The sequence below is a fragment of the Sabethes cyaneus genome, chromosome 1 (genome assembly GCF_943734655.1).
Source record: "Sabethes cyaneus chromosome 1, idSabCyanKW18_F2, whole genome shotgun sequence".
NCBI lineage: Eukaryota > Metazoa > Arthropoda > Insecta > Diptera > Culicidae > Sabethes > Sabethes cyaneus.
This window is the reverse complement of record NC_071353.1, coordinates 131,367,880-131,512,058: the sequence shown is the minus strand read 5'-3', so window position 1 is coordinate 131,512,058 and position 144,179 is coordinate 131,367,880. Positions and strand designations below refer to the sequence as shown.

General features: G+C 41.2%; 4 protein-coding genes across 4 annotated transcripts; 3 read left to right on the top strand and 1 right to left on the bottom strand.

Annotated features, from left to right (window-relative positions):
* The first annotated feature begins 15,213 nt into the window (after positions 1-15,213).
* On the top strand, positions 15,214-35,731 carry LOC128745312 (tektin-3-like). The gene is made up of 6 exons (XM_053842350.1): positions 15,214-15,318; positions 32,774-33,601; positions 33,838-33,947; positions 34,361-34,532; positions 35,287-35,423; positions 35,503-35,731. Exons 1-6 carry the CDS (start codon positions 15,214-15,216, stop codon positions 35,729-35,731), a joined length of 1,581 nt encoding a protein of 526 aa, XP_053698325.1.
* Positions 35,732-42,313: 6,582 nt separating this feature from the next.
* Positions 42,314-46,048, bottom strand: LOC128734773 (regulator of nonsense transcripts 2). The gene is made up of 4 exons (XM_053829119.1): positions 44,216-46,048; positions 43,359-44,148; positions 42,781-43,293; positions 42,314-42,713 (listed from the first exon to the last, which is right to left on the bottom strand). Exons 1-4 carry the CDS (start codon positions 46,012-46,014, stop codon positions 42,387-42,389), a joined length of 3,429 nt encoding a protein of 1,142 aa, XP_053685094.1. The 5' UTR covers positions 46,015-46,048; the 3' UTR covers positions 42,314-42,386.
* A 12,581-nt stretch (positions 46,049-58,629) lies between these two features.
* Positions 58,630-62,179, top strand: LOC128732979 (neutral alpha-glucosidase AB). Its single transcript, XM_053826486.1, has 5 exons — positions 58,630-58,945; positions 59,014-59,494; positions 59,547-60,672; positions 60,732-61,587; positions 61,649-62,179. Exons 1-5 carry the CDS (start codon positions 58,827-58,829, stop codon positions 61,857-61,859), a joined length of 2,793 nt encoding a protein of 930 aa, XP_053682461.1. The 5' UTR covers positions 58,630-58,826; the 3' UTR covers positions 61,860-62,179.
* Positions 62,180-75,344: 13,165 nt separating this feature from the next.
* On the top strand, positions 75,345-137,872 carry LOC128746239 (neutral alpha-glucosidase C-like). The gene is made up of 5 exons (XM_053843288.1): positions 75,345-75,460; positions 75,530-77,860; positions 77,923-77,980; positions 81,105-81,375; positions 137,775-137,872. Exons 1-5 carry the CDS (start codon positions 75,345-75,347, stop codon positions 137,870-137,872), a joined length of 2,874 nt encoding a protein of 957 aa, XP_053699263.1.
* The last annotated feature ends 6,307 nt before the right edge of the window (positions 137,873-144,179 follow it).

The window sequence follows — 144,179 nt, the reverse complement described above, 5'->3', positions numbered from 1 at the left end:
CTGAGTTCTCTAGCGAATATTGTGCTGCTGTGCTTAAAATTATGGTGGCCCAACCATGACTACACAAGTGGCCCGACCTTTACAATAAGCGCTTTTGTAGCATTTCCCCTTACCCTACCCAAACACCTAACTGGACGGGATTATTCTATAGCCTTCGTATAGAGCACAACACACTTAATAAATTTTCAAAATTTATGCCGATAAATGCATTCCATGAATCATTTCTTGAAGAAAAGTTTACTGCACCTGGAATTTTTTTTGATTCAATCAGTGAATTCAGTACGCGTGTTTTGAATACACGATTGAAACTCACAATATTGTGAAAAGTTAGCTATCACAGCAAGAATGTAAAAGCATAGCATAGCATAGCATAGCATAGTTTGACCGCCCGTGAGTTGCCCGCGATTGACCTAGATCAGCTGAGATTGCACAAAGAACCATCAGAATGATGCTTGGGAGTAGCAGATCATTCTCAGTGTGCGTATCACAGCAAGAATGTAAAAGTTACTAAAACTGAAAAAATCGTGGTGGCCCGACTATAACAGTGACCCGACGATAACAACATTACCCTATAATAAAAATTTTAGTTTCCTTGAAAAAGGTGGAATCAAACCACCGAAACGTCGAATATAGGAGCAAAACATTGTTTTAGCTGCTACCTTCGGGCTGCAGAGTCCAAAAATCAAGTCTGAAAATTGTCATAATATCATAATTTGGCTATAAAATGGAAAGACATAGTGGTACATACTGGAACAGCTAAGCTAGGAGTTGCGAACTTGACCGCGTGTTATCCAGGTCCTGCTCAAATAGTGTCTGTCTCGGAGCGAGCGGCTGAATATGTAACGCTGTATCCCACAAATTATACCTAAGATGACAGACCCATCAGTGGGATGTAGGTATCGCGACACCGATAAGAGAGATTTCGAAATTGGCAATAAACACGTGTCGCCTATGTTGCCTATTGTTGACCCTTTTTTGATATGCAAAAATTGAAAGTAAATGTGTTAGAAATTGACTAAATACAGTGATGTTCCGATTTTGTCAGCCGATTTTGGGCTGATGAAATGGAGAAACTGACAAAATCGGGAATTTTTTTTCGAATTTTTTTTTTCAAAAGTCAAGACTTAAAACCTTTCAATATCAAGGACTTCTACTAAAAATTAAAGTTGGGAGGGGTCCCAATTCACCATAGAAAATCCAGCCATACCACCATAACTTTTTTATGAATGGATCAGATCTCAATGATTGCGAAAAAATAGTTGAGTACCTTGTTTCACCTACTTTAACATTTCTAATAATATTTTTTTGAATTTACTCCTGAAAAATGCCATTTTTCATAAAACTCAAATGTGCGACCCCTAAATCGCGTCAACCAATGTTGACGTCATATAAAAGCTTTGTTGTGACACCCTAAGCTATCGTTTGAGGGGTGAGCCCCCGGATTTTCTGACATAGTCCAATTTGGGACACTCATTCGAACAAAAACAAACTCATATATTTATGTAAATAAAGGTTTTATTTCGAATTAGAGTTTTAGTAGTTGTTTACCTATAGATTCAGAACACAACAAACAATCTTTGAAAAAGATGATAACTAACTTAAATTCATCCAAATTATGATATTTATAACCCTTGAGCTTCTGCTGCATGTACCCCAATATCCAAAAATCCAGAGGTTCAAATCAGGAGAACTTGCAGGCCAATCCTTTTTCGATATGAAATCCGTCAGATTGGCTTTGCACTACGTCAGCAGAAGATTGACAGTGTGGGCAAGAGCTCCATCGTGTTAAAAGCAGTAATATTCTTCACCATACATTCCCCGAACGTAAGACATCAAATTTTGTTCTAAGACCATTTCTAGATAGTATTATGCATTAACTTTCACACCCTTTCCAATAAATACAACAGGAAGTTTCGCTTTCTTTGAAATGCCTCCCCATACCATGACCGCTAATGAATTTTGGTACCGTGGTACCACAACCGATCATTTTGAGATCATTTTGATCAAACAAACAACTTTTCATCAGAAAAGATCACTTTGGAATCACCGTGCCGACGGAGCAGCAGTTTGCACCTTTCCTGCCGTTTTTGTTTTGTTGCTTCCGTTAATCCATGAATTTTGCGTTTTTTGAATGCTTACACATCCAGATCCATTTTGAAAATTCAACGAAGAGATTCCCTGTTGATATTCAGCTCAACTACCATTTTCCGTGCGGACCGGTCGTAACTGCGACGAATTCGCTCTCGAATAACCTTTCTGACCTCTGCAGTTCTAACGCTACGTTTTCATTCGGTTTTTTTACGATTTTCAACAGATCCCGTCTCCAATCTTTTTACTGTATGGTCTGCAATTCCTCTTTTTTGCCGAGATGTTTGAGGTCACGAAAAATAGTGCAACATTTCGAAATTAATTTATTATCAACGACCGCAACTCGAACATTGGAACGTGTACACCGAACAAGACACAATACGAAAATGAAAGTACGTCAAGTAAGACTTAAGTCATGATGACACACACACATGGTATTAGTTTGATTGTATTAATTGTTTATGCCGTTGCAAGCAATAAATATATCACTCTGCAAGTCGAAACGTCAAAACAAAATAGAAAACGATGCGTTTGTTTAGTAGTAGGTATATATTATAGATTATAGATGTTATTAAAAAAATTCCCAAAAATCTGTTTAAAAATTCAAGCGAAATAAGAAACATCCAGTATCGCTTGTGGAAGTCGCACCCGTAAAGCTCAATGTGTAGGTGTGATAAGCTGCACAAGCATGATACCATAATCGTATCAGCAAGTCAATAGCACACATTAATCTTTTCCATTTCCCTATCGACCCAAGCGCCGTGCTGCGCTGCGCTGTTCAGCCCGCAACGTCCCATTTCTCATTTCGCTCTGGTGACTGATTCAATTCCGAGATTGTGTGGATTTCTTTTAATTCCTTTACTACTCTGCCATAAGCTCTGGTATTCACAGCGATTAAGGAACCGGGCGGGATGTCATACAGCATTGACACTAGTTTATTTCATGAACCATAAAGCAGCTGGCAGTAGGTAGACAACTAAACAGTAATATCCTAGCGAAGCGGAAAAAAACACAGAAACTCCAACAGAGAGAGAAAACTCTATAAACAACATTGGCACATTCCGGAAATATAGTGAGGGTGGAAGCATGGCAAAATGGTCCCGTCTTGCGGATGCACCGGATGACGGCGGCGGTCCTGTTGTGGCATGGTTCGATGTGTTGCAGCATTTACACCGAAAAGCACATCCGTCGACGCTGCTGCTGCTGTTGGCTTATCCCTGCTGATGCTCTTTTGTTGTGCAAAGCTTTTTTTCTTCGCTCTAACGGTTTCCTTCCTTCCGAGAGCAAAGCTGACTGGCTAGCTGGTGCTGGCTGCTGGAGCGTCGGCTAAGAGCGATGGAATGTGCTACTGTTACTATTTCCGCCAAGCACTTCGGGAAGCTGCCACTAGCGGGGTACTGCCCTGGTACTGACTGTCGTCGTGTCGTTGTTGGTTGCTGCCAGATTTGCACAGCCACGCATATGGTGCAAAAGGATTACGGGGAATTAAACGCCGGAGATTATTGGAGCGAAAAGTAACGGATTTTATTGGCACGTTTAGTCCTAGTTTGAATGGGCCACGAGTACTTGAGTGATGGAAACCCACCGGGAATGGGTTTCCGCAGTATTTTGTCTTCCGCTGACGTTTCGTTTGCTGTGGAGGATTTCGTTCGCTCCAGTGGCTGGGATTATGCCGCTGCTGCTGCTACTACTGATAGTTGCCAATTCGGTAATTTCTGAGTGAGTTTACACAAGCTGCAAGTTTGTTACCTGGTCCAGTATCATCGCGGATTAAGTGACTGTAAATTTTCACACTTAAGTCGTTGGGCTAATTTAGTGTGCAGATAGCGTGATTTAAGAGCTGCTGCTAAGAATTATGGTCCACTTTTGCACTTGTGACGCAAACACGACTCTTGATCAGTGCAATTTGGTTTGTCCCAACCATCAGGTTGGTGATTCGCGGCTGCTGGTGAGAGGCAATCGGATGGCTGCTTGATTATGTTGGTCAAAAGTACACTACTGACAATTAGGCATCGTTTCAATTAGTTTCGAGGTTTTATTTTCCCCCTTTGAAGCGTAAATTAATTTTCGCGTGTTTGTTCGCAAATTGAAACGTAAAATCGACAACAAAAAAACTACCCGGTAGACACAATAGTTGGCTGAAAATTGAATTGAAATTGGAGCAGACTGAAATTAATTCAACGATGCCACATTGCACCATAACGGTGTTGCGGTGAAAATAACACTAGTCGACAAAATGCTCGCTTTTGTTTTGCCATTGAACTAAATTCTGAGAGATTAGAGTTCCTAAATCATGACCAAGCGTGTTGGTTCTATTACAAACTGCCAATATGGAACAGCAGATGTAGGTCAGTTGTCATAAAATCATCTACGATAGTGAATTATAATATTGGACGGAACACAAATTGAAGGATCAAGGGGTTTTGCGAAAAACTTGCGTAATAAAAAGGCAACATCCCAGATTAACCCCACAAAAGCTTATTTGTTCTCACCTATTCCATGGTAGTTGAACCACCAGTCGTTCAGTACCTCTTCCAATTTGCGTTTAAAAAAGCTGTTCTACAATTGAGTTCTTCTTAAAATCAATCAAAAATTAAGTTTCTATGTTGAAAGTGGAATTAAAAACAGCCTTAGTTCCACTACTGGCGTAGTCACCTTCGATTATTGGTGAATAAAGTTGCACGAACTTTTTTTCTGCTGAATCATATCGTTCTTTTTTTATTAGGGTCACTGTCGGAATTCATTCTTGAAAACTGATCCTGAACATGGACTCTGAAGAACCCTATTCAACGGCAACTCGAGCATCTTTAGTGGCACCACGGCTGGCTGACTGGCAGCAGCAGTGCCAGCCTTGCGTTGCGTTGGCGTGTCCTTTGTACTGTGTGGTAAATAGCGCTCGCTTTCGGACTAATAAATTTCGTTATTTTACTGTCAGCCTACCGTTGTCAGTTCCACTATACCGACGTCCATGAACATCCCGCTGGCTGCCTGGCTCGCTGGTTGGCATGACCTTAAATAACAGGAATGCTTTTCAACTATACACAGCAGAGCACCACTTGTGTTTTCAGGTGCTTTCAGGCGAAGTTAAAGAAAAGAAAAATGCCACCTAATTTATGCACTCTGATGTGCCATAATTGAATATAACAAAATAAAAAAAAGAAAAGGAAGCTGCCACCTTCGTAGGCTGTCTATAAGGCTAAAACACACATTCGCACAAATAAAAAGGACGCCTGCCTGCCTTTTGGCAGAGGACGACGACGGTAGCTTATTTTTTTCTCGAGGCAGTGAAATTGATAATTGATTGTTGGCCGTATTTGGCACATGCGATTGTGCGTTATGCGTTGATATTACAAAACTCCCACAACGAAGCGGTAAACTTAGTCGCACCCGGTGATAAAATAGGGCAATATTCACCTTCCTAAACTGCCTACCGCTGCTGCTACTGGCAGCTTTTAAAAGCAATGTAGTCACGCCACGAGACAAGTGCATTTGAATAATTCTTTTTCATTAACGCTCGAGTCCCGGACTGTGAAACTACATGAAATTATTTTAGGCACAATTTGCTACAGCGAGCAAATTGAAATCATAATTAATTGTAAATGGGTCAGAAAGTTTTTCTTGCATGTAGGCGCCCGCTGCTAGGAGTGAGTGTTTCGCGTACAATGATTACAAATAAAAGCACATGCTTCTAATAGTAGTAGGACTAATTCTTCCACTTCTGACAACGATGAGTCGATGATGGAGGCGGGCGACCAGTTTCATAGTTTAGTTATCAGTTTTGTTTCAACGGTACAAGCGTTTAGAAATTACGGTACACCTTTTGTGAATGCGAAACGGGGTCACAGCACGTAAAACAATTCAAATAAATTAACAAAAAATTGGTACTTACAGCCTGGTTCGGAGGAAAATCGAAAGCCAGAAAACCGAAACGATGACAAAAATATTTTCTAATGCTTTCAAGCGGAACCCCAATCTCACCGTCCGGAATGACTCAAACAAGCTAAAAGGCAGACTAAGAGCCGCTTTCTGTGCTGGCAATTATATAGCCAAATCGAAAGGGGAAAGGTGACAGACATTTTCAAACGTATGAAACCATCAATGTTCGCCAATAAACATCTGGTTAGACAGAATATCGGTACCTATGGCTTGGCATTTTAACTGCAACCGAGACCGTTAACCTGTATCTGGAGTATCTGAAAAACTGTCCGCTATCTTTCCTGAAACAACATGATTGTTCCGTGCTGTTTTGACCGGATTTGGAATCCTGCCACTACAGAACAAAGACCACGGAATTTTTTTGCCACCAACAACGTGCTGGCGGTTCTCAAAAACAAAACAATTTGAACTTTAGAAAGAACATTCTTTTGTCAACTTGGGTCAACTTTTGTTCACTAGGGTGCCACATAATCTGCACGACAAATCGTGTAAGCTTTGTATTCTATATATTACAAAGGTTTAGACATTGTTCGAAAAACGAGAAATAGAACCGACGGGAACCGAGGGTTCGACGATTTGAGCAATGGCTGTTTTTTGTGGTAAGGAGAAAGAAAACCATCTAAAAGCTGGTCTGTTGGCGCTGTGTGGGATTCACAATTTGTACTTTGTGCCTAACCATGCTAAAAAACTCCTTACTTTCTTTGTACATTTCCCACTCTCCCAGGACTACCGGCACTTTGGGAGGAAGATGTGCCTTTGTACTTCATCGTTATCTATCGAAACGTGTACCAAACCAACACCACTTCCATCCTTTCACGGCAGCACTTAACATCCATTCTTCCAGATATCCCGGAACCTACATTCTATGCAGCGACTCAGTAATGGCAAGCCCTCCCGGCCCAAACCAGCAAGCACTGTTGAAGGCGTTTCTATGTCGATCATTACAACGGCACAAAAACGATCGGCTCTTCGCTTCTGTTTGGACGACTTCGCGGCTCACTCGACTACTGTTCGGATAACATCTACAGTAGACTTCTCTCTTCGGACTCCGAGCCGCATGTTCAACAACAGACCGTCAGGGATGGTCCGATCACTTTGACTCAATTGATTCATTTGACAGTATCACCTCAGCCGAGCAAAATTTGACAAAGTCATATATGGGACATTTGTAGAACTAGTTATTATCTACAATTTTGCTGAAGATAGTTTTGCTGTACCTTTTGTAGTTACGGAGCTACAATGCTAAATGTAACTAAATGAACGTTCACTTAGTTAATAATGAGATACTAGCATTGTAGCTCCTTAACTACAAAAGATGTAGCAATACTTTGTTCAGCAAAATTGTAGATAATAACTAGTTCTACAAATCTTTTATACATAACTTTGTCAAATTTTACTCCGCTGAGACGGTACTGTCAAATGAATCAAAATAGAGGCAAGGTGATCGGACCATCCCTGCAGATCGTGTTCACTTTCCGTGTACTTCGTCGGCCTGTTTAGGATAATCCTCTCCAGGAGTTTTCCGCAAGTATCCAGCAGGCATATCGACCTATACGACGCGGGATCCCCCGCAGGTTTTCCTGGCTTCGGTACTAGCACTGTCTTGAACATGTCCGGAAATGCTTGTATTGCAGCCTTCAGGGTCACGTTAGGGATTCCATCCGGACCTGGCGCCTTCTTGGCTTTTAGCTGTCTAGCCACTGCTACTAGCTCATCGTTAAAGGCTTGCAGACCGTCGGCATTGTCCCTTTCTTCTACACTGTACGGTGTTGGGGGCCGCATCGTAGGCTCGTATGTCCCTCCACGATAGCCCTCAGCTTATCCGGGCACATCACCCTGGTTGTCTGCAGTCCTTTGGCTTTAGCTAGCACAATACGATACGCGTCACCCCAGGGGTGTCGCATTAGTCTACGGTCCCACTCCACAACTCAAGCGTTGAAGTCTCGTCCAATGATGGTTGGCCTTCGCCCGATGAGTTTGTCGGTCAGCGCTTTCAGCATCAGGTTGAACTAGTCCATGGTCCATCTTAGGGGCGCATTACAGCTGCACAGGAAGATCCCGTTGACAATCGCAAAATCAGCTGCAGCCATTGCTGCTCGATCAGCTACCCAGTTACCATTACCAAATGGAAATCGATTCGGCTCTACAATTATTACAACAACGCACAACAATTCCGCAGTCGACTACGGCAACAGTTGTTGTGCTATGTTGCAATGATTTAGATTGATCTGGGTCACCTCCATCACTGCTGGCCCGCCTTCGCCTATTGGTATGCTGGACATCTTCTTTTTTGCACAGCATGTATTACCTCGGTGGTTTTGTGCAGTCGCTGGCATAGTGACCGTTTTCGCCGCATTATCGGCATGATTTGGATCCATCCGGGCCTTCGCAGTTTTGCGCCTGGTGCGTGAAGCCTCAGCATTTGAATCGTCTCTATTTGCTTGGCCACGCGATTGATGGCTTTTAGCGCACACACTGCCCTTATTAGTAGTTTGGGCGCTGCTAACGCTTAGATACCAATTGCCGCCGTCTGCGTTCCACCTTAAGCCTTCTTCAGCCGGATTGCCATCGGCACGTCGCTCAATTCACATTGTTCTATCAACGCGCTTCTCTGTGATGATCTCCTCCAGATCTCTGAGATTCGATCACGATTTCTTGGGAGGGCGATTTCATGCTTGCATCGTTTCCCAGTGCCTTGGCAACTAGCTCCTTAAATGCTGCGCTCTTGACCGACGAGTCCTTTTGTAGCTCAAGCAGCAACTCTCCTTTTTGAGTCCATCTTGTTTTCACCGAGTTCCTTCAACTCCGAGGCTTCTCGGACTTTTCGAAGGATCGCTGCGTAGGAAACGTTGGCGTTCGGTTCGACAACGCCTTTACTTTTCTTCCGCCGAGGTTTTGGCTTCTTCTGCTCTACGTTCTAGCTGCTTCCGTTTTGTTTCTTCTTGTTCTTCCGGTTGTCAACAATATGCCATCCGCTACCTTCTCCCTGATCCGGAATGTCTCCCTTCTCATTCTTTGCCTTTCTTTTATTTTCTTCTTCTCCAGGCGTTTCCCTCTCCCTTTTATCAGTACGCGGCTTTGGAGGCCTTTTCAGCCTGTCCGATATTGCGGCAGTCATTTTCCTCTTGACTTCACTAAACGCATGGAATTTGGGCATCGAACTTCTTGAATAGCAGTGCTCTTCACTCCGAGTCGTTGTAGCTCTCGAGCAAGCAAGCCAGATTCCAATCTTACTTACTTTACCAGCCGAGAGCCGGGGTGACTCTTGCCGTGTCAAGAATTCCTCTCCATTATACTCGGGCCTGGGCTACTCGCAGCCAATTCGTTGCGCGTCTCGATACACGCAAGTCGGCTTCAACCTAGTCGAATCATCTAGCACGTTGGGCCCCTCTATTCCTGGTACCGGTGGGGTTCTTGAAGGCCACGGATTTCACTGTACAGTCGTCCAGCATTCTTGTGACGTGGTCGGCCCATCGTAGTCTCCCAACTTTCGCCAGATGAACGATGGGAATCTCTGCAAGTAGTGCCTGCAGCTCGCAATTCATACGCCTCCGCCATTCTCCACTTTCCATTTGTACTCCGCCAGAAATAGTGCAACACCTTTAGTTGAAATACGGCAGGTGCACGTATGTCTTCCGTAAGCAAAATAACTGTCTCAAGTCCGTAGAGGACTACCGATCTGATTAGCGTTTTGTACATCATCAGCTTTGTGCGGCAGCGTATGCTTCTAGATCGAAGCGTCTTGCGGAGGGAAAAGAAGGCTCGATTTCTAGCTTGAATGCGTCGTTCGATCTCCTTACTCGTATTATTGCAGGTGGTGACCAGAGATCCCAAATATACGAACTCATCAACCACTTTCAGTTCGTCGCCGTCAATACCCAACAAACATTTTTGTTGTATAGTAGTTTATTCAACCGCTACACGGCTAATAACATTGGAATAATCGCTTGATAAACTATTGTACAACAAAAATGTTTGTTGGGTAGCCACTGTCCGTGGGAGCAAGACGGCGCTGAAAATCGTTCCTCTCGTTTCGATGCCCGCTCGCCGAATCACACCTTCAATAGCGATATTGAATAATATTCAGTACAGTCCATCCCCTTGCCGAAACCCCCTGCGCGATTCGAAAGGACTCTACAGTGTCTCCGAAATACGCACGTAGCACATCACTCGTTCCAGAGTACTCGTGCATTATCTGCCATAGCTGTTCGCGTTCAACTGTATCGCTTTTTTTTGTTAGATTATAATCCCTTTTACAGCTTATGGCATTCGTGACTTCTGCGGGGTTGGGATTTGAACCCGGGTCCTCGGTGTGCGAGGCGTGAATGCTAACTACTACGCCGGGATTGACCCCAACTGTATCGTATGCTGCTCTGAAATCCTCGAAAATATGATGCGTGGGCACGTGGGATTGGGGATAGACGACGCAACAAAATCTGGGAGAACACCAAGTAGGCAGCGTTGACCAACGTGATGCCGCGGTAATTACAGCAATTTAGCCGGTCGCCCTTTTTGTAGATGGGATAGAATACATCTTTCATCCGCTCCGCTCCTCCGGTAGCTGCTCCTCCTCCCAAATCCTAGAAATTATCCAATGAAATGCCGTTGCTAGCAGTTCTGGGCTATTTTTGTAGAGTTTGCCGAAAGTCTGTCCTTTCCGGCGGCTGTATTATTCTTAAGTTTTCGATTTTCTCGCCAAATCTCTTTGAGATCGGGAGCCGGCGCGCAGTTGTTGTTTGTAGGTACTCCGAAGTTAACTTCCGTTGCGTCTCCTTCTCCTATATCGCCGTTGAGCTGCTCATCGAAGTACTGCTTCCACCTGTCGACCACCTGGCGCTCGTTTGAAAGATTATTTGACACAGCTGATTTCGTTAGACGGAACCGGACGCCGTCTGGAAATCCACAAACGCTTAGGATCTAACGCAAAGTAAACATTTGATCTATCCTAGAGTGACTCTCTAGGAAACCAGCACCAGAGTAACTATCCAGCTACCCGCGAAGCTATCAATGGGTTCCATCATGTCGATGATAAGTAAATCAGTGTAGATACCGAAGAACAGACCATTAAGCTAGTGAAGAACGCTTGCTATGCTCATGAGCAGGGAGACTTCAAAATCAGAAATTGGATCAACAAGTAAAACAGCGTTATAAAGAATCAGCACCGAGAAAAAGTGACTAGACCTATCTTCAGACCTGGCCACCAGAGAAGGTGTTGTCATAGCTAGGAGCTGCTATGATTCGGTTTTGTTGGGAGGGCGAAGCCAACCAAAGCGAGAACTGCTGATCTTTGATCCGCTAGACCGGATTTTCCAGTTTTCGCTTATCCTGAAGATTTTTCTACAACAAATCCGGTGATCCAGCATACATTGGCCGATGTTTCTACAAAGTGACTTGGACATATTCGTGCTTTCCGATAAACACAGCTGTACAGCGTACCTGACTAACATCCTGCGGGTGCTGTTTTTTCACAGCTGCTTACGTATATTGGAGCGGCCTTGATCGTTGTGGTCGTTGAATGGAGAATTGAAAAGCGATGGAGGATCTTAATCACCCGCCACCCGCCAAGTAACATCAACCGACAACTATCGTCGTACATTGGCGGTAGCTGGGAGCGACTCATCCCCACCGTCAAAATACTCTGACAAGCCCATGCAAAAAAGTACTCCACAACCTGCTAAGTAAAAGTAGAAAACACTGTGAACTCGCGTCCGGTTCCAGGTTCTGAAAAAGCTGGCGGTCGACATAGGCGGAATAGTCGTAATTATCGATAGCAGCACGCCCCGTAAAAAGCGGACGGCAAAAGGAAAAGGTCAGCAACATCAAGGTCCGCTAGGAAGCATAAGTTCGTTCCATAACACTGAGGACACCAAGTGAAGGTTACGAACCTCCAGTATCGAAGATCGCCGTATTAAACAGCATATGCCACGGAAAATACGCCATATCGACATAGCCGTTGCAATTCGATTAGTATTTAGAAACGAGAAACGACGGTTTTAGTGCTAGTCTATTAAATCTCTATATTATTATCAAACGTAGATTTGTGATCTTAGGGTAAGCCTTCCTGGACAGTCAATTATTTTTTACAGTTTGCAGTTTCCCAGTTTTTTCAACGCTCGTTCTTCAGAAAGAACACATTTACTCCCTCATAAAAAGTACAAAATAACTAGTATAAGCTAGCTATACTATAGCTAGTTATAGTTAGCTATAATAAGCTGATATCAAGATGATAAAATTTGTAAACTCAAAACCTGAAAAAAATGAAATTATCGAATACTAATTAATTCAAACTGACTATATATGTGATGTAGATACGTGAATCTCTTTCGCGCTGATCTTAATTTATTGGTTTACTCAGAGTGGCACTATATGAAAGCCAAGGCTTATTCCAAACGGCTCTCAAGCACAAGGCTCAAACAAACATTGACCCGTACCTACCTAGAAACAAATGAACGGCAGCGAAGTTCCTCTTTTTGAAAAGCTTAGAATTGTTGTTTTCAAAACGTTTCAACAACAGTTTTTCGAACTGCATTCATAAGTTTTTTCCGCTTCTACCTACACATGGGCTCAACAGTTTATTTCAGTGCATCCTGACGCTCAAATTTGCCACGAAATGCATTTTCACAACCTTGCACCAGATTACGGCACATTTTACATTTTCTACAGTCAATTCATGGCAAGCGTGGTTAACTGCTGGTTGCAAAACCCGAATTCTCAAGTTCCAGCAATATTCTAAGCGAATAAACTGCTGCTCTCATGTGCTTGTTGAAGCTGCCCATCTGGTGCCCACCTAGCCAGCCACACAAGTGTAACCCGAACACAAGCAATGTGTGGTCCACCGCAACAATTTTCCACCGAACCGAATTCGACCATCATATCGTCCCGATCGGAGATGTCTATCGTCCGCCCGAATTGAAGAGTTTTGACCACCGCAAACGCGTCCTGTGCAGCAGCTTTACAATGATTATGAGAACGATTTGGCGGGTTATGAGGAGCATTATCGTAAAACCCTCCGCCAAAATGATACCCATGCGCGTCAATCTATGCTCTGCGGGCCAGCGAAAGTGCTCGTAAAAAGTAAGGATGGATCCGGCTCACCTTTACATTCACACGCACGCACCCAAACTGTTGATGCTTCACGATTCATCAATACACACTGTGCATACATTGAATGGTTTTCGAAGGAGACGCACCATAGTTTGTGGCAAATTGCAGTAATCAGTATTGACTGCCCACCACCGCCGCGCCGGAGTAACCGCTTGGCAGATTTACTGAAATTGCGGCTGGCTGCCGCTTAGCTACCAAACACCGATGGCTACCCCTTTCCACTCGACTAACCAAGCCGAGTTGCAAATCATAAGGTAGCCATAGCACTAAGCTTTAACATTGCCGAATCGAACAATAATCGTAAAAGCTCACACCTGGCTAATGTTTGAAACTAGAACCACCCTGACCGACCGACCGAGCCGAGCAGAGCGGTTCATTTCACGCAATGTAGAGCGTTTGCTGCTGACTCTTCATTGAACGGCGTTTTTAAACTATTAGTTATCACGGTTCACTCCGGAATCACCGAGGCGGATGGTGAACTACTTTTTTTTGCTGCTATGCAGCAATTTGTTTTATCGATATTTTTGGAATATTACAAACATAATGGAATAACACTGGGCAAATGGGATAGCTTTGACACGGTGCAAGGTAGAAGAGGAATACAATCCCCACTTCGACATCCTGCCCGAGTGCTACCCCGTAGGCAACGAACCAACCGACCGACCGACCGACGGTTCGGGCCAGATAGAGCTTTACCATACCTCCCCCCGCCGCGTAGTGTAGGTACAAATAGGTTTATGGTTAATGTGAGAAAAGAGTGGCTTTTCCGGTACTCCGATCGAACCCGCGCTCAGCGAACACAACAGCTCTCGCCACCATGAATAATCCTGCACTGGAAGCGGGTGTAGCAGAGTGCTATTATTTCCGGTACATGATCTCCGATGGAACAAGCTTTTCCCTATATAATCTATTGTTGTCTAACGGGGTTTGGATGCCGTCGGTTGGACCTGGAAGGGTTCGGGAGGAGAACGGGGGTGGGGGGGGCTGATGTTCATAACGAAATAGCAAATATTTTCTGTACAATACCGCACTCGCTTCGGAAGCTAACTCTGAGTTACTCTGTGGTTACTGGTGCAGCTCAGTGCAGGATTTTAACATGGTTTGTGCACCCCGCAACGGTAATGTATTTCAGCTGGGCTTTTGGGGAAGACTAAACAAATATCGAATTCGATTCTGACCATGAAAGCAGCATTGCATTGGGGTTCGTTTGTGTGATTTTCCACTAATTCCGATAAGCAGCACCACCTGCCAACATATGCATTGGTGCAGCAAGAATGAAGTGATTTTTAAGTGACTTTGCTATTTGGCTGTTTCTGCAATCGATTTAATTCCAAAATTAGTCACAGCTTACAAATACAAATATTAGCAGGGCGATTGTTGAAATAATTGCCAAAGCTGTGTGTAAATCAAAGTGGCGGGCAAATAGTTTTGCTTTAAATAAACTTTGAAAGCATCTGTCACATTATTTGCTGAATTTTATCACATGCACAGTTGTTGGCCCGTTATCGTTTAACACGTGCAGTGTATTTACCAATAATGTTTCGAACGTTGTTTTAACAATTCTCTATCCCTGGCACCGCACACACACACACACATCCACCAACCCATTCTCGTAGCTGTTAGCATTCGACTCAACTACCAAACAAAGCTCGTAATTCTAGGACACCGCACGGAAGCTTTCCGTCGCAACTCGGATTGTTAGCAAAGTTCCCACGCTCCGACCGTGTTTGCTCGTTGTGGGGGCTGCCTGCTACTGTGCAAATACCAACACGCCAACCAACCAACCGGGCGCATCCTATCAGCTGTCCAAGGTACTCTAGGCGCTGGAGCTCCGTCGTTGGATAAGCCGCGTTCCGTTCAGTTGCCAATTGATGCCAGTACCAGCCAGGGAGCATCCTTTCGATTTCGATTCCAATTTTCAGTTTCAATTCCGAGGCGGTTGTTAACAGTCCACTCCAGTCGAACTAAACCAGTCCGTACCTATACGGAAGTTGGTCGCGTACAGGTTACTGAGGGACGCAAGCTAGTGAACCGTACGAACGTGCAGGCTGTCCTGGTGCCAGTGCCAGTCGGATATAGTTCCACATGCTGTGCTGGGAAGGGGGCAGTGATTATGATGCGTTTCCATCCTCACAGGATCTGCATGCCAACACCTTCATGCACTCGAGTCGGAAGTCGAGTGTTCCGCTGGTAAGATTGGTCCCGCTTCTAGTGCGCCGTGTGTTTGCTCGAGAAAATATCATCTTTGATTGAAACGTTGCGCAGAAATAGAGTCGGGTGAACTCGAACTGGAAAGTGGAAGGAATCTTGCAGATGTTTGGATAATGAACTTGTACAAAGATTTTATTTGTTTAGATATCGTTCTGCAGCAGTTTTAGTGCGAGATAAAAATTGCACTTCTTAATCTGGGACTACGTCTTGGTTTACTATACTAGCAAGCAGTTTGTAAATAATAACACGGAACTAAATATAACGTTGAAATGAAAGATTTAAAACACTAACAACTTATTTACCAGTACATGGATTTTAACTGTGAATATGTTGTTGAACAGAAAAACTGGTGACTATTATAAATTATTCTGCAATTGCTAAGCAGTCAAAGCTGATTGAAAAGTTTTTTTTCTTTATTTTCATATTTAAACTGATCGCACGTAAGTATCTATGCTTTTTACTTCCATTTATTTCGATTTCCAAAAAAAATTGTAAAATTTCCGAATGCCAACACTAACAGGTCTAGGAAAACTAGGCTTGTGGTAACACCTCAGACCTTGAGTAATATACCACTGGTGATGTAAGATGTAAGCTGAATTAATCGATAATTATCTGCTATAATAGTCGATAGATCTTTAATCGATTGCCTGTTGTTTCTTCGTTGTCGTCGTCGTCAGCAGCATAGAGCCGCAGTAACTCGTGTTGTCTCAAGCAGTCGTCTCCATTCAACTCGATCTTGAACCGATTGCTTAGGCTTTCCAGAAGTCAAAAGTGTCGTCCTGCATTCTTACCGACACCTCCGGCCACCGTAGCCTACCGACTTTCGGCAGATGTACGACGAAAATCTCTCCAAGCTGCATTTGTAGCTCATGATTCACACTCAGCTAGGATTCTCATATGTATAAAAAAAGATAAAAATCAGCGTTTCGTACAAATAGACATGCTAATAAATCGTATTTGATGCGCAAACTTGGCATATCCGTACTATTTTGGAGGCGATATACGTGATTACGAATAATTTTAAGCGTTACGATTATATAAGTATCTACATACGATAGCGCGAGTCGCTGCGTACTACTATACGATTTTTTACTGAAAATCGTATGTATGTCAGTTATTATCATTATATACGATAGAAAATCAAGTTGGTTCCACTTTATCCAGCTTTAGCTACGATTTCGAATTTGTTACGAGATATTTACGATAATGTTCGTACATTGATATACGAGCTGGTGCTAGCTGGGTACGCTTCCGCCACTCTCCGCTTTCAGTTTGAACTGTATCAATCCGGAGCGGAAGATACCGCTCGAACACGGAAAGGGCGCGTATGACCTCTATGAGAAGCGTCATATAAAGTCTTCAAGTCCATAAGGATTTTTTACATTGTTAGCTTCGCTCGACGGTGTAAGTATCTTGATCGTAGCGTTTTGCAAAGGGCAAAGTAGGGCCAATCACCCGTTTGAATGTGCCACTGCATCACCTGTTGTTGTTCGGGGTCACCAGCGATCCCAAATACACGAAGTCATTTGCCAATTTTAGTTCGTCACCGTCAAACGTTTCCATCGTTGGGAGGCACTCATTTGTCTCCTTTGATCCCATTACCCTGCTTCGACGCTTTTATTTTTAGCACAATGCTCTTAGTCTCCGTTTTTAGGCAGGCGTGTAATGCTCCGCCGTCGCAAAGTTTCTGGCTATGATATCAAACTCATCTGCGAAGCCTAGCAGTTGACCACTTTTGGCGACAATCGTTTCCCCCGTTTCGAAGCCCGCTCGTCGGGTCAACCCTGTATCTACACTCACCGCGTATCGAAGAGACACGAAAATGAAACACATGAAACACATCACTCCGATGGTCCAATCCAATAATCCAATGTAGCCGTCAGTTTGTCCGAGAAACCGAGTTCGTGCAATATCTGCCATAATTGGTCTCGATCGACTGTAGCGTACGCTGCTTCGAAGTCAATAAAGATGTGATGCGCGGTATTGTTGTACTCCCGGCATTACTGCAAGATCTCTTGGATAGTAAAAATCTGGGACGTAGTGGCATGAGCCGCTGAGTGGATATTGTTAGGGATTGGGTGGCTACTCGTGCTCCTACGACTACTGTTCAAACCTTGCTAAACCTTGAGTAAAACTGTGATTCCACCGCGGAATTCTGGCCTGCTCTATTTTCGGTACCATCTTCAACTAAACACTGCGTTGTCAACGTAGTGCCGATCATTAGTGACATCAGCAGCGAATCATGACAACCCCTGTGAAACGATCAGCATTAATATTCTTCACATACTGTGCACAAACAGGGGAGCAACTTGCGCCGAACGCCATCACATTCATTGCGTAGGTCTGGATTATTCCGTTATCGTCCCTCCACAAAAAGGACTGACATCGTTGGTCCTGCAGGTCGATTAGAATCTGTTGAAACATCACTTTGATGTTCCCAATCAGGCCAATTTGATGGTCGCAGAACTCAAGGAGTATGGCGAATAGCGTGCGAAGTTGATTAGCCTGACTTTTCCTGGCTTGTTAATGTCAATGATAGGAAAAATAGGCAGGTACCAGGTGCATGACTAAGCCGTTTGCAGCTCCGCAACCGTCCATTTTCGAACGTAACCTTTCGATAGGTGCAGGACATCCTCTCCTGCAGGGTCTTGGCCAGTTCAGGGTCTTTTTGAATGTGCTTATCGAGGCAGGGAAACCACCATAGACACATATATTTGTTACTTGGAAGACGAATGTTGTCGTAGCGCCAGAACAACACGGTTTCGTAATGGCTTCTCTTACACGTGGTGCGAGATAGTAAAAGCGAAAGAGCTCATTGGTCTTTAGTGGAAAGTAAAGTCACTGACGAACTGACATGACACATAGAAGAAAATCCTTAAAAAACCATTGTCCTACACACTTTGGTTGCATACTATTCTTTTTTGAAAAATGAGTTGTTTTTGACTGGACGATGGAATTTACGCGAGTGTCTCGTCTGTTTGTCTGTGGTAAAGTATTGTCTGTCTTCCAAAACCAGTCTGGAATTCCAAAACCAGTGCTCGAAAAAATTGACAGCCCTCCATGAAGGTGAATATAAAACGCATTTAGTGCATACAGTTTTACTCCTGGTATTATTATTTTATCTGTCTGCCCACGGGCATGACTACTGACAATAATGGTCTTTCTCGGTTTTCCACCCTCTAAAACAATTCATTCATGAGTTGCAGTACTGAATGATTATCCGACTAACCTGTCTAAAGAATCTGACTAAAGAAAAGACATTGGAGCTCAGTCAATCGCGGCCTCCTGTCATCATTAAACCTGATTTGCTCAACGATGATTGTTGTGCGTGACTCTGTTCAAAGTTGCTAGGAAAAGTTCGAACAATATTTTTTCGTGTTCGACATTTAGGCGATTATATGAACTGTACGATACAAATTTGATTGCCTGGAGTTTTCGTTAGGCAGCACGGATCGATTTCGTGATGATACGATGATATTTGTTGCCGTTTGCTTGCAGTCATTATTTTTAGTCGCGTTCATCGACTCCGCAAGTTTTCGAGCAAAAGATTCAGAAGGTTTCATCGAGATTCATGCGCACTTGGTTTCGACGAATGGAATATGAGTTCCTATGTCAGTTCTTTAGTGAGTTTCTTTAGTCGAAACCAAGTGCGCATGAATCTCGATGAAACCTTTTGAATCTTTTGCTCGAAAACTTGCGGAGTATCAGTCGATGAACGCGGCAGAAATTAATGATTGCAAGCAAACGGCAACAAATACCATTGTATCACCACGAAATCGATCCGTGCTGCCTAACGAAAACACCAGGCAATCAAATTTGTATCGTACAGTTCATATAATCGCCTAAATGTCGAACACGAAAAAATATTGTTAGAACTTTTCCTAGCAACTTTGAACAGAGTCACGCACAACAATCATCGTTGAGCAAATCAGGTTTAATGATGACAGGAAGCCGCGAGTGACTGAGCTCCAATGTCTTTTCTTTAGTCAGATTCTTTAGCTCGAATCTTTGGTTTCAAGTTGGCAATGCTGAGTTTATTTCATGTCTACTAGAAACAGCAAAGAATTGCATCAATTCAGGCGTATTGCATAAATTGAATATGAGATTTCTAAGCACTGCTTAAGACTGTCTAACGCCAAATAGTTTTTGATTGCTTGGATCAGGTTTTCGTCTGCTTGGGTACTGCAATCGTAAACATGGAATGCGTAATGAGTCCACCACAAACGGTCCATCCTAGACGGATTTTTATTCCGATTGACTGGTCTAACATACATTCTTTGCTCTTCAACGCAAGGCTGACTGGTGCGAGTTGCAGCCCGATGAGTACCCAGTAAACCATTTGGTTCGCATATCTCGATTGCAACTGAGAAATACGAACATATACATACGAAGAAATACGAGCATATCTGAACGAAAAAGTTATATTTCACGCCAGATAAGAGCATATATGTACCAAAGTGAAGGCAATATACGTGCGAAAATTTTGACGATTATTTTTAATTCTATCTTGCATTTTATATAGCGGTTCTTATAACACGCAACTTAATACTCCTGAATATATGATTAAGATATAACTTAATATTGCAATCATCTGTACTGCTTTATAATTCACAGTCATGAGCAGGGATCCCACATATAATTCTGTGTTTTTATTGGAAAAATCTGACAATCTGTACGGCGAGGAAAAATATCTGTACAAAAATCTGTCCAAGGCAAAACAAGGAGAGTGAAAGAGGTAGAGCAAGGGGTCGGTCGCTCGGCACAGCCGTTTTTATGTTAGGCGACTTGAAACGAGCCGAACTGTGCCGATGCTGTACCGAAAGTGCCGAACTGCAAGATTTGTTAAATTCGTTATAATCTGATAGTTCTGGCAACCGTGCGAGATGATTTTGACAACTGGCCGTGCTCCCATTTCATATGTAAAATTGAACCGAATGTGTGTAAAACCCTTTAAATGTTATTTTTATAAGGCTTTAGCCGACCCCTTGAGGTAGAGTCATTTTGGTAAATATTTCCGTCTCTTTCACTCACATGTAAAAGTTCAAAAATCTGTTTAATCCGTGTAATTTGGCGAAAATCTGTATTCTATGCATACAGATTCTGTACAGGCGGTTTCTGTCAAATATCTGTTAAACACCAGAATAATCTGTGCATGTGGCAACCTTGGTCATGAGTTGTATATGAGAACACGCACGACTGCAAAACAACTTATTGTTTACTTTGTTTTGACATACTGTAATCATTATACAATTCCAATATTAAATTGACATGAAAACGATTTAATGTGAACTTTCTATTACGATCTTGTGTTATCTGGGTATTTATGGACGAATAATTGTATATACGGTATTATTATTGGCAGTGACCAGAGATCCCAAATATACGAAATATACGGTATTCTTGTTCTAATTGCATTAATTAGATTTACTCTGCTAGAGTATTATCAGCGGAAGTCGTGCTTACTATGGGCTTCACAAGCAACTACGGCGGGGCAGACTAAGTCCCCGTACAAAGTGCACCCTGTACCAAACGCTTATTAGACCGGTTGTTCTCTACGGGCATGGAACATGGGCAATCCTCGAGGAGGATCTCCGAGTGCTCGGAGTTTTCGAACGACGAGTGCTAAGAACGATCTTCGGCGGCGTACAGAAGGCGTACAGGAATATGGAGACGGAGGATGAACCATGAACTCGCACAACTGTATTGCGAACCCAGTATCCAGAAGGTAGCTAAAGCTGGGCGGATACGATGGGCAGGGCGTGTTGCAAGAATGCCGGACAACTACCCTGCAAAGATGGTGTTCGCCTCAAATCCGGTAGGAACAAGACGACCAGGAGCTCAGCGAGCAAGATGGTTAGACCAGGTGGAGCGAGATCTGGCGGAGAGTACTCGGTGTCCAAGGAATTGGAGAGCGGTAGCCTTGAACCGAGTTACGTGGAGAAACTTTGTTCAGCAGGCTTTGTCCTAGGACGGCAAGCCACCTAAGTAATTAGATTTACTCTGCTGAACATTTAAGCCTTCAGAAAACACAACAAAAAGGCAATGAAAAATGACTAAAATACAGATAAAAGCAACGATAAGACGGTGAAGTAAAAAATATGAAAAACCAAACCAAAAGACAACAAAAATTCAACGGAACCAACATGAAAATGTGATGTAAAGACACGATCATCGTGATCAAAAACACGACAAAAAAAGTTTGGAAAACGTCAGAAGGGCGACAAAACATGCTAAAAATGACGATGAACAGATAGTAAAAAGATAACATTTTTGTTACCTTGACAATAAACGGAATAGTGAAAAAATGACAGAAAAAAGTTATCAAAAAACTGGCGAAACAACAAAACATGATGATGACAATAAATTGAAGAAAAGATGACTAAATAATGACGAAAAGACGCCAAATTAACGACAAAAAAGTCAACGAAAATGGCAAAAATACGACAAAGAGATGATAAAAAGATGACGAATACGAAGCAATGACAAAAAGAGGGAGAAAAGGCGTTGAAATGACACCAATAGGATGACGGAAAAGCAGCCACGTACATGGCAAAAAACGCCAAAGAAAACAAAAAACGAGACAAATGGCAAAAACCTACAAATAAAAATAAAATATGCCAAAAGCAGACGACGTCAAAAAACGACGAAAAAACGATGAAAACACGTTGAGTTGGTGGCAAAAATACCACGAAAAGATGATAGAAATATGGCAGAGAGGTGAAAAAAAACGACGAATACGAAGAGAAGACAACAATCAGATGACAAAAAGGCGGCGAAAACGTATCGAAAAGAAAACAATAAGATAATGAAAAGACGATGAAAGAACGATGAGTAATCGATAAAAAGACGACGAAGAGGCGGCGAAAAAACGATAATATCGTACGTCAGACGGAATAATCCTTTTTCGGCCTTCAAAAGCTTCCTCATGCTCTACGCTGCTTCGGATCTAATTCAAAACCTGCCCAGAGATCAGGTTTCATGCTGGACAAATCTAACTCGACGAGGGGCCTTCATTAGAGGTCACTCGTTTAGCAATGTATAAAAACAAAAGGTCAAGTTTCGATAACGGAATGTAGTACCTAAGCTTTGCTTTGCTTTAGGATGACGAAAAAATGACAAAAAAGTGACGAAAAGAAAGCAAAAAAGTCAGTAAAACGACACCAAAAATCGATTAAAGGTTGAGGAATATACGACGTAAAAATCACTGTAAAATGTTAAAAATGGCAATAACAAACGACGAAAATAATAAATAGTTGCAGCAATGGCGATGAAAAGACAATAAAGAGAAGGCCATACAGCGACGAGAGATACCAAAAAAGATAACAAATGACGACCAAAAGCCAAAAAAGACTATGGGCCGTTCCACGTCAAGTGTCCGAGTTCCATGATAGTCGTCCTCCTCGGATTTGAACCAAATTTCATCAGTTTGTTCGTTCCAAGTAAGCAAGAAAAAATCCTAAGTTTGGTGCCGTTTGGACGTCCCCTCGATTTACAGGAGTACTTTTATTTCCAATGAAAAGATTCGTTTTTGTGAATGGTCGAAACACAAATGGCCGAATCACGAATGGCCGAAGTCCAAATATAGTATAACTACGGATACTACTTCAGCAAAATCTGCCTACGCTGGTGCTTAATCCAGTTTGATCGATGGTGGCAGTTTGTTGTCCATGGTGATTGGAAGGCCTCATTTGCCCTATTTTTAAAAAAAATAGGGTGCTCCACGACGGATTAGATGTTAACCCTGCATCAGTTACTAAAATAGTTTCGGGAGTACAACTTGCTGAGTCATCATCTGTATGTGGATTTTAAGGCGGCGTAGGATTCAGTCAAACGAAATGAGCATAATTTTTCGACGAACTAATTACGCTGATTCGTATGACGCCGGATGGGTCAAAATCATATGTCGGAATAGCGGGTGAAATTTCAGCCGCTTAAGCGTGACGTTGAATGGACTGAAGCAATGTGGTTCTGTAACCTGCTACTCAACATTGCCTTGGAATGTGCAATATACGAAGAGTAAACGTGATAATAAATAGAACTATCGTCACGAAATCTCACATGCTTCTCAATATCATCGGGATCGACCGTAGAGCAGTGAAAGAGGCCTACGACAGACTCCGGTGTGCTGGGCACGTGGCCAGAATGCCCGACGAAAAAGTTGCAGCAGAACAGTTTTCAGCAGAAAGTCGGGAAGAGGCCGTTGACTTCCAGGCAGATCCCGTATCCGAAGGAGATGTATGTTTAGCTGATGCTCGAGGAGATTGGAGAATGGCAGTAGATTATAGATAACTCTGCCCAAGCAACAAAGTGAGTTTTATTGCACTCTTATGGCGGATTGCAAGGATTGAGGTCTTTTTTCTCTTCGAATGTAGCATGCAGCCAGTGCCCATTGGAACATCAAGAGCAAAATTTTTGTGAGAATCGCTGAGAAAGAGATTAGTTGAGTAAATTGAATAAGAAATTAGTTTCCCGCATGCCGCAATTATTCATTAAGTTTCTCAACTTATGTTTTAATTTGAAATTGATATCTAACTCTGCGAAGTCGGAAAGAAAAATAATTGTCATCAATTTCTACTAACTACTACTACTACTAGTTTTACAAACTTTCGGGTTCATAACTCTACTTGAACAATTTATATGCCACTAAAACGAGTAGACGATGTCAGATGTTTATTGGCTCCCCCATTACATTGGAGATATCAGTTTCATTCAAATAGTCCATTACTGAACGAGACATTCGATACGATACGATACGTGCGCTGCAGAATCCGCAAGCCTAACAACATTTTAAGTTGTATCAATCACGTTCCCATAACAAGGACGACATTTCAATAAAAAAAACTTCGAGTACGGCAATAAACGTTACCTGCAGTAGCACCATCATGAATATATTACCGAAATGTAACTGACCTTAATCCATTCGAAACTAAATCCCACAGTTCGATATCGAGCAAACATTCCATCAAACCACCGAAACGGATAGGACGGAAGGCTATTTCGCTCCACTCCATTCAGCCCTCCCCCGTATACGACCTGCGCCGGCAACATTGTGTAATCGAACAACCAACCCGTCCGTATCTGTTGTCAGCATAAGCCTAGAACCATAAAACTTCACATAAACAGTGCCAGCATAACTCGGTTGGTTCCGCATTCAACACAGCGAAACTAACCCGGAGCAAATCGAACCTGCGGAAATCAGCAGTCGGGCCAAGTCTAGCAAATTCATTCCGGGCCCGAACGTTGCTGGATTAGGAAGCCTTTTTCCCCCGAACCTGGTACCAATTTTCAGTGCATTCAGTGTGCTATGTGAAAAAGCAAGTGAAGTGAACAGCCGACAGTGATGTAACGATCAGGATTTACTGCCTGGACTCTCCGCGAGACGGGGTGTATTTGTGAAAAATTTTGGAACTTCTACTTCAACGCTCTCAAACGTGTGGCGTGCCGGTGGATCATGGCTTACGAAGTGCAAGTAATTAGTTTGCAATTTAAATACCTAGTCCTAGGCAAAAGAATCGGGAGCTTTTTCCCTTGCAACGAGGTTGCATTCAGGGTGTCAAGTTATCCAAGGTCATAGGCCTATTTTAAGCATTCAACACCTTGACGGGTCGGTGTCGTGTCGTGGCGTGTCGGGCCGTGCCGTGTGCAGGAATGTAGAGCAAAAGTCCAAAAAAGTCATGGCACTATTGGAGGTGCTGCTAGTTGACGCGTGATTGTTTTATCAATTTTTCACTTTCAACTTCTCGCAACGGATGTTTTCATCGGCGACCGAAAACGACGGCTGGTTCCGGGGGGCTTTGCACCGGACTAACAACGCTTCGCGCTGGCAGGTAATGTCGTGACTTCGTGGTCTTCGTTACTTATTTTGGGAAGTTATTTATTGAACTGTTCAAATCTGAACAATTTTATTGTTTCATAAATTTGTTTGTGCTATGCATAACTAAAACCACAGTCTTCAAAGGATTACAGCCACCAGAAACAAGTCGGGTTGAAGCACACCTTGCTACCCCTTATTGAAAGATTAAGAAAAAGTGTTTGCCATCTCCGTAAAAATTAGATAATTCCAAATCACATACTCATCAGGAATTTCATCATCATTTGCACACACCTGCCAGTGCTGTGGATTCCGGCACCGAAACTGATCGAAGGAATTTGTTTTCCGGGTTCTTTAATGCTCCAAAGTGCTCTGATTGAAAGCTATTTGCATAAAAAACTGTTTTTCATTTTCATTTACGTTTTGCCATTTCTTCCATCTGGAAACCCCTCGCAGTGGATTTTTTCTTCTATTTTTTTTTTTTTTTTGCTTAGCAGCAAAAACTGCCATTTCAACTTTCACTCCTGTTTTGCGCTAAAACCCATACCACTGCTGCATGTGACGCTCCCACTCACTCGGAGTAATTGGAAAGTCACCGAGAGTCGCGACGCGAGTGCGATGGAATTTTTCTGCGATGAAATCCACCACTCCATCAGAGGAGCTTGAGGAGCGCCGCGCGCCTCCATCGGTTTAACGAGCAAATAAATAAATAGAGCCAATCACCTGGGTGACCCTGCACGTTCCTGCACGCCCACCGCGCCCGCCAGGACCCTGAGGAGCGTTTTTTCTCTCCTGTCCTATACCAGCCCACGCCAGCTGAACGAATCGAAAATGGGGTCATTTTTTCCTTCGGTGCCTGTGTGTCGAAAATGGGAAAAGTCAAGCGAAAAACTTTTTATTTTCAATTTGGTTGCTTTCGAAGCAAGCGCACAGCATCGGCCCGACATACATACACACGAAGTGGGTGGCAGGGCAGGGCGGGGGTGGCACGTAAGCCAGAGCGAAATAAAATCGGACAGTTCATTCATAAATAGTACGTGTGCGATCGAAGTTTTGCAATTTAAAATTATCGATCGGGGACCTGTTTTGAGGTAAACTTTTTTAATATCGTAGATTTTTATCAGGTGCCATTGCTAAAGAGGAAAAACTTGTTTCCGACTTGGAGTGCCGTTTGGAGTAGGCAGCTGCAAGATAGACACAATCTTGATCTTTATAAAATGATATGCAAAGTTGCAAATGGCAAGTGGTTTATTTCACCGGAAAGAAGGAAACGACGTCAAGAGCCTTGACAGTGCCTTCCTTCTGCTAGGAACTTTGATGTTTGTCTTAATGAAAGTGGACCAACAATACTTCAAATTGGTACATTGAAAGTAATTTGCATTCAATATGGGGAAACACTGTGCTTTTAGAGTTTCGAAGAATACGGATGTTTCACTATTAGTCATTCATAATCCGATATCACCCACTGGCTTGGAAAATTCGATTAATTTAGATTCTATCGTACGTGTTTATTTATTTTCTGATGCATGCTTCTACAAATTCTAATAAACAAGTGGATCTGGCAATGGATATCTAGAAGCATTATGTCGGTCATAAAGCTAAAAAGATTTGTTATCGGAGCCTCCGATTCAGAGGAAATGTCATAACTGTGTACGTAAATTGTCAATCTTACACCGTTTTCAACAATTCGGATTGTATTACTCGATCACATGGAAAATTTAACGCAAGGACCTTGCTCCTTGCCCTAGAACGGTAAAAAATAGAACTCACATGAGCGCTAAAGCCAAATGACATTTCCCAGTGTCGAATTTTCGATAAGTGGACCTTAGACAAACTTGAAGAAGATCCGCGTTTTAAACCGAAAAACTGTGTTCAGCGACGAAAGTCATTTCGAGTTGGATGGATTCGTCAACAATAAAAGTGTGATGTGTGGTGTGATGAGCAGCCACTGGTTATACAAGGACTGCCATTAGCTGCATCATTAAATGCACTCTCTGGGTGGGCGGAATAATTGGTCCGTCTGCACTACCGGCCGATTAGGTTAAAAACTCTGGTCTTTTAGGTAGAAATGGTTTTAAAGTAAAAGCTGAAATTGGACTAGGATTTAGATTTAGAACTGAACTAGAAATTAGAGTTGAAATTGTACCTGTAATCGGACCTGGCATAGAGCCTTAAATTAAATTTAAATTTGGACTAATTTAGCTTGAAGCATTAATTCCAATTTTACTTGAAAATGGCATTCAATTAGAATTAAAATTGCATTGGAAATTGCACTTGAAGTCAGAGTTTAGCTTGCTTTTACCAGCCGAGAGCCGGCTCCTGGACTACTCGTCGTCAATTCGTTGTACGTCTCGACACACGCAAGTTGACTTCAACCTGGTCAAGCCATCTAGCACGTTGGGCCCCTCTATTCCTGGGGCCGGTGGGGTTCTTGAAGATAACGGATTTCACTGCACAGTCGCGCGGCATCTTTGCAACGTGGCCGGCTCATTATAGTCTCCCAACTTTTGCCAGGTCTAGGATGGGAATCTCTCCAAGTAGTGCCTGCAACTCATGGTTCGTAAGCCTACGCCACTCTTCGCTATCCGCGTGTACTCCGCCCAAATTAGTCCGCAACACCTTTGTTCAAATATGGCAAGGGCACGGATGTCTTCCGTAATCAAAGTTACTGTCTCAAGTCCATAGAGGACAGACCGGTAGGGAAAGGATTAGCGTTTTATACGTCATTGGATCTCCTTCCTTACTCGTATTATTGTCGGCGGTGAGCAGAGATCCGCAATACACGAACTCATCAACCACTTCCGGTTCATTGCCGTCGATCAGAGTTTAAATTTGACTTAAAATTAGAATCAAATGAGACCTGAAATGGAACCTAAAATCGTACATGCTATTGGACTTGAAATTGTACTTTACATTGGACGTTCAATTAAACTTGAATTTGTACGTAGGCAAGAAGTCTGACACGAAGTTATACTTGAAAATAGGATTGACATATTTCGAGGGAGGAGAAAGAGCAAAGGAATAAGAGAGGAAGATCTTACACGTTTTACAGAAAAGATTCTGTTCCTTTCTTTTTCCAGTGCCGTTTTTCTTCTTTTCTTTACCGTTTACTTGGATCTTCCTTTTTCTTCCGTTTATTCTCTTTTACCCTCGTTTTTTATGTCCCGTGTTTTCTATTTCATTGATCTGTTTTTTTCTCCGTTTCCCGTTCTTATTTTCAGTACTGTTTTCTTCCTGTTTTCTTTCCCGTTTTCCGTCTTTCCTCTTTCCTCTCAAGTTTTACCATTTACTAGTCCGTTTTTCTTATATTCTTTTTCTGTCCCTTTCTCCCATTCCATTTCCATTTCTCGTTATTATATCCCATCTTTTCATTTTATATTCCGTTGTTTTTTTTGCTTTTAAGTTTCTCTTGTTTCGTTTTCTCTTCCTGGTCGTGTTTTCTTGTCCATGTCTTCTCTTTATTTATCTCGTTTTTCCTGTTTTTCTACCCGCTGTTTCCTCCTTCTCTTCTTTTTCTGTCCAGCTTTTCGTCCTTTCAGTCCTGATTTTTGTTTTGTTTTTCTCTTCCCTGTTCCGTTTTTCGTCTTTTTCCTGACACTTTCAGGCCCGTTTTTTCTGTTCTGATCTGTACTGTTATTTCTTTTTCCATATTTTTTTCTGTTTGCGACTGTCCCGTTCTTCCTCTTATGACCTGCTTTTCTGTCACTTTTTATTTTTAAAACGGGATAATTTGTCTTCTGTTTTTATTTCTCTCTCTCCATTTTCCTACTTCCGCATATTCTCCTTTTCTTTTACTCCTTTTCTATCCATTTTTTCTTTTTGTTCGCTTTTTTCTCGTTTTCTATCTAGTTTGTTTTCATTTTCTTTGTCATTTTTTCTTCTTTTCTCTCGTTTTCCTTCGATTCTCTTCTGTTTTCCCTATTTTTCGGTCCAATCTCCTCTGTTTTGCTTCGTTTTCTTATACCTTTAGGTTTCGTGTTTTCCACTTTTCTCTCGTACGATTTTCCTTTTGTTTTTCTTTTTTCAGTGCCAGTTGTTCTTCTATGTGTCTCTCGCGTTTTTCTTTTTCTGTTCCGTATGCCCAAAACAAAAACTTGTCTCGTTTTCCTTATGCTCTTTTCCGTTTTTTCTCCAGAAGCAGCAAGAGAACGACCATAACTCAGGAACAATAAAACATGTTATCGTAAAAATTTCATCAAATAAAGATTAGAAATCGACAAATAAGAAAAAAATATTACAAAAAATTTCCGTGTGACAGAACATAATTTTTCAAATTTTCTTGGGAATTATCAAACCATCAACCATCACTTAACTTAGAATTGGACTTAAAATTTAAAACGACCATGAAATGGTTTTAAATTGAACTTGAAACTAGATTCGGAACTGGAACTGGAAATCGAACTTGAAGTTAAATTTGCCAGAATCAAAAATTGGATATGAAATCGGTCTTGAAATTGTACTTGATGGTGGTTTTAAAATAAAGGTTGAAATTAGACTTGGCAATGGCCTTGAAACACTTACACCTCCCCGTTGGCCACAAGGTATGATGCTGGCGTAACAAGCCAGTGGTCGTATGTTCGAATCTCGACTTGGAGAGGCTCTTAGAGTCAATAGGATCGATGCAACTGGCCCTGCAATTGTCCTGTACTCTAACAACTGGCTGCGTAGTCTGTCGTATAAAAACGGAAGGTCAAGTTTCGAGAACGGAATGTAGCGCCTAGGCTTTGCTTTTTTAATGGCCTTGAAATTATACTCGCTAGTCAATTTGAAGTAGGAATTGAAATTGGATATAAATTAGATTCAAATTACACTTCAAATTGTAGTTGGAATTGAATTTTAAACTAGACTTAAAATTGGACTTGAATTCAGTGTTGAAATTGGGCATGAAATTAGAATAGAATTTCGACTTTAGATTAGGTTTGAAACTTGAATTAGGTTTGAAAAAAGAAACATAGCTGCAGAGCCTGTAGCTCGTGATTCATAAGCCTTCGCCACTCTCCGCTTTCAATTTGTACTCCGTCAAATATCGTCCGCAGTGCCTCCCATTCGAACACAGCAAGGGCGCGTATGTGTCCTACATGAACAACGTCAAGTCCACATGGAACTACCGGTCTAGGGGGTAAGAGTTTTGTCATTATCAGTTTCGTACGGTTCTTGATTGTAGCATTTTGCGAAGGGAAAGGAAGGCCCTATTTCCTGTTTGAATTCGCCATTGAATTTCTTTACTAATGTAGTTGTCCACGGTCACCAGCGATCCCAAATACAAGAATTCATTCACAGAACGGATTTTGATTCATCTTTGATTTTTGATTTGATTTTGATTTAATTTCATCTCCCACTTCTAGTTCGTTGCCGTGAACGGTTACCATCCGTAGGAGGTGCGCGTTTGTGTCTTTTAAGCCTCATCCTTTCACGTATTAGGTCTTTGACGCATTTATTTTCAGCCCAATCCTCTTTCAATCTGGCGTACCCAAAAGACATTTTGTTTGTATAGTAGCTTATAAAGCGCTTATTTATTGCAAATTAGCTGTATAATAGTACAATAAACTGCTCTTCAAATAAAATATTTGCTGGGAAGATTACCTCACCGTCGCAAAGTTTTTGCCTATGATATCAAAATCATTTACGAAGCCTAGGAGTTGACTACTTCTGATAAAAATCGTGATTCTCATTTCGATACCTACTCGTCGGACCAGCTCCTCAACAACGAGGTTGAACAGCATGCAGTATATCCGTCAACTGGTCTCAACCCTCGCCCCGCCACGAATGGACTCGAGAGTACCCCGAGATGCGCTCGAAACACATCACTCGATCAGTCGTGTCAGTTAGAGACCGGGAAACCACGTTCGCGCATTATCTGTCATAGCTGGTCGCGGTCGACTGTACTGTATGCTGCTTTGAAGTCAATAAAGATGCGATGCGTGGACACGTTGTACTCCCGACATTTTTGCAAGATCTGTTGGATGGTAAAAATTTGATCAGCAGTGGCACAAGCTCCCATGAAGCCCGCCTGATAAAGTACTACGAAACCTTGTGCTAGCACCACTGAGAAAGTACCTTGTAAGTGGCGTTTAAAATAAGTTGAACGTTCACTTAGCTACTTATGAGCTACTAGCTTTGCAGCACTGTAACTAGAAAAGATACAACAAAACTTTATACAGCAAAATTGTAGATAATCGCCTCGATTCTACGTCCCATTCGACGTATGTTATAGAATACGTTGTATTCCGATCGAAGCGCAATTTCTGATCGGATCCGGCTCCAATCGGTATGTAGAATAGAGGCGAATAACTACCCATTTATAATTTTGTCAAATTTGGTTCGGCCGATACGGTACAGTCAAATGAATCAAAATTAAGTCAAAGTAACCGAACCATCCCTGTTCTCCGCTACACTGCTAATGGATGTTTCGATGGTGTTCTAACAGTCCTCGAAAGGGGCTTCGTCCAGCTTGTCCTCTTCCGGCAGTGCAGCTTCGAGTGAATGCACGTAGTTTGCGGCAACGTCTGGCTGCTTCAGCCGCGCGAAATTTAACCGAGGCTGGCGTCGGTACCGAATGTTGTTCACAATGGAGAGTTTTGGGCGCATCTTAATCATCACTAGGTAATGGTCCGAGTCAACGTTACGGCTTCGTTAAGAATTTACGGCAATGATGTCTGAGAAGTACCGATCGTCGATCAAAACACCGTCGATCTGTGATTCAGTCTGACTTGGTGACTTGTGTAGGAATCTATAGTGGAAGCAGGTACTACGTACGGCCATGTTCTTGGAAGCGGCCAAGTCGATAAGTCTTAGGCCCATTTCGTTGGTCAGTGGGTCAGCGGGTGTGCGCTGAATCCTCTAATCACTGCTTTGTGTTCATCCTCCTGGCCGACCTGAGCGTTGAAATCCCCAATGACGATCTTGATATCTTGTTTTGGGTAGCGGTCGTATTCACACTCGAACTGCACGTAGAATTCCTCCTTATCGTCATCGGTATTTCTATGGCGACGTCTGTGCACGTTGATGATGCTTCTTTTGAACAACTGGCTCTTGATTCTCAACTTGCACATTCGAGGATTGTATCGCTACTACCCAATCACCCGTTTCCGCATCTCGCCCATCACTATGAAACCTGTACCCAGGTCGTGTGTATTGCCGCAGCTCTGGTAGATGATATGTCCATCTGTGTACGTACCGTTGAGCTCTTCCAGCATACCTTGCGGCTCTTCGATACGTCGGAGAGCACTCGAATGCTGCCTTAGAAGTTGGAGGACCAGCTCGAAGGATTCCTCCTTCCCTGTAAGCATACCTTGGCTTCCACCAGAGTTGGTTACCCGATCTCCACCAAAGTTGCTCGTATCTCGACTGATACCACGAGGATGTAGAGATAAGAGTTCCTGATTAAGAGGCTGTGAACCACTGCAGGGTCTATTTTATGCCTACAGGTACGCAAGGCATCGTCGGTCCGTATTATTCAGCCGTTTTCCAGCCTTTTTTTGTAGAACATACTCAGACAAACAACTCTGATCAACACAGCAACTCCACCTATTATGGTTAATGAAATGTGATTTGTTTGAAAAACCCCTTGAAAATAAACTTTCTTAACTATATCTAATTGCTACATTCTGCTCTGTTTTACAGCCGTGGAGTTCAACAACTCACGCCACCCACAACATGGAGCAGATTTCCGGTCCTCCCGCACGAACCGGAACCTGCTATCAAACGCCACGTTCGCATCCGTGGCGTCCAACGATGGGCTACGAAGCAGTGCAGGTCACGCCCCTGCACGAGCAACCCGTCACAAACGCCCTAGTAGCTTCTTCCTATTCTCCGTCTGCCATGTGCTCGGACCCGGTCACTTTCCCGAATCTTGTCACTGGATTTGAGCGCAACCCGCAGCATGCCGCCCGTGCTGCCCTGTACACTCGCTACACACCGAACGAGTGGACGACCTCGAATGTTACGACTTACGCCGATGCGGACAAGAACCGCAACTATGCGGAAAAAGTTCGCTCGGAGGCGGTTCGACTTATGCGAGAAACGGACGAAAAAACCTCCCAAGGTCAACGGGATGCAGCAAGGCGACTCGGCGAACGAATAACCGATATCACCTTTTGGCGAAATGAACTAGCGACCGAGCTAGAAAAACTTATAGCAGAATCAGCTCAGCTCACGGACACGAAGCGAAATGTTCAAAAAGCGCTGCAGGACTTGGAGCCACCACTGCATATCGCCCAGGAATGTCTGTACCATCGCGAAGGCCGCAAGAGCATTGAACTAGTTCACGATCATGTCGAAAAAAGTCTGCTGGTTGAAGTGGACAATCTACGATCCTGTCAGGAAAAGTTATCTCAATTGCTAACTCGAATTACCAAGCAATTGGCCGATTGTCGAGCGGCTCAACACTCACTGGAGGACGACATCAGCCATAAAGAGTCGGCTCTGGGTATCGACTCGCTGTGTCATCAGGTACGAAAACACATAAATAACTGCACACAAATAGTTTCTTGCTCTGATAAGCGTTGTACCGTGAATGTGAAATCAGGGATTACCAAATACTGGAGCTTTAACGAGCATAAAACAATCCACAAATCACCAATAAAATGATCATCACTCGCATGGCCAGAACGAAACAGCACCAGCGTGCGACCTCACTACTAATCAAATCCTCTGTAATTTATCTCTCTCGTTTGTCTCGTTCACAGCTGAACAACTACAGCCGCGGGATTAATTACTACGGTGGTATTGAAAAATATGATCCGACTGTTAGCACGCCCGGCACGTGGTCCGGTTCGAGCAGCACTCGCATTAACAAGTAATTAATTTGCTACCTCTCCCGTACTCTAGCTTCATCTGATTTATTGTGGGCACTGCAGCACTCACTGACCAGAGCAGACTTTGACCATCCCTATGAACGAACCCTCCCTCTTATCGCTCACCACCCACACCCCAACACACCCACACGTGTTTATTTGTTAAACGCTACCAAATCCTTTTCCCGAGAATACGAGACGCTCTCGGCCACGATTAAAAACGGCGCGTGGGCCATTGACCACGAGATAATCTCACACGCTGTAATTGTGGTAATTTACGAGTGCATTTTTAAACAGATTTTTTTTTGCAACCAACCGACTACCTATACACATTTTCGATATTGTTTCTTTCTCATGTATTTAACGATACACCGATGCTGCTGCTGCTGTTGTTGCGTTCGTGAAATTCCACCAGCTCCCACTCGGAACGGGCCAAATCCTGCCAGCTGCGCAGTGACGCCGAATCACTCATCAATGCGGTTGCCACCTCCGTCTGGGACTGCTGGAGCAATACCAACAATGCCTTCAACAACCGCTCGTCCGAGATGCTGGAGGCGAAGAGCAAAATGCAGCTGCATCTGCACAAGGTATGTAGGCCAATTGCAGTGTTTTTTTAGAGCTCTTAATCTTAGCTTCGCATTCCACCAGATGTCCTAGTGGTATTTCATGCTTTTTTCACGATGGTGTGTTTCAATTATGTCTACTAAAATCAATAATTAGCCTGATTAATTGGTGATAAAATAAAATGGTTTTAAATTTGCATTTACCGATTCCTGACAAGCTTTTCTAAAAATATCAAAATAGAAAACTCCCCTTTACAACACCATTGAACTCAACAAGCAAAATAATAAAATAATAAAAAATATTTATTTTAACGGAATGGTAACGGAAATGACCAACATATTAAAAGAATAAAAAATATGAATTTTCAACAATAATTTAAACGGACCAAATTTAAAATGCAAATCAACACGATTTGTTTCAATCTTCAAATAAATCATTAAGCTTCGCTTGCTTAGTCTTACGCGCATCTTGTTTTGCCTTGCGTTGCTCCTGCTTCACCTTGTGTTGGTCCTGCTTTCCATTTCTATAAATTTTACGACAACTTTGTGTGTTCTCGACACATCGTTCATCCCTTAGGTTGTTTTTATTTTGAATCACAAATCGGTATTTCAATTCCATACCGGCTATGAGGAGAAATTGCAGCCCCTTGTTATCCAATTCTTGATCATCCTGAAAAAAGAATAAATGATTTTAATAATAATTTTCATCACAATCATTAATTTTCTCATACAAGCAGCAAACTATGAAAATAAGTTTTAATTCGAACATTTCCTTCAGACCCAACAAGAAATCTTTGACGTCGAGAAACACATCGAACTGCTGCGCAAGGCAGTCAATGACAAATCCAACCCGATGAAGGTGGCCCAAACCCGACTGGAAGCACGTGCACACCGTCCAGGCATCGAAATGTGCCGGTTAGTATTCATAATCGATCCTGCCAACTCCTACCATCACCGTACTACCTTATCCCTTATTCCTCTCTCTCTTTACCAGCGACAACGCCCACCTACGCCTGGTGGAGGAAGTCTGCACCATCCAGGACTCGGTTGCCACCCTGCATCGGAAGCTGCAGGAAGCGGAAGCGCAACATCAGCAACTGCTCAAAACAAAGTCCCAGCTGGAGAACAATCTCAAGCAGAAGGTGGACGCTCTGTTCATCGATCGGGAGAAGTGCATGGGACTGCGCCGCTCGTTTCCGGTTAACAATACGATCAAATATTAACTGCTTCGGCCAACCCTACCTAGTAGCTTATTGTTTGTTGCTAGCGCAAACGACAGTAAAAATGCACCCTACGAGAACGTACGCACCGAATCCAGATTGTTACGCAAATTAGACTAGCCGCAATAAAGTTTGACATTGTCTTGCTACCGAAACTTGTGTTTTAGATAATTGTTTATCTGAAATCATCCAAGAAATGGTGGTGCGCCAATTCTGAAACAAATCTGCAAACTATTTTCAAACCATGAGAATCTAAGAAAACAAGCTTGTCATTGTCGTTAAGAATAGAGTATTCGTACTATTTCAAGCAATCATCGCCACTCAACTCAATCTTGGGACGCTCGTCGCCAGTTTCGCCAAAATCACCACTGACCTCCGGAATTCACTGCCTAGCGTTGATTGCCTTCGCCGTCGCTAAGTTTCTGGCTTGGTATGAACATCAGGATGGCACATCCTCCCCCAGCAAAAAACAAACAACGTTGTACAGTACAGTTATGAACCATTGTGCAGTCAATAGACATGGTCTACTACCGATTCAGCTATTTATTGGTCTAACACGTGTTGGTGTAGGGCTCATCTCAACGCAATCTTTTCAGAGTTAGCCTTGGCATTATTCCGAGTCAGCCTCCATAAATGTTGACCTTGGGCTTCTTCCAATTCCAGCTTATTGAGTGTTGGCCTCGTGTTGTTTCCACATCCCTGTCACGACAGTTGTCAGCTGAAGCCGCCTCCGATAGTGGTGGTAATAGAGGTAGACAACAAATTTTGAAACAAAATTTAAACGAGACAACGTTTGTATTTAATGCTGCGCAGTATGACGAAAGCAGCGTGTTGTTTCCCTTTTTTTGTTTATCGTAAAAAATAAGACTATAAAAAGTCAGAATTTGTCCTATCTTATGTTGCCGATAGCACAAAAAAACGAACATCGTTCATTATCTACATCCTGCATACAACATATTTTCTGAACCATAAAACCCTATGATTGCGTAATTCTTACAGATGCTGTCAAAATCGAGCCAGCAAGCCTGGCTCAAACGGCTTCAAGAAAAATGTATGAGAATGACGTTCGTGCCAGGGATGTGGTTGTTTCATCACTGCAAAGCATATCTTTCGCTGTGTATGAAAGGAAGGAGAAAAAAATTTCTGCCTAGCGATAAAACGACGCACTACTTCTGTTCAACAGCTTTTCGGACTGCACACTCCATTCAGGCTACAGCTTGAGTCTCAGCACTTCGTCGTACATGGCGTTCGAGAGCGCAGAACCGAGAATCGAGTCCGGTGGAACACCCGCGGGTACTTTGTGGTTCTTCGTACCATCAACCGTGTAGTCCCTCGTACATTAGCTTCCGGTTCTCGAAATAGCTTTTAAGCAATCTGCATAGATGGTCCGAGACCCTCATCTTGTGCAGCGCTAAAACGATCACTCGCCAACTAGCGCTGTATAAGGCCTTTTTGACATTAATCAGCTCTTTTGCCTCATTGGCTTCTCGGCCCTCTATGACGGACTTGATAACATTGACGGTGGACTTCCCTTTGCAAAAAATACAAACTGCGTCTTTGTCAGTCCGGTGTCGCTTTCCATAGGCGTCAGCCTGTTTAGGATTACTCGCTCTTATGACTTCCGCAATGTTTCGAGCAAGCCAAGCAGATAGGCCTACAAGATTAAGGGCCTCCCGGTGGCTTTTCCCGGTTTTGATAGCACTGCCAATTCGCAAGCTTCTAGACAGTTCTGAAGCGTCTCTCTAGACATATAAGCATTTGCCTAGATAGCCGCCTTCAGTGCCACGTTCGCTATCTCGCCAGGACCGGTAGCATAATATAGTCTTTTAGCAATGAACTCCTTGCAGCGACAGACAAGATGGCATCCACCGTAGATTTGCCTTTACGGAAGCCGAATTGGTTCCTTGACAGACCGTTTGTACCCTCAGTGTACTGTACGAGTCTGTTAAGGATAACCCTCTCCAGCACCTTGCTGGCAGTATCGAGCAGACAGATCGGCCTATATGACGAGGGAACACCCGGTGGTTTTCCCGGCTTCGGCAATAGGACCAGGTTCTGTCGCTTCCATCCGTCCGGGAAGTGGCCGTCTTACAGGCATCTACTCATTACTGCCCCAAATAATTCGGGAACCTCCAAAATAGCCGTCAAAATGGCCAAATTCGGGATTTCGTCTGGTCCCGGTGCCTTGCTCACCTTTAGGAATTTAGCGATCTCAAAGAGTTCCTCGTTCGTAACCGTAACCGCTTCCTCCCCGACCTCTAAACCGCCGTCGCCCACGTTACTTTGGTTGTTCGGCTGAGAGGCCGACCATCTTACGCTATAGTCTGAGATACGAGAACGTCGGCCGTGGGACGACTCAGCGACCGGAGACCAGGGCCTTGGCTCGTGGAGCGGAAAGAGACCTTCGATGATACGCTCCAGCATCTCTGGTGATCACTCTGCGGGCGCCATCGCACCCTTGGTCTTTGCCATTATGACCCTGTAGGCAACACCCCACGAGTTCGTATTGGCACTAGCACATAACCTTTCAAAGCAGGCTCGTTTACTAGCTTTTATCCCAATCTTAAGCGCTGCACGTGCAGCAACCAGTGCTACTCAACATTCAGCCCTGCCTTCGTCCGAACGAGCGCTTTGCATAATTCTCCTCGCACGAAGGCACGCTCCGTGAAGTTCCACAATTTCATCTGTCCACCAGTAAGCCGGTGACCTCCCATACCTAGCTCGACCTTTCTTAGGCATGGTGGCGTCACACGCTCGCGACAGCGTTCGGGTCGAGCATACCGCGATCACCGCACTCTCTCCGGATCGCTTCCACAAACACTTCGGGATCGAAGTACGATGTCTTCCATTCACGGGTGGTTGGAGTGTCGGCTCTACTCGCCACATGCCGCATTGTAATCTGACTGACACTATAGCGGACCGTCTGATGGCCACTGTGAGTGTAGCCACTGTCTACCCTCCAGTCTCCTATCAGACCAGGACTGACGAATCGATGATAGACTCCGCACCATTCCTAGTGAAGGTACTTATGGTATAACAGCTGCAGTAGAACACTTCAGCCACTTTGGTACCCGCAAATCCTTCGTCTGCGGCTGACACAACCTCTTGAACCGGGAACCTGGTTGTCGTCCACATAGCCGCCGTCGACGCTGGCTTCCGTCAGTCAATCTTGCACCGTACAGCTTGATGATCGCTATCCGTGTACTCTTGACCGCCCAATTAGCTTCGAGTTACCATGCTGGTCTAACAAGCCAGTCCTCGTATGTTTGAATCTCGGCTGGACGGTTCTATTAGTTAGTAGGATCGTTAGACTGGCCTGTAATTATCCTGTACTCTATTAACCGGCTGCGAAGTCTGTCGATTGTTGTACCCCTCTGCAGAAAGCACTAACGAATTCCAGCTTGGACAAAGCTTCCAGTGAGCTGAGTGGGCAAGGCACAAATCTTCCACATGATTGTGAGGAACGTGCTGCTCGAGCCAAAGATACTGATACCTGATACCAGTGAGCTTTGCCCCATATGGATAGTATACCAATACCCAATCGACTGCCCAGGCATTGAAGTTGCCTCCAACGATAACCGGCTTGGGACCCGTGTGCTCGTTAGAAAGCTTATCTAGCACCCGGTCAAACTGCTCCGTTATCCACCAAGGCGGAGCGTAGCACCTGCAAATGTAGACGCAATTAACTACAGTGATCTGCCCATGACAGCAATCGCTGCCATCCGACCCTTATCCGTCACCCAGTTACTGTTGCCCCAAGGTACATGTTAGGAGTCTGTGATAATGGCAATTGCGCCCTCCGACATGGCTGCCGATTGCCAGAGCAACTGTTGTGCTGTGTCGCAGTGATGGAGGTTAATCTATGGAAACTGTGTTTCTTCAGATCCCGCATGGATACTCTGGTCGGCCAGTTGTGCGCTTGTTGCCCGTTTCTGGCATCTGGGTGGCTTCGTGCACACTTTCGCGAAGTAGCCTTCCTCGCTACATCGCCGACACAGCTCAGGGGTTTTGCACTTTCCCGTCCGATGGCCAAAACCCATGCACTTGAAATAGTGCACCACGAGCTGCTTGGTCGTGAATGCACACACGGGCCGACCAACGTTGATTTTGACAGACGCCAGCATTTTCCTAGCGGTTGCTTTTGGCACATTAATGGTGGCAATTTGTATATCACCGCATGCCTTGCGCAGCTTAATGTCTAAGGAGGCTATTTTTACACTCGACGACAGTACGCTGCGACAGGGCCTGCATCTGGCCTGCCTCACCCAGGGACTTCTCTACTAGTTCCTTATATTTCAAGCTCTGCACCATCTGCGCCGAAGATAGAGATGGTTGGGTGCGAGTAAATTTACCCGAAGCCCGCACCGGTCCGACGGGTTCGGGGCGAGCTCGGGTAGTGAAGTCCCATTCTGTCGAGTTTGGCAATCGCAATTCCTTAATTAAATTTATCAAAAGCAGCACAGAGGTCGGTGTAGATTTAGTCTGTTTGGAAACACCTCGACATGATATCCATAGCATAAGTAGTAATTGAAAAGAGATTCGTGGTTGATCGAAGTGACAGGAATCCCAATTGCGGTTACTTCCTCGGGACCGGTCAATGTTATTGATATTATTCCTTACCGCCGCTGTCACACGCCTTTTTAGCTGAGTCACAAACGGCACGCACCGGCAATCTAATAGAAGTGTTAGATTTTGGAGGAGTCGACTTCTTGGACTGTGCTCCCGTTACGGCCCCAATTTCAGAGGTGTTCCCTTTTTGGTCTATGGCTCTAGCGGCGAACGCGGAACCTTACTGCTTTTGACAAAGGCGTCCTCTTCACCAACATTCGCTCCCTCGCTACGAGCCCTCTGTAAGTAAGTTTGAAGAACTTATCCATGCTTATGAGTACCAACACTAACCCGCTATCTCCGTTCGACTTTATAATAACATGGTTATCTATGGCAAGCAGTGAGGCCGAGGAGTGCGAGGATTATGTCGCTATCCTTAATGGGGATATGGCAAGCACCTAAAATCTGATAGGAGTGTTAGATTTTGAAGAGGTCTTCTTCTTGGGCCGTGCAAAGCCAGATCGGCGCTAGTAAGGAATGCTTCATTTGAGCCTACAAGTTCGAACGTACTTAGAGATTTGCCACGGTTTTATTGGCTTGAAAGGTAGTTTTACAATTAGCCTACTCACCATTTTGGGACGGAAGGCATTCTTACCTAAGGTAATAGAATAACACAGCTGTCAGCCCTATAGCGGCTTATCCATACGTACCGCGTATCTCCAGTACACCACAATTAGCATCTTCCTGGAACCGATTCTAATGTGCTAGTGGCCATCGCAAATGTGACTGATTCTATTGATTCTACCGGCAGAGAGCCATGTGGCTCTTACCCCAAGAATTCATCTTCACTGCAGCCGCTCCGGGGTTACTCGTTGCCAATTCGCAAGTCGACTTCAGCCTGGTCGAGCCATCTAGCGCGTTGGGCCGCTCTATTTCTGGTGCCGATGCGGTTTTTGAAGAAAATGGCATTTCACTCCACAGTCGTCCGACATCCCAGCGACGTGGCCGACCCACCGCAGTCACCCAAATTTTGCCAGGTGTGCGATGGACATCTCTCCAAGTAGTATTTGTATTTCAAAGTCCATAAAGTCCATTGATTAGCGTTTTGTACATCGTCAGCTTTGTGTGGCGTATACAACTTGATTGAAGCGTCTTGCGGAGGGAAAAGTAGGCTCGGCTTCCAGCTTGAATGCATCGTTGAATCTTTGAATCTCTCACAAATGTCGTTGTTTGGTTTACAGTCCTGAGCTCTAACAGGACATTACGACATACGCAACTAGCACAGGAGATATGGACAGGAATTTTTATAACGAAGGTAATCTGGCCTTGTCCGGCCCACAACCTATTGGCCAGCTAAGAGTAAGCTGGAAGAGGCAATAAATATGGTGGATGATTTGTACTCATTCATCAAAGCAAGGTCCAATGTCCATTTGGTTGCTGATCCTTTGCTCTATCCTCCAAGCAACAGAGGCGAAACAGCAAGAGTTGTTAAAATGGTGCGAGATGGGCGAAACTCTAGCAAAGGCCATTGGCGGAAATAAATTCAAACGTCCATTTTTCGAAGGAGCACCCGCCAGGCTTGCGTGAATTAATTATTATGGTTCTGGAGCAGACGAATAATTCCCTCTCTTGTGACTGTGATATCCCTAATCTTTTGACACTGGTTTCTTATCACCATATGGGCTTTCGGAAAATCCTTCATGTGATTCGGCTTAAGCCGGTGATGCTAAACCAATGGCTTTTTGGCAATTTTTATGGTCATGATCCCACCGGTTTTGCTTCGTAGAGATATCACTTCTGCCTTTTCCAAAGTAGAAAAATCGCTTTCTTCACGATGGCATAGTTCCCTAGGACGTCGCTCGTCATTTAGCTGCATCACCGGGTCCGGGTCATTGAGAAAACTGTCTTCCTGTAATACTGCTTTTGAGGCGCGATTCCAGTATTAGCGAAATCAAACCTAGATCGCGCATAATGCCTCGAAGCAAAGGCTTTTCGGACAGTTAGAAAGCTGTTCGAAACCAGCTGTTTTCTCCGGGAACATTCGGAATTCTGAATTTTATTCTAGTACTTTGCCGTTAGGTTATACACAATTTATCACACTAAACAACGCTTAATGGAAGATAGCGTCCACATCGGGCGCCCCCTTGGGGTGTTTAAATTTGGGTGGCTTTTGAATTCTTACCTTATTGCTTGCCGGCGGACGTTGGCTCTGCAGCAACGATTCCTGGTAGTCTTCCTCCTCCAGCCGTTCGGTAATGTTCAGCGTCAACCGTTTGACACTGTCGTTTTCCTCCTTTATCTTTTGCTCTTGATCCTTAAGATAGATAGCCAGCTGACTGTCGGAGGGTGCCTCAAACGATTTGTACTGCTGCTGTTTGCCCTTTCCGCGAACCATCAGCACAAACGGAACCGTATCCTGCACTTTCTCTTTGTTTTCCTGCAAAACGATCGGAAAAAATTTCTAGGTACTGGTTTTATGTTGGATTGTGCCAATTTACACTGACCTGTAACTGCTCGTAAGTTTTCTTCGCACCGCTGCTTCTCATAGTCATCGGTATGGGAATATCTTTTGTGTTTAGCTTCACCGGTTCCTTCAGTCGCTCTAGGAAACTTTCCGTTGCCATTCGTTCGAACTCTTTCTCGAACTCTAAATCCTCGATGGTCTTTTCCGGCGGCGAAGGCTTCTCCACCTGTTCCGGTCCGGCACTCAACCCATCATCATCCAGCTCGTCCAGCTCGTCTTCCAATACTTCTTCATCTTCGTTCCGCTGGATGCGTGGATTCTCGTCATCTTCGTCTTCCGAATCTCCGAACGCTTCCGAAGTGCAATCTTCCGTTACGGTATCCTCTTTGTCCGTTTCATTTTCCTGTATCGGTTTGAGACTGCCTCGATCGTCGTCTTCTTTTGCATTGAACAGGTTCGGGTACAGTTTCTTTCGCAGACTTTCAACAGCTTCTTTGGCCGTTTCAAAGCTGGTGAATAGCTTCAGTTTGGGTCGAAGGTTCTTGAAGCATTCCTGTGATGGAATGAAAAACCACAAAAAATGATGTCCATTTTAAAATACAAAACTAGAAGACTTACCTTATACATGTGATCAACCAGAATGGGAAAGAGATCTTTGTTAGCGTCACTTGTAAATACGGGGTCGGATTTTTTGAACCAATAATAGTGCTGAAAAAATATCAGGAAATAATCCATCCGCTTTCGGCTGGACGCACTGGTGAAGTACTGTCCACAGGTGTCCAGCAAAACGCACACCAATTTTAAACGAAACAAGCTTCCAGGAGGATCCACATCCGACGGAACTTCGTGGTTAAAACTCACTCCCAAGGAGATAATAGAATAAAGGGTGTTTAGAACGTTTCCCGACTCAACCAGCCGATAGTTGTACAGTTCGCCCAGGTATTTTGCCATCGCTATTCGTCGCTGGGCCAGCTTTGTATCGTGGATTTCCAGACCGGCTCGAATATCCTCAAACACAGCGTCAATCACTTTGACAACGACTTTTTCCTGGTACGAGCTTAGCCCGGACACTAGATCGGCCAAGCTGCGAATCAAATGGTACCGGATGCAGTATGCCTTCGAAAGACACTTCACCGCGTAGGTTTGAGTGTCGTGATCCTCCCAATTCAAACGTCTCAGCAGCTTGATCATTTTGTCCACGTTGGACTTGTTGAGCTCTTCGAAAATCAAATGACGTATGTAGGTGTGAATAAGCGGTCGCACCTTGCGCTGGATTCGCATGCCTTCCGGTTGTTTGACCAGATAGTACGCCGTGTCCACCTGCTGGGCGTGACGACTGTCCATCGTTGTGTTCGTTTTGAGACGCATCATCTGTTCCAGATAGACATTGGTGCGAAGGCGACTTTCCCTATAGAAAATTATACCATAATTTGTAAAAACCATCCCATCAATTGAAGCTACACTCAATTACTCACTTGCTATTGTACAAATATACCCCGCAAACCTCCAGAAACGCACAGGTCATCTCGATGTGATGATGCTGGAAGTTGTGCAGCAAACATTTCAAGCAGAAGAGCGCCTCGATCTTGTTATAGATCCCAAACTTTACCAACTCGCCGATGTACCGCACCACCTTGATCTTGGTTTCGATGTTAATCTGATCCTTCTTCTTAATCTGATACTTAAAGTCCACCTTCAACATCTGACACAGCTCAACGGCCACATCCGGCGAAACTAGGTTCAGAATCGCCACAAACCGCCCGTACATCGGCAACAAATCTAGCCGCGTTCTCTGAACCCCAAACAGGACCTTCACCAACCGTTTACGGTTGTTTTTAGTGTTCAAATTGAGCAAAAAATCAATTGCAGCCGAATCGATCAACTCAGTGTTGACACAGTTTTGCATATTCGCCATAAACGCTTCAAAATATTCCCGATTCGCATGGTGGTGCGGAGTACTGGGAGCCGTTGTTGGTTCCTCTTCCACTTCTGCTGCTTCCGATAGCTCAGAAGGTGGTCCATCTTGACCATCATCTGCATCAGCTTCGGCTTCCACCTCCATATCTAGTACCTCCTCCGTAATGGCAGGCTCATCAGGAATCACTTCCTCTTTTTTACCACAATAATTAGGTAAAAACTGCCGTAGATCCGGTAAATTCACGTAAAAATTACGCGTATCCTCATCTCCCCAGGGGTCTAAATTAGCAAACTGCTCATCCACTACACTATCAATCACGGTTCCTTCCGTCAAGCTAGGTTCGACTTCTACCGTCAATTCCGGTAAACTTTCGTTCAGCAAATCTGCCATCGTTTCCGTGGAGCTAAGCAATTTGTCGTAACTATTCTGAAGCATTTCAATCTGTTCTTTTTTATCATTAGACACTTCCCCTTTCGATTCAAGCATTCTTCTACGCGATTTCTCCGCATATTGCAACTGCTTATGCTCGTTTTTCAAATGATCACACAACGTTTGATAGTAATCCTTCAGAAGATTTCTCAAATTATTCTGCTTATCCGCAGGTAGAAGATTCGAGCTAGGTACGGGGACAGCGAACCGTTTCGACAGCTCTTGGATCCGCTTGGGAATCAATCCCGCGTATTCATCCCCACAGTGACGACAAAAGGACAGTATAATAGACAAATTGCTATGTTCCTCCTTATCCTGTGAGATCAACGCGGTCAAACATTGTCCCAACAACGGCAGACCAACCTTGTTGGCAAAAATTCCCACACTTATCAGTTCCCCATAGAACCGCAAATCGACTCGCATTTTGCTGGGATTTCCAATCTTTTCCCCAGCCTTAACATGCAAAATCTTCTGCCAATTCTCGTGAAAACTCGTACTGAAATCCGAATAGGTCTGATGCAGCTTACTGCACAGAATCAAAGCCGGACTGACGTCACTCATCTTTAGTTTCGCCTCCACAATCGCTGCACTGACTTCCGAAATGTATTTCGTCAAATTCAATCCGGCCATGTCCTTGAGCAACCCCTCCAACTGAGAAGCGGTAAATTGCTTTAGCTTTTTCACAAATGCAGTGTTCTTTTTCAAACTGGAATCGCACTTGCAAAAGTACGACTCCGGTGGTCGATCGGGAGCTGCATTTTGCTGCCGTAAAACTCCTTTCTGGTCGTACTTTGCACTGAGCTCGTTGATAAATTCCACCAAGTCCTTCCGGTCTGACTCATCGGCTGCTGCCCCTGTATCGCGATCTGGAGTAGAATCGTCAACATTTGACGAAACTGTGCCCAGTTCTGACGGAGAGATCTCCATTGCGAAACTTGGAAAAATACTATTTATCAACCGGAAAAAACTACACGGAAAACTGAAAGTACCCAATATTAAGTTCCTTCAACCCAATTCGTATCATGCGTGCAGGAAGCCAATTTTGGGTATTTTCAATATACCTAATATTAGGTAAAGGCTTTCAAATACAATTTTGAGTTAAAGTTATTTAATGTTGAGTTTGTTCATCTGAACTGTCTATTGAGTAAAATTTACTTAATGTTCAGTTCAAAATACTTACCATTGAGTTGAAGCTTATAAACCATTCATTAGGTTAAATTTACTTACTGTTCGGTTAAAATTCCCCAAAATAATGTAATGCTTTTTAACAAGCTATTGAGTAAAATCTACTTAATGTTCGGTTAAAATTACCCAACATTAAGTTTATGCTTGAAACTACATATTGAGTTAAAATTACGTAAATTGAACCCAAATTCGTCTATTTAAGTGTCAAACACGCGGAATTGATTATAGACCAAATCATCATACCGTCAATTGACAGATACTGGCGCCCTTGTTTACATTTTAGAAAACTTTCCTTTCCGTTTATAGCGAATGTAGCGTGTTTTTTAACATTTTACAGGCATAATGGCTTTTAGATTTAGTCCTAATGCTGTTTAAACTCGGTTGAAACAACAAACTTGCTGTTTAAACAGTTGAAACTTTTTTGGATTCTGCGGTCTGTTTGTAAACAAGGGCGCCAGTATCTGCCAGATGACGTCATCTTGATTTGGTCTATTGGGTTTTTAAAAGTAGTTTTTATACCGTGGACCCCCGTTCGTTTGAACGATTACTCATGCAAACTAACGGGGTTAATTTTTAATTTGAACAACTGGTAACCCTAAATATGCAGAAACTTGTGTGAACTGGTCGCCCTGCTCTTTATTATTGTTTTGTTGGTTTGATTTGTTTGCAGTTGCTAGCAACGAATTTTCATTCTGCGATCGGATTTCTATCATAATCGTTGGGAAAACGGAATGTGAAACAAATTACACACTCAAGGTAAGTACAATCAAATCGTGTTTATGTGCATTGTCTGCATAAGTAAATGATGTCATGTTGAGAATGACATTTGAACCATTTTTAATTTGCACGTCGTGCAAACCAGCGGGGTTCAAATTAAAAAGTGTTCAGATTAAAAACGGTCAAACGAACGGGGGTCCACGGTACTCAAAACAAAGGATATATTCACGAAAATGTATCATTGTGCTCTAGCTCTTAATGTCTGTCAGAACACAATGATAAATCCCAAAAATCAAAGACGCGCGTTTGAACCTTAAGCTGTATTTAAACGTTTTTTTGTTCATGTTCTTCTCTTAGATAAAATTGGATAAAATCTGGTCAAATAAGCGATTATTTCCGGAGTGATTCGCGATTGGGGCTCCACTGGCAAATTGTAAACAAATCGTTTTATTACACCATCAGCCTTGAAAAGACTGATAATATCCTTGACAAGAATCCTTTCTTCTGTTTTAATCGTTAGAATTATTTAAAACAAGTTTTTAGTGATGGGCGATAGAAGTGTTTAATCAAAACAAAAGACAATTTTCAGTTTAGCCCCTTGCATTGTTATGAAGTGACAGGTTTATTTGCATATCGTTTTGTAAACAGGCGATAGTAAAGAGCGAAACTGCATTGTTTTCAAAACACAGGCGCATTGTAAACAGGCGAAATTAAATTAAGAAATCATAACAAGGCGAAACAAGGCTGGGCGAATCTCATTGTCAAAATGCTTTGAGGCTCATTCCAAGGGGTTCAACTATAAAACTTAGATTTTGAGCTTGAATGCACAAATTTTATGCAGTATTGTCGTGAAATTATAAGATTGATTTATTCTACACCAATTTATGTCTTTAACCTTGATTTTTGTAACTTTTATTTAAATTAAGACTTGAAAATGTACTGGCAAATCATCAGTGATATTCCTCATTGTTTACACTTTGTTAGTTGCGCCCTTATCGCGAATCACTTCGGATTTATATTACATTATTTTTACATTTTAAATTATTTCTACTTATACTTATACGCAAGAACTCATATTTGAGTAGATGGAATGAACCAAGACTGTTGAAGAACTGATGATAAAGATAACGAAAAAGTTCGGACTCATTCGAAAAGCAACAATCGTGAGATAGGTAAATTTATTTTATAAATGATACGAGTAACGAGTGATTTTTAGAATGATTAACTTCGTCAGTGAAGTTTGATGCTGATCAACGCTGCTGCTACGAGAAGAATCATTGGTGTTAGAATTGGTAAAGGGTGATTTGATACTTGCGCATTTTATCTCAACACCTAGATACTACCCAGGTAACCAATAAGCATTTCCAATGCAATTAAATGCAAGTCAATAAGCATTTAAGTTGGCCTAAATGCTATTTTGGTAAAATATGCGGCTACTTTACTGCTAGCCCTCTTATAGTGCTGACAATGCTTATTTGCAGCTAGTTACCGACAAGAAGAATTTAAATAGAATTGTGGATGCCAATTTACAACAATTATGCAAGCAAAAGGCTGATAAACAGCAACATGCAGTATAAAACGCAAGGGATGCTAATAAACGATTGATTTACTGCTTATACTAATGCTTATTGGATACCTGGGTATTAAACATTGTTCACCATCACCTGCACCACATTGGAGTGGCTGTAATCCCAAAAACAGATAGACTGTGGCCCCTGTAGACAAGCTCGATTGCATCGGTATAGTTCTGAATGCCTATCATGCTATCATGATTGTCCAGCTGATCCAGCAAACAGTGACCTGGTACGATTGTGCCCAACCAGTGATGCTTGAAGGCACCGGATTTCTAGAAGTGAAAGGAAAAATCGATTGATCAGCCACGTAATTTTTTTCTTTTAGATTTTACTGTAAAACGTAAATTAATCCACCTAGCGGTGTTAGCTGGCCTTTCTACTACAATAATTGTTTTATAATTTCTCAGTATATGAATATTTATATAATTCAGTTACTGGTTATTAAAAAGTTGTTGAAGTCTTTATTGTGCCTGGTAGTTGAATATGGATTATTTTTCCTAAAGCCTATGTGTATAACAGAACGAAACAGCAACATTGCCATTGTTGCCCTTCCTCTTTGGGGCCGTGCACTAATTACGTAAGGCATAATGGGGGGAGGGGGTGTTCCGCGAAATCTTACAAAATCTTATTTGGGGGGAGGGGGGTTTTATCATTTCTTACGTAAGATTTTTATACACGAAAAAATTCTAAAAAATTCACATTTTTACAAAAAATTTTAAATTGATAAGCTGTGACGTGTCGAAATCCTTCATACTGCAAGGAAAGGCGTAGCAACCTGCTGAGTATTTTAGCCTTGCCCACTCAGGGATACAACAGTTGGGCTACTTATTCTTGAGCCATCTGATGTCATCGGTTTATGCTATCCAGCTTTCCACGAGCGATGAGGGTGGCTGATGGGTACAACTTTCTGAAGGGCACAGCTCGGTTTTGACATTCAATGCAGCGGTTACTGCGGTTACTATGGAAACCACTACGGTTGTTTGCTGGTTGAATGGAAAAATGTAAACATTGTTTAGTTTTCGCAGACCAGCCGAAGAGGAATTTAGTTATGCGGAAGCGCAGCTTCGTAACTATTCTTGCTGAAATATTGTCACATTAACCCAATGCAAAGACTATTTCACAAAATGATAGCTAAGAAAGCACAAAAATTAGATTCTCTTCAACTAAATTCCTCTTCGGAAGGTCTGCGAAAACTAAACAATGTTTACCAATCAGCAAACAACCGTAGTGGCTTCCATAGTAACCGCTCCTGCATTGAATGTCATAACCTAACTGCACTCTTCAGAAAGTTGTACCCACTAGCCGCCATTATCGCTCGTGGAAAGTTGGATTATTCCAACATATTTCGTTGCAATTGCTTGTCCCAATCCCTCAAGGCAGCCGCAAAATCCCTTATGATAGCACGAGAAACATTTTTGTTTAAAAGTAGCTTATTCAACTAATGTATAGCTGTACCAATGGAACTAGTGCTAAACTACTATACAACAAAAATGTTTCTTGGGATGTATTGTTCTTCTGTTCCTAAAGATCTTGAATGCAGCATGGATTAGCTCTCGAGTTATAAGGAAATTTGTATTTCGTTTATATAGGAGCCCCCCCTCCTAAAGTGAGGAAGGGTCCCAGTTCATCATAGAAAAAATTTTTGTCTCCAAAAACACCCACGTGTCAAATTTGGTTCCATTTGCTTGATTAGTTCTCGAGTTATGAGGAAAATTGTGTTTCTTTGGTACAGGAGCCCCCCCTCTTAAAGTGGGGAGGGGTCCTAATTTACTATAGAAAATATTCTTGCCCTCGAAAACCTTCACATGCCAAATTTTGTTCTATTTGCTTGATTAGTTGTCGAGTTTTGCAGAAATTTGTGTTTCATTTGTATGGGAGCCCCCCCTCTTAGTGGTGGGAGGGGTTTCTAACTATCACTAAAACCTTTCCTGGCCCCAAAAAAACCCTACATGCATATTTTCATGCCGGTTGGTTCAGTAGTTTTCGATTCTATAAGGAACATACAGACAGACAGACAGAAATCCTTCTCTAAAGGTATAGATAAATGGATATAATCGACTTCAGAAGTCGTAGCTGATCTCTAATAATTATCTAAAATTAAACTGTGTTTGCTCTTTTCAAACCATTTCAAATTACAATTGTTATCACAGGTAATTATATAGTGATCTTTCCGAAAAGATGAAAATTACTAGCATCATTAAATATTTCTTAGGAGCATTACGATAATAAATTAGTGGGCTGATGCAACCACACGTTTGTTTGCCACAGTCTTACAATTTGTATGAGTCATTATCATCCTACCACAGGGGTGAGGGGTCTCAAACCATCATAAAATAAATGTATGCCTCCAAAATCCCCCATATGCCTAATTTGATTGCATTTGCTTGATTAGTTCTCGAGTTACCCAGAAATTTGTGTTTTATTTGTATGGGAGAGCCCACCCATCTTAGAGGGTGAGGGGTCTGTAACTATCATAAGAACCTTCCCTGGCCCCCAAAACCCTTGCATGCAAATCTTATCTTATCAAATCTTTTCCACTGAAAAAATGTCATTTTATGAAAATTCAGAATATATTTTAAAAGCCACACATAGATAATTTTTTGTTGTATGTTGGATCCCACCAGCAGTTGTATATAATTTGGACACTTACAGCAAAATCCGGTGAAAGTGTGCACCTTATGTACAGCTGCTGATGGAGTACAAAATACGTTGGTTACCCTAGTTTTCGAATTAATCCGTATTAATTATAAAAATAAAGAGAAGAAAGCTGAGCCCTTTCCAAAAGTTAGTCTAGACCAATTTTGGAAAAACTAAGTATGCAGTCTCTTATTTACATGAACTCCTTAAACACACAAAGTTTTATTGAAATCTGAGAGGGTCATGCTAATCCCTGGTTGAGTTTGCGTGAATTCCGTCTTCTATTTTCATTTTCATAAAGTGATACTCAGTATAAAAAATCAGACGTAGTTCTACGTCAAAAATATTGTGGGCGCGGATGCGATTGTATTCGAACCCGGTTGCATTCCAGATTGGAAGATCCAGGAAGCGGTAAAATCATGTGAGGGGACATGTTTTGTTTTCAAAGAAGTTCCAACATTACTCTATGTACTTCGTGCTATATTATATGATAAAACCGCAGATGCTTTATGACTGTTTGTATATGAATTCACGCTTATTTCCATAAAAAATATTCCATCTAAATTATAGTATTTTGAAACTAGCTTACCTCGCGATTCGATGCCCAGTTTGGTATGCTGTTGAGGTTCATAATTAGCTACATGAGTCGGTACAAAAATGTCCGGTTGTCTCGATGATCCATCTTAGTCATGAGAAGGTTGACACTGTTGTTCCATTTGCTGCTGTTGATAATTTCATCATCCTTAAGCTGTCCTTCAGAAAATAAAGTTTTAAAATCGACAGCTTTACACATAAATTACTCACTTACCAATTTTGAACACTCGTCACAGCATAGCACAGCACAGAAAAACAAAACCGCGAACGTTATGCTGCCACCATGGATAAAACGAATCACGAAATAAAACGATCCGCACCATCAACAAAGCACGCCGCTACAGTTCAACATATTTTCATCCAACGTTAGGTACAATCTACTCAACGTTAAGTTGGAGTGTAGTACTCAACATTGCATATGCGCATATTACCGTTTTATTAAGTAAATCTGACTCAATGTATACATATCAAAACTACCCAACGCTGAAGATGAATCAATAGTACCTAATTTTAGGTTACTTAAACTTAGCTATTGGGTACCTTTGGTTTTCCGTGTACAAACGCAAATGAACGAAATCGATTTTGTTTTGTTTTTGTTGCTGTCAAAATCAGCTTTTCAAAACTGCGCGGCGCTTAGGAGCTGTACAATTGCACCGTTTTCGTTACACCGCACAAGGAAACGGCCGGCGTTTGTTCATGCATAAATTTGGTAGGACGTCGTTCACAAAGGACATTCGGTATTTTTCGGCGTTTAAGAACCCCCCACCCCTCGCGTCCTATTTTGTCCACATCAGCTAAACCCGCGGCGCGCAAGTGTTGCTTGGCTGTATTGCTGCTTCCGACTTCCAACTGAATCAAACCATCAAAACAATAACAAAGAGTAGGGCGACCAGTTCACACAAGTTCCAGCATGTTTAGGTTGCCAGTTGTTCAAATTAAAAACCAACCCCGTTAATGCGCATGAGAAATCGTTCAAACGAACGGGGGTCCACTGTATATGCATAGGGTAACCAACCTATTTTGAACCCCATCAGCAGCTGTACATAATTTGGACACTTGCATTTGATTTTGCTGTAAGCGTCCAAATTATGTACAGCTGCTAAGGGGGTCCAAAATACTTTGGTTACCCTATGTGTGTGTTCCTGAGATTCATCAAAAAGAAATCTCATTGTCAAACTTTAAATCAGTTTACCACAACCAGTTTAAAATTTCAAATATGGCTGCCAAGTAATGTGATTGGAAACTTCGCTTGCTGCAAATTTCTGACAAAATCGGCGCTTGTTGTGGGATTCAATTCATCCGGACGAAAAGAAAAAAACGTTTAAAAACATTTCACTGGCATGAAAACACAGCGATGAGCGCACTGATAACAGCACCAACGAGCGCACAGAAAAAGAACAGATAAATAACAATGAGCAACTTTGACAATGAAGTTCCCGATTCACAGACTTGATACAGATTGTTAGCATCATGTTTACCACAATTACCCTTATTCTACGAGTCACGTGACTCAATACGACAATTGTCACTCGCCGTGACTCGCCACGGCGAGTCGAGTCACCTAAGTGACAATCGTGTCACCTAGGTAAGAAACCCTTGTCACCTAAGTGACAAGGCGAGTCACCTAGGTGACAATAGTCACCTGATTCGCGGTGACTGCAACATAGTCACGTCACTCGCCTCGCAAAATAAGGGTAAATGCTACCCCGTAACATAGTGACAGTTATTAATAGTTTCCCATAACACCCGCCAGTGTCAAAAATGTCGCGACGATCGTTTCTACGTGCTGGCCAAAATTGACGCACCTTCGATTTCCAAAGGAAATGTTAATTTTTGTTACGTTAAATGTGAACGCAAAAAGCTGTCTGGACAACGATTTGAAAAGTGCGTATTGATTATTTCAGCATTGTTTCATGTTTTCGGTAAAACTGAATTCTTGGTGGGTTGTTTGATTGATTTGTTTACAAGATAAAAAGCGGTATTTATTACAAGATTGTCACTCTTGTGTACGAGTTGTCTGCTCTAAAGTATTTAAATATTGCGTGTTTCATTGAAAGTTATCCGCTGCGCAATTCAAAATGAAATGCTCTTTTATGATTGCTGGATCGATTTTGTCGTTAACAGAACAAGTTAAGCAAAATTCAAGAGTAAATCCAAGCAATAGAGATCGTTGCAGTTGTACAAAAAACACTGTTACATGACAGAACCAAATAGAGCATGTTATTATGACAGAAGAACCAGTTATGCTGCTATTGTCATTACCACGGAAACGTTTTGATACTTGACATAATGTTGTCAGTTCGTAAAATACTCTATTGAAATAATAAACCAATTCAGATCTTATATGCACAAGAGATTTTTTGCCAAAACAAATGATAATATACTCTTTCTTCGATATTTACGCCGCTTTCAAACAGCTGTCGTGAACCATGAACCAGCAGTTTTAGGTACGTTTGATTAGTATGGGAGCTGTCACATTGTTACCGGGTTGGGTAAATGAGTCCGGTAGTAAAACCACAGAGAACAGACATCCAAGCGAAAGGTCCCCACTTGAATAAAACTTATGTCAAATTAGTTGGGAAACTATAGTGATGGTCTCGCCAAAGGCGCATGAAATTCTAGACTAAAATCACAACAGCTAGCTTCTGGCGCTAGCATAACGCATATAGTCCATATATACTAGCGCCAGAGGAGCCAAAGGTTGTCAGTGAGCAAATCAAATGAATCACTTAGTTGGGAAGCTATAGTGGTGGTGTCGCTAACATATTAGGTGATTTTAATTTGAAATTTTATCCAAGAATTTCCGAAAAATTTGTTCCTGAATGGATGTCTGTTCTCTGTGGTAAAACAGCGACACTGACATTCTATATAGGGCCCTATTCTGTAAGTCACGTCGAGTGTCACTTTGCTCGACTAGTCGACTTTTGGTATTATGTAAGTCACACGCGACCCGATTTTGTCGAGTAACTCGACTGAGTCCACCGCCAAAAAGCTAGTGACTAAACGGTTAGCAAGTGACGCCTGAGCTAGCTTTGTTTTGGTTGTGCATTGAGCCGCTATGCTACCCGTTCTTCTTGCACTCGACACTCGACAGTGACTGAGTCGAGCCGAGTTGCTCGACGTGACTTACAGAATAGGGCCCATATATTGCTTCTACTATTTGTCTACAATATCAACACTATGTCTTCTATTTCATATTCCGTATTAATTCCAGTAAAGCGAGATTTTCAACCATCCATCGGTGTTTTGGCTCGACCAGGGAAGGGAAAAAAATCGCTTCTAGCGATCAAGACCATAGAAGAGATTAGATTCAGATTCATTGACATCACTATTTGTAAGCGACAAACACTTTGTCGCGATCCGTACAGATTATGACAAACCTCATGTCAGATCATTGCATGATTGCGTAGCGAAATATAACAGATACAGACGATTGGTTGTGTGCATCGTATGAATCACAATACAAACAACATGTGTGACCTTTTTTCTCGCAGCTAGGTAAGATGTAACTGGCTAAAGCACAGAGAACAGACATCCAAGCGAAAGGTCCCCACTTGGATAAAACTTATGTCAAATTAGTTGGGAAACTATAGGCGTTTTTGACAAGCTATCGCCCGCTTAGAGGCGCTGCATAAAAAAAGTGATGAAAAGTAAAATCGCTGTCAAACTCCATACATTTTTGAAAAAAGCTGAAATAAAATGCAGTTTTTGATTAACCCTTTCAATTGTCAGGATTTTAGATAGCGAAATATTGGAAGAAATTTGTTTATTTACGTTAAGGCAAGTGAAAATATTCGAATTAATTAACTTTATGGCAGAAAAATGTTAATGTTTGATTTTGTACCGCATGCAACAAAAGTACATAGAGTCAGCTGTAAAGTTTACATATCCTGGATAGAGAATCACCAATTATTTTCAGTCTTCAGTGTTTTCCAATGTGTTTTCAAATTTTTTTTCGTGATTAGCATAATCTGCGCCAAGAACCAAACATATAACCTATCAGTTCGTAGACATAAATTCACTTGCGAAGCTCTAATAACCTCCCGAAACAGAAACAATATATATCAAGTGAAAGGTAATACTTTTTCTTACCTTTATTATCCATTTTCATCATTCCCACTGTTGGTAATTCAATAAAATATTACATTTAAAGCGGGGTACGCTGCTGAAAAGTAATGGGTAAAAAGATAGGACAAGAAATGCTCAAGAAATCGATTTCGTTTACGATTTCTTAAGCAGTACGCACTTCATAAGAAATATTATTTCACGTTCAGATGGCGCAGTTTTACATGCAGGTGAATTAAAACGTCACTTTTCCGTACGGAATAATATCCGGCGCAATTATTACCACAAGAAAAAATGACAGGTGGTTGCTTGCATTGGAGTTGTCAAAATTTCTTCGGTAAATAGCAAGATTTTTTCTTGAGCTGTTTTCTTTTCAGCAGCGTACCCCGGTTAAAGACGAGTTCCATATAGGTACCAGCCAAAGTAAATTGATATATACCAGGTATGTGACCATCGAGGGTTGCATTAGTGTGTGTAGAAAGAAGAAGAAATAGTTCTGAAATATGGTGGAACTTGCATGAAAATTAAAACTAAATTAATTGTAATTAATGAATGCAGTTATATTATTCCAGAGAAATATTTGAACATTTACAATGAAATGTAAGGAATATATTTTAAAGTCATTTGCACTTGTAGCCTTCTTTATTATGCGTAAAAAATTTGAGAACATGGGTGACTAACTATTTCGATGTGCAATTGAAAAATGAATTAATGTTAATGTAATACTTCACGATCAATGCGGTATACGGTTGCTTGAATTAAAACACGTTCCATCCAACATTTTGCTTGCATGATGCTCTTGAATATCTGCCTTTAATGTCTTCTTTTAAAAAATAGTTTTATTCGAATAGATGCTTGTGCTACTGCTTGAAAATCCTTAAGTTGAAGTCACTGTTCCAAGATGATACCTTTTTATCATAAATTTACCCGTCTCAACACTACGTAGAAAACCATAAAAAGTAATCTTAGATTGCTACAAAACGGTCTTAGAAGATAATTAACACTTTAAAAGCTTACCAGAAATCAGACGAAAAATATCGCGGGCGGATAACAATGTTGCTCATGCTGCTTATTGAACAATCATGTCCGAGCATTTTAAAAAAAATCTTTTTTGTTTTACTACTTGTAGGAAAGCGATATAACGACATTTCTTTGAGACATCTTGATACCGCTTTGACGAAAAAATTTCCGCTTGCAATTTGGAATGTTGCACTTCATTGTATTCATGAAAATACATACTAGAAATAATGTTCTAAGCATAAACATAAAAGCTGTAAGAAAAAAAAGACAAATCTTGCGTATCCAACGATTTTTTAAAAAAATTAACTAATTTTCCATACAAAATGCTCGAAATCTCAGAACTAGTGTAGATGTGTTAGTGCAAAGTGCATATGACAGCTCGCATTGTCATATACCTGGTATATATCAATTTACTTTGGGTACCAGCAAGCATTTTGGGAATTGCACTTTTTTTGTAGTTCCAATAATCACAACCAGGTAGCGAACGGTTGCTATTAGTTTTGCTCGAACTCGCCTATAGTGATGGTGTCGCTAAAGTCGCATAAAATTCTACACTAAACTCACAACAGCTAGCTTCTGGCGCTAGCGTAACGCATATAGTCCATATATACTAGCGCCAGAGGAGCCAAAGGTTGTCACTGTGCAAATCAAAAGAATCATTTAGTTGGGAAACTATAGTGGTGGTGTCGCTAGCATATTAGGTGATTTTAATTTAAAATTTTATCCAAGAATTTCCGAAAAATTTGTTCTTGAATGGATGTCTGTTCTCTGTGGCTAAAGATTCACTGTTTGTCAGGATCTGTACGGATCGTGATCTGTGCGTGTGGCGATAACTCACAGATTTTATCAAAATCACTGATCTTCCATCCCCGGGCTCGACAAATACATTTTCTTAACATTAGGTTATTCAACCCAATGAATTTAGAAATCTACGAACAAATGTCGACCAACATTTGAAAAGGGCGAATAGCCAACTGTCAAACAGAACGAGTGAGAGTTCATTTTCCTATGCTGCTCCAGCAAAAACTAACCCTCGCTCGGTCTGTTTGACAGTTGGCTTATCCGCCCTTTTCAAATGTTGGTCGACAAATATCAACATCTGTTGGTCTAAACGGCCGGTTATTGGAATAAATGATTTTCTGCAATGCAGGAGTTTTTGCCACTTGTAATTAAATTTTCAATCCCAGTAAAAGTTGCTAGCAAAATAAATAAACAAAGTCGTCGTTGTTGCTAAAGGGGAATTCCCAGCAAATATTTTGGTTCTTGTCAAAATTAACAGCTTGGTCTAGAGCAAGGTGAGTTAAAATAGGTAATCTAGTTTTCACAGTTTGTAGGACAGAAGTGCGCGGAACGATTGGTTAGCAACCATCGACGTTGTTTATACTTCAACAGTTTCCGCTTTGAAAATTTCGGTGATCGTCAAGGGTAACCCAGCGGGGGTGAAAAATAAAATTGAACCAGAACATCAGAAAACCTCTCTTGACTAACCTTGATCTAGAGTTAGGTACCTATGCGTGGGACATCAAAAATGTATGAATTTGACAGCCACTTCACCCCGTAGGATTTTTTACGTGAAAAGGACGTGTGGATTATTAAAAATCAAAAACGGTATAAAATATAGTATACGGGAAAGGTTTTCGTTCCAGTGTACGTTTAGTTAGCACTGTTGCGCCATCTGTCCGTCGAACGCAAAATGCCGTGTTTTTTTATCGATATCATCAAAATTGACGTGTCTGATTTTGGCCTCGGGCTCGGGTAAGGTCATTTTGTTTTCCAATTTTTCTCAGCCAGGACAGCCATTGGATTGCGTGGTTTGTCCGCAGTGGAAAGTTTTTCTGGTGTCAGAAACCGGCTTTTTCAACGTACAAAACGAAGGTGTTTACGTAAGATCCGTAAGTTGAGGGGAAAAGCCCGGAGGGCCCAAACCTACAGGAGTTCTAGAAGAATATGACGACTGGAAGCGGCTGGCTTGCGCTAGTCGCATTTATCTTCATCGGTTGTTTCGACCGGACTGCGAGTGTCGACAGAAATAATTTCAAGACATGCGATCAGAGCAGCTTTTGTCGGTAAGTAACCATTTTTACAGTAAATAATTGTAAAATTGGTTTTCTCACAATAATATTTATTTGCATAGCCGTTTGCGACAGTCCGAGTCGGAAGTGAGCAGATTCGAGATACTTCCGGAAACTTTGCAGACCTATAAACAATACATTCTGGTTGATTTGCAACACACGGAAACCAAACACTTATATGTGCTTAAGTTAGCTGCCGTTAAAGGTGGACTGTTTCATTTCCAAATCGATGAAAAGAGTCCACTGAGCGCTCGTTATCGAGTCACGGATGCACTTAGCAAAGAACCGGATTATGTCGCTCTAAAGGTTGAAGCAAGTTCAGGTACAGAAATTACCATCTCGTCGGAAGGAGGCTTGAGCAAAGCAATAGTGAAGGTTGCTCCCTTTAGGATTGAGTTCTACCGAGAGAACACTCTTGTTCTTGTGGCTAACTCGAAAGGTCTCATGAAATTTGAACACCTACGGCGGAAGGAGCTAAAACCGGCAGAGCAAACGGCTGATAATGACGGGCAGGATGCTGCAGAAAATGCAGTTGAAGAACCGGTAAGTGTTTGATTCTAATCAAAATAATTTTAATTTAAAATTTAATTTCTAGAAGGAAGATCCCGGTGCTTGGGAAGAAAATTTCAAATCTCACCACGACTCGAAACCCAAAGGACCGGAAGCACTGTCAATGGATTTCAGCTTTCCTCAAGGCAAAGTGCTGTACGGCATCCCAGAGCATGCGGATTCTTTCGCATTGAAGCACACTGCTGGCGGTAAAAGTGATCCGTACCGGCTCTATAATTTGGATGTTTTTGAGTACGAATTGGATAATGGAATGGCCCTATACGGTGCGGTACCGGTTATCTACAGCACTGGTCCCGGAAGCACGACCGGAGTGTACTGGCAGAATGCTGCTGAAACGTGGGTAGACATTTTCGTTCCGGAACAAGAGAAGAACGTAATGTCCTCGATTGTCAATTTTGTGTCACGCTCAACTCAGGAAGATCCACCTGCCGCGAACTTCATTTCGGAGAGCGGCATTATTGATGTGTTTGTACTGACGGGTCCTTCGCCACTGGATGCCTTCCGCCAATATACGGATCTGACCGGAAAAGCTCCACTTCCACAGCTGTATGCGATAGCCTATCACCAGTGCCGATGGAATTACAATGACGAACAGGATGTAACTTCGGTTTCGGCTAAATTCGACGAGCATGACATTCCAATGGACACGATGTGGTTGGATATTGAGTATACCGACGGTAAGAAATACTTCACTTGGGATCACCACAAGTTTCCGCATCCATTGGAGATGATCCGGAACTTAACGGAACGTGGCCGCCATCTGACTATTATTATCGATCCTCATATCAAACGCGACGGAAGTTATTTCTTCCACAACGATTGTACCGATCGTGGCTATTACGTAAAGAACAAGGACGGAAACGTGTACGAAGGTTGGTGCTGGCCTGGATCGGCCAGCTATGCGGACTTTTTCGATCCGGCGGTGCGTAAATACTACGCTGACCAGTATCTGTTGGAAAATTTCAAGGAATCCACTGCCGAAGTCGGCATTTGGAACGACATGAACGAACCGTCGGTTTTCAACGGACCGGAAGTTACCATGCTAAAGGATAACCTTCATCATGGTGGCTGGGAACATCGTGACGTGCACAATCTCTACGGCCATATGCACATAATGGCAACCTACGACGGATTGATTCGTCGTAGTGAAGGTAATATATAATCTAATACAGTTCTGATGTTGATTGCTACTTTTCTTTACATTTTTCAGGAGCTCTGCGTCCGTTCATTTTGACTCGCTCGCACTTTGCGGGTAGTCAAAGATACGCAGCTGTTTGGACTGGTGACAATATGGCAGAATGGGGTCACCTGCAGGCATCCATTAAAATGTGCTTGTCACTTGCGGTGGCCGGCGTCAGCTTCTGCGGTGCTGATGTCGGAGGATTTTTCGGAAATCCCGACGGTGAACTATTTTATCGCTGGTACCAAGTTGGTGCTTTCCAGCCGTTCTTCCGTTCACACGCTCATATTGACACGAAACGTCGTGAGCCTTGGCTGTTTCCGGAGGATGTTAAGCTGGTGATTCGGGATGCTATTCGCAAACGCTACCGACTGCTTCCGCTTTGGTACACCATGTTCTACGAACATGAGCGCTCCGGTTTACCCATCATGCAGCCAATGCTGGCACATTATCCATCAGATGTGAAGTGCTACACCCTCGACAGTCAGTATATGCTTTCGGACAAGCTGCTGGTAGCTCCGGTGTTGAAGGCTGGCCAAACGAAAGTGGATGTGTATGTCCCCGCCAAAGAAAGCGGAGAGTCGGATTTGTGGTATGATGTAGACAACTATCGCAAATTCTCGTCAACTGGTTTCGAATCGATTTCCGCGGATAGCTATAAGCTTCCGGTATTTCAACGCGGTGGCTCTATTGTTCCTCGCAAGGAGAGGGTTCGTCGCGCAGCGACTTTAATGAAAGATGATCCCTACACACTGGTTGTTGCCCTAGACCGGCATGGAGCTGCTAAAGGCACCCTTTATATTGATGACGAAACAAGCTTCGAGTATCGCTCGGGAAAATATCTATATTTAGAGTTCGAGCTGAAAGATAACGTCCTCAGCAGCAGGTAAGATAAATTATAATTAGTTTTAAGATTGTAAAATTAATAAGATTTTAATTTTTTTTAGAAAAATCGACGAAACCGCTAGTTACGCTACAAAGAGCTGGCTAGAGCGAGTGGTATTGGTCGGTCTATCTAAGGTACCTAAATCGGCCACATTACACCAATCGAACGGAGATTCGTCAACGCTGTCCGTTTATGCCGAGGATGGGGCCGTTGTCGTTCGTAAACCCGCCGTCTCCATGCTTGATAGCTGGTCGATCAAGCTGAATTACTAAACTGTTGCGGTGTAGTGTGGATTTGCTCACGGCGGCTCTAACGGAGCCGGTGAGATTGACATTTTTTCCGCACTGACTGATCATGATCATTCAAACGCATCCCGTTAGGAATACGTAGCAAAAACAACCCCCTTCTGTTTCCTTCAGTGTAGCATTATATTTCAATTAGAATTACAAAGTGATATAGTACGATAGTAGGAGGCTTTAACTGCATATTTGAAAGAACTAGACAAATACGATTCAAACACCTGCCCTGGAAAGGATGATTCGAAATTTTTGATTTTTAAGCCGATATGATAATAGAGCAGATTAAAGCGTTAGGTATTGTTTTTTATTGCTTTGAATCCGAAAAGCTTTAACCTAGACAGCATGTCACTGGAAGAAGGACTTGCGGCTTCATCCCCGATCCTGACCTCCCCAACAGGGAATGAGAAGACTTACACAGAGAATGTTCCCGATTTGGCAACGCCACCTGACGTCAAGGAGCAACCTAAGACTCTCCAATTCGCAACGACGACAGCAGAAGTGGTTTTTTAGCTCAACTACGGCTATTTGTCCCGTCTCCTTGCTCACTACGGATCAGCTACAGACTGTTCGCGTCGTTCTTCTGAATAACATAGTTGATCAGGAGACTCCAAACACTAAACCCAAGTTCATGAGCTGCCAATTCAAGAACGGCTATTTGATACTGGCTTGCCCCGACCAGAACAAGGTCAAATGACTGGAGCAAACGGCATCCACTCTCGTTCAGTGGGAAGCACCGGGCGAAGGCTCATACCTTCAGAAACTACTTTCAGGATGAGAATAGTGTCGGCACCACGGACGAGTGAATTTTGCGATTCCTTCAGAATCAGAACGGCAGGTTTTCGACGCAAGCGTAGCGATACGCTGCCGCAATGTGTTTGGAAAGACCGTTGCTGATGGAGGTTGACCAAAAGCCGGCTAGCCAGATCGCCGAGTGGCACTTCATGCTAAACAACATGTTTATCAAAGCACGCGTGCGACATGTTGACAGAGGCCCGATCAACACAGGTGCAATAGCCTCTCCTACAAAGTCGAGGACGGTTCCGAGCGGAACACCTTTCTGGGAGTGCCCCGCCACCACCAAGACAATGCAATTCCGCAACGCTATGCTTGCAACCCTGCGACGACCAGGAGGGCGCCCCGAAAACCTCGCAAGAAGCGTGCACAGCAACCACCGGTTAATAGCAGCCAACCTTAGAGACTCAATCCACTGTTAAGTGCGGTTCGGACATCTGTAGCCAGTCGCTTGCAGTAACCGAAGCCCGCCGGTGTGGACGACCCGGCCGCTCAACTCATCAAAAACGCTGCTGGTATCCGTTTGCCAAGGTTCAATCCATTATTGGATCAAGCAAGAAAATGAGCAGCTTTCACTGCATTCAGGTGAACCTCCTGCATGCCAAGGGCGCGTCTAGCGTCCTATGCCGAAGATTCACCAGAGAAAGTGGATAGATCAACGATATCACGATCCTCGGTTCATCCGTCATCAATGGTAAGTTGATCTATTGTAATACATAGTTCAAGCCTAGGACTGCTATTCTGTTAAATAAGGAAATACTATTTTTCCAATTACAGAATTCATCCAACACGACGTTGTTGTCATTACGGTGGTAGTTCCGATGACTAGAGGGAAGCAGGAGATAGTTGTTGCGTCCGACTACTTTCCAGCGGGGAAGGAGGAAATGCCACCACCCGAGGTTGCTGAGCTCGTACGGTACTGCAGAACAGTCAACAAGCCGTACGTGATATGGAGCAGCTCGGATACAAACAAACCTACTTGAATATTTTACTTACTTGATTCTAACGATTTCAATGTTATCAAAGTAGGGAATGACCCCCTACAAATATTTTTATTGATTAGTAGCCTAATCAACTCCTGTATAGCTAATTATCGGGTAATAAGTGTTCGATGAGTTATACAAGAAAAATGGTTCTTGGATCCACCATTATAAACGGTATCAGACAAGAGGTCTTAGACCTTACTCTATGTAGCACCTTCTTAGCCGAGAAAGTCAAAAATTGGCATGTCTGATGAACCAAGTTTATCAGACCACACACATATCATTTTCGACATCGATGCTAATTCTCTAAAGAAATAATTCAGGAATACGAAGAAAACCAATTGTAGTTCCTTCAGGGAACATCTGATTGCCTCACGTAATTCTTGTCACAATAATACAGTTGAAGTGAATCGCCGCTAGTGACCTGCAATGTTGGATCACGGGCGCGTATAACACAAATTGTCCAGTAAACACACGAACTGTTTGCCGTGATGAGTGAGTTTACCAGTCGATAGCCGGAGTGGCTCTTGCTGCATCAAGAATTCATCTCCATTATACTCGGTCCTGGGCTACTCGTCGCCAATTCGTTGCGCGCCTCGAAACACGTAAGACGGCTTCAACCTGGTCGAGCCATCTAGCACGTTGAGCCCCTCTATTCCTGGTACCGGTGGTGTTCTTGAAGCGAACGGATTTCACTGCACTGTCGTTCGGCAACTTTGCAACGTGGCCGACCCAACTTTCGCCAGGTGTACGATGGGAATCTCTCCAGGTACTGCCTCGTGGTTCATACGCCTACGCCACTCTCCGCTATCTGTTTATACTCAGCCAAAAATAGTGCACGTATATCTTCCGTAAGCAAAGTTATTGTTTCAAGTTGGTAGAGGACTACCGGTCAGATTAGCATTTTGTACATCGTCAGCTTTGTACGGCGGCGAATGCTCCTTGATCGAAGCGTCTTGCCGAGGGAAAAGTAGGTTCGAATTCCAGCTTAAATGCGTCGTTGGATCTCCTCGTATTATTGCCGGCGGGGACCACAGACCTCAAATATACGAATGCATCAACCACTTGCAGTTCATCGCCGTCAGTAGCCCGTGGAAAACAAACGTTACCTTCTCTGGAGCCTCGTCCTACCATATTTTTGTCTTCGACGCATTGATTTGTAACTCTATCCTCCTAGCCTCCGTTTTTAGTCTGGTGTAGATTGTCTCCTAGTTCTAGGTTTCTAGTAATGATGTCGAGGCTGTCTGCAAAGGCTAGGAGTTGAAGGTCGGAGGAGTACGAAGGCCAAAAACTGGCATGTCTCTGACGAACTTTAGTTTATCAGACCATAGGTATATCGTTTTTGATATTGAGGCAAACTCTCTCAGTAGAGAACAATACAGAATTTCGAAGAAAACTAACAAGTGTTCGTTCAGGGTAACACTCGGAATTTCTGTCATACTCATGTACGCACACGAGCTGAGTTAGACGTCGCTGCCCGTGGCTTACAGAGTAGTATTATTAATGCTTATACCGCTGACTGTACGTTAATCACGCTGACATTCTGGCCCTGACGTGCCCTAGTGGAATGAATCGCTTAGCAGCCTTCGTCAGGAGGCTAGGCGTTTATTTAACAGGGCTAAGATCACGTCCAATTGGGAGGTCTACAGTGCCAATGATAATAAATAGACAGGTTAGGAGGAAAGACGTGTTTGATTATATTAGTAAAAAAACTGATACAACAAACTATGTACTCATGGTAACTACACCACGTGGTTGAAAAATTTCAATGCAATCTATAGAAATAAAACGAACGTTGTGACACAGTTCCAGAGCGTTTCGAATGCTGTATGATATGATATGCTGTATGATATTACTGTATGATAAAGGCGGAGTACCAATACGCTTGTACGATCTGCCTAACCTGTGCTTTATTATCATTGTTACAGGACATCTCGCACCAAATACAACGAAGAGCTTCGCAAAGCCAGAAGGAAGTCCAGAGTCAAGTTTTGCGAGAGCATCCAGACTCCACTCCAAAAAGCGTTAGCCAAGGACCATAACAATGGCAATCAACATGCTTACCTACGCGGTAAATCTACGGAAACCGCACTAAATTGCCTAGTGACGCTGATTGAAAAGTCGCTCCAATGCCAAGAGACGACACTTTGTGCTTTTCTTGACAATGAAGGCGCTTTCGACAACACGTCCTTCGCTTCAATCAATGCGGCTCTCCTTATTTAAGCAGCGCTGTCAAGTAGGGTAATAACAGTCTCATTGGGCGATACGTCGATCACGATCTCAGCGATCAAAAGATGTCCTCAAGAAGGAATTCTTTCCCCCTTGCTTTGGTCACAAGTGGTCGACGCACTCTTGCTACAGAGACTATAGATTACAGAGACGACTTGGCACTCAAAAACCGCTAAGTTTTGAATCAAAACGGAGAGTACCATCACAAATAAAGCTAACTCTCCGTTTTGCTTCAAAATTTAGCGGTTTTTGAGTGCCAAGTCGCCTCTTTAATCTAGTCTCTATAACTCTTGCATAAGCTATCACAACATGGTTATGAGATCATTGCGAACGGCGACAACGTAGTACTTATCGTCAGAGGTAAATTTGATGCAGTGCTGTCTAATCGTGTGCTCTCAATACCACTATTTTGTTGTATTTACGAGAGGGGCTTAGTATAAACCCCACCAAAACAGCCGTGGTTCCCTCTTGTTAGGCGAAGGAAACATACTCTTACTCCTCTTACGTTGAATGACGTCAGGCTAAGCTTCAGCAATGTTGTTAAACAACTGGGTATTATCTTGGATCATAGGGCCCTAATCTGTAAGTCACGTCGAAGGTCAGTTTGCTCGATAAGTCGACTTTTAGTGTTATGTAAATCACACGCGACCCGATATTGTCGAGTAACTCGACTGAGTCCACCGCTAGAAAGCTAGTGACTAAACGGTTAGCAAGTGACGCCTGAGCTTGCTTTGTTTTGGTCATGCATTGAGCCGCTATGCTGCCCGTTCTGCCCGCACTCGATACTCGACAGTAACTGAGTCGAGTCGAGTTGTTCGACGTGACTTACAGAATAAGGCCCATAAACTGAACTGGACTGCTCACCTAGACTATGCTGTCAAGAAAGCAATTACAGCCATCTGGGCATGCAGTTCACTGTTAGGCAAAACCTGGGGACTGAAACCTCAACTAGCCCTTTGGTCATACACTACTACAGCACAGGTAAACAAGGTGACAGCGCAGGTCGAACTAAAAAAAGTTCAACAACTGTTTGTCAGTGACCAGCGACATGCGCACAACACCAACTGCAGCTATGGAAGCAGCGTTTTACTTGCTGCCTTTACATCTTCATGTGAAGAAGGAAGCTGAACTCGGTGCGCTAAGGTTGCAAGGATGTCGTAACATACTTGAAGGAGACCAAATTGGCCACCTTTGCGTACTAAGGGAGTTCTAACTATCACTCCTAGTAACGATAATCTCTGACTAGTGTAATTGATACAGACCACACTATATGGAACAAAGGAAGGCCCGTTCGTCCTTCCGCTACCATCTGCTTCTTTACAGATGGATCAAAAATTGGGACCTGCACAGGTTCCGGAGTCTACGGATCCGGAATAAAGGAAGCTCTTCCACTGGGCAAATGGCCCACTGTTATATGCAATGTACATCGACGGACTGCCAGGCTGCACTACTGGCTCTCAAGTTCACTAAATGTACATCCAAATTAGTTCGAGGGTCGAGAGTAATAAGCTTGCTGACAGCCTTGCGAGACAAGAATCTACTCAATAGTTCATTTATCCCGAACCGTTTCTTCACGTGGAAAAAACGTGTGGATTATTTTACGTGTAGACCATTGCAGTGGTTTTTTAGTAATCGCTTTCTGCAGATGCCTTGCCTCTGGCAGAGTTTGTATGTATTCGCAACGTTTAACTCCGGATTTGCTTTTGGTAAGGCGTATGTAGCTCAGCGTTGTATTTGGTGAGAGAAGCCCTATTCTTCCCAAATAAACGTGATTTTCGCCCTGTAGAACAGATGCCTAAATAGCCTTCCGGCGGCGATTTCTAAGCTTCTCGTTTCACCAGTACACATCACGACAATTTCAAGGATTTGGGAGGAGAAGAAACTACCGGAGAAGTGGATGGAAGGTGTAGTCTGTCCCATCTATAATAAGGGTGACCGGCTAGATTGCTGTAACTACCGCGGCATTACGCTGGTCAGCACCGCCCACAAGGTGCTCTCTCAGATTTTGTTGCGTCGTCTATCCCCAACAGCAATAGAATTCGTAGGGCAGTATCAAGCTACTACGGACGTGCTGCGTGCGCGTTTCGGAGACACTCTCGAGTGTCTCTACCCAGATAACACAAGATCGTAATAGAAAGTTCACATTAAATCGTTTTCATGTCAATTTTACGTTGGACTTGTATAATGATTAGAGTATGTCAAAACAAAGTGAACAATAAATTGTTTTTCAGTCGTGCGTGTCCTCATATACAACTCAAGACTGTGAATTATAAAGCATTATAGATGTTCGCAATATTTAGTTATATCTTAATCATATATTCAGGAGTATTAAGTTGCGTGTTATAAAAACCGCTGTATAAAATGCAAGATAGAATTAAAAATAATCGAATTAAAATTTTCGCACGTATATTGCCTCCACTTTGGTACATATATGCTCTTATCTGACGTGAAATATAACTTCAGATATGATGTCGTATTTCTCAGTTGCAATCGAGATATACAAACCAAATGGTTTACTGGGTATAGAAGTGCTGCATATATAAAGTAAGTATACGAAGCAGTATTCGAAAAAGTGGTGTATAGGGCAATTGTAGTGTTAATTATTATCTACAATATTGTTGAAAGTAAAGTTTTACCATTTGTATTTATGGGACAATGAGGCTGCTACCCCGTTGTTGGTAGCAAAAAGAGCGCTCTTTCAATTAGAAAACGTGGCTCTGAGGTTCTAAAAGCGAAGGCCGTCTGTATATGGTCTTACCCGTTAGAAGGTTAAAAATAAACGAAAAGCTAGACAAGTCAGTACTTATATAATTCTCCTAGAACTAACAAAACTAAAAGCATTTTATTGTTATATGTGAATTCAAGTACCCTAGGGCAAAGTACAATCACAGTCAAACAGACCAACAACTCACCATGCCATTCTTCGCATGCTGTGACTATCTTTTCAAATTCAGTGTTGATTAGAAAGGTCTCCGTATTAGGTAAAATAGCGCTTTTTACTTTTAGGAGGGGAAGGCCCCTTATAAATTACTTGCTTGTTCAAGGGATATTCCTTTTGTAAGTTGATATTTGGGAATGTCGATCATAGATGGTGCTAGTATTAAAGCAAAACGTGCACGACGGTATTTTTTGTAGGTTTTTCTTCAAAGAGTTCTATATGTTTGTCTGTAATAAAACGACAATTGGGTTTTTGTAAATATGACGTTATACCTATATCCTCAAAATATGGGTATGAAATGGGGAAGGCAAATAAGGAGTGTCCAATATAGCTCTAGCCACCCCAAGCCCCTACCTAGCGCCTCCACGTGGCCATACCTGGTAATGCTCTTTTGAGTAGCCAAGCAAGGAGGTGCGATGCTGGATGGTTCCCGGCTGCCTGATCTCAAAATCGAGGTTTTGGGCAGACGGCGGAGCCACACGACCTTGTTAATAGGTGTTATTAAAACAAGACCAATTTTCCGATTTTTTAAACTCTTTATTTTGTGACGATTGGAGTTAAAAAATTCCTTTGGGAGAAACATATCGGGGTGATTATAAATACAAGTTATGCGAAAGAAAAGTTCACTTACGTTTAGTAATTCTTGTTCAACTTTTTACTATCTTGAAGCGTTTAGCTCTGTTCAGCTTTAGGCTGTAATTATGTATAATGCTCGAGTTAAACTCGTTTGAATTAGGTTAGAATTTAAGCTACACTTACTTCTGACACAGTTTTCAATCAGGGTGAATTTAGATGTAGGTAATAATATTAACTGTAGTGACCAATAGCTATAATCACTAAATATAGTATGCAGAGAAATTTAGATACAGGTATTATTATAAGTTCAACTTGGCATGAATTTTGATCCCGACACTACTCACATTCGCACCGCTTTTTACCATCGCTTTTGCTCTGATTATGACAGCTAGTAGGAAGTGCCATATAGTATCAGTGGGAGTGTGTCGGTAATAGTAGAGCGTTACTAATGGATGGGGACACGTCACCCAGGTGTGTGACACTCCCCCCCAGTAAGGCGGTTATGGGGCCGGCTTACTCCAATTTGAGTCGACATCCAATACGGCAATCTTGACTGCGGGCCTCTCCAGGACTCCAGTGGATGTCTGCAGAGTAGCGCGTCGAATTTGGCCATCCTTTGATGGCGTCACCGCTACGATGCGTCCAAGTGGCCAGCAGTTTCGGGGAAGGTTCTCGTCTACCACAATTGCGATATGTCCAATTTTGATCGGCTTCACAGGATGAAACCATTTGGTTCTACGTGTAAGAGTCGGCAGATATTCCGCTATCCACCTCTTCCAGAGTTGATCTGCATACACCTGTGCTGCTTTCCACGAGTTCTTCAAAATAATTGGCTTGTCGTTAAATGCGATCGGTGGTTTATTACCGTTGGATGAGCCTAATAAGAAGTCGTTTGGCGTTAGTGGTGGAGATGTATCACGGTCAATAGGAACGTGTGTAAGTGGTCGGGAATTGATCATCATTTCTATCTCCATCAGTGTAGTTCTCAGTATTTCATCAGTCGGTAGCCGATTGGGTTTAAATTGCTTAAGGGTTCTTTTTACCGATTGAATCAGTCGCTCCCAACTACCTCCGAAATGCGGTGCTGCAGGTGGATTAAACGTCCATTTAGTTGTGGTGCTGGTGAACTTTGTTGCGATTTTATCATGGTCTATTGTATGCAAGGCTTCTTGTAGTTCACGGCAAGCACCTACAAAATTGGTACCACGATCGCTTTTTATTTCGATTGGTTCACCTCTTCTAGCGACAAAGTTACGAATTGCAAGAATACAAGCGCTGGTATTCAGTGAATGCGCAAGTTCTATATGTATAGCTCTTATTGTCAGGCAGGTGAAAAGTACACCCCAGCGTTTTTTTTTCGTCTACCGACTACTACACACATGGGACCAAAGTAATCAATGCCCGTATATGAAAATGGTCGGGCGTAAGTAGCCAGACGACTGAAGGGCAAATCCGCCATTATTGGAGGCTGAGGACAGGCACGAGTTATTTTACAACGTTGACATCCGCGACGCATACGGTTGTACTCTGAGCGCATCTTCGGAACGTAATATTTCTGTCTAATCTCGTTCATTGCGGTCTCGTGGTTGCAATGTTGGAACCTTTCGTGGAAATGAGCAATGAGCAGTGTGGTGACATGATGTTGTTTCGGCAACAAGATGGGGCATTTTACATCATCTCCTACGGCTTGACAGTTATTAATTCGCCCTTGCATACGTAGCAGTCCATCATCAGTAAGGATCGGACAGAGTTTATATAGGGGACTGTTTTTCGGGAGGTTTGATTTGCTTGTTGCTGCCATTCTCGCTTTTGTCAGTATATTAACTTCTAACGGATAACAACAATGTTGAACCTGAGTAAAAATAAATCTCTCTGCCCACAGAAGTTCATCTTGGAGCAGCGGTCCAGTCCTTTTTGTTTTCTCTACTCTTCTACTGCAAATATTAAACGCAAATCGTTTCACCGACGCGACTACTCTCAGAAGGCGTCTCCAGCTGGAAAACTTTTCGAAATTTAACAGTGGTTCTGTCATTGTGTGGTAGAATACTTTAGCGCGTAACTCTTCCGTCGTTGTTTGTTCTACCTTACATTCGACTGGCCAATAACTCTTGGGCTTCCAAAGAAAATCTGGACCTTTAAACTATCGGCTAGACGGATTTAAAGTTGGTAATTTCTGCCACTTGGTTCCTTCGTCCGCAACATTAGCTTTTGTAGGTAGCCAGCTCCATTCGTTTATCTCGGTTAGCTCGAGAATTTCGCCTACCCTGCACGCAACAAATTGACTAAAACGACGATGGTCAGATCGAAGCCAGCAAACCACGTCTCGAGAATCTGTCCATAGATATTGCTCGGCGATTTTCATGCGATGCGATTTCTTTATGCTGCTTGCTAAACGGGCTGCAATTACGGCGGCTTGTAATTCGAGTCGAGGGATAGATATGTATTTCAACGGTGCCACGCGCGTCTTTGACCCCACCAGAGCGCACTCGATCTTCTCCTTCTGAACGAATCTAAGGTAAGCAACTGCAGCAACTCCTTGCTCGCTTGCATCGGCGAAAACGTGCAACTGAATTAAATTATTTCCTTCACATGATGTAATTTGGCGATAACAGCGTGGTACTTGAACACTTTCTACTTGAGGGAGAATCTTCAACCAGAGCTTCCATTTCTCAAAAAGCGGCAACGAAATTTCTTCATCCCAGCCTGTTCCCGACCGCCAAATTGCTTGCAGCAAAACTTTCAGATACATTAGAAAGTGTGAAATTAAACCTAACGGATCGTAAATTGTCATCAGAGTTCGCAGCACTTCTCTTTTGGTGGGAATTCTGCTTGCGGAGAGAATATTTCGATCATGTTTCGATGAGAGCTTGAACGTAAAGCAATCGGTCGCAGTGCACCACCACATACCCAGAATCTTTTCAGTTGCCATTTCCGATAAGGCGTTCATGCTTTTTTCTGTTCGCTGATTGCCGCCCAAACTCTGCAGGACCCGTTTTGAATTGGACAACCAATTGCGTATTTCAAAGCCACCCTTCGAATGCACAAAGTGGACATCCTCAGCTAATTTTACCGCCTCCTTTTCGGTCTCCACGCTTGCCAACATATCATCGACATAGTGTTCTTTGATTATACACTCCGCTGCCCGGGGAAACTGCGATCGGAATCGTTCGGCGTTAGAGTTCTTTACATACTGTGCGCAACTAGGAGAACATGTTGCCCCAAATGTCATCACTCTCATGACATATTCATCCGGCTCGCTCGCTGTGTCCGCTTGCCTCCACAAAAAACGCTGGCTTTGTTGGTCCGCTTCATTTATTAAGATCTGGTGAAACATTTCACGTATGTCTCCAGTAATCGCCACCTTAAACTCTCGGAATCCATATAGCACGGATGGTAAGTATGTGACCTGATCCGGTCCTGCAAGCAGCATCGAATTGAGCGATATCCCGTTCACGGTGGCAGCAGCATCCCAGACGATACGAATCTTGCCAGGCTTATTGGCGTTAAACACGGGAAATATTGGCAAGTACCAAGTTCGTGGATGTTTCCTCTTGATTTCCTCTGGGGTTAATTGTCGTACGTAACCTTTTTGCTCATACTCAGCTATTTTGGCCCGTAATGTTTTCGCCAGATTCGGATCGCGATTCATTCTTTTTTCTAGACAGACTAGTCGTCTATATGCCATATTTCGACTGTCTGGTAGTCGCGAAACGTCACACCGCCATAGTAAACCCGTTTCGTAACGATTATCCTTCAACGTAGTTTTTGAAGCGAGAATTTCAAGAGCTCTTTCGTCCTGTACGGAGAGACAAGGTTTGGCCGGTGCAGATACCCCAAGACTTTCGATAGAAAAGTAGTCCTTCACCAATGCATGCAAGTTTTCTTCCTCCTTTTCAGCATACTGGCAAATGTGTGCACTATGATGGGCTGTGTAATTTGAGGTCGATATTCCGAATGAACTAGCATATGGTCCGTATAGAAGCCAACCAAGCCGAGTTTTAGCTGCAACGGGTTGGTCTTCGTTGCCCTCTACACCTTTTAGCGGATAACCCAGGTGACAATTGTCCATTCCAATTAGTATCTTTGGAGATATCTTTTCATACGAGTCAAGTGGAAGCCCATTCAAATAACTGTAATGTTTAATCAGCTCTGAAAGTGAAACAGACTGAGGTGGTAATGAAAGTTGATCAACTGTATGAACTTTCGAAAGCGTATACGCGGTACGTTTATTGAGTCCAGATATTTTCAAAGATAGCTTAACTGACTTGTTTTCATTTCGTATTTGTCCAGCTGTCCAGTTCAAGCAAAGTGGATGAGGCGTACCTTCCAGTCCCAGTTCGATCATGAGACTATGCTCCATGAGCGTGACTGACGAGCCATCGTCTAAAAATGCGTATGTGTTTATTGACCCTCTTCGACCGTAGACTGTTATGGGAATGTACCTAAAAAGGATTTTTCCTGGAACGTTTGTATGTGTATTACAATTGTGTGTGGCCGGTCTCTCTTGCATCCTTTCTCTGGGTATAGTTGAAGTCGTATATCTACCATCGTTATGTAGCAGCGGGTGATGCATATAGTCGCATCCGTTCTTTCCGCGTTCAGCTTTAGGTTCTGACACATTGTTTAAGCATAAAATAAGTTATTTCAATTATTTTTTTCGTTTTAGCTTATGAAGTACCTCCTGCTATATAAAACTTTGGCCAATACGAGTGTTAATACTGCACATGGATATTGGATACCAGAAGAAAAAATTAAACTAATTATTGGAAGCACTTATAGAAACTAAAAGGACGCAACTCTATTCCATTCGAAGGACTGCTGGTAAGATTGTTCTACTTTTATCCATATATACCACATTTCATAAATAAACTAGAATGGGGAAGAGGGAGGGACCATCAGAGCACTTATTTGAAGCGGTGGGCCTAGAGAGAGTGAAACAGTCAACTTTCTAGGGTTAATCTTGGCCCGATTAACAACACATCGTGGATAATGAGCGGGCTCTTCTCCCCACCTGCTGGAGTCATTCTGCATTAAGACGGTTTATTCAACGATTGACTCAGGTGACTTAGCTCTTGGAAGGAGATTCTATAAATCCCTGGTACGTGTAAGTGATGTTGCTTATCGACCAATTCCCTTTTGGCCCTTCATACAAGAGTTGGGAAGCATGACCAATCATTGAATATGTTCAACTCTTTTTGACATGATAGGCTCATTGCTATGAACGGATGTTCTGCTAAGGCAGGTGGTAGCACCATATATTCATATCATATTCATTTGACGTTATACCTACATCATCAAAATATGTAACTTCAAAATTGGAAAACCAAATACAGAGTATTACTGTAATTCCTTCTTCCTGTTGCATTCCACAGTAGTCAGCTAATGTATCTATGTGTTTTTTATGTTTGGAAAATTGGCAAATAGTGAGAAAAATGCATGGAGAATTTACATCTCCTTACCTATTATCAATTTTCATTATTTTGCAAATGGATAGACTGCATTTTGCTATGTGAATATATTCGTAGAAGAATTTATGACCCATTAATGTAAAATATAAGCTTCCAAAACCTTACCAATTCTTCTTCAATCACTTCCGAGCTTTTAATTTTAAACTGTTAACATCTTATTAAACATATGATGAAGAAGGTTTCAGCGAATCTCTCTACCATAAGCATATTGATAAAGTTCTAGTCCGTTCTAACATATGGAGCGTATTTTATAGTATGTGCATTATGTTATGGATTGTACCAACAACAACAGATAATGTCTGTCAATGATTGTTTGTCTCGAACCAATTCATTGATTGATGGCACCATTATTATTAGATGAAGCAACGTACTATTCCTACCTGTTATCAGTTCAACCAAATTGCATAATACTAATTTGTTCCAATGCATACCTACTATCCACCATAACGATTCAAGTCGTTGCCCGTTGAAGATGAAAGTGCGCGGTAGAGTGTTTTTAACGTATCTGTTATTATTATTCTTCCCAAGTGGATTATTTTGCGTCGATCATAGTACATTTAAGACATGTGATCAAAGTGGCTTCTGTCGGTCAGTAAATTAATTTTAAGCCTGTTAGTTTTTATGCATGTGCGTTTACAATCGTTTTTTTTTTTACAGACGGCTTCGTCGCACCACACCTCAGCATAGTTCATTCGAACTGCTAACAGAATCTTTACAAGTCACTGAAAACGTTGTCCATTTCGATCTATTGGATACTGCAACCTCTCATCTCTATACTCTGTCACTGAGTTCCGTTGGTGGCCAAATTTTACATTTCGAAATTGACGAGAAGCAACCACTTAGTACCAGGTACCGCGTGAAAGATGCACTCGCAATGGAACTCACAGCTTATCAACTTGCGATTCAATCCACGGATCCCATAGTAGTAATAACGGAAGGAGCCAAAAAAGTACAAATCGAACCATCGCCATTCAAAATGGATTTCTACTACGAAAACCAGCACTTCGTTTCTGTGAACTCCAAGGGTCTTCTGGAAATTGAACGTCTACGGAAGAAACCTGGAAACCCTCCAGCAAATGAATGGGAGGAGGAATTCAATGGATTCCTAGACAGCAAACCCAGAGGACCGGAATCGTTGTCGTTGGATTTCACTTTCCCACAGGCTGAAGTTTTGTTTGGCATTCCGGAACATGCCGATGATTTCGCCCTGAAGGATACGGTATCGGGGGATGGCGATCCCTACCGGTTGTACACGCTGGACGTGTTCGGTTATGAACTCAACAGTACTATGGCCCTTTACGGTGCAGTACCCGTTCTCTACGGTCATGGAGTGACCGGTAGCACGGGAATATTCTGGCAAAACTCTGCGGAAACTTGGGTTGATGTCTTCATGGCAAACACACCACCGGCAACAAATTTTATTTCCGAAAGTGGAATTGTAGATGTGTTTGTACTGCTGGGATCTTCACCCATTGAGGTGTTTCAGCAGTATACTGCATTGACGGGGACGGCACCCCTACCGCAGATGTACACCCTGGGATACCACCAGAGTCGATGGAATTATGATAATGAATCGGATGTTGCAATGATTGATGCTAAATTTGCCGAGCATGATATACCACTGGACAGTATTTGGTTGGATATTGAATACACGGACGGCAAACGGTACTTCACTTGGGATTACGTTCGATTTCCCGACCCGTTACGAATGATGAACAATTTGACAGCTAATGCACGGCATCTGACGATTATAATCGATCCGCATGTGAAAGTCGATGCAGACTATTTCTTCCACAAGGATTGCTCGGCTAATGGGTTCTATGTTAAAGATAAAACGCTGAGCGATTTTCAGGGTTCTTGCTGGCCTGGCCTCTCAGGGTATACCGATTTCCTTAACCCGGAAGCTCGCAAGTACTATGCTGATCAATATCTGCTAAGTAATTTTAGGGAGTCGACCCGTGAAGTGGGTATTTGGAATGATATGAACGAGCCATCTGTTTTCGATGGACCGGAAGTGACTATGTCGAAAGATAATGTGCACTTTGGGGGTTGGGAACACCGCGATGTTCATAATTCTTTCGGTCACTACCATGTGATGGCAACATACGGCGGATTGATGCGCCGAAGCGAAGGAACCTTGCGGCCATTTGTGTTGACTAGATCGCATTTTGCCGGGACTCAGCGATACGCGGCTATCTGGACCGGTGACAATATGGCAGAATGGAGCCATCTTCAAGCGTCGCTAAAAATGTGTCTCACGGCTTCCGTTTCCGGGTTTAGCTTCTGCGGTGCAGATGTTGGAGGGTTCTTCAATGAACCAACCGCGGAGTTGATATCACGCTGGTACCAAACTGGGGCGTTTCTTCCATTCTTCCGAGGTCATGCACACGAGGACACGAAACGTCGCGAGCCCTGGCTATGGCCCGAAGAAGTGATGCAGGTTGTAAGGGATGCAGTTAAGAAACGCTACCGATTGCTACCGTTCTGGTACACGAAGTTCTACGAGCATGAACGGTTTGGAGCACCAATAATGCGCCCACTTCTGGCACAGTATCCTCGTGATTCTCAAACATTTAAAATCGATAATCAATTTTTACTTGGCGAGCAACTGCTCGTTGCTCCCGTGCTAGAAGCAGGTCGATCCGATGTAGAGGTTTATTTCCCCGTAAGAGAAAATAGCGAATCCGATCTGTGGTTCGATTTCGACACTTATCGTAGCTACAATCAATCTGGTACTCTCTCAATTCCGGTGGATAATTTTAAGATTCCAGTATTTCAAAGGGGTGGTACAATAGTAGCCGTCAAAGACCTTGTCCGAAAATCAACAATCCCAATGAAATCAGATCCGTATACACTGTCAGTTGCGCTAAATCGAAACGGATCAGCAACGGGAACTTTGTACGTTGATGATGAAGAAAGCTTTGAATATCGCAGTGGTAAATACCTATATTTGAGGTTGAATTTCACAAATGGGATTCTTTCTTCAAGGTAGCTCCAGTAACCGTAACTTAATGTTGGCTATCATTAACTAATTTATTATCTCTTTTCAGCAATTTAAATCCAGTTTCTACCTTCAAGACACACGCAGTGTTTGCAAAAATCGTCTTGGTTGGTCTCGATAGAAAAGCTAGATCTGTTTTAATTCACTCTTCAAATGTCTCAAACGGGGACACGAAAAACGTCAAAATAACAACGCGTGGGAATGTCAACATGCTGGAAAACTTGAGCTTACCCGTGTCGAGCGACTGGAAGATTGTCTTGTCTTAGAAATATTGAACAACTGAAAGCATCGCAGGAGCTTTTCGCCTGTCAGTGGTATAAGTTGACAAGACTATGAAGTAATATGTTGAAAATGGTCAGTTTTGAACCTTGTCAAGCGCTACTTACATGAATATAAAATAGCCCAACAAACATTTTTGTTGTACAATCACTACATTTAGGTGCTGATTTCCTGCGTACTAACGTTCCGCCAGGTTATTGCTCAGATTCCTGTCCAAGGAAGCCACCTTGACGCCATTGTCATTGTACCGCTGCAGTGGTTCGAAAGAGCGAAATGTGAATTTTTTTCCCATTGTTTTTTTTTTGCTTTCGTTAGTTCGCATTTAGGGTCTTCAGCACTTTTTTTGTATGAATACCCCCCATAATCTAAAAGTGTCAAAAGTTAGTCAACGCTGAAATAAAAAATAACTTTTTGTGATAGGAAATGTAGACGCAATTTTTTCGGCAAAGTTGGGAAAAATGTAAAAACAAGCTACTTTGCCGAAGAAATAAAATTTCTATCTTCACCAAGCGTAGACTTAAAGAGCATTTTTTTTAAATTAGATTTTTATACATAGCTTTTGTTAGTTGCATTTTACAAGAATACATTGTTATAGGTATTATCGAAGCACTGAAAAAACATGTTTTTGCAGAAGACCGCAAGTCTCTTGGACCTTTACTTGATTGTTATTGCATATTCAAACTTTACTTTTTCGTAGCTTCACGAACCTATAGGGTAAAAGGGGACAAATGGATTTATGAAATCAGTGCTTCACCTTATAACTTAGGTCAAATACTACAAAATTGTATAAGTACCGCTGTTCCCCAACCACCCATATGAGAGTACGAGAAACATACATACTGTTCGCTATAGGCTCAATTTTCTTTGGAAATTCTTTAAAAATTAGTTTTGTTGGTAGCATTTTATAAAAATATATGATTCTAGGCGATTACTGAAGGATTCAAAACACATGTTTTTGCTGAAGGCGTAAATCTCTAGTGAGTAGTCGTCGCTGAAACGGGACCACTACTGACACGAGGTCTTCAAATATTGTAACTTTTACGCTTAATTGGTAAAAAATGGTTATAAAATAAGAATTACACTTTTGATACCTCGAAATAGTGGACCCCTTGTGCACCCAGGGGTCTTTTTTTTATATAATTTATTTTATTTGGCTCGTTTACGGTAGCTTAGAGGAGCCGTAAGGCTTTTATAAAAATAGTATAGTACACGAGGAGCACTGCTTACATCTATGTTAGGAGGTATGATCGATACACCCGATTTACTGGGGTTAGTAGGTATTTACAGTTTTCTTAAACCCAGGGGTCTAACAGGTTCAAAAAAAGTTGAATTCTGAGCAGACTGTGAGATCTATATGATATAATATTTCATAAATTTGCCATGAAATAACTAACAAATGGCCCGGTTTTGTAAAGAAGAACAGTGCTTTCAAATGGAGTAAATTTTTTTGGCGGCCATATTGGATTTGGTCGCCATATTGGATTTTATCAAACAATCGCCTTTTTTACCATATACAAAACCGTGTCGTTTGTAGTTTGTTTCATAGCAAATTTTGGAAATATCACAATTATTATATGAAAATTGAGAACCTTGCTACAAATAACTGGTTGTTTTATTCAGCCATTGCACACCTAATTTTATGAATATTTCTTGTAGAATTTTTCCTCAGCTTTCCAATGGTGGTCTTAAAATGAAAATCGGTTGGGGGGCTCATGGCGAAAACGGCAATTTTATGATAAATTCCAATTTGGCGACCAAATCCAAGATGGCCGTCAAATTTTTTTTACTCCATTTGAAAGCCCTGTTATTTTTCTTTACAGAACCGAGCCTTTTGTTAGTTATTTCATGGCAAATTTATGAAATATAACATGACATAGATCTCAAGGTTTGGTCAAAATTCAACTTTTTTTGAAGCTGTTAGGCCCCTTGGCGAACGAGGGGTCCACTATTTCGAGGTATCAAAAGTGTAATTCTTATTTTTTAACCATTTTCAACCAGTTAAGCGCAAAAGTTCCAATATTTGAAGACCTCGTGTCAGTAGTGGCCCGTTTCAGCGAGAATTACTCAGTACCTTTCTTTACAAATCGTTTATTCAAGCTTTATTTTTTCTTAACTTCACGGGCCAATAGGGTAGAATGGGGCAAGTGGAGAAATGAAGTTAGTACTTCACTTTGAAGCTTACATCAAATACTATAAACTTGTATAAGTGCCGCTTATCCTCATTCACCCTTATCACCAGGGATGATTCCTCCTCAGAATAAAAAACACACTTTACTCAGTCGCGATTTATGTTGCTCCGTTTTGTTTGAACTTTTCTCTTTTTTACTGATAGCGATTGCTCAGCAACCTGCTCATTGTTCTTCTCATTGAGAAATAAACTGAGCAATAAAGTGTTAATAAGTTAACACATTTTTTGGCTGCCCATGATATGGCACAAAAAACTGTTTAGACTTCTCGCAGTGGCAACAGTGCAAAAAAGGTTGCATATGACGATGGTGGATGATAGATATGGCAACAATGTAATTTTCTTGCCGTTGCTTGCTGCAGTACGAGCGCACAATGAGAATCTAAAGTTTGTTTAAATTTCTCTTTATTTTTGGTCTGTTTCTCATTGCGTGGATGTATTTCTCATTTGTGGCAGCAGTTCTGCTCATTGTGTTGAATGAAAAAAGTTGCGCTTTTTGCACAATGAGTGAGGAAATGGCAAGTCTGCTTATCACAATACAGAGAGCATGTTTTAATACTTTTGCTTGAATTGCTTCAACCTTTATCATGCTTTCTGTGAACGTATTGTTTTTCTTTCGTTTTCAAAGCTTACAATTTTCTAGAAGTTAATAGAAGCTATTGCGAGTTCCGGGATGGACTCTCTTGGTTTGACACAAGAAGATCAAGAGGTCTGTGTCTAATAAAAGTGAGAACCGATCGGTAAAGAGTCTCGTTTCTGTGATATAGGAGTTAGAGAAGGAGCAGAACGCTAATGAGAAAGCTATGGAAGAAGAAATGGCTATTCGTGAAAAAAGGATGGCAATGGAAAGAGCCATGAAAATGAAGCAATTGAAGTACACGTATCCAAAAGATATCGTGAAGCTGGAGCGTAAGGCACCGGAAAAGAAAAGGCTGTCGAAACTGGAGCAGCTCAAAGCGTTGATAGAAGCGGCCGACACCGAAGAAGAAGGGTCCGATCAAGAATCGGATGACGAGCCATCGGTGACACAGCAAAAAGGTAAGAGGTGCAAGGACAACGGGCCGGGGCAGCGTTTAAGTAAAGAACAGCTGGCCACTCGTCAGTATATGTCGAAACAGCTTCCCATATTTAACCGTTATGTGTTCGACAAAAAAAACACCTTTAAGTGCTCGACAAGGGTACCCGGGTACCCACAAATTGAAACGCTTGTAACTTTGGCAATTTTTGACCGATTCGGACACTTTTACCACCAAAAGATTCAGGAACTTATCCACTTCCAGTGTGGTTATAACAGAGCCGGAAGTGGCTCATCTGGTTCCCGGAAATCCGGCAGTCCAAGGATGTGTTCCGGAATTAAAGCACTTTTTATATTTTGGGATGTAATTATAGTAATATGGGTGTCCAAAGTTCTTCCAATTACTCCGAAAGGTCATTCTTCATTGTTTTAAGACAATACAATGATATATCCTTGGAATGGCCATTCTGTGACAAGTTCCCGTGGGACCTCCTGTGGCCATAAAACTGTTTGGTTTGCAACACTGGCAATATGGGTGTCCAAATTTATGAAATTACTCCAGAAGGTCATTTTTGATTATTTTGATTCTATCTGATGATTTTGCCACGGCATGGCCATTCCGGAACATATTCCCGTGGGGCTTCACAGTTGTCCAAAACCAAAAATATGTGCGCATTAGAGTTTTGAGAGGGAAAACTTGATTTTAGGTTTATGGAACCTTTGGGAGAGTTTCTTGAAATTAAAAGTTCTATCGTATGGTGAAATTCAAATTTTGAATAATCCCCCTAAAAGTGAAATAAAAAATTTATTTTTCTGCAGCTTCAATATAACACATTGATGAGTTCTGCAAAGTTTTAGAGCATATTATTACAAGAAATTTTGCTGAAGACCGTGACATTCTATCTCTTCAGCGAAGATAGAAAAGTCCTATTTCTTATATGTGAATCTTCAAAATCAGTTTTTCTATTTTAGCTCTTTTTGTAGTTGTTGTATGATTTTTTCATGTTCTATAAAGTTGTACAAATAGTAAAAATAAACAACTTTGCCGAATGTAGTATACCTCTATCTTTGCTTATTTAGGAGCTGTAAAACTTTTGTTATAATAAATACCCTAATTTTAATCCCCAATTACGCGACTATGCGCAGACGGATACAAATGAAACTTCCTGACTTTTTGTAGTTTTTTATTTAGTTTCAGATTCATGTAATGTAATTTGTATCTGTTTGTGCATAGTTGAGTAATTCGGGGTCAAATTTAGGGTATTTATTATAACAAAAGTTTTACAGCTCCTAAATAAGCAAAGATAGAGGTATACTACATTCGGCAAAGTTGTTTATTTTTACTATTTGTACAACTTTATAGAACATGAAAAAATCATACAACAACTACAAAAAGAGCTAAAATAGAAAAACTGATTTTGAAGATTCACATATAAGAAATAGGACTTTTCTATCTTCGCTGAAGAGATAGAAGGTTACGATCTTCAGCAAAATTTCTTGTAATAATATGCTCTAAAACTTTGCAGAACTCATCAATGTGTTATATTGAAGCTGCAGAAAAATAAATTTTTTATTTCACTTTTAGGGGGATTATTCAAAATTTGAATTTCACCATACGATAGAACTTTTAATTTCAAGAAACTCTCCCAAAGGTTCCATAAACCTAAAATCAAGTTTTCCCACTCAAAACTCTAATGCGCACATATTTTTGGTTTTGGACAACTGTGAAGCCCCACGGGAATATGTTCCGGAATGGCCATGCCGTGGCAAAATCATCAGATAGAATCAAAATAATCAAAAATGACCTTCTGGAGTAATTTCATGAATTTAGACACCCATATTGCCAGTGTTGCAAACCAAACAGTTTTATGGCCACAGGAGGACCCACGGGAACTTGTCGCAGAATGGCCATTCCGAGGATATATCATTGTATTGTCTTAAAACAATGAAGAATGACCTTTCGGAGTAATTGGAAGAACTTTGGACACCCATATTACTATAATTACATCCAAAAATATAAAAAGTGCTTTAATTCTGGAACACATCCTCGGACTGCCGGATTTCCGGGAACCAGATGAACCACTTCCGGCTCTGTTATAACCACACTGGAAGTGGATAAGTTCCTGAATCTTTTGGTGGTAAAAGTGTCCGAATCGGTCAAAAATTGCCAAAGTTACAAGCGTTTCAATTTGTGGGTACCCGGGTACCCTTGTCGAGCACTTAAGGGGTAAAAAAATTCGAAGCCCCCCCATTCCACCCCCTTAAGTGCTACATGAAAACTTATTTTATGAAAAGTTGCAATTCAACTAGTTCTTAGATGTCACAGAGTTTCAGTATCCTTGATCAAAGAAAACTTTAGAATTTCGTACTTTGAAAACTGAAAAGGTACCCGGGTACCCTGTCGAACACATAACGGTTAAAGGTGAGAAAGAAATTTGACCGTTGTTCATAAGCAGTTTCGAAAACACAACCAATGCTCGTGGCTTCTCGAACCTCGGTAACCTTAAAAGGTTACAGCACTGCTTGCAAGGTGAGGCACTAGAAGCAGTCAGAAGCCGTTTAGTTTTGCCAGAATCTGTACCTGGTGTGATTAATGATCTCAGAAATCTTTCCGGGAAGCCAGAAAAACTTCTCAGAGCACTGTTAGCGAAAGTTCGTAAAGCTCCATCCCCGAAAGCTGAGCAGCTAGGAACGTTTGTACATTTCGGGCTGACTGTAAAACAGTTATGCGATCATTTGGAGCCGTCTGGACTGGAAGACCACTTAAACAACCCCATGCTTGTTCAGGAGCTGGTGGAAAAGCTCCCACCGAACTACAAATTAGATTGAGTGCGTTATAAGAGTCAGCTGCGGTCCCGTTGCCTACAACTCCGTACAAAACTCGCGCTCTATAAGACGCTAATTCTCCCGGTGGTACTCTACGGCCACGAAGCGTGGACGTTGAAAGAGAGCGACCGACGAGCTCTTGGCGTTTTTGAGCGTAAGATCCTGCGATCAATTCTTTTAGACGATGGAGTGTGTACACAGTGCTCTTTCCAAGGGTGAAACATTACAGGGCGATAGACCAGCAAAGCCTTGCTGGATGTGTAAAAGGTTTGACCATAAAGTACGGTATTGCGACGAATTTAAAAAACTGAATGTTACTGAACAACTGTGAATGGTTGAAAAACTGAAACGGTCACGAAGTGACCGTGAAGCTTGTCCAACATTATCACGAAAAATTTGGGCATGGCTTCCGTGAAACGGTGAAAAATGAGCTATACCAACACTACTACAACGAGAATGTTAATGCAGCTGTAAAGAAGGTATCCGCCAATTGTGTTTGGTGCAAGGTAAACCGAAATAAGCCTCAAACTCCGAGGATGGCTCCGTTGCCCATCGAGTGACTTTCCCGTTATATTCGTCCCTTTAGCTATGTCGGGGTCGACTATTTTGGATCCGTTGAGGTCATTGTTAACCGGAGCCAACAGAAAAGATGGATAGTTTTGTTCACCTGCTTAGTCATTCGAGCGGTACACCGCGAGATTGTACATGATCTGTCAGCTGCCTGATGCCTGCTGGCAATCCGAAGATTTGTGTATCGCCGTGGACCGTGGAATTCATTTCTGACAATGGCACCAACCTGAAGGCAGCCAGCAAGGAAATCATCGAAAAGATTCGTGTCATCGAGGATGCGGATTCGCCGAAGCAACCACTGATGCCCGTACCAAATGGCGAGTCATCCCTCCCTCTACTCCTCACATGGGGGGCTCGTGGGAGCGCCTTGTTAGGACCGTGAAGGACTCTCTATGGGTGCTCGTTGATGGAAAGAAACTGACAGACGAAGTCCTTCAAACGTCGATAACGGAAGCAGAGGACCTAGGCAACTCACGCCCTCTTACGTTTGACGCTCTAAGTCCTAACCACTTTTTGAGAGGTGTGTCGCCGAACGAACCGCTTATGGTTCCACCACCACATGCGGCGGAGGCTATTCGCAACGCTTACTACCGATCGCAACAGTTAGCTGAAGAGTTATGGAAACGGTGGATTCAAGAATATGTACCATTGATAAACCAACGTAGCAAATGGTTTGAGGAAGCTAAGCCATTGACGGTAGGTGACTTGGTTTACGTGGTAGATGGAAAAAATAGCAAGTTATGGGTTCGTGGGAATGTGGAAGAAACAATTATTTCTAAAGATGGAAGGATTTGGCAGGCTTGGGTCCGAACCAAGCGCGGAGTCTTCAGAAGAGCAATATCCAAGTTAGCGGTGTTAGAAATTGAAAGCGATAACACTGGACCGGACGAGGAGACCAGACCATGGTTATGGGCCGGTGGTATGTTGGGAACAACACCGCTGGGCACATCGACTACGCTTCGAGAAGTGTAACGTTACCAGTGACAGCGTTACGTGACGAAAAAAACATACTGACATAAGCGATAGAGGCAGGAGACAACCTAAGCAACAATGTAAGTTTTGTTGTACTCATATGGCGGTTTTCATGACCAATTTTGGTCTAAAATGCCATCATAAGAGTGTAATAAAACCCAGATTGTTACTTGGGAAGTGTCATTAAGAGAAAACAGAAGATAGTTGATAGTTAAAATTTGCCACACGTGGAATCTAATTGTTTAAAATAAAGTTCAAACAAAGGATAAAGTTAATCTAATATTACCAGTTGGTCTAAAACTAAAATTTGAAAGGTACGTCTACTTGAAATTACTATGAAAAATAATTAAAACCTAAACTCTGGCAAAACACAACAGATTAAAATCGACACCTACAAAGGACAGGTTAAAATCGCAGTTTAAAACATTATTGAGACTAAATCGCAGGAGGAAAAACTAATTATAAGACAGATGTTATAAAATGAACACTTAATAAAAATACTATTTGTAGTTCTGATCTACTCAACCAGGAGTTGATGCAGGAATAGTTTCGTAATCCGAACAGAAGCTATAAATTCACTTGTTTTTTGTGTTTCATCAAGTGTGCGTGCTTTAAGGTTATGACGCACGCAAAACACAACAAACATATGCTTGGCATACTCTCATGTGGGAGGTTGGCGACCAGCGGTACTTAAAGCTGTAAGGTGAAGCAGTGATTTCATATTGGTCATTCCACGTCAAGTGTCCGATTCACCGGTAATCGACCTTCTCGGATTTTCACCAAACTCGGCCAGATTTTTCTTTTTGGGTCAAGAAGCAAAAATCCCAAGTTTGGTGCCGATTAGACTTTCCCTCGATTTTTGGGAACCCCCCCTTTTATTAGAAAAAGCATCATTTTCGTCAAATTCGCTTATTTTCTTTTGCTTATATCTTCGTAAATATTCAATTTAGAAAAAAACTATGTTCTACATTTTCATGGGAAATTATCTGAGGAATCTGAGGAATCATCTGAGCAATACTAGTGAAAACTGTAAAGTTGGCATCACTGTTAGGAAAAACTATATTATATTCTTGAATGAAAGAAAAATCTAAACTACAAAACAGTTCGAAAACAGACATTTATGAACCCTTCAAGTAGAAGGCGAAAAGCGTATCTGTTGAATTAAAATTAATAGTAGAATTTTATTGTGAAAATAGGTTTGACTTTTCGTTCACTCAATTCTGCTTCGTTCTGCATTCAATTCGTATTCTGCTAAGACGCTTAAAAACAAACTTTATTTGTATTATATAATGTTTATGTGCTTTTACAACAGCGCAATGTTGCTTTAGACCACCAGAATGATTTGGCTTCGTTTTGTTATTTGCTTATTGCTAGGAAATTTTATTTTGTTTATGATTTTACTTGAAAAATTGGGAATTGTTTGTTTCAAAACGCTATATCTCGAAAACGGGACAAAACACCTCGCGATTTTGAGTGATTCTTATGAAAAAAAGTCTAAGGAATACGACGGTATTGAAATTTTTGAGATCAAATTGTACTCATTGAGAGAAAAATTCAAATTTAGTTTTCAGATGGAAAATAAAAGTATTTGGCAGCCCTACCGCAAAAAACTAATATTTTTATCGGATTTCTCAGATAATTATCCATAAAAATGTAGAACATAGTTTTTTTTTCTAAATTGAATATTTACGAAGATATAGGCAAAAGAAAATAAGCGAATTTGACGAAAATGATGCTTTTTCTAATAAAAGGGGGGGTTCCCAAAAATCGACGAAAAGTCCAATCGGCACCAAACTTGGGATTTTTGCTTCTTGACCCAAAACAAACGATCTGGCCGAGTTTGGAGAAAATCCGGGAAGGTCGATTACAAGTACTTTTTCTCGATCACTTGACGTGGAATGACCCATATATCTGCTTGCCCCATTTCACCTTACAGGCTCGTGAAGTTATGAAAAAGTGAAGCTTGAATATGTGATAATTTAGTAACTACAAGTTCAAGAGATTTGCGGGCTTCTGCAAAAACCAGTGTTTTGAGTGCTTCGATATTTGCTTAAAAGAATGTGTTCTTGTAAAATGTAAGTATGAAAAACTAATTTTTAAAGAACTTTCAAAGAAAACGCTATATAGTTTGCACTCGGTAGAGATAGAAATTTTATTTCTTCAACAAAGTTGCTTGTTTTCACAACTTTGCCAAAGAAATAATGTCTATATTTCCTAACACAAAAAAGTTATTTTTTTCATTTTTATTGTAGTAAGCGATGACTAACTTTTGACATTTTTAGATTATGATGGGTCGCCTCAAACTTCAAACTTCAAATTTTCACCGTTTTGGACCACTGTGCACTGTACTGTTTGGTTGAATTTGAAAGATAAAAGCTTGTCAAGGTGGGGCAATCAACTTCATAGTGCTCAGAAGATACGGGAACGTCAGTTTTAATTGCTAAATGCGGAACGTTTTCGAGAACTATGGCATGTTTTGTATTTTGCTATTTCCGAGGCACTCTGCCGATCGAATGAAATGAATGAAATTCTTGTCCAGCAATTTTACCGAAAATGGCCTTGCATTTAATTATTGATAACAACCCCAGTTTACTTAATTCATCTGGAATTGTTGTTGATCAAAAAAGCTTCAGCGAAATTAAAGTGTTATTGCCTAATGTCGTAGTTATTAATGTAAGTTAGCATACTTATTTATTATTGTATTTATTTTCGTCTATCAAAATAACGATACATCGTTTTCACTAAAGATCGTCTAAATTATTTTTAACGTATACATCGATACGCAACATAGAACACGTTCGGAATCGTAATCAGCAGATTTATCTCTAACCCTAAGTCTGCGGCCAGCCAATGAACCAGAACATAGCTCTGCTGGTCTGATCCGTCCTAATAGTGTCTGTCGAATCTTCCCCCATTCCGTTCACCGTATGCAGCAGCTTCTGAACGAAACATTTGTTCGCACTTTCCAGACATATCAATGGCATTGACTTATACGAATCAATAATTTTCTCCGTTTCACCGAAACATCTATCGCTTGGCGAATCTGGCAAGAAAAAAAAATCATCCACAAATTTAATCAAAGTCAACCGAAGAATTGGTTCTACTGCTGCTAAAGCAGAAAAAGCAGTTGCCCCCCATTACGAACTCAACCTCACTGACGACGATCCAAAACGAGCAGCAGAGAATCAACTTGGTATCAGCAGCAAGGCGTTAGCTCCTACAACACAGCTTCGACAAGGATATTTTTTATGGTAACGAGACAACGTGATGCGGTATAAAGTTTGATTTTCCGACCCGGTTCTGGCTCTGCTGCTGACAGTCAGATTCAATTCGATTCCTGCTTGACTTTTTCCTTCGCGTAACGTGCCGAGTATTTGTGGTTGTATTATGTGACAAAGTCACTATTGAATTATTGCCACCATAAAGAACTGAACATCAAGCTATACCTTCGCTCGCCCCAATCAGACCGTTGCGTTATAGGGCCAGTTCTCATGCGCGGACATTAAACTATCTTTCAGCGATAAAAACTTCATGTCGAGCTTTTGTGCTTCCAGTTAAAGTCTTCCCCATCATCATCGTAGGTATCGCTGTATTAGGAAGCGCGTAGTGCTAGGATTTTATTAGCTAAGTGATAAACTATACGGTTTCCGATGGCAGGCGGAGAGCAAAACAATAAACCAATATCTAGGGCCTATAATATTCAATTCATAACCGTTAGCGATACACTTGAGGTTGATCATGTGAGATTATGTTATGCTACACAGGGCGTCGTAAATGTTGTTTATTGGTGGCACTGCTTGGGGGTTACTTGGACTCGATGGTGCGGTTAGGTTTGCGATTGTCATGATTCTGTCGTGGGATGGCATAAAAGGAACGTTATGCGAGTAGTGATTTAAGCTTCCCGAAATTTAAATTGTTCATGTTGGGTTTATGCTATTTTCTTATTTTTGTGTTCAAACGTAGCATTTAATGCAAATGTACTGCCATATAATACCTATTTTTGATTGTTTTCGAATGATATATGTACCTTCATTAATAATTTTCAGGACGTCTCAACGAGAAGGCAATGAAGTGGAAGGAGATGAAATATTATGACTAATTTGTATACACATCAATTGCATAAAATAACATCATGCTGAAGTTGAAAAAAGCTGCGATTTTATTCAAAAGGTACCCCATTCGAAATAGGTCGTCATATTTTGCCTTTTTGATTTATGTTTAAATTTACAACTTCTGAATCTTACTTACTCTAGTGGCGACGGTCCATTATTTAATCTGCGGGGATCGAATTATGATCTTCCAGTACTGGTCTGCCGTTCTCCAATCCACTCGAACACTATCTGAACGTGCGTCGTCCTTGACAGCGCACATTCATCGATGCACTGAAATCTACGGCCTCTTCCTGGCCCCCTGCTGAAAATAGTTTTGGCTACTCTTCCGGCGGGTGCCCAGCTGCCCAGCTCATCGCAGCCTGCCATATTGTACTACTTTCATTATATCAGCATATTGTTATACTTGATACAGCTTGTGGTTCATATACATCTGGGCCACATTTTCCTTTTTTTATTTTGCCACTAAGAATAGATCGCCCAAAAACCTCAAACGTTCGTCGATCAGCTTCCTTTAGTGTCCATGATTCATGCCCGTAAAGAGCCACCAAAAGGATTAGTGTTCTGCAGAACCCAGTCCGCTTCGCGACTGCAATTCATTATTTTACTTCGCGGCTAACAATGTAAGTCACATGTCACGAGCGTACCAAGCTATATGAATTCCTCCACTACTTCATATCGATCCACACTCAGCTTCATCTCGGCTTGAACACCATTTGGACTCCCACGTTTCCTGCCAGAAACCATATATTTCATTTTAGCGATGTTAATGGTAAATTCCAATCTTACTACTTTCGTTTAAAAGGCTTAATTCTTCCACTGCTCTGCGGTTGATTCCGATGATATCGACGTCATCTGTAAAACCAAAAAGTACGTGAAATTTCGTGATAACACTCCCGTTCCATTCCACGTTTGCTCTTTGTATTGCACCTTCTAACGAAATGTTGAATAGCAGGTTAGAAAGCATATCGGCTCGCTTCAGTCCATCCAACGTCACAAATGCGGACGAGATCTCATTCGCTATTCTGACGCAAGATTTTGACCCGTCCAGCATCGCACGAATCAGCAAAATTAGTTCCGTCGGGAAACCATGTTCTGCCATTATCTGCTACAGATCATATCATTTGACTGAATCGTACGCCGCCCTTAAGTACACAAACAGATGATGAGGCTGCAAGTTGTACTCGTGGGACTTGTCTAGTAACTGACGCAGGGTAGGCATCTGATTCGTCGCAGAACAACCCTCACAAAAATCAGCTTAATACAGTGGACCTCCGTTCGTTTGAACGATTCCTCAGGGGTTAGTTTTTAATTTGAACAACTGGTAACCCTAAATATGCTGGAACTTGTGTGAACTGGCTGCCCTGCTCTTTGTTATAAGGTTTTGCACGGGCGAGCATAACCTCACTTCTTTGACGTCTATCAGTGGTTTGTTTACATGGACTTGGAACATGGGTTAACATGTTGAAACTGAATATTGCTTAAGGCTTTAACGGCAAGTCAGAAAAGCACAAAAACTGCCATTCCGAGAAGTTTGGTGGGCGACACTGCTGAATAATACGCTTTTAAAACGTTTAACTTCAATTTATCCATATCGCGTTCGCCTAACAAATAGTAAACAAACAACGAGTGGATGTCAAATGGGTGAATTGCGTTCATTCCGGTTCATTCGTGACGTCATCTTGCAAAACCTTATTGTTTTGGTGGTTTGATTCAGTAGGCAGTTGCAAGCAGCGAATATTCATTCTCCGATCGGATTTCTACCATAATCGTTGGGAAAACGCAATGTGAAACAGATTAAACACGCTAGATCAGCACAAATAAATCGTGTTTATGAGCATTGTCTGCATAAGCAAATGATGTCATATTGAGTATGACGTTTGAACCATTTTTAATTTGCACGTCGTGTCAAACCAACGGGGTTCAAATTAAAAAGTTTTCAGATTAAAAACGGTGAAACGAACGGGGGTCCACGGTACTCGCCGACGTAGAACTCCGCTAACGGTATCAGTCTCAGAACAGGATACGAGAGCATCTTATAAGCATAATTGAACAATGTTATGCCTCGATAGTTTTTACAGTCGAGTCGATATCCTTTGAAAAATTGAGAATATTTTGAATCAATCCAATATTTTGAATCAATCCAATATTTTGAATCAATCTAGCAAAAAGTCTTTTACGCATCGATTTTAATAAAGAAAACTATTGATTTTTAGGTGTGCTAATAAAAAAATGTCAAATATCATCCCATTGCTTATTTTTTCCGTTTTCAGTAGAAACCTAGGTGTTTTACAAGCACATACATCAGTTTGTTGATCGTCAGCACAAGGCATGGGCATAAATCGCATCAAAATCTTGTCAACGATGCGCAAACACCGATTCAACTCACACAACCATCTCCTTTCATATGCTCGCTCAGAGAGGCTCAGCGTGCTCTCATAGCCAATTTCATCATTTCTCGGGCAATTTTTCAAATAGACCTATGTGACAATGAGAGATTCTCTTCGTGCCTCCTCTCTTCCGCTGTTTACAGCGATGCTAATGCACTTTATTACATCAGTTTGCATGAATCGGTTGCCGGAGTCCCCAGTTAGCTAAATGTTTTGAAAATTTTCTTTTCTATGCATTTATGTAGCCGTAAAAAGCGGAAGAGAGAAAACGTGAAGAGAATCTCTCATTGTCACATAGGTCTATTTGAAAAATTACCCGAGATTTGTTGCAAGCAGGCCTGGCACGCTCTTTTCGCTTCGATTTTGCTTTTTTGATTACTGTTCCTCAACCAAGCAGCCACCCTTATTCTGCGAGACGAGTGACGTGACTATTTTGAGTCGCCGCGAATCAGGTGACAATTGTCACCTAGGTGACTCTCTTTGTCACCTAGGTGACTCTCTTGTCACCTAGGTGACACGGTTTGTCACTTAGGTGACAGGGGTTTGTTACCTAGGTGACACGGTTGTCACCTAGGTGACTCGACTCGGCGCCACGGCGAGTGACAATTTTGTCGTAGTGAGTCACGTGACTCACAGAATAAGGGTGAGTATTTGAAAAAGTGATATATAGGGCATTTGTAATTCCGTTATTATTGGAAACGGCTTTGCGGTCCTATAGCCGTGAATACAAAAGATAAAACATTACATTCTTCAGCAATATTGTAGACAATTACTTGTTCTACAAATGCACCATACACCCTTTTTTCATCAAAGTCAAATTCGAAGCTGGAACGACAACGATTGAAATGGTAATCGTGCTAAAGCTACTCTAGTTGGTGCCGCATCGACGGACGTATAAATTCGTTCGCGAGGTCAACAAATCGGAGACATTTATCACTCTATTCACATCACGACGAATATGCAGGGGGTCTAGGCCAATGAGTTTACAGTGTTGTTCATCACTGACTCGATTCGGCTAACTCCATTTTGACAGTAGAGACTCTAAACTGAAGCGCAATATTCTAGAAATGTTCTGTTGGAGCGGACTAATGCAAAATGAAAAGCTTTCAAGCAGTAAACATCATTGAAGCTCTTGCCTATGCGCAAAATAAACCCAACGTTTCAACCAGCTTTGTCCACGATGAACGCGATGTACTGTTTAAAAGTAAATTTACAGTCGAGCTAACAGTATACCCATATCCTTGCACAGTTTTCGCGACGTAATTGCGTTCTTGACAATCTGTAGTCAAAAGCGGATGGGCTCAACTTTCTAGAAAATGTGATGACTTCTCACGTTTTGGGGTTTAGAAGCATGCGCAAAAGTCGATAATTCCTCCTGAAGGACAGCGCCGCGGCGTCGGATGGATTTTCAACTTTTGAGTACAACTTGAGGTCGTCTGTAAACAAGAGTCGCGGACTGTTTAGCAGGTAGTTGCCGTCAAGTAGATAAGGAATATTACAGGACCGAGATGGCTGCCTTGTGGGATTCCAAAACGAAAAGTGAATGTTCCTGCGAGACTGCAGTCAATATTCACCTTTAGGTGGCAAACGGATAGATATGAATGGAACCAACGCAACAACAGGCATTCTATACCAAGCTTACCCAGTTTGGCAATGGCAATTCGATGGTTCAATTTGTCGAAAGCTACGGAAAGTGTAAATAACATCTATTCATCTATCTGGCAACCGACCCTCGAAGCTATTTATCACGTAGGATGTAAGAGTTAAAAGACTGGTAGGCGCGGAGCGCTTCGGCACAAATACATATTGGTTATCAAACATGTACTGTTTAAAAAATGCAAAGAATGGTTCAAACACGGCAAGCTCAAACAGTTTCGAAATCGAAGTTAGAGCAGAGATTCCTCGATAGTAATCTACGTTTTTCCTGTTTCCCTTTTTATGCAAAGGAAATATGTATGCCGATTTCCATGCTGAAGGAAAGACACCTGAGTTGTCGGATAAGCTGGAAAGATGGCCCATTAGAGCGGCTAGAGCGTGAATGCACTTTTCCAGGAGAACAGGTGGGATACCGCCCGGTCCAACGGATCGAGAAAGTTTCAACTTCGTGCCGGCTGATGTGATCATCACATCGTCGACGGTGAGGTTATTCATCGAATGGCCAAGGAAAGGAACACGCTTGAAGGCAGTGGATAATTGTGAATCGTCTATCGTCGAGTAGAGTCCTGTATCTCGAAAATTTCCTCAGAGCAGCTTTACTTTCGAATTTGGTAAGACATAGCATAGTGTTTAGCCAGGGTATCTGATTCTGAGCGGGAGCAGTTCTTTTGGGAACGTGGCGATCGATAACGTAGTTCAAAATATTAGAGAAAGACGTAGCGGCAGTGTTTATATGTATCGTCATTATCTAGAGCTGTACTCCAATTGAAGTTTTTTTTAAATATTTAGAATATCCCCGAAATCAGCATGGGAAAAACTGTAGAAGACAGCCGGAGGCGCAATATTTACGTCACGGAGTATTTGTTGATTGGTAGTAACTAGCATCAGCATCCCGCTGAATATGCTTGACAAGCGGGAAAGGTGCCATCGTCACTTCCAGGACTTGACTGCGAACACTAGCAAAGATCAAGATCACGGATGCGCCCAATTTCGTTGGGTATATAGTTTACTTGTTGGACGATTGCAGTTCTACAGTAATCGAGCAATTCAATATGTAGTGGTTGACGATAAAATTGACGAGCCAGTGTCAGCGTACAGGTACTTATTACCGCGTTCACGCCATTTAATTTAATTTACCCACATTTGCTCGACTGGTAACCAATAGATGTTTTCGATGATGAAGGTCTGCAATTGGCGGTGGACCGCAATCAAAACTCCGGCTCCCGTAGCTTTACGGCTGTGCACAACAACACTTCGATTACAGCGAAAGACCTCGTAGTTCGGCCCAAATATCTGCCGAGAGATTTTCAATAAATCCAGTCAATTTATCTGATTTGCTGACGACGTGGATGCTGTCGGCAGAACATTTGAGGCGGTGGAAGATCAGTACACCAGACTGAAACGCGAAGCAGAGAAGATTGGATTGAAGATAAATACGTCTAAAACGAAGTATATGCTGGCGGGCGGGACCGAGCGCGACAGGGCTAGCTTGGGCAGTACCGTGGTAATCGACGGGGATGAGTTCGAAATAGTCGACGAGTTCGTATACCTTGGCTCGCTGGCAACAGAGAACAACAATACCAGCCGTGAGATTAAAAGACGTATTATCAGCGGAAGTCGGGCCTACTACGGACTCCACAAGCACTTGCGGTAGAACAATTTGAGCCCCCGTACAAAGTACACACTGTACAACACGCTAATTAGACCGGTTATCCTTTACGGGCACGAAACGTGGACACTACTAGAAGAGGACCTACGAGCACTCGGAGTTTTCGAACGGCGGGTGCTAAGAACCATCTTTGCCGGAGTGCAAGAGAACGGTGTATGGAGGCGAACAATGAACTACGAGCTCGCGCGTCTCTACGGCGAACCAAGTATTCAGAAAGTGGTTAAAGCTGGACGGATACGTTGGGCAGGACATGTTGCTAGAATGCCGGACAACTATCCTGCAAAAATGGTTTTCGCATCAAATCCGGTAGGAACAAGACGAAGAGGGGCACAGCGAGCGAGGTGGCAAGACCAGGTGGAGCGAGATCTGGCGAGCACTGGGTGCCCGCGGAACTGGAGATCAGTTGCCATGGACTGAAACAGATGGAGAAATTATACTGCGCAGGCCTTGTTATAAGACGTTAGGCCAATTTAGTAAGTAAGTAAGTAAGTAAGTATCTGCCGAGAGCACGTACGTAGAGCAGGTAATCAGGAACACTCACGTTCATACCACATCGTTCTGGTAATAGACGTGCTTGGGATGGAGTTCTGAGAGGTTCGATGGCGATAAACTGAAAGTGACGAACGGATCAACAGTGAGCTGGGATTGGCGATCTCAAACTTGCCTGAGAGGCGATTTTGGAAGCACCTTTCCCTGCACCCGCCTGCAGATCCGGGACGGCTGCTGGTCGCTGGCTAGAATAGCTCTACTGCGGCGAGGAGGTCGGGAGCGCCCATTATTCCATTTACAGTGCGTTCTAGTATCGCGTGGGGCAATGAGATATGCGATTCTGATGGAATATCCGTAGCCCAACAGTTGGAGTGTCGTCAGCAAGGTTTCGTTCAATAAGGACTGGTGACAGATCTTGAAACTGCGTAGTACTAGACACACGATTCGAGTCAGTGAGCGAATGGGTATTAACGAATGTGTACTTATCGTGAAGAGACCCCTTCCCCGCACTCACACGTAGGACCGGGACGACTGAACGTGGCACGACTACGGTGAAGGGGGCTCGGGGGCATCCATGATACCAGGAACAGTGCGTCCCAGTGCCAAGCTATTTGATTAAATAAGCGGTCGTTTGAAGATGACAGTTACGTCGGGTGGCGAGGGCTCGGGACAATCTAATATCGTCGGTGTTACGGAAAGTACACCGGAGCTATCATGGGGTCCAACAGTTGGAGTAGTGGCAGAAGAGAGATGATAGGGGCAGGTTTTGTAGACCATCTTGTACCAGTTGCTCGACGACGTCGGAAGTCACGGTAGGGTGCAAACGCTAGAGATACATCCCGAATAACTTGGGCGAGGAGCTGACCACAAGCTTTTCAGTATTCTCAACAAGTCTAGCGCCGGCAGTCGGTTTGTTTAGGGCTTCCAAGTCACCACCGCATCGACCTTATCGGCAAGTTTGGCTACCTATTCTTATTCCGCACGATTTCGTTTTTTAGTTCCAAAATTCCGTTAATTTACCATTCTACGACGCACGCTATGTCCGAAGAAAATTATTATTTAACTTTCATGCACCTCAGATTTTTCTTCTCAGGATGTTAGTATTGGTCAAAACGATTAATTTAGAGAAGGTCTTAAAATATTATATCTTGGGTTTTTTACAAAATTCAATTTTCATGGTTATATAGGGGTCATTTCCTCTCAAGTGATCATATCCGTTGTAATCGACCACCTCCAATTTCAACCAAATTTGGTATAATTACTCATTCCGACCCCACATTCAATTTCCCAAAGTTTTGTACGGATTGATCAATCCCCTTTGCAGTGACATGCAATGAAAAATTAGTTTTTTCGAAAATCTAAGAAAAATGGAGAAGCATCGCTGCAAGGGGGATTGATCAATCTGTACAAAACTTTGGAAAATTGAATGTGGGGTCGAAATGAGTAATTATACCAAATTTGGTTGAAATTGGAGGTGGTCGATTACAACGGATATGATCACTTGAGAGGAAATGACCCCTATATAACCTTGAAAATTGAATTTTATAAAAAACCCAAGATATAATATTTTAAGACCTTCTCTAAATTAATTGTTTTGACCAATACTAACATCCTGTGAAGAAAAATCTGAGGTGCATGGAAGTTAAATAATAATTGCCTTCGGACAAAGCGTGCGACGGACAATTTCACAAGGACGAAACGAAGCGGTTTTCCAAGGACGAAACGGTGCTTTTAAAACGTGTGAATTTGCAATCATCATTTGAGCCAGCTTTAGTTTTGCTAACTCGCTCAATCCAATAAATTAGGTAACCTCTCCAGGACATATAAAATGTTTGAATATTTGAAATATATGGAGAATAATTACTGAAACGTGAATACCATTGAGTAAAGCTGAACGATCAGTGAGCGTAAGTAAACCCAATTCCAACTGCGTAAATCGTAAATCAGCAAAGTTTCGTTTTAGGCTAGAAAGTAAGGCCGATAAGGCATTTCCTTGATTAATGTACCTCGTTTTTTAAATAAAAGAGGTGATTTTGTCTAATTCTTTTACTTGCTTTGCTTATATTTCCGGAAACATTACCGTTAGTTTTATAACACTTTTATTACAGTTTTGAAGATAAAAATTAATCCTAAAATCTGTAACAAGAGTTCAATAAAACTTGGGCAGTTTTTAGATATATGTTCTAAAGGACACAAAAACTTATAATTTTTTAAAGCATAAACAACAGATAACAATTCTGATTGTTTAGGAATACAGAATAATATTAAATATATTAATTTTATACTATAAGATTTTGTTTTATGCTGTACATAGGTCCAGGTTGTGAAAAAGTTTAATTATTCATGGTTTTATAGCAATAACGTGACCAACTTAGCCCTACGTTACCACGTGATCGTGTCCATATAACAAAAAAAAAAAGCTTCACAGTCGTACTGAACGAGGTACCTCCATCGATTCCCATCAAAAAGGGAACGCATGGTTATTTGGTAAATTGCTGTGTTTTTACTCTTATTTGTTCCAAGAATTCCAAATTGTTCACCATCACACGTAACCAGAAAATTTATGTCGGAATTGTCTACTAATGTCATTTTTCAATCAAAACTCAGCAACAAAAAATTATGCTATCGTTAAATTTTAAACATTAAAGGATTAGAAATCGGTGAATAAGAAACAAAAATATTTTGAAAATGGTGCACAAATTCTGTGACTTTTCTTTAGAGTATTCTGCCACTCAGGAAAAGTTTCTAAAAAACTTGAAAAAGTTGGCGGAGAACATTAGCTTACATTTTTTTTAAAAACACTCGGTTCAAAAGTTATAAGTTAATAACAACAAACATAAGCAACATCGAGAAAATCGAAAAATTGGGAAAAATAATTCGATCAATCGGCAAAACAAAACTAAACCGAATATCATCGGTGCCTTCGGCTAAATTAAAATATCCACGCCTGTATTGTTATAAGATTAACTCGATTTACACGTGAACCACTTTGCGTGAGAGTAAAATACATAAAAATTCACGTAAACATTATGTAAGGTGGATGAGAATTACGTGCTTCCATTTGGACCTGCAAGTATCGTTTGAGTGTATCCCGCTTAACACAACTTTAAGGAAAACTATAGTTTCACGCACTTTCTGAACCCAACCACAGATTTGTTTTTTCTCTTCTAACCCACATCAGTTCAAGACAACGTTATAATTCCTGACAGGGGTCAAATCATTATAAATTGATCGTCAAATATCTTTACCATACGACGAGATTGGTAGAGGCTGGTAGATGGAGCACCCAAAACTTCTTCATCTCCCATCTGCAAGTAAAGAGAAAGAGAGAGAGAGAGCGAGACTACGGCAAAGAGAAAGAAGAAAAAATTAAACAAATGTTCCAATATAAATCACGTGCTTTGACAGAAAACTCAACGCCCCAATATTTTTCATCAATGATAAGAAGAATCGTGTGAACGAGAGAGAACGAATTCTGCTTCACTTCTTCGACCTCTCTTGACTTGTGAGCTGTTGTAAGGCCCAAATCGAGGGGAGCAGCCGGTCCCCACCAATGGGGTTGAAGCGGATGAACTACTGCTTTTCGGGTGGGGAGGATTCGGAAATAGTCGGCCCGGCAGATGAACTGCTGTTTCCCGACTAGCGGGAACTCAACACGTGACTGGCTTGTTATAAGAATGTTTTGTCGGTTTTGTTTCAGCCAGTGCTGGTAAAAGCTCGGTTGGGGTAGGATCTGATGCATTTTAATTTACCACCTGGCTCGAACGCCGACCAGTAGAAAACTCGTCCCCGTTTGGGTACGAACGTGATAATTTTAAGCTTTTTACACCTGTAGAAATTGGGACACATTCCACTGGATACGCTGAATAATGATTTTTTTTCTCGTTGCACTACGAAGGTGAAGGACACCTGACACTCGCCGGTCGATATTTTTTAATTGTTTTGGGTTATGTAATATCCGGCCGTTAGAGTAGATTAGGTCCATTTATTATTTGGTTGGTGAAAATTCAAAGATCCGCTGTTCCTTAATCGGAAGGTAACGCGGTTAACTACCCTGCACAACGGTTCTGTAACCGAGCCTGTTATTACACACAGAACATGTTCGATGTGGCTATCGATGTGGGAGCATCCTCTAAATCGGTTCAAAGGGTAGTTTCAATAGTAAACATTGAATTTCGGATTGCCGAGTGTTTGATTTATAGAAGGATGCTTTGAAATATTTTACATGGCCTAGCGGGTGGACTACTGGTCAGCGGACACGGCTATCACCACATCCATCATCCACCACTCGATGAGTGGCGGTGGGTGTTGATTTGCAATGATTGTTTAGTTTGGGTTGAATCAGTGGTATAAATTGATGTGCACATCGATGGATTTGCGCTGGTTCGGGGCAAATGTTTGTCATTCCCCCATCATAAAGCTACCTAATCCTTCATCAGTTAAATCGATGCCTGTGATTTACATGAATACCATTCGATGGAGTTCAGCATTAGATTATATCGGTCCGACATGTCAGCTAGTTGAACGGGTGATTCTTTTGATCGTTTGGATTTGATTTACATTTACGGCATCGGATGCCGAGCTTATGAAGCACCTTTGACCCTTCACAAAATCAGTATACCAACGAATCGTTGAATTTTATCGGTCACCGACTCTTGAAGTAGAGGCCATGTCAAAATTTTCGAACGTTAACCGATTTTTCTGTAATTTAATATGCACGATGCTTAATGCCATGCAACGCACTCTAACCTGATTGAAATGAGCTGCTAAATAATTGTGATAGCCACTGAAGCCACTGAGGTAATTTTAACGCAAAAGATTAAGCTTCAAACAAAACTAATTATATAAAATGGCTTTAATGTCTATGCAGTTAGAAGATATGAAGCAAATGGTCTGTTCAATTTCAATCTACTCGGTTTAAAATTTGGACTCACAAAATTTCCGATTTCTCTATGTGGAAAGTACAAAAATTGTAAAAATATAGTTTTGTCTTTTCTGATCAACTTTTCACTAAATACCTCCCATAATTTTCTACACATTGACATTGTTAACCGTATCTGCCATCTTTTTCCACCACTTCTCCTTATCAGATGGTGTTTTGATGGCAAAACACATTTCTTCAATTTACGCTTGGCAATTGCGGAATATTTTTCCATAGGACTAAAAAGCTGAACAATTTGGATTTCTTGTTTTTGCAATAAAATTTATAATAAATTTGCCAAATATTTTTAATACATATGACCACTTATAATGACTATGCTAAACATAAATGCAAAAATTTGGATTTTCGCGATGCGTGATTAAAATTTGAGTCATTACCCCTCTGGCTTGGACGCAATTTTGATAGCTGAAGAGCAAACATCAAAATTAAAATAGTGGCATTACGTTGGACACATTCACCAACTGAAGAATGTGTAAGTTATTTAAACTTGTATTTCACTTCTCCGAAAATATCGTTCACAGTAAGAAATCAATCAATTTAAATTTCCAAAACGACTTTTCTGTTTGTTTGTTTGTTTTCCCTTATTTAACTTTAATTTAACTTATTTAATCAAAACCAGAATTTTTGATTTTTTTTCAAAAATTGGTCTTTGAAACAACAGGGGTATGAAATGGGGAAGGTAACCAGGAAAAAGCGCTCAACATAGCTCTAGGCATCCCAAGCCCCTACCTACCGCCTACCGCCTCCACGTGGCCATACCAGGAAATACTCCAATTGAGTAGCTAAGCTAGAAAAAGGTGCGGATCGCGTGATTTTCAGTTCCTAACCTTACAACTGCCTCCCAGTTGGCTTCGAGGTATGACGCTGACCTAATAAGCCAGTCGTCGTATGTTCGAATCTCTGCTGGACGAGGCTGTTAGAGTCAATAGGATCGTAGCAACTGGCACTGCAATTGTCCTGTACTCTAACAGCTGGCTGCGAAGTCTGTCGTATAAAAACAGGTCAAGTTTCGATAACGGAATATAGCACCTAGGCTTTGCTTTAACTACAACTGTAGTTTTAGGCAACCATTGAACCACACGACTTTATTTTCAAGTGTTATGTTATTTAAACTAATATTTTTGGTACATTCAGAGAACGAAATAAGGTGCTATATCCTTGGTCAATTGCAGCCTGGCTTCTGGTTTCAATGTCATTAGTTCATCCCCGAGGCTCCGGAGTATCACTTAATCTTTATTAGTAAAGATACTCCCAACGACTGTAATTAAATCGTTATATACATGGGAAGCGTTTGATACGAGAGGTCAGCGCTTTCTTCCCCTTCCAGAAGTTTAATGGAATTAGGTATTAGTTCTGGTTCCATTTGATTCCTTTGAATTCTCTTTGCGGTACATGCTGCGCAGTTTTGCCTTATATTTTTCACTCGTGTTTTGCTATTTTATTTCCCGTTATCTTTTTTTTCTGCTCTTCTTTTGCTCGTTTTCAGTTTTTTCAAACTCTTTTTATATCCTTTTCTACTTGTTTTTCGTTTTGTCTGTGCTGTTTTTCCTCTTTTTGATGTTTCATTTTGCCGTCTATTCTGTTGCGTTTATTTGGTTTATGGTTTCCTTATTACTCTTTCTCCATTTTTCCTTTTTTGTCCTTCGTTTTACCATTTTCTGTCCTCGTTTTGTTTTTTGGTTCCTGGTTTTCTTTTTCTCTCCGCTATTCTTTTTTTCCACTTTGGTTTCTCTTATTTTTTGTATCGTATTCACTTTCTTAACACATTTTCGCTCTTTTCCTTTTTTCTACCCGCTGTTTCCTGTTTTTCTCTTCTTTCTCTTTTTTCTGTCCCATTTTCCGCCTTTTTCCTGAGTTCCGGTTTTCCTCTATTCCATTCTTCCGTTTTTACATTGTTTCTGTCTTGTTTTTTGTCATTTTCCGTTCCGTTTCGACTTTTTTCTTTTTTTCTCTCCCGATTTTCCTCTATAATCGCTCAGTATATCCTTTTCTATCCTGTTTTTCGTTTTCATCTGTTCTGTTCTTCAAGACGTAGTAAAGTCTTGCTTTTCTTCATGTTCTGTTTTTTTCTTCGATTTATCCCTTTTGTCTTCTATTTTCTTTATATTTTTCTTTCTTTTTTTCCCTTTTCTGTCCCAGTTTTCTTCATTAAACCATTTTCATGTTCTAGTATTTCTCCTTTTCTTTTCCTCGTTTTCCATCTCGTTGTTTTCCTTTCTCTCCTTTTTTCCTTCTTTTCTGTCCTTTTTGTCCTCATTTTCTTTCTTGTTTTCGTTGTCATTTTGTCTTCTTCTCTTATTTTTCTTTTGTTCTTCCTCTTATTCTGTCGAGTTTCTTCTTATTTGTCTCGTTTTTTCTTTATCTCCCATTTTCTTCTTTTCCAAATATTTTCTCTATTTACGTCTGGTTTTCCCTTCCGATTTCAGCACGATTTTTTTTTCGTTTTTCTTCTCTTTTATCTCTTATGTTTTTTCTCTGTTTCTATTCCGTTTGTGCAGTTTTCTTTCATTGTTTTACCATCTTTTCTCGTTCTGCTTAATTTTTTTACTGAGTGGCCGATCTTACTCGGGACACCTTTGTCTCACAGCCACACAATTAGGCCATTGCAAATCATTTTCAAAGTTTTTGTCACCACCCCCCCTCCCCCTGGGAAATTAGCTTGAAAACCCGGGAGGCAAAAAAATAATTTGTAGGATATGAGTTAAATTTTTTTTATAAAATCAATTGTCTGTGGGCTCTACAGCTTGAAAAACCCGAAAAATGAGTGCACGAGTTAAGTTAACGCTTCTAGCACGAAATAGAAATGGAAGTTCAAACAGTGGAATTTCCGAAACTCGGCCAAAAATATTTTCTTTCGTTTTTGTCTTTTTGTTCGTAGATTTTTGCTTGAAAAATAACGTATTTATTAAAAGCAAGAATAGATTTGGTTTTCACGTTTCAACTTCAAGTAAAAATGTCTTAAATCCATATTTTTTTTGCTTGATTAAAAAATTCTCTTTGTTTTTTTTTGCCCCCCCTTCTGTGGCCCTACACTGGAGGGACAAAAACTTTTTTAATTATTTGTAATGGCCTTATTGTAATTGAAATGCTTATATTGCAAAAATATTAAAATATTGTCTTTTGAAAGTTCCTCCCCATATGTCAGCTTCCCCTCTTTTGTCTACCCGGCCACTTACACATCTGTTTTCTTCACGGAAATGCCTATAAAACCCTATAAAGAAAGAGAAACAAAGACATTTTTCCTATTTGCACCTTCCGCTCTTAACAACGGCCACCCCACCGATAGGAAATGAATAGTTTTGTTATTGTACTTTTTTGAACACTACTTTTTATTTATTTATTAGTTCAGTACTACATCCTATCCTGAAATCTGAAACATGCCGTTTAAAGCTGACCTTGAAAAAAACATGGTGTTCTCAGATCAACTCCACACCGTTTGAATGATTGCCCCTGTAACTCAAATAGAGTCGGCCAACAACAGTTTGCACTAATGATCGAACACTATACGGGTCACTTTGATTCGGTGCATAATTACAGTTGACAAACGTACCGCTGCGAACATTGCAGTTTAGTGTTTCGTATTGTGATTTTTTCTGATGTACGGATAAATGGTTACAGTCATGTGGGCGTTACTCTCCCCTTCCTGTCAGGAACTTTCGGCCATCAACTCTCCCTTTTGTCCCACCGTCACTTATGAGAGATCCGTGCAAATATTTTGGACCCTCTCCCTGTTATGAACCCCCCCTCCCCTTTGCCAACTCCTCTAGTTCTGATTCCCTTATGTCAAAGAACATGTGTGCCAAAATTGATAAAGAACTGTCCAGGCATTTAGAGATTATGGCCTCCCTCCCCCTGTTACGACCACCTCAGTGCTGATTCCCGAATATCAAGGAATATGTGTGCCAAGTTTCGTGGCGATCGGTCAAGGCGTTCTGGAGTTATGGTGGAACATACAAACTCACGCTCACTTTTATATATATAGAAGAAGATAGAAGATTTCTTGCCTCTTTTTATGGTGAGCAGCAGGAGATGGGCTCCCTTTAGATCCATCGGTAATGAAGTATTCCACCACGCACACATATAAAGATTTTTTGTAGCTGGCGCCCTCGCTGAGGCTGTTTGCAATAGAAATAATATCAACAACATCAAATTGCAAACTCCCGGATCCTCTCCTCCACTCTTTCTTCCCCTCTCACTCCTACATAAACGATCCCCAGCTAATGTCATTCTCGTTAGTGACGAAACCGCAAATTACTCCATCCATCCGTAAATGCGGTAAATGCGCTTTGAAAATTTACTAACATTTTCCTAAGAAACTAGCAGCCCTGAAGGCGAGAGAGTGTGGCTGTAGTGACGAGTGCCCTGAATTAAATCGCGTTTTTTCAGTGAAATTCAGTGCAGTGCTGTTTAAATACAAATGCAATCACGAAAAAAGCACCATTGTTATCTATTAATAAACAAATATCATACTTTCCGGCGCAAATACTGCTAAATTCTAATGTTTAAGGTTGAGCAATACAATACAGCTCACCAAGAAAAATGCGTTAGTTTGTGTATGTGTGATAGCAGCCGCTTGAAGCGCAGTTTCACACTATATGTATTTCATTCTTATTGGAACAAAGTGGAATTAAAAGAAAAACAAATTCGCGAAATACCTGCTGACCGGACACCAGTATATAAATCAGTTAGGGCAGTGGTGGCCAAACTGTGGCTCTTGGCTATGGTCATTGCGACCCGCGGACTGGTTTGATGGATGGTGAACGGGAACTATAGGTTGAATTCATTAATGTCGGAAGCCATTTCGGGTCGCGGAAATATTGAGGAGATCTGGTTTAGCTCACGTTATGCTAATACTGTGGCCACCACTGAATTAGGGAGTCTGAGATAAGTAGGGGAGAGACGTCTACAGTGAGACACTTTTTTTCCAAAAATTTTAAAATTTTTTTGGTGATAGTTACCAACGAGGTCTTCAATCCATTTGAAACGTATATCCTTCTAGTTGTCTGAAAAAAAAGTTTCAGCCCTGTTGGTTAAAAGATAAAATAGTTACAAACGCAAATGTGAAGGTGTCTTTTTGGCTCACTGTTCCCCAGTAAGTGGGAAGAGTGAGACAACGAGTATTGAATACTGAGACACATATTAGAATCAAACTTGAACCATATTTTTTGTTTACAAAGAATAGTTTAGAGGTTGTACTGTTTATTTTGTGCATAAAGGATACATTATTGTTGTGCATTATTGAAAATTCCGATTTTTCTCACATCTACATTTATATTCATATAAAGGTCAAATCCTGGTTATCTGACCTTCAACTTACACTTCAGAACTCATTTACAATCAAGTTATATGGATTGAGTTACAATTCAACACAAATTTTTTTTTAAATAACCCACATCTGTTTGTCTCACTGTTCCCAATAGGAATGTTTTATAATAAATAGTGAAATAGTGGTGTTAGCAAACAATTCGATGGTCTTATATTTTTTATTTTTATCTCTCATTCCTATGAAATGCCATGTAGTAAATTTAATTTGGATTAGTTATGCGATTTGCCGTTAAAAATCACCTGAAAATGATCGTAATAAAATTTACTTTGACCCCCCCAAAAAAGACTTTTGTTGAAAAATATACTAAAAAATTAACAAATTTTTCTCAAACTGTATTATGTGATATAGATTCACAAACTTTACTTTGCAGGAAAATATCATGGATCTTGTATGTTTTATGGCGAAGCTATTCCCGATGTCTCACTGTTCCTGTTGTCTCACTGTTGACTACTCTCCCCTAATTGATTTTTCATTTGTGCGTTAAATGATGCTGTATTAAGGTATATTGATATAGTTCGTGGTAGCTGCATAGCATGATCGGGGAAGGAGAATTTTTGCTTTTGGCACCACGTATTCGGTTCTACGAGAGATATCGTGTTGTTTTGGGCGCGTGGTCATCGAATTCGATGTCTTTCTCGTATAGTTCTCGTTGTCGATGCATTAAACTTACGATCATATCACAGTCTCGCGCGCGTAATTTAGTGATATTATTCTACTCTTTATACTGGTGAATAAATAATGCTAGATCATTTTCGCTACCAATGTATTGGGCTTATAAAAGAAGAGTCAGGTTTTCCAATATGTCTCGATGACATTTTAAGACATCACATCGTGTGCCAACATAGATTAGTAGCTCATTTATCGGAACAGACGAAGCAGTTTATCTGTAGCATGAACTCGATTGAAAAATAGAATATCTGAGTTAGTCGGTGCTAAGAGACTTCGCGGGCGTTTTAATCAAACCACACCGAAACCGCGCGTAGTTTTCGACGGTGACCGGACGAGAGCCATAAATACGATGGCCATATGGACGGTTGTCATACGTACGAATGCCACAATGTATGCTTACCATAATGGACGGCATCCATAATGTACGTTTGCAATAATCCATGTATTCCACTTTTCCTAGATGATTTAGGGCGAGATGTTCGCCGGTGACTCGCCGTCGGAAGCGCCGGCCACTGACCCCGCAGAAATCACATCTGTCTGGGTCTATTCGTATTCCTAGATTTACCCATCTCTATAGTTAGTTTTCCCTAGTTCTCGCATCGAGATACCTGTTCTCACTTTCTCGTTGATTCTGGAATTCCCTAAGGTACTTAAAAAATAATTTTATAATTAGTGTCCTTTACTAAGTAATACTCCAGAGTAATATGAGAGTTTGAATTATTCCAATTGTGCACATTTGTTCACATTTTTTGAACAATTTCTCGAGCACATTGCCAATGCATGCAACCTATTATTTTAAAGTGTCGATAACGATCGTCTAGCCGATGGATCGCTCTCGGAGTTGTATCACAAAAGCGCCTCGTAAAAAGTTTATCAGCTCCTGTCCGATCCATATGCATGAGTACTGTACACAATTCAACTGAAAGGAAAGGGAAATTGAATCAGTACGATATTATCATTTTACAGTCCCGATTTCTGCATACCTTTGCATAAACTGTAAACAGTCTGCCCAGCCAGGCCAGCTTGGCTTCAATACGGTAGGTACGGTTCGGCTGCCGCTCGTTGCTGTCTGATGGGTCTGGCAGACCCATACCGGAAGCGCACTCAGGATCTACGATCTGTGCACTATTACCGAGCCGCAGTCGTAGTGAGTTAGTAGTGTGCTTGTGCGCTCATGATAATTTGCATCCCCTACGCTCTCTACTAAAAAGGAAATTTTGGAAACTGATTAGAATAAAAGCTTTTTCCCTTGATGATGATACCGCACACGGTAGAAGAGTAAAATCTGTGATTTTTTTCCTGAGACGGTAAGGTTTAACTTTAATCATTATCATAGAAAACTGGTATTCGTATATGAGACACCTTCATTTTTCAGCTTCTTTAGCCGATTGGCTGTCCTTCAATAAAATCAATAATTTTTACTCAAACTCTAATGAACAATGCGCTAAGAAAATCAATTTTAAGTTTAACATTGTTCCCAAGGCAAATTGTCAAGACAAATTACAGCACCAAAAGGAACGTGACAGCAATACGAAGTGAAGTTTTCATGTCACGCTTTCGGTTGCTCCTTATTCTCCACTGTAACAATCGTATCCGTGACCGAGTGCGCCCCGGGTGGAGAAAATTTCAAAAGTGGCCTATTCGACATGCCAATTGAAGTGCTGCGGAAAGTCCTCCAACAGACTTACGTGGGACAAACTTACTTCCGGTGAGCACCTTGGGAATGTGAAAAACGGAATGACCTAAGTAGGTACAGGTACTGTTCCAGCTCTTTTTTACTTGCTTTTATAGTGCACTCATTAACCTTAACACTACCACCGATAAAAGCGTCGGTAAGGAGCAATCTTCTCGGATAGCAGCGTCGTGTAAGAAACGTGCAGACTCCGAGCAGATTTTTATCCGAATTTCTTCCAGCAGCATTCCGTCGCGGCACCCGTGGAAAGTTTTCTTCTGCTCCTGTCATCCGCTCAGCTCAGGGGGTAATTAAGTTTGACATAAATTTCATAATTGGATAAAAATGCAAATTTCGGACACGCTGCTGTCAGTTATAGACGGACGCGTTGGTGCGAATGGTGCTTCGAGATGGACAATGTTACGGCAAGATGGATTACAGACGTCGGACGTCGCCGTCGGAGTGTGGCGGAAATCGCGAAAGAGCGTCGCTTGAATGGATCCTTCGCGCAATCATTATGGGACCGGCTATGCACGATAACTCGAGCGGCGTGATCGGAATATAAAACGAGGATGCCAGTGACAGATCTCGCGAAAGTTTAGTTCAGTCAATAGAAGAAACTTTACTTCAGCCGAAGTTTCAAAATTCTTAGGAAATCATTAAAACAGTCAAATCTGAAAAAATCTGTAAATAAAGTGACAAACCAGAAGAGCTAAAATAAGAATGTCGTAAAAATTTCTTAAATAATCCACACTGGCACTTCATAGCAAAATCAATGCTGTTTCAAAAATTCATACCGGTGTTCCCCCCTCCACCGCAGCTGATATACGATTCAAACAATCTTTCGCATTCCAATGTGCCACTTGTCGTGTATATCAACGAACCAAACAGAACAATGTCAATTCGAATCGAATAAATGGGGTAGATTTATGTTTCCAACCCTTCGCTTCCAGCTGAGCAACTTCTCCTCCTTAACCAAAGTTACATGCGAACTATACGAACGAAAATTCCAACGCTTTCGCTGTGGCGAAGAAGAAAAAAAAATCCCATGAGTATAAAACAATAAAAATGTTTATTTTTGTTTAGATTTGTTTCCGTCTCCCTCTTCCGAGCACGGGGCACCGGGAAGCTCGAGCCGGAACACCGAACGGCAGATTTGTTTCTGGCGAAACAGCACTGCGAGAGCGCACCCTTGTGATTCGTGACTTGATTTTTTCCGCAACTCCACACGTTACCTACAACTCGTGCCACTGCTGCGCTGCTGCGTTCAACGTTTAGACCGAGTATGAGAGAGACGCATAAACACCGTAGCTCGATTTCGTCCGACATTTCCCCGATGGAAAATTAAAAACTTTTCCTTTCCTCGTTTCAACCAAGCACCACCGCATCGCTTGCTGCTCGTTCCCAAGAGTGGCCGACTCCGACGCAGCCAAATGAAACAACTTTCCGGGCCCAGACCAGACACAACTGATTATTCCTGTCGAAAGCCCTTTGGCACACATGGCCAAGTGTTTTTGCTCGGCTCAAGTTGAGGGACGGAAAGACTAGGCTGAACGATACGGATACGGAAACAAATAGCCCAAGTTGATTTAGTGAGGCATCACCGGGCGGGATGCGGGAGTTGCGTATGGGGGCTGGCGGAAGCTTTTATTTTTTGTTCCTTCCAGCGCATGTGTTGGCTTTAATTTCAGGTCTGCCAATTGCGTGTAATTGGAAAATTAGCATAATTCAACGACTTCAATTATGCAATTGGTGTACATTTGTAACGCTGCATGTTCCGCAAAATGTCGGGAAACCCTCGCGAATGCAGTTTTTGGGGCGGAAAATGCAATGTGCTGATTTGCAAATTTAGTTCGGTAGCGTGGAAAACTGCGGGTAAGTTGTTAGCGTTTAGTATAATTGTTACTTTCATATCGGTTGGATGGTATAGAAGTTGTCATATGTTGTGGTATTTTGTCACGTTCGAATGAAGAATCTTGTAAGGAATCAGTAATCAATTTATGTATTTCAAGTAATTTATTGAATAATTAAGTTTTTAAATGTTTGTTTACATTTTATGTCGCTGTGCTATCATAGCATAGCACAGCATAGCATAGACAACCGTACACACCATGGGTGGCTGATACGGTGTAGCCGTAAGTACACCATGCACCTGGCCATGTCCTTACGATTGTAGAAATGGGTACGTTGAACTTGAACACATATTGTTGTTGCAGTTGAAAACCGTAATAATCGACGTGCGACGGGCCTTTGCTAGTTGGGCTATGGCCCAACTAAAAAGAAACTGGATGTTAAAATTGGCTGTCAATTTAGAACTAACAATCAGATGTCAATTCTTTCAAGGGGTGAGTTAAAGCGTATCAACTGGTAATTCGCGTTAATTAATTTTCAATAATCACGATCGGTGAAATATCAAAACTCAGTTGAGTTATCATATTTGAGTTTTGAGTCAAGTTTTGATATTTCACCGATCGTGATCAATTTGAATACATTCACATAAGTACACGGTGACTAAAACCAAATCAGAATCAATTTTTGAAACTTTCAAAAATTTTTTGAAAAAGAAAAAGAATATCGCATATTACCCATTTTGCTTCATTAAACTTTGATTAGCTGTGTGCAAATAATTCAAGTCGCGTAGCATCTGATACATTGTTCTCGTATTGAATGATTAAACACGCGTTACACGATTAAATCTACGGTTATGCAAATGCACTTTAGTACACCAGCTTAGTGAGGTCTTTTTAAAAAAGTAGCTTTTTTATACGGCAGACTTCACAGCTAGAGTCAAGCGCTATTGCGGTGATTCTTAGTGCAACCCTTGTTTACAGATCTGTCGTAGCTCAAAAGAGATTGCTGACATCTGTCTGACGCACACTTCGCCGCGTATCCGTCTACGCGATTTGTATTCATCGGGAATTTTTTTTCCAAGGCGAAATCGTTTCGCGACGCACACAAACCACTATATACTATATCACACACCAAAGTAAATTGATATATACCAGGTATGTGACCATCGAGGGTTGCATTAGTGTGTGTAGAAAGAAGAAGAAATAGTTCTGAAATATGGTGGAACTTGCATGAAAATTAAAACTAAATTAATTGTAATTAATGAATGCAACTATATTATTCCAGAGAAATATTTGAACATTTACAATGAAATGTAAGGAATATATTTTAAAGTCATTTGCACAGGCTACACCTTCTTTATTATGCGTAAAAAATTTGAGAACATGGGTGACTAACTATTACGATGTGCAATTGAAAAATGAATTAATGTTTCTAATACTTTACGATCAATACGGTATACGGTTGCTTAAATTAAAACACGTTCCATCCAACATTTTGCTTGCATGATGCTCTTGAATATCTGCCTTTGATGTCTTCTTTTAAAAAATAGTTTTATTCGAATAGATGCTTGTGCTACTGCTTGAAAATCCTTAAGTTGAAGTCACTGTTCCAAGATGATACCTTTTTATCATAAATTTACCCGTCTCAACACTACGTAGAAAACCATAAAAAGTAATTTTAGATTGCTACAAAACGGTCTTAGAAGATAATTAACACTTTAAAAGCTTACCAGAAATCAGACGAAAAATATCGCGGGCGGATAACAATGTTGCTCATGCTGCTTATTGAACAATCATGTCCGAGCATTTTAAAAAAAATCTTTTTTGTTTTACTACTTGTAGGAAAGCGATATAACGACATTTCTTTGAGACATCTTGATACCGTTTTGACGAAAAAATTTCCGCTTGCAATTTGGAGTGTTGCACTTCATTGTATTCATGAAAATACATACTAGAAATAATGTTCTAAGCATAAACATAAAAACGGTGAGAAAAAAATAGACAAATCTTGCGTATCCAACGATTTTTTTAAAAAATTAACTAATTTTCCATACAAAATGCTCGAAATCTCAGAACTAGTGTAGATGTGTTAGTGCAAAGTGTATATGACAGCTCGCATTGTCATATACCTGGTATATATCAATTTACTTTGGTCACACACTAGCAACCCTCATGAAATCTTGCCCTCCTGTCAGTTAGCCCAACTAACGAATCACTTTCACTAGTTGGGCCGAGGTGGTGGCCCAAACAGCGAAATATGACTGTATACGATATGAATATAATATGAATATATATATAAGCGTAAAGACAAAATGAAATGAGTATAAAATGGGGAAGTCAAACAAGAAAGCGACCAACATAACTCTTGCCATCTCAAGCCCCTACCTAGCGCCTCCACGCGGCCATACCCGGTAATGCTCTATTGAGTAGCTAAGCTATGATGCTGCGTGGTTCCCGGCTGCCTGATTTCAAAACTACGATTTTGGGCAGACGGCTGAGCCACACGGCCAGGCAAGCCTAATATATTATTCTAATAATTTGTTTTGTTTTAGCTCATCAAGCACCTCCTACTGTACAGTGAAAACTTTGAGTAAAGCCGTGACAAGTTTAAATAATGCACATGGATATCAGAATGAAGAATTAAATTAATTATTGGATATTAGATGCACTGTCGGAAACTCAAAAGACGCAATTATGTTTCTTTCGACGGATTACTGGTGAAATTGTTCTATTTTTGCCCATGTATGCTCCATTTCATTTTATTTATTCGCTGCATAGTGCATAGTGCATGGACTACCGCCGAAATTCGCAGGAATATGGATTAAAATAGCGAAATAAAAAATTATATACCATAAAAACAAACAATCTAAATACAAATATCTAATTTTCGATTAACTTATTCGAAATTTTAACGATTACCAGATTTTTTTTTGTTAGATTATAGTCACTTTAACAGCTCTTGTCATTTGTGACTTCTGCGGGGTTGGGATTTGAACCCGGGTCCTCGGCGTGAGAGGCGTGAATGCTAACCACTACGCCGCACAGTGGGACAATTTAAAAAATAGTGAGACATAAGGAATAACATCGAAACCTTAAAGCATAGCATAATACTACCTTCAGAAAAGTTTCTCCATTCAAAAAGCGCTTTCTTGTGGGGGAAAAATATTTGAACATTAGGGTGTCCCTAAGCAGATACAAAAAATATTTTCTCTATTTCAAGTCAAAAATGATTACGATCTACAGAAGATTTATAGATAAACTAATTTTAAGAAACTTTGTTGAATACTGAAGGTTTCTATCTCTTACATGAAAAAAGTTATAGAGCCAAACTCTTAGGGACACCCTTAAAAACAGTTTTTTCGATGTAGCTCTTGAATTACGCTTCGTATACTTTTCAAATGTACTAAGAAATTGGTTATCTAATTAAATTGCACATTTTTGTCGAAGATAGTAGAGCTCTATCTTGTTTCCTTTAGAAGCCATCACTGGTTTTTATATTTTTTCACGTAATCTTTGAAGGGGTGTATCTCGGGGGAGAGCAGCTATGAGCAGCTAATCTCACTTGTTTTTTGTGAATCAATTTATGCTGTATCCCACCATGTACAACTTAGGGTGGAACACTGTGGAACATTTGAAAAAACTTATCACGAAGGCAACCGTTTTTAAAATCTTCACTAAGCCAATAAAAAATTAAGACATTGTAGTTTAATAGGACTTTATTTAAATTGATGAATTCTGGCTTTAGTTTTCATAAGGTCGCATAATCAACCCTTTTGCTTGGATTATGCGACCTTTTGAAAACTAAAGCCAGAATTGTGTGTTGTTGTTTAGTGTAGTAGTGAATTGAGTGTTGTTGTTTAGTGTAGTAGTGAATTGAGTGTTGTTGTTTAGTATAGTAATTTTGCTTCGGTTGGTCAATTCTCCAAACGGATTCCTGGGTCAACAGAATTTTTCTGAATTTGGGGTATTCATGGCTAGGCATGCTTCTGGGAAAACTTTCTCTGATAGCCAAATAATGTTTTGCTTGCGGAAACGGACAACATCTCGTTGGCTTTTCTCCCATCTCTTTTGAAGCTTGTAGCAAAACATTGATACCTGTCTTTCCATCCTGCACGTGAAATGCGCTTTCTCCTCAAGCTTATTTTTTATGTAATCAACGCAGTGATTCTTCTTGCTATCTGCTCCTGACTTGCATTTTTCTATCCACACTTCGAATAAAGTCGATCGTCGCAAGTTATACATATTCATCTCACTATTTGACGCGATAAAATAAGTATAACTAAAGTATTGACAGGTTTTGTATCGGGTAACTGAGTTACCGTTACAAAATTAGTTGATTTGATTCAGAGAACATGCGAAAGCGGTACAAAACTATGGTTTTCATAGTTTCAGGCTTTAAAAACGGTTGCCTTCGTGATAAGTTTTTTCAGATGTTCCACAGTGTTCCACCCTAAGTTGTACATGGTGGGATACAGCATAAATTGATTCACAAAAAACAAGTGAGATTAGCTGCTCATAGCTGCTCTCCCCCGAGATACACCCCTTCAAAGATTACGTAAAAAAATATAAAAACCAGTGATGGCTTCTAAAGGAAACAAGATAGAGCTCTACTATCTTCGACAAAAATGTGCAATTTAATTAGATAACCAATTTCTTAGTACATTTGAAAAGTATACGAAGCGTAATTCAAGAGCTACATCGAAAAAACTGTTTTTAAGGGTGTCCCTAAGAGTTTGGCTCTATAACTTTTTTCATGTAAGAGATAGAAATCTTCAGTATTCAACAAAGTTTCTTAAAATTAGTTTATCTATAAATCTTCTGTAGATCGTAATCATTTCTGACTTGAAATAGAGAAAATATTTTTTGTATCTGCTTAGGGACACCCTAATGTTCAAATATTTTTCCCCCACTAGAAAGCGCTTTTTGAATGGAGAAACTTTTCTGAAAGTAGTATTATGCTATGCTTTAAGGTTTCGGTGTTATTCCTTATGTCTCACTATTTTTTAAATTGTCCCACTGTGCGCCGGGACTGACCCCGATTACCAGATTAATATTACCGTCGTCTTCTTCGACGTATACCCCTACAATGAAAAAACAGCAAAAATCCAGATTTAATCATTTTAATTTATTTCACTAATTGCACGCATATCTATCGTTGTCTAGTGAATATTGTACCTCTGAACTTTGAATTACAGTGGCCCAATCATGATTACATAAATTGCCCTACTCTGACCAATGAGGTTTAAAAAGGTGTGGCAGATGAAGACATTTGATGGTATTAGGAGCGAAAAATCAGAAAACGACGTCAAACTACAAAAACAAAACGCGGCGGACAATGGAGTTTATTTTTGGAGTTTGACGTCACGCTTCATCGTGATTGGTCGATTTACGATGCCACCCACACCATGATGAAATTTCTTCATTGCACTAACACCACTTAACCAACATTGCCACACCTCTATGTATCACATTATACTCTGACGACAAGCGCTTTTGTCACATTTCGTTTATTTAACTGTGTTGCAAGAAGGAATTTTCCTCCGATGTTTGTTATGAAATATAAAAATTGAAATTGGTGAAATTAGTGATCATTAGGAAATCATCACTTCTTAATTGTATTGCTTCCTGAACAGAGTAGTAAGTGTAAACCACAAATAACTAAATGCGTGGTATATATACAATATATATTGAAGAGTTATGTTATTGATATGGGAAGTATCTTATATATAAAAATGGATTTCTGTCTGTCTGTCTGTCTGCCGAGATGTTCCTTATAGGATCAAAAACTACTGAACAAATGAAATACAAATTTCCTTATAACTCGAGAACTAATCAAGTAAATGGAACCAAATTTGGCATGTGAAGGTTTTCGAGGGCAAGCATATTTTCTATGGTGAATTAGGACCCTTCCCCACTTTAAGAGGGGGGGGGGGGACTTCTACATAAATGAAATAAAAATTTCCTCACAATTCGAGAACTAATCAAGCAAATGGAACCATATTTGGCATGTGGGTGTTTTTGGAGGTAACCATTTTTTCTATGATGAATTAGGACCCCTCCCCACTTTAGGAAGGGGGGGCTCCCATACAAACGAAATACAAATTTTCTCATAACTCTAGAACTAATCAAGCAAATGGAACCAAATTTGACACGTGAGCAGGGATGGAAAAAAATCGCTTCTAGCGATCAAGATCATAGAAGCGATCAGATTCAGATTCATTGACATCACTACTTGTAAGCGACAAACTCTTTGTCGCGATCCGCACAAATTATGACAAACCTCATGTCAGATCATGTTCATTGCATGATTGCGTTGAGAAATATAACAGATACAGACGATTGGTTGCGTGCATCGTATAATTCATAATACAAACAACACGGGTGACCTTTTTTCTCGCAGCTAGGTAAGATGTAACACTGTGATCGACTGCTGAGACTGTTTATAGAACAAAATCTTGTGACCAACGCTAAAGATTCACTGTTTGTCATGATCTGTACGGATCGTGATTTGTGCGTGTGGCGATAACTCACAGGTTTTATCAAAATCACTGATCTTCCATCCCTGCACGTGAGTGGTCTTGGAGGCAAGATTTTTTCTATGATGAATTGAGACTCCTCTCCTCTTTAGAAAGCGAGTTATGACCCATCTCCCCTTTAACCCATTTCCTCCCAGCGTTGCGAAAACGCAACGCACTTTCACTCGATTCTAGAGAAGGCCCGGTTTAAAATATCAACTTGGACCCTGAGAAACAAAGATAGATTGGAAAAAAATCTAATCGACCTGTTTTTGCTCAAAGGTCAAATGGTACATGTTACATCCCAGCAAACACCAACTCGTATATCAATGTACGAAAATTATCGTTATTCACTTTTAATAAATTCAGTATCGTAAATATAGTCTAATGAAACGCACATAAGTTTATATTCTATCGTATTTGACGATAGCAAGTGATTGACCTACGATTTTCAGTACTGAATTGTATAGCATAACAAAACTAATCGTTTTGAGTCGGATCCTATCGCATACAAAGACTTATAAAGTTGAATTGTTAACGTATATTTTGTAGTGCGTATATAGCCTCCAAATTAGTACGCATATGCTAGTTTTGTGCATCAGATACGATTTTTCAGGGTATATATAGGTACATATAACTTATTTATTGTTCTGATATGCATATGAAAATGTTTACTGGGATAATTACAGCTGTGACAAAACAACAGGTTTTGCTATTTTTCAGATAGTTGAAGAAAAATGCTCATAAAACTCGATTTTAACTTTATTAACGCCTGACCTATTAATCAGTGTTAGTAAGAATCGGTTGCTCGCCAAAAAACACTTTGTTTTATAATTTTGATTATTTTTGTAATTTTAAGATAGATTTTAAGCTTAAGGCAACGATCCAAGTATGGCGGGAGCTCCTCTGGATTACGCCACGGTAGATGTCGCAAAGCCATCCGGATAAATTTTCTCTGCACTCTCTCGACACGTAAGTTCCACAATACTTGCTGAGGATTCCAAACTAAGCAACAGTTCTCAAGCAGCGGTCGAACTAGAGCGCAGTATAGCGACTTGAGGCAGTGGGGATCCTTGAAGTCCCGACCAATTTTTGCAATAAATCCAAGCTGACGCATTGCTTTCGAGATAATTGATTCGCGGTGTAGGTTAAATGTGAGCTTAGTGTCCAGTAAAATTCCAAGGTCAGTAACATGGTCGACTCTGCGCAATTCAGTTCCATCTATCCGATAATTAAAAAGAATCGGAGTTTTTAAGCGGTAAAAACTCATCACCTCGCATTTCGCAACACTTATTGTAAGCCAGTTTTGTTTACACCATATAACAAATACGTCGAGCAAAGCTTGAAGGCGGCGACAATCCTCCATTTTCCCAACAGCCAAAAATAATTTCAAGTCATCAGCATATACAAGTCTGCAACCAGCATCCAATAGGAACGTAACATCGTTGAAAAACAGCGAGAAAAGCAGCGGGCCCATATTGCTACCTTGCGGAACTCCAGACATGTTCGTAAACTGCGAAGAAATACAGGATCCAAGCTTCACACGCAGCACTCTTCCACGCAAGTATGAGCTTAGCCAACAAATCATCTGTTGAGAAGCCCCTAGATGGGAAAGTTTACGCAATAATATGGTATGGTCAATTCTATCAAAAGCAGCTTTCAAGTCCGTGTAGATTACATCAACTTGCTTCTTGTTCTCCATTTCCGAAATACATAACGAAGTAAATTCCATCAGATTCGTGCAAACGGAACGACCAGGCATAAAACCATGCTGCGCTGTGGATATATAGTTCTTAGTGCGGGACAAAATCACTCCACTCACGATTATCTCGAACAGTTTTGACGCAGCAGAAAGGCTCGTAATTCCGCGATAGTTTCTTACGTTATGACGATCACCAGTTTTATATACTGGGAACATAAATGATTGCTTCCAAATAGTAGGGAATTTACCTTGTTCGAATGACTTGTTAAAAATCGTGCGCAAGGGAATGGCCAAAGGCTCAGCACAGCGATTTAACACCACAGCTGGAATACCATCAGGTCCCGCGGAAAATGTACGCTTTAATTTTCTTGCAGCATCTATCACCATGTTGGTAGTAATGTCGAATGAGCTCAAGTCAACTAAGTCGGACGGAACATGCGCAACAGCTACATCCGCATCAAGGTCCGAGGCTGTTTTATCGGCGAAGACAGATGCGAAAAAGTTAGCAAACAGCTCACAAGAATCGGCGACAGTTTCAGATTCATTTCCATCAAAGCAGACGCATGAAGGGATGGATGTACGTTTCCTCTTTGAATTGACAAAATTCCAAAAGCTTTTAGGTTTTCTGCGGAGATCGGTTTGCACACGCAACACATACGATTTGTATAAAACAGCATTCAGACGACGATATTCATCACTGCAGCGCTTAAACTTTCGCTGAGTCAGCAATGTTCTCGATCGACGATCATAAAACATAACATGAAATACTCTTACTCGTTCATTTAATCTTTATTAATACTCAAAATCCCAAAAAAAATCCCAAGTTTTATTTAACGGTAAAAAAGTATGAAGTATTTATATGCACAATAATGAAGGTATGCAAAAACGGTATACCGTTAACGCCCAGCGTTGCGTTTTCGCAACGTTGTGGTGCGGGACACAAGGTCAAAATTAAAAATACATGTCAGCGGCTTTTTCTTAGTTGACCTAAAAGAGAATTTTCCTGAAAGTTTCAACTTTCTATCCCTGCTGGGAAAAGTGTGGGGCTTAATGGGTTAACTTTCATCCCTGCCTGTGAAAGGTAATGACAAAGAAAATGTGTGGGGAAATTTGACCTTTAAATTTTTGGTAAATTTTCACTATTTAGTGATTGAAAATGAAAATTGTAATAAAAACCACATAATTGCTACATATATTATAAATCGATACTCAAACCACCAAAATCAACCACCAAACCACCGTATAAATATGGTACTCAAACCACCAAAATTCATTGATTATTGGCAGAGCTATTAGCGTTCAAAATCTTTTATTCTTTCGTGACGCTCGTATTTTTTGATTCTTTGGAATTACCACTTGATCAGCTAACTTCCTGAGAGAGTCTCAGAGAGACGAAGTCCTATATCAATTTTTTTAACCATTTTTTACGGAAATCAATATTTACGAGCGCTTTGTCCGTAGGCCTGAAGAAATTTCCTAATTCTTTGAAATATGGATAAATCTGTCGATCTGGCGTCATTGTCTTGAGGCCGTTTTACAAAATTATCTATGAAGCGTTAACAGTATTCTGCTTGTAAGACGAGGAGCCAGTTCGGTCCTTTAACAACCTTATAAGCGAAGTAGTTCTCGCTTATGAGAAGTGAGTAATGAGATGTGAGTAATGAGAGTAAGTGCAAAGTGTGCAGTAAGAAGTAAGAAGAAAAAAGTGAAAAGTGAAAAGTGAAAAATACGAAATGAGAAATAAGAAGTGAATTGTAATAAATGAGAAAAGGGAAAATGAGGAGAGAGAAGTGAGAAGTATGAAGTAAGAAATAAGCAGTGAGAAGTTTGCAACGTGGTGAGAGAAGTGAGCGAAAAGTGGTAAGTGCAAGTGCAACGTGGAAATTGAAAACTAGAAGGTGAGAAATGAGAAGGATATGCGAGTAAAAAGCAAATATTTCAATCCAATACCAATTGGAATCACCACAGGTCTTATTGTTCTTAAGGTTATTCCAACTCATGTCCATTCGGTCTCGCGTGTTTTCCATCTCACGTTTATTCTACCTGCGTCCATTATATTACTCCATTTGGCCAGATAGGGTACAGGAGGGTATTTTCAGCCCATTAAGCGGTAGCCTAAACAATATTCCAGAAATTACGTTGAAACTATATTCATTCGAGACAAGATTTTTATACCAGTTGATAGAATAATATTTACTGAATATCGGCGTGTATTTTGGTCTTAATGAAACGCTACTGAATTTGAGTTATAGTCGCGAGAAATGATGAAGTCACTGCTGCTAAATTGAGCCCATTTTCTATAGTGGTGTCTGTGTTTTTTAAATCCGACCGGCCGAAATAGCCTGCACAGGGATTAGATGCTTTTCAAAAAACAGATCAAAAGAGAGACCGATGGATAACGTGTCGGTATTGCCTAGATACCGGCTCATTGAAGATAACTAGTTTTGCAGTGACAACAGCTTGCTGCTGGCGCTAGTGAATCATTCAATCGTTCATATACATTAGCACCAGAAGGAAGTAGTTGTCACTCAAATACTAGCTATGTCAACACGATAGAAGAGTTTCAGGCGCAACTGGCTCACACATTGGTAGTAGTGTAAATAGAGCACCAAATGCTGAAATTAAAAACAAAATGCTGCAGATTGCTAGTGAATGAAAATTGATTTATATTTTCCTATCAGAGGGGAATCTTTGTGTTCTTCCGTGATGAAAAGAAGTAGAATTGTTCTGCGACATCATATTCACTGCTGTTTAGTTGCTAGAATAAGTAAACGTGATCATAATTGTGTGTTTTCCAAACCATCATCAAGAGCGGATACGCGTAAGCGATTGCTGCTGGTTTTTTCAGCCTGATTACGTGCCAGTGGAAATACAGTGGTTTTGATGTTTATTGAATAAAATTTAGCAAATCACTTAGATTTTTATGAAAATAGTTATAACAGATCAAAGCTTATGAGCGCAACATTCGTTTCAGTATTGTAATATAGCGCCAAAGTTTTTATTTGGGAAAGCGTAGCAAAAAAGCAAAAGGTAACGTATGCCGAATTTAGTAGCGTGCTGGAAATACCCTCCCGTACCCTACTTTCACCCATTATGTCTCACGTCCGTCAGGCTGGGCAAACCCTTTCGCTTCGACTTTGCTCCTTTGATTGCTGCGCTTCAACCAATCAGAATTTGAAAAAGTGATGTATGGGGCATTTGTAGAATGTGTTATTTTCTGCACTATTGTTGTAGTAATTATTGCTATATCTTTTGTATTTATGACGCTATAAGGTTGCTACACCGTTGGTTGCAGAAAGAGCACTCTTTTTGCTACCTCCGGCATTGTAACCATAGAGTGCCGAAAATACAAAAGATAAAACATTACTTTCTTGAATAGTATTGTAGATAATTACTTGCTCTACAAATACCCCATACACCAAGTTCTCCAATTCTGTTTGGCAGAGATGCAATAATCAAAAGAGCAAAATCGAAGCGAAAAGAGCGTGCCAAAGTTTTCAGTTCATCCAAAATTTCACTATACATATTGAGATTCTACCGAAATGCTCTGTTTTACTTATTTAAATACTTGTTCGCCATTAAATGAAGTAACTTTCTGGGCTTTATTTTTCTAAGCTCGATAATGCAATTTGTAAAGCGAGATAGAAATGGCAAACGGAACCAATTCGACACTATGGCCTCATAGGATGAAGTTTAAAATTCATCAACTTGCTTAGTAGATTGCCATTCTTGCAGCTTCCAATTTGCTCTGAATGCGAAGCGTGTCGAAACCAGGAAAAATTAGGCTACACAAAGATCAACTCCACCAATAGGCCAATTGCTAAACACACTTCATCTTCCGCTTTCCGACAGAGGAAAAAAAATGCCCCACCAGAGTTCACGCATATCACTGTCAAAGATGAATACCTCGGTTCGGCAGTTGTAGTAGCGGAATATCACTAAGAGAGCAAGAGCCGAACCCAGACGAGAAATGTAAATTTAATTTGGAAACTTTTTGCATAAGTAATTTTTTTATTCCTTCATCAAAGAAGCATCGACGAGCGAAATGTTGTACAGTTTTCCTAGAGCGCGTGCGGTACTTGAGGAAAGTGAGAACGAGCAAAAGAAAAAAAATAAAATACTGTACGTGAGATGAAGTTTTTTTCTTCTTCCGGTGCTCCAACAGCCCGTGACTTTGTGTTTTTCCCACTTTGGCACTCCAACGCTGGCGATGCACAGCTAGCTCCTGCCAGGTCCTACACGCAAGTTGTGGTTAAGTCGAGAAGAAACTTGTGTCAGCTATTGCCGGGAAAAAGAATAATATAGGGGAAAATTTAAATTTTAAATAGGATAACAGGATGAAGCTAATGTCGTCAGTTCATTTTACGTGGCGCAAATTAAATAAAGATCTCGGTAGGGTCACTGCTTAGGACTGGTGTTATCCTATCAAACGGTAAATGAATGTAGTTTTATTCAAAATAATTTATATTTACCAACCCTTAAATGGGATTTTTAAATGAAATTAGCCCAAATTAATAATCGTTCCGAGTAAACAAGTCATTTTTGCTTTGGTTTTAAATAATTTACCAGATTCCGGTAAGTGATTTAGGATCAGTCAAGCGAAAATTTAATAAAAGGAAACCGTTCACATTGTTTCATTTCTCGCAATCAACTAAGGCTTCCGTTAACCAAGCACTAAAGAATGTATCTTTTTTTTTCGTTGCCTCCGGAAGGCAAGACAGTTCTAATCAAACTCCGACCGACGTCAGCTTGACTTGGGAAGACGGCGGCCGAGAGAGTCTTTTGATGTTTCAAAAATTGATACATCAGAAGCTCACGATATGAATTTTTCATCGATACGTTCGAAGGATTTCCGCGAACCACCAGCAACGGACGGAGAAGGGGATGAACAAACAAAACGTGGCTTTAGTTGGCTTGAGGACGATTAATCGCACAGTTGGCCGGGTTTTCCCGCTGCGAATATGAAACGATCCTGGGAAGATTGCCGCTGGCACGATACCGACGAGCAGCAGCGGCACTGGCTACTGGTCCGGCAGTCAGGAATGCCAATAGGCGCTGCAAGCGGTCAAGGCACAAATGTGCGAGGAGCGAAGAAGCTGAAAGATTGTGGAATTGACCCGTTCAGTAACAAATATTGACATTTCGATGAATGTAGAACTAATAGAGCTGAATTCAATTCTGCACGATGAGAATGAAAACAGAATTTATTTCAAGGGAAAAAGGATGCCATCTAAAAGGATTACACTTTGCAGTCGAGTATCGTAGTAGCGAAAATAAACAGAATAGGTACCTATGGGCTAAGCTGTTTTTCTTTTGATGAGGTCACTCATGTGTCATATATTTCAAACATTCTAAATTGATCAACACTGGGGCATACGCCACACCTTCTCAGTACGCAGTTTTTAATAGTTCCAGTTTCAAGTCCAGTTATATATTAATTTTCCAGTTGAGTTCAGAACCTAATTTAAGCTCTATTTTAAGTTCAAATTTAATTTTAATTTCATGTCCAATTTAAGCACCGATTCAAAGTATAATTTTAAGTCTAATTACAAGTTCCGGGAGTTGTGGCTGAAAAACTCGGTTTTTCTAAATATTTGCCAAATTCAAAAATTTATATCTCATGAATCAAACAGCATAGAGAAATTTATAATGAAAATTTAAGTAAATTTCTTTTGCATGACTTAGCATGAGACAGAAGCAGAAAAATAAAGAAAGCCTGAAGGAAAACGTAACGAAAACTATACAAAGAGGATGGAAAAAATAAAAAATGTGTGAGAGGCAGAAAGAAAAAAAACTAGCACGAAAAAAGAAAAAAAAAGAAAAACGAGAAATAAAAGGGAAAAGAAGAAACCAAGAGACAAAGAGGTTAAATGAGGAAAAAGAAGAAATTGACAGAATAATACGGAGAAGGGAAGAGAAAAGAAGAAAAATGAGAGAAGAAAGGAAAACAATAAAAAAACGAAGAAAACTTAAAAGAAAATAGGAACAAACTGGGCAGAATAGAAAAAAGGAGATAAAACGAGATAGAAAAGATGATAGAAAAGAAGAAATGAAAAGGATAAAATACAGGAACATGTAAATGGAGATATGAGAACAGAAAAAGAAGAAATACGGAATAGAAGAAGAAAAACATGAAGAGCAAACAATGAAAATGAAAGACAAAAGTAATAAAACGAAAAAGATAAACGGAACGTGACAGAAAAGGAGGAAAAGCGGGACGTAATGAGAGAAAGAATGGAACAGACGAATAAGAGAAACGGGACAAAAAAGGAGCAAAATAAACTATAATCGGAATGGAAAAAAAGAAAATGTTGAAACGGGTCAGAAAACAACAAAAAACGAAATAAGAACGAAAGTAATACGGAAGAAAAGAGTCGAAAACGGAATAGAGGAAAATTAGAACTCAAAACAAGGCGAAAACGGGACAAGCAAACAAAAGAAAAGCAACAGAGAAAGAGGTAACAACAGCCAGAAAAAAGAGAACACGAGGAAAAAAAGAAAGAAATAAGAAAGGGAATATGGAACAGAAAACAAGAGAAACTAAAATGAAAAATAAGTGAGAATAGCAAGAGGGAAAAAAGAAAACCGATAGCTAAACGAGAAAAACGAGATGCAAAAGGAGAAACATGGGACAAAAAACGGAAAAATACGACAACACGTAAAACACATAGCAGGACGTAATAAGTAGTAGAATAGAATGAACGAAAACAAAAAACCAGGTAGAAAAGAAAAATACGCGAAAATCGAGATCGAAAAAACGAAAACAGGTGACGCGGTACACAAAATGACAAAAAAGAGACAGGAGCAGAGAAAAATCAGAACTCAAGAGGAAACAACAGGCCGAAAAAAGAAAAAATCGAGAATGAAAAAGAGGGAAAACGTGACAAGAAAGGGCATATGGAACAGAAAGTAAGAGAAGCCAGAAGGGAAAAGAAGCGAGTATAGCGAGAGGGAAGCCAACAAACGAGTAGAAAATCGATAGGTAAACGAGGAAAACGGGAAATTAAAGGAGAAATATGGGGAAAAATATGGAATGAAAAACGGTACAGAAAAAAGATGAGAAATATAGGGAAAACTGGCCAAAGAAAAACGGAAAAGGAAGAAAGGTAAAACAAGAGTTGAAAAACATACAGCCAGACGTAATGGGAACAAGAAAGGAACAAACTAAAACAAAAAACGGTATAGTAAAGGAGTTAAAAAGCGAAAATAAAAAAGGCAACACTGCACAGTGGTCCAAACAGCGAAATACGTGATCGTTTGATATTGTGCCGAAACGTGAAGTTTTTCGCACATGGTGCTTTTAGGAACATTTCTTGATATAATAAGCCCCTTCTTGTGAGAAAAATCTTTGGGTGATTAATTCCCTTAAAAGTGATATACGAAATTTATTTTCTCGTACATTCGAGATACAGGTTTGGTACTTTCGGCAAAGTTGTAGTAAATATCAATATAAACAACTTTTTCAAAGACACCATACTTGTATTTCTTCATGGAAATTGTCTATGAAGCGTTATTCGTGGACAAACCCTTTAAAACAGTTTTAAAACCCTGACTTATTCTGGTCAACTTGTATGTGTTCATAGTGTTCTAGAAAGTTGTTTATCTTGCTAAAATCAACGTTTTTGTAGAACATTATTATACGTGATTTTCTGAAGTTTCGGCGATTTTGAGCTTTTTTGATGAAAAATAGTACTTTTTTGAGCTTCAATATTTCCCAAGGTGGCAAATGGTGGCAGATCAAACAACTCGTACTTGAAAGTACAACAAAAAACCTTTAAAAGCAAGTGTCAATTGTCTGTATCCGTTTGTATCTTCAAGAGTTATAGTTGTTTTAAAAATCCACCTCAGTCATGTTTATAGAACAATTAAAATGTACTTCGGATGCAATAAACGCCATTTTGTTTACGCTGACAATTTCTTTCTAACAAGTTGAGTTACCAGCACTTTTTCCGCCTATTTTCGAGTCGAAAATGAATGTAGACTTGAAATTATTATTCGCAAATACCTTCGATTGGTGTTTTTTCAAAAGATCACACTCATAATGGGCTGGTACCGAATGGCCGAAACACAAATGGTCGAATCACCAATGGCTGGAATCCAAATGTCCGAATTTCAACAACAGTCACAGAATGCCGAATTTTCTCGGAATGACTAAATAACTATTTAATTAGAAAACACAAATTAACAAGCAGTTAATAGTTAACTTTACTCAAACCAACAATAAAATAAACAATATATCTTTTTGTTGTACTTTTAAGTACGAGTAGTTTGATCTGCCACCATTTGCCACCTTGGGAAATATTTAAGCTCAAAGAAGTACTATTTTTCATCAAAAAAGCTCAAAATATCCGAAACTTCAGAAAATCTCGTATAACAATGTTCTACAAAAACGTTGATTTTAGCAAGATAAACAACTTTCTAGAACACTATAAACACATAGAAGTTGACAGGAATAAGTCTGGGCTTAAAAACTGTTTTAAAGGGTTTGTCCACGAATAACACTGCATAGATAATTTCCATGAAGAGATACAAGTATGGTGTCTTTGACAAAGTTGTTTATATTAATATTTACTACAACTTTTCTGAAAGTACCAAACCTGTATCTCGAATGTACGAGAAAATAAATTTCGTATATCACTTTTAAGGGATTTAACCACCCAAAGATTTCTCTCACAAGAAGGGGCTTGTTATACCAAGAAATGTTCCTAAAGACACTATATGCGAAAAACTTCACGTTTTGGCACAATATCAAACGATCACGTATTTCGCTGTTTGGACCACTGTGCACTGGACAGAAAATGACAAAAAACGAGACAGGACCAGAGAAAAAACGGAAGAAATGAACGGACGAAAACAAAACAAAGGTAAATCAGGACTCATGAAAAGGGCGAAACACGGGACAAAAAAGGGACAATAAACAGAGAAAGAGCAAATAACGAGAAAGCTAAAGGATTAACGAGATAACAAAGCAAAGAGAATACTGAACAGAATATAGGAAGATAAATAAAAGAAAACTATAAAAGATAAGAGAAGAGTAGGATGAAAAAAAAAGAAAATAGAGGAAATGAGGAAAACGGGAAAAAAAGCAACACTGGACAGAAAATGACAAAAAACTAGACAGGATCAGAGGAAAAACGGAAGAAATGAACGGACGAAAACAAAACAAAGGTAAATCAGGACTCATGAAAAGGGCGAAACACGGGACAAAAAAAAAGACAAGAGAAAGAGCAAATAACGAGAAAGCTAAAGGATTAACGAGATAACAAAGCAAAGAGAATACTGAACAGAATATAGGAAGATAAATAAAAGAAAAATATAAAAGATAAGAGAAGAGTAGGATGAAAAAAAAAGAAAATAGAGGAAATGAGGAAAACGGGAAAAAGAGGTCCAACGAAATATAAGAAGAGAAATATGGCACAGAAGCGAAAGAAAGAACAACCAGGAGACCGGAAAAGCGGACGAGAAAATGACAAAAAAACGAGGAATAACAAGGAAAACCAGAGAGGAAAGGGAAGGAAAGTAACTAAAAACAGAAGAAACAGAAAAGATTAAAATTAGAAAAAAGGGAAAAGAAGAGAAAAGAAAGAAAACGTGAAAGAAACTAGCAAAAAACAAGTGCAAAACATGAAAAAAACAAAACTGAAAATAAGATACAATGGGTTAAGAAAAGCGGGATAAAATGGAAACAGGTAAAATGGAACAAAAAGAAAAGAAAATGAGTGAAAAAATAAGAAAAACGGCAGTAAAGTGAGAACCATAACCAAGAAACGGTACAGAAGACAAGCAAAAAATGGAACAAAAAATTGGAAAACGAGATTTGAAAAGCGAAAAACAGAACAGAGTACCTTTTCTCGTTAGTTTTAATTTCAAGTAAAACTTCGTATCTAATTTCGTGTCCATGTCCGATTTGAATCAATACTTCAAGTTCAATTTAGGCCAAATTCAACTCTAATTTATTGTCCAATGTTAGTTTAAATAAATAAACATTCCTGAATCAAAATTTTAAACTAGCCTGTACTTTTAAACTTTTAACATTTGAAATATTACTCAAATGTAACAAGTACGTTATGGAATCTAAGCTTTTGAGAATCTACACCTATCTATAAATATTCTTTTAGATTCTCTGCCGTAGATTGCATTTTTCCAGTTGCCATTTTCTTTACCTTTCCGCAATAGATTGCGGCAGGACAGCAGGGGTGCGAGCGGTTCAGAATCTTATTTTATTAAAATCACATGTTCAACTTCACCCTTCAACAAAGCGGAAAGTTTCCTGGTAGGCACAAAACCAACCACGGTGTGCCCCTTTCGGAAAGTTTTCCGACATTTCCATCGCGGTGCGGGGCAGGTGGTATGAGTACAAACCCCATAACCGTGTAGGTAGGTAGGTAGTAAAAGTCGCCTTCTTTGCATGGCGGCGGCGTTAGTTAATTCAACATTTCCTGCTCGACGGCCGTAACCAAACTAACTACGTAGCACACAACGCAGACGACAGCTGGAATTTGTGTTCTACAACAGCAATAATTGTAACGTAATGTAATATAGTTTAATTTGTAAAATTAATTGCTCTCTACCTTGACGACGAGTCGCGCGTTCAGTTTTCTAGGTCTACCGGTGAAGCCCCATTTTCACTTCTGACTTGCGGAGGGTCGTTAACCGTGTGTCTCCATTAAAAACTGTACTTACGAAAGCGTGCAGCAGTTAGGTTGGATCCGTGATTGGATATTTTCTTTAAGTTTTATGTTAACTTTTAAGGAAACCCTTTACCATGTATCACTTGTTCTGATGAAATAAGTTGTTATTTGTGACCAAATTTTCTTTTTATGGAAGAAAAAAAAAACATTGCAAGCCTAGCCGGTACTCCAGTAACGTCCAAAACTAGATCACAGGCGCCTTAATTGCTGACATGTCACATCCGCTCTGCAGCAATTGCAGGCTATAATTTTCCCACAGCATTGACCCCGTAACAATGTATTTGACATACTAATTTAATGGTGCCGAAGAATACAATTACAGGAGCCGTCGTCCCCGGACTTTTGCGTGCACCCTTTTCCCTCTTCCATCTTTCGCCGTCGACATCGCAGAGAGTCGAGAAACAAACCGGCAAACCGCCGACCGAGTCAACCTAGAGCAAGAACGACTCTTGGGGACCACCGAAAACTTGTCCTCCGTCCGAAATGGAACACACAGTAGTGGAAAACCACAGGAAAACACATTCCGAACAGTCACCAGAGATGCACCAACATTCTGCATACCCAATGAAACGCAAAATAAATAAAGCTTAAACAATTTATTTGTCTGCAGTAGTCAGCAGTGGCAAGTCGGCGCTCGTACATATCTCTCAGTCTATGTTTTCCGAACGACGACATGCAACCCAGTGGACGGAAAGAGCGGCAGTGCCTTACAAAGCAACTGGAAAACGGCGGGTACAAGGAAACATCGTGTGCATCTGTTCGAAGTGGGCCGCTGGTATGTCAGCAACAGCAGCAGCAGCAGTAGTGCACTGTCAACTTCAGTACCAAGTGGAAGCAAATTTTTCGGATTTCAGCAAGCTGCCTTACTTCTTGTCTATCTCGCTATTGGCAGCGGTATTTTGACATCGTGTTATTTTTTCTTGACTCGTTGATGAACTACCAAATAGCTAGTATATGCTCTTGCTTGATCAAAACTCGATGTTGTTAAATATTTGCTTGCTCGCACGGCCACTGTTACGAGTGGTCACGTTCGTTCCCGTCATAATTTTGCATTTAAATGAAGTGTCTGACTAACTGAGAGTGTCATTGAAAAGTTTTAATTTTCATTTACTGGCATTGCCGAGCTTTCAACTTTAATCTGTATGCAAAACTAGTATTGAAAGGCCAAACAATGGTATTTATTTGAAACGTGTGTGTTGGCCGTGTTCTGTTTGGCCGCAAATTTGGATTCCGGATTAAACTAATATTATAACTCGATAATTAAAAATTATTTTCGACCGTCTTTGTAAAACCAGCAGTACAGAGTTTCCGCACCGTTCTACAAGTAGCTATTTTCCTATCTAATTGTAAAAATCGGGTCCGAGTATTAGGATTCTTCAGGCAACATCTCTGGTATACCACAGGGAAGCAGCTGTGGACCACACGTTTTTTCTCTTTTTGTAAATAGACTATCAGCCCTCCTGCCACCTGGCGGTGTTCGGTCTTTTCGTGCTGACGAGGTAAAAATCTTTAAGGTAATTAAAACGAACTCCAACTGCATTGACCTGTAACGCATGGTGGACAAATTTGAACGAGTAACATGCTTGCCGTAAGGGTTATTTGTTACAGCGCGTCTATCATATTAGCGATCTTGGTGTCGTCCTGGATAGCGCACTAGCCTTTCATATACACTATAACGACATTATCTTCAGAGCTAATAAGCAACTTCTATTTGTCTTTAAACTCACAAAGCAGCTCCGTGATCCGTACTGTTTTCAATCATTGTGCTATTCACTTGTAAGATCTGTTTTGGAATTCGAATCTATAATCTGGCGTCCTTATCGACCAATTTGGATCGCTAGATTTGAAGCGGTACAGAGAAAATGCTTACAGTCTTACAGTCTTCCATGGTGTGATCCCAAAAACCTGCCGCAGTATGAGTATGAGGAACGTTACCGCTTGCTTAATTTGGAGAGGCTTGAAAAAGATGTGCCAACGCTCAAGCCATGTTCCCAGTTAGAATGATTTTAGGAGATATTGACTGGCCCGCCAGTCTGTGTCAACTGAATTTGTATGCTCCTGATCGATACCTCAGAGCTAGGAATTTTCTACACCTACTAGGACGGAATGCAAACTGCAGACTATAAGCCCCAATCCGATTTATGGCAATGCGGTTCAACGAAGTCTACGACGGCTCTCTCGAAAATTATATATTTGTAATTGTACTGTTGTATTCATTAAGAACTGTCTGATGATTTTGTTAAATAAAATCTATTTATATAAGAGGCTTATGTCTGTACCGAAAACGAGGTCTCTGACATGACGTCATAAAAGGCTTATCGGTAATTAAAAACAGGCCCCTGACAGGACATCATGTTTTCGTAGCAATGAGTTCTATCCTCAGTCATCTCACTGGTCGACTGCTAGACTGCTCGATTGCTCAACTGGTTGACTAGGCTGCTCGACTGAACTGGTCGATTAGATTGCTCGATTTGATTGCTCGACAGGACTGGTTAACTGAACTGCTCGACTGAACTGTTCGATTCGAATGCTCGACTCAACTGCTTGATTGGAAAGCTCGACTGGACTGCTTGACTGAACAGCTCGATTTAACTGCTCGATTCGACTGTTTGACACACTTGCTTGACTTACTACTAGACTAACTGCTCGACTCGACTGCTCTAGTGAACTGCTTGACTCAACTACTCGATTGGTCTATTCGAATCGCCTGCTCGACTCAACTGCTCAACCAGATTGCTCGATTCAACTACTCGATTTGACTTTTACTTACTTACTCGACTAGACTACTCGACTTAATTGCTTGACTCAACTGTTCGACTTAACTGCTCGACTGAACCGCTTGACCCGATTTCTCGACTAGACTGCTCGATTCAACTGCTCGACTAGACTACTCGATTCAACTGCTCGACTGGACTACTCGACTCGATTGCTCTACTTAGCTGCTCAACTGGACTACTCGACTCAACTGCTCGAATAAACTGTTCGAATGGACTCCTCGACTTAACTGCTCGGCTCGACTGTTGGGCCCAACTGCTTGATTTGGTTGCTCGATTGCTAATTCGACTACTCGACTCGCCTGCTTAACTCGATTGCTTGTCGCGATATATGGTCGGTGTTAAATCAGACCGGGCCAAGTCGCAAAATTGTAAAAGATGAGTTAATGATAGCAAATGTTAAGTTAAAGATAGCAAGTTAATGATCAAGAATTTTCTAAGCAACATTTTACTCTACTCAGACTACATAAATGTTGCAAACAGCCAGAAGTTTTTATTCAGTCAAATAAAATCCAATACGACCATAAAACTATTTGTTTCAGTTTCCGGCTATGACTCTTTTATGTACAACATCGTAGAGCTATATTTTGCAATATAAGAACTCAAAGAACTAATACAAAGATTAAACATCTTCGCAAACACTGGCCAATGGAATGTATCCGCAGTTTTCTGAATTCTGAACAGACATCTATATTTTCGTAAGATTCGGGCTCAACTAGTAAAATAAATAAAAGGAAAACGTTTCACGGTTAAATGCCTCTATTAATTGTAGAATATAGACTAATAGGGGAATTTAATTGTGAAAAACTTGTCCTTTCATTTAAAAAGTTTTCCATAAATATACTATAGATTAAAAAGGAGTTTTTTCTCGTTTAATATCTTGATATTCGTTATTCGCATCATATGTCGCACTTTAGATAGACAACGAACAGTTTGTCTTCGACTAACTTCCCAGTGGAAAACCAGATTTTTTAGATAAATCCCTTGGCTTTTTGACATAGAAAAAGAGAAAATGCTGCTTTTTAGTAGGGTATGTTGCTGCTTCGTCGTAATTGTCTATTCCCGTCCTATCCAACACAAATTATTAAAAATATCAGCGATTTTTATGACACGCAATGCACAATTAGTTATTCCATAATATTTTAGTTTGTTTTTAGTTCTGACGATGAAAAATTTTGATGAACGGATTTTAAAACGGTACGACGAGTTTAAGATATAAAGTCAGTTGCGTAATTTCAATCAAATGCTTTATTAACCGCTTTTTAGTGAATTCAAAGGGCACGTATCGGAAGGTAAGTGTGTTTGAGTCAAATAAGCAGCAGAGCTTTTAGAGTATTCATTAAATCCACCTAAGAAATGATGAAAATTAGAGTGGCTTTCCTTACTACGACGGGAATTAGAAATAAACCCTATCACTTATTATTCCGACAGAGACTGTCAAGCACGTCACCACTCCAACTGATTGTGAAGTTTCTAGATATATTCTTTCTTTTTTCCAATTCTGCTAAACCCGCATTGCAGAATTTGTTCGTAGTGCTGTAGTTGATTTGTACATCTGTGATTGTCTAGATCAAATATTGCCCGTCAGAAGAAGGAAAGTGCCCGTCAGAAAATTCTCGGGAATGAGAATCTTTAACTCGTACGTTCTTTGACAATAGAGTAAGCAGATGAGAGCTCTTGACCACTTTGAGGCTTGTCGTCATGTTCTCGTAGGAAAGTTTCCGTTGACCTAGAACTGGGATGAATGATATTTTCGCAGAGTTCACATCTGTTTCCCATAGACCGTCCAAGTTTGGTGCCTACGGTGGGATGAATTCCCACACGATGCCACACTGGGAGGTTTTATTAGCGCTTTCAGACGTCATAGACGGATCCCCCGGAAGGTTGCATAACTCTTAAAGTTGAGGCTGTCATCTGAATGGATGTTGGCAAGATCTCCTGTTGGTTCGAGGTGAATGTCCTTTGTACTGAAACACACGGAAACGGTGATGTAAGTCTTTTGACGAAATGGTCATCACGTAAAAAAAGCCATGGGTTTATACCGTCTTTAGACATTACCCTTCTTTATCGACAGACTTCGCAGCCGGCTGTTAGAGTACAGGAAAATTACGGGGCCAGTGCAACAATCCTACTGACTCTAACTAGCAAGCACCGCCTAGCCGAGATTCGAACATAAGACGACTGGCTTGTTAGACCAGCATCGTACCTCGAAGCTAACTGGGCGAATCTTCATCACGTACAGGTTTCAAATAAATTGGGCCACAGTAGTGGACACCAGTAACAGCGAATGTACAAAAGAGAGTACGCATATTTGGAAAGTGACCGAGAGGTTTTAGGGGGTTGAAAGAGGGTTGTTTCGAAAGTAGCGATTATAAAATGTATTCTATCGACTGGTGTCTCGTTGATGTTAATTTTCACTTTCTGTCCAGCTCTTCAGTCTTTTGTGGAAATCAGAAAAGATTTTTAAATTCTTTCCGACGTTTCGGCTTTGTATTTAAGCCTTTTTCAAGGACAACATTCAATCCTTGAAAAAGGCTTAAATACAAAGCCGAAACGTCGGAAAGAATTTAAAAATCTGTTCTGATTTCTACGAAAGACTGAAAAGCCGGACAAAAAGTAAAAAGTAGCGATTATAGTTTCGAAAAATGTAAGCTGCCAGAGTCTTACCATTTACAGCCCAATACGCTTGCTGGAGGTGAGTAAGCGTACGCCGGAGGCCTGAAGGAAGTGCCATTCAGTGGTAAAGGGTGTCCAGAATCTAATTGTATCGTTTTTAAACCTGTGTGTAAAGGGTATCCCAAAGCAAATTGCATCACTGAAAAAAAGCTGTTCAAAATTACCCAGTGGGTATTTTCTCTTAAAAGTTTGGGTAAAAGTAGTTTAGAGGGTATTTGAATATTTCACCGATCGTGATCAATTCGAATACATTCACATTTAGATTGCATTGTTTACAGTTAGACACAGTTACAGTTACAGTTTACAGTTTTTCATAACTTGGAAAAAATGGCATCACCCAAAAAGCAACTTCGCGGATTGATTTTGCGCAAGCAGGCGGAGAAAAATCCTCAACTCTCTCATCGGGACATCGGAAAATCACTCGGAATCGTGCATCCAACGGTGAGATGTGTGATTAACCGTTACTGCAAAATTCTGAGCATCGAGCAGATGGAGAAATGCGGTCAGAATGGGTGTTCTATTAGTGATCATGATCTTAAGCGTATCGTGAAATCATTTACGCGGAATCCCAATGCTTCGATCAGGGATGTGGCCAAAAAGTTGAATCTGTCCAGGTCTTTCATTCAGATAGCCAAGGAACGGGAGGGATTGCATACGTACAAAGTGCAGAAGGCTCCAAATCATGACGAACGGCAAAGTACGGTGGGAATGCTTCCGGCAGCTTCCGGTCCTACTGTTCTTCACGGCCCAGTACAAGTTTGGTGTTCCGGAGGAATTAAAGAAGCAGGAAGTTTCAAAGCTTACCAAAAATACATGATTTGTCAAGCGATTTGCTCATGTGGCAAACGAAGTGCGCTGGTCGTGACTACCGGGACTGTAAACCGGCAGCTCTACCTCAAGGAGTGTTTACAGAAGCCTCCTCTGTTGAAGCAACACGAGGGCCCTACGATCTTGTGACCGGATATTGCTTCGCGCCACTATTTAAAAGATGTTCTGGAGCGGCACGAAGGTACTATCGCGCTCAAGGACATTAACCCCCCACCCCACAACGCACCGTAATTAAGGCCCATCGAAAAATACCGGGCTATTACGAAGCAGGCACTACGTAAGCATCCCAAAGAAGTCAAATCTGAGAAAGACATGAAGGAAAAGTGGGTTTCCATACAGAACAAGCTGCAGCCAGATGTTGTACAGAACCTTATGAGTGAAGTTCAGCGTAGGATGCAAGCATACGGTGATGGTATTATCATTATCATTATGTATATTTATATCATCTGACACACGATCTACTTGAACAAAACTTAACAATTAACATAGATCAGTCGAAATTAATAAAAATTATAAACACGATTCTTAAAACAGTTACTAGTAATACAAAAGTCAAACAAATGATACACGTCATTGAATATATTACACATTGCTCGAATTGGCTCATTTTGACCGTAAGCCGTCCTGTGGAATGCCAGGCGAAGAAAGTTATTAGACCGTAGAGACCTCGAGGCTGCGTTTATATTTACTTGCATCAGAATATTCGGTGCGTCTATTTCTCCATAAAGTAATTTTGCAATAAATACGGCACGCATACAGTCTCTTCTTCTCCACAAGGTATCCATACTTAATAGTTTACAACGACTTGAACGTATTGAAGTTGAATGCCAAAAGCTTACTAATGGGTTATATTTTATTATTTGAAAGTTTGAAAAGAATCAGTCAGATAGGTAAGCGTTTTTCCGTGAGGCAACTTGATGTGGTACACCCTTTAATTTTTACCCTTTGAGTAATTTGTATTGGAATTTACTGTATTGGAGTACTGGGAATGGTAGAATCTATTTTAAGTAGTGTTATATTTTTTTTTGTTTAGATTATAGTCACTTTAACCAGCTTGGGTCATTCATGACTTCTGCGGGGTTGGGATTTGAACCCGGGTCCTCGGCGTGAGAGACGTGAATGCTAACCACTACGCCGGGACTGGGAGAAAGAGAAAGGAACTGCTCAAAATGGACCTCCGTACAGGGCAAAAAAATCACAAGCCGTAGCCCAAACTTTCAAGAGAAATCCAAACAATTCAGTTAGAGTCTCTTACTCAGATATTCCGACAAATGCACAAATTTTCAGGGTACTAGCTGTAAATTGCGGGATGAACTCTAAGACATACATCAGATTCAGGCCGAAACGCCGAAACCAATGCGACTAAGTGAGTTTTCAACATTCAACCCGTCGTCAGCTCCACACTTCGGAGGGAGTTGGGAGCGACTAGTGTGGAGTGTCAACACAGCGCTGAACAGCCTGTCCAGCCCACGAAATTCAGACGCTATCGACGATTCTTGAAGAAGCAGAGTCCATCGTCAACTCACGATCCTTGACGTACTTCTGAGCTCTAATGGATCAACCGCCGATTGAGCTACGAGAACCAATTTGGATTTGGCGAGGCAACTGATCGACCAATTTTGGACAAGATGGATTCGGGAGTACTTGCCTATAATCGTGCACCCTTCCAAAAAGTAGGAGACCTCGAATATTTTGAACATTGGTTTTATACATAGGCCTATGAATTTCCCAGTCTATAAAATTACTTAAAATCATGGGTCCTTCCGGCCCAAACTTGTACGATTATAATAAAAATATGACCGTCTATCACTTTTCCTCGATATTTTCTAACTTAGAGATGTGGTCGAAAACTCAATTTAAGTAAATCTTTCGAGTAAGACGCAAAACAGCGCGGGACTGCATACGTACAAAGCCCAAAAAGCGCCAAATCGCGATGAACGGCGCAATACGATGGAGAAATCACGCTCACGGAAGCACCCAAATAGCGAATCCTCAATGCCTGCAGACTTCCGGAGCTCCATTTCTTCATTACTCATCGGAACGCGGCGAATGTCAGAGTTTGTCAAAAACATACACGATTTACTATTTACTTAAAGATGTTCTGAAATGGCAAAAGGCTAAGAAGGTCAATTCAGTGTCGAAGGATCTGAATCCCCTGAACGCAGCGGAACTGCGGCCATTTGAGAATTACTGAGACATCATGAAGCAAGCACTTCGAATATATCCTAAGAAAGTGAATTCTGAGGAAGTAATGAGGGAAACCTATATTTTCACACAAAAAAAATTGTCCCAACGTTCGAAACGTGGTGTGTCTCAGTGGAGACAACACAAAAACTGCAGGTATTTTTTAATCGCTGCTTGCGATCTATCATTCGTGCCTGGTGGCCTAACAACTGGATATTGAACGAGGAACTCCACCGTCGATGTCATCAACGGCCGATAGTAACAGAAATTCAAGACCACAGGTGGTAGTGGATCGGACATACCTTGAAGAAAGGAGCGAACGAGATCTGCAGAGAAGCACTCGACTGGAATCCGCAAGGCCAACCAAGAAGAGGCAGACCCAGAGACCCATGGCGACGCAGCTTAGCCAACGACATCCGGGCTATTAACGAGAACCTGTCCTGGCGATAGGAAAGCCATGGCGGGTAACCTTCCAGGGCAGTGGAGATCTCTGATTTCATCCCTTTATTCTGCCGGACCAGCGAACATGGACCAAGAAGTAAGTAAGATCGTTTATCCAAACGAACGAACATTGATGGTTGACACCAGCACAATTCTAGAACTAAAATTGCACAAATGTCACCCGGTTCTGTTGCCCGGAAAAAGTAAGTGTTTGCGATTCGCACTTGAAAATTATTTAAATTCGTTCAACGTCACTGTCTTTGCTACAAGACAGGAATGCTTTTGCCCCTCTGTTGCCGGTTTTTGTATTTCCTCGCGCAACTGGTAGCATAGCTTGGTGCACCAAACCGCACTGCACTGCTACTAGTGCCTCCCATTTTAGGGGGGAACATTGTCTAACTGTAAAACTACAATAAACCGACAACGACGACGACGACGCTGTCGACAAAACACAACCGAAACCAACAACGGCGACACTTTTATCGGCCGAATACCGGAGCAGCTTCGCAATTCATTTGCCAGCCAGCTGCAGCAGCGTGGGGAATGCGTTGGCCGAAAATTTATACGCCTATTATTCATCTTGTGTGACTGGCTGGCTGGCAGGACTGCAGTGGAAAATCGAGCTGCTGGGTGTGCAGCTTCGTGCGGCTGCTCTCGCCTGTCAAGTACAAATGTAATAAAAATAACAACTGGAACTGTCCATCAAATACCATCCGTGCAGGGATCGGCCACAATTGCAGCATCCTTGAAATTCTGCGATTTGGTAATGAAGTTCCCACCGCTTCCTCTCACCCGACGCAAAGAGGAGAATTATGGTTGGAATGTGGGTATTTAGTTTTTAACTGTTTCAGCTAGCGTTTATACCCATTAAGAAAATGATATATGTAAATTGCAGAACCTAATTCTTTATAGTGAAAATTTAAAACATGCAGCAGTCTGAAAATTACACCAGTTCTGTTTGCTTCTGTTTTTAACATCATACAGATTAAATCGCTGCATTGAAGTTCCAACTTGTTGATCAGATGGTTGCTTATCTATCGTTGAAGTAAATATTTCCACTTTTTCACGCACAATATGCGCACAAACGGTATCACAACACAATGCACCTGGCCTATCTGCTGTGGCTCCGAATGCAACGAAAGCTCATTTGAAAACAATTTTCACTCGCACTTGGCTACAAACACATTTCCTGACGCAGCATCGGTCGGTGGGTGTGCGGTTCCGGCCGACCGGCTGGTTTTTCTCGGGAAAGGGCAGCGAGCCGGGTCACCGTATCGTAGCGGGTAGTGCAGGCCGGCGAAAAATCGCGAAATCGCAGATTGTCGGCGAACGATTTGCACCCTCGACGGTTCGGTCCAACCAACCCTCGACTAACCGGGGCAGACGGACTCCAGCGCTGCGTTGCTGCGATGTGCCATTTGGGTAGCACGCAAAACAAAGCAATAAAAGTAAATTGCTCATATGTGAGTTTCATGGCTCAATGATAATTAATTTTCATTTATGCTCCGATTCTTGTCGTTCGTTTACTTTGGGGAACAGTTCGGAACTGTGTTTGTCTAACGTGACTAAGTTGGCGAACTTTTAGGAAAAAAAAACTACATAGAGTTAGAAGCACTTTTATCACTAGTGGTTGAAGTCAGCTTAAGTCATACGTAGATTATCCTTTACAAATGCAATAAAAACATATTTACTAAAATATTTTTTTAAGTTACATTGTCATTGTTAAACCTAGTTTTAGCATTATGAATATTTTATCAACCAAATCCGTCTGTTTAATGGTGTAAATGGTAAGAATATAGTTTTTTCTATGAATTTTCCATATCTACCCTCCGGTGGTATGTGAAGCATCTAACCCCATACCGGTCGGCCGTCCAGCCAGCCACCGGCAGCTTTCGTATGCCGAATGCCGGCCGACAACACATGGATCAGTGATATGAAAAATTGGCGGAATTTCAGTGATGATGATTATGATGGTTGCGCGTTCGTTGTACCTACCTACCAACACGGGAAACGGGAAACAGAAGAAAAAAAATATAGAATAGCTCCGAAAAGTCCAGCTGTGCAGCAGTAATAATCTGTTTGATGTTTTAATTTTTGCGCTGCAGTAATTGCTTAAAGAGCATATTTTTTGTTAGGCTTGCATGATTAAAATTTACCTGCCCACACATACACACATACATCCACTGATAGCAGTTATTTCATACTTCAAAGTTTCATTGTGTGTGGAGAGTTATTTCTCATTCGTGCTATTTTATTGTTGAGTTGAATTGAATATTGATTTTGATGTGATCCGCCTCTTCGATTAAGCACTAAAGGATGCTAATTGCCGATGTGCGGATATCAATCACACATTTCTTTAATAAGGTATGAAATGGGAAGAGTAATCTGGGATGAGCGTCAAATATAACTCTGGCTCTTTCAAGCCCCTACCTAGCGCCTCCTCGCAGATCTAAATCAAGCGATGGCGAGCAATGGCCATACTTAAAAACGCTTCAAATACATACTCGCGCATCTAAGTTAAGAGGTGCGAACTTAAGCTCCAGTGCCCCAGGTGAGGGGCGGCTCAAACAGCGCCTGTCTCGGAGCAAGCGATTGAATATGAAATGCTGTATTCCGCAAGCTATACCTAAGATGGCGGACCCATCTGCGAGATACAGGTATCGCGACCCCGATAAGGTAGTATACCAGGAACAACGAAAATGGAAATACGGAACGGATCAATTGGCATGGAACACGGCAAAAAAATAAAGAAACGATTATTTGATACGTTTGGAAACTTGGTGCTTTTGGGGCGCACCAACTACCGGTTGAAAGTCCCATTAAAAAACTACAAGGTATACAGCCCTAAGGGTTGTACGAAAGGGTGACGTAGGACTATATCAGATAATTGGATCAAAGACTACGTGGACGGTCGTTCATAAGTACAACGCCTGCAAACATTGAGACATACTTACTTACTTAGGTGGCTTGCCGTCCTAAGACAAAGCCTGTTGAACAAAATTTCTCCATGTAACTCGGTTGAGGGCTACCGCTCTCCAATTCCTCGGACACCGAGTACTCTCCGCCAGATCTCGCTCCACCTGGTCTAACCATCTTGCTCGCTGCGCTCCTGGTCGTCTTGTTCCTACCGGATTTGAGGCGAACACCATCTTTGCAGGGTAGTTGTCCGGCATTCTTGCAACATGCCCTGCCCATCGCATCCGTCCAGCTTTAGCCACCGTCTGGATACTGGGTTCGCCATAGAGCTGTGCGAGTTCATGGTTCATCCTCCGCCTCCATACTCCGTTCTCCTGTAGGCCGCCGAAGATCGTTCTTAGCACTCGTCGTTCGAAAACTCCGAGCACTCGCAGGTCCTCCTCGAGCATTGTCCATGTTTCATGCCCGTAGAGAACAACCGGTCTAATAAGCGTCTTATACAGGGTGCACTTTGTACGGGGACTTAGTCTGCTCGACCGCAATTGCTTGTGGAGCCCATAGTAAGCACATTGAGACATAGAGATGTCCTTATCCTCTTACCACAGGGGTGAGGGGTTTCAAACCATCATAAAATAAATTCATGCCTTCAAAAACCCCCAAATGCCAAATTTTGGTTCCATTTGCTTAATTAGCTTTCAAATTATGAGGAAATTTGTATATTATTGGTATGGGAGCCCCCCCTTCTGAAGAGGGAAGGGGTATCAATTCTCCTTAGAAAAAATTCTTGCTTTCTAAAAACCCCAAATGCCAATTTTGGATCCATTTGCTTGGTTAGTTCTAGAGTTATAAGGAAATTTTGTGTTTCATTTGTATGGGAGCCCCCCCCCCTGTTAGAAGGGGAAGGGGTCTCAGTACACCATAGAAAAAAATCGTGCCTTCTAAAACCCCCAAATGCCAAATTTGGTTCCATTTGCTTGGTTAGTTCTAGAGTTATGAGGAAATTTTGTGTTTCATTTGTATGGGAGCCCCCCCCCCCTGTTAGAAGGGGAAGGGGTCTCAGTACACCATAGAAAAAAAATCGTGCCTTCTGAAACCCTCACTTGTCAAATTTGGTTCTATTTACTTGATTAGTTCTCAATGAGGAAATTTGTGTTTCATTTGTATAGGTGCCCCCCCACCTCTTATGTCCTCCTTAAAGTTGCTCTCTTAACCTCCCGACTATAAGATTGATGGTCATTTTATTTATCCAAAGACATATAAATTGTTTAGTTTAGTTCAGTAATTTAGTAATTATTAGAATTTGAAATCTTTCATTCAAACGTTACACTTCTATTTTCGTTTTCACAAAGTGGTAAGTCCTACGTCAAAAGTAAATAAATAAATAACTTGGTGCCTCGAATGTGCAAACTCTCCATGAACCATCACGAGCTAGTTTGCTTTCTCGAGAGCTACGTCAACTCTGAGTGGTGTTAATCAGGAAGTTCGATGGCCAAATTACCGTAACTGGACCTTCTGTTTTTATATGACAGACTTCGTAGCCAGCTGTTAGAGTACAGAACAATTGCAGGGCCAGTTGCTGCGATCCTATTGACTCTAACAGCCTCTCCCAGTCGAGATAAGAACATACGACGACTGGAATTTATCTTTATATTTATTTATATTTAAATATTTATTAACTTTCTTAATCTGACCTTATGTCTAAGTGAAGGTTTGAACGGGAAAAGTCGGTTTGAGTTGAGATTAATAATTTCATTCTCAAATCGGCACAAAAACCCATTATCTTTTCACGTTTAATCAATTTAACATTAACATTTAACTTATTACATAGAAATATAAACCAAATACAGAAAACATTAAATTCGTATCACATTAAACTTGTCATAATCCTATTTTCAAAAGTATTCGTCGAAATCGTAGAATCAAATTGGTCATACACGACATTAAAAACACTGCACATCGCCTGGATTGGTTCGTGTTGTCCGTATTGCGTACGATGATAAGTACCCAGGCAACCAATAAGCATTTCCAATGCAATTTAAATGCAAGCTAATAAGCATTTAAGTTGCCTTAAATGCTACTTAAACGCTATTTTGGCAAAATATGCGGCTACTTTACTGCTAGCCCTCTTATAGTGCTGACAATGTTTATTTACAGCTAGTTACCGACAAGAAGAATTTCAATAGAATTGTGGATGCCAATTTACAATTTATGCAGTCAAAAGGCTGATAAACAGCAACCTGCAGTATAAAACGCCAGGAATGCTAATAAACAATTGATTTACTACTTATACTAATGCTTATTGGTTACCTGGGTAGGCCGAAGAAATTCTCGGGATCTGAGCGGATGAGGCATAATGTTAAGGTTAATGGCGGACAGAAGTTCAGGAGCATCGATTTCGCTCTTTAGGAGTTGAGCAACGAAGACAGCTCTTGATGCAGATCTCATGCTACTCAGTGTTTCGATATTAAGTAATTTGCATCTGTACTCATATGGTGGGAGATTCCTGGGGTCCGCCCACGGAAGATGTCTCAGAGCGTATCTGACGAATCTACGTTGTACAGCCTCGATTCTGGCCGACCAAATATATGTAAACGGACACCACACCACAGAAGTCATGTCAAGAATCGATCGCACCAACGAAAAGTATAAAGCTCGCTAGCAATGTAGATCACGGAAATCGTCAGCTATGCGCATTATGAAGCCTAAATGGCGATTCGCTTTAGAAATGATAGAGTAGTGGTTTTGAAAGGTCATTCTAGAGCCCAGTTCAACCCCTAAATCTTTAACAACACAGACACGTTCAAGGCGGAACCCTTCGATCTCGTAAGCGTACACGATTGGAGTCTTGCTTCGACTAAATGACTGAGCATTATGACACACTGACGGTAAGATTATTCAAGTGACACCACTCTGTAAACAGATTAATATAATCTTGCAGTTGTTTGCAGTCTTCTGCAGAT

What these genes read in the sequence shown, in the direction of transcription:
- LOC128745312 (XM_053842350.1), top strand. Translation starts at nt 15,214, where the DNA reads ATGCTGTGCTGGGAAGGGGGCAGTGATTATGATGCGTTTCCATCCTCA. An exon ending in TCGACTCGCTGTGTCATCAG is followed by an intron (nt 33,602 to 33,837) that starts GTACGAAAACAC and finishes TCTCGTTCACAG; the next exon opens with CTGAACAACTACAGCCGCGG. An exon ending in AGCAGCACTCGCATTAACAA is followed by an intron (nt 33,948 to 34,360) that starts GTAATTAATTTG and finishes AAATTCCACCAG; the next exon opens with CTCCCACTCGGAACGGGCCA.
- LOC128732979 (XM_053826486.1), top strand. Translation starts at nt 58,827, where the DNA reads ATGACGACTGGAAGCGGCTGGCTTGCGCTAGTCGCATTTATCTTCATC. An exon ending in GATCAGAGCAGCTTTTGTCG is followed by an intron (nt 58,946 to 59,013) that starts GTAAGTAACCAT and finishes TTATTTGCATAG; the next exon opens with CCGTTTGCGACAGTCCGAGT. An exon ending in ATTGATTCGTCGTAGTGAAG is followed by an intron (nt 60,673 to 60,731) that starts GTAATATATAAT and finishes TACATTTTTCAG; the next exon opens with GAGCTCTGCGTCCGTTCATT.
- LOC128734773 (XM_053829119.1), bottom strand. Translation starts at nt 46,014, where the DNA reads ATGGAGATCTCTCCGTCAGAACTGGGCACAGTTTCGTCAAATGTTGAC. An exon ending in GTATATTTGTACAATAGCAA is followed by an intron (nt 44,149 to 44,215) that starts GTGAGTAATTGA and finishes AATTTTCTATAG; the next exon opens with GGAAAGTCGCCTTCGCACCA. An exon ending in TGGTTGATCACATGTATAAG is followed by an intron (nt 43,294 to 43,358) that starts GTAAGTCTTCTA and finishes ATTCCATCACAG; the next exon opens with GAATGCTTCAAGAACCTTCG.
- LOC128746239 (XM_053843288.1), top strand. Translation starts at nt 75,345, where the DNA reads ATGAAAGTGCGCGGTAGAGTGTTTTTAACGTATCTGTTATTATTATTC. An exon ending in GATCAAAGTGGCTTCTGTCG is followed by an intron (nt 75,461 to 75,529) that starts GTCAGTAAATTA and finishes TTTTTTTTACAG; the next exon opens with ACGGCTTCGTCGCACCACAC. An exon ending in ATCGGTGACACAGCAAAAAG is followed by an intron (nt 81,376 to 137,774) that starts GTAAGAGGTGCA and finishes ATTTACTTAAAG; the next exon opens with ATGTTCTGAAATGGCAAAAG.